The sequence below is a fragment of the Populus nigra genome, chromosome 17 (assembly GCF_951802175.1).
Source record: "Populus nigra chromosome 17, ddPopNigr1.1, whole genome shotgun sequence".
Classification (NCBI taxonomy): domain Eukaryota; kingdom Viridiplantae; phylum Streptophyta; class Magnoliopsida; order Malpighiales; family Salicaceae; genus Populus; species Populus nigra.
Genome location: NC_084868.1, coordinates 8,499,738 through 8,633,625, shown reverse-complemented (window position 1 = coordinate 8,633,625; position 133,888 = coordinate 8,499,738). Strand labels below are relative to the sequence as shown.

The 133,888-nt window shown below is 33.0% G+C and overlaps 13 protein-coding genes and 1 long non-coding RNA gene across 43 annotated transcripts; 5 read left to right on the top strand and 9 right to left on the bottom strand.

The window, feature by feature from the left end:
* The first annotated feature begins 34,440 nt into the window (after positions 1-34,440).
* Positions 34,441-38,461, top strand: LOC133676734 (B3 domain-containing protein At2g36080-like). Its single transcript, XM_062098466.1, has 3 exons — positions 34,441-35,654; positions 36,324-36,523; positions 37,716-38,461. The coding sequence occupies exons 1-3, from the start codon at positions 34,802-34,804 to the stop codon at positions 37,764-37,766; spliced, it is 1,104 nt and encodes a 367-aa protein (XP_061954450.1). The 5' UTR covers positions 34,441-34,801; the 3' UTR covers positions 37,767-38,461.
* A 147-nt stretch (positions 38,462-38,608) lies between these two features.
* On the bottom strand, positions 38,609-39,652 carry LOC133676735 (uncharacterized). The gene is made up of 2 exons (XR_009835655.1): positions 39,326-39,652; positions 38,609-39,174 (listed from the first exon to the last, which is right to left on the bottom strand). It is a non-coding gene; the product is annotated as an uncharacterized LOC133676735 (long non-coding RNA).
* Positions 39,653-41,596: 1,944 nt separating this feature from the next.
* On the bottom strand, positions 41,597-43,330 carry LOC133676933 (uncharacterized). Its single transcript, XM_062098745.1, has 3 exons — positions 43,084-43,330; positions 42,845-43,004; positions 41,597-42,027 (listed from the first exon to the last, which is right to left on the bottom strand). Exons 1-3 carry the CDS (start codon positions 43,219-43,221, stop codon positions 41,834-41,836), a joined length of 492 nt encoding a protein of 163 aa, XP_061954729.1. The 5' UTR covers positions 43,222-43,330; the 3' UTR covers positions 41,597-41,833.
* An 844-nt stretch (positions 43,331-44,174) lies between these two features.
* LOC133676464 (protein trichome birefringence-like 8) lies at positions 44,175-46,666 on the top strand. Its single transcript, XM_062098125.1, has 4 exons — positions 44,175-45,031; positions 45,569-45,958; positions 46,038-46,193; positions 46,288-46,666. The coding sequence occupies exons 1-4, from the start codon at positions 44,658-44,660 to the stop codon at positions 46,613-46,615; spliced, it is 1,248 nt and encodes a 415-aa protein (XP_061954109.1). The 5' UTR covers positions 44,175-44,657; the 3' UTR covers positions 46,616-46,666.
* On the bottom strand, positions 46,239-57,776 carry LOC133676460 (uncharacterized). 6 transcript variants are annotated; one of them, XM_062098104.1, is made up of 19 exons: positions 57,475-57,772; positions 56,470-56,962; positions 55,018-55,109; positions 54,284-54,448; positions 53,791-54,184; positions 52,863-52,981; positions 52,693-52,765; positions 52,392-52,612; positions 52,264-52,308; positions 51,761-51,854; positions 51,158-51,349; positions 50,801-50,904; positions 50,597-50,678; positions 49,134-49,283; positions 48,546-48,671; positions 47,834-48,004; positions 46,913-46,972; positions 46,636-46,814; positions 46,239-46,544 (listed from the first exon to the last, which is right to left on the bottom strand). In XM_062098104.1, exons 1-18 carry the CDS (start codon positions 57,513-57,515, stop codon positions 46,701-46,703), a joined length of 2,736 nt encoding a protein of 911 aa, XP_061954088.1. In that variant the 5' UTR covers positions 57,516-57,772; the 3' UTR covers positions 46,239-46,544; positions 46,636-46,700. The 6 variants fall into 6 exon arrangements, with proteins under 6 accessions (XP_061954088.1, XP_061954087.1, XP_061954089.1 ...); XM_062098103.1 differs by having other exon boundaries at positions 46,643-46,814; positions 57,475-57,771; XM_062098105.1 differs by lacking the exon at positions 52,264-52,308 and having other exon boundaries at positions 46,643-46,814.
* A 619-nt stretch (positions 57,777-58,395) lies between these two features.
* LOC133676462 (pentatricopeptide repeat-containing protein At2g41080) lies at positions 58,396-63,484 on the top strand. Of its 15 annotated transcripts, none has more exons than XM_062098123.1 (5): positions 58,396-60,671; positions 60,841-60,947; positions 61,040-61,090; positions 61,214-62,053; positions 62,848-63,484. In XM_062098123.1, exon 1 carries the CDS (start codon positions 58,615-58,617, stop codon positions 60,625-60,627), a length of 2,013 nt encoding a protein of 670 aa, XP_061954107.1. In that variant the 5' UTR covers positions 58,396-58,614; the 3' UTR covers positions 60,628-60,671; positions 60,841-60,947; positions 61,040-61,090; positions 61,214-62,053; positions 62,848-63,484. The 15 variants fall into 15 exon arrangements, with proteins under 15 accessions (XP_061954107.1, XP_061954106.1, XP_061954101.1 ...); XM_062098122.1 differs by having other exon boundaries at positions 58,396-61,090; positions 61,214-61,275; positions 61,601-61,659; positions 61,912-62,053; XM_062098117.1 differs by having other exon boundaries at positions 58,396-61,090; positions 61,214-61,364; positions 61,601-61,659; positions 61,912-62,053.
* A 605-nt stretch (positions 63,485-64,089) lies between these two features.
* LOC133676567 (mRNA-decapping enzyme-like protein) lies at positions 64,090-67,960 on the bottom strand. Of its 2 annotated transcripts, XM_062098255.1 has the most exons (8): positions 67,612-67,959; positions 67,490-67,530; positions 67,357-67,406; positions 67,115-67,259; positions 66,872-66,928; positions 66,143-66,266; positions 64,722-65,198; positions 64,090-64,448 (listed from the first exon to the last, which is right to left on the bottom strand). In XM_062098255.1, exons 1-8 carry the CDS (start codon positions 67,768-67,770, stop codon positions 64,389-64,391), a joined length of 1,113 nt encoding a protein of 370 aa, XP_061954239.1. In that variant the 5' UTR covers positions 67,771-67,959; the 3' UTR covers positions 64,090-64,388. The 2 variants fall into 2 exon arrangements, with proteins under 2 accessions (XP_061954239.1, XP_061954238.1); XM_062098254.1 differs by lacking the exon at positions 64,090-64,448 and having other exon boundaries at positions 64,641-65,198; positions 67,612-67,960.
* Positions 67,961-69,060: 1,100 nt separating this feature from the next.
* LOC133677715 (casparian strip membrane protein 3) lies at positions 69,061-70,184 on the bottom strand. Its single transcript, XM_062099845.1, has 3 exons — positions 69,835-70,184; positions 69,555-69,678; positions 69,061-69,462 (listed from the first exon to the last, which is right to left on the bottom strand). The coding sequence occupies exons 1-3, from the start codon at positions 70,086-70,088 to the stop codon at positions 69,247-69,249; spliced, it is 594 nt and encodes a 197-aa protein (XP_061955829.1). The 5' UTR covers positions 70,089-70,184; the 3' UTR covers positions 69,061-69,246.
* A 2,585-nt stretch (positions 70,185-72,769) lies between these two features.
* On the bottom strand, positions 72,770-73,979 carry LOC133677713 (casparian strip membrane protein 2). The gene is made up of 3 exons (XM_062099843.1): positions 73,622-73,979; positions 73,301-73,424; positions 72,770-73,199 (listed from the first exon to the last, which is right to left on the bottom strand). Exons 1-3 carry the CDS (start codon positions 73,879-73,881, stop codon positions 72,984-72,986), a joined length of 600 nt encoding a protein of 199 aa, XP_061955827.1. The 5' UTR covers positions 73,882-73,979; the 3' UTR covers positions 72,770-72,983.
* An 894-nt stretch (positions 73,980-74,873) lies between these two features.
* On the bottom strand, positions 74,874-79,096 carry LOC133676862 (mitochondrial fission protein ELM1-like). Of its 2 annotated transcripts, XM_062098642.1 has the most exons (11): positions 78,868-79,095; positions 78,728-78,792; positions 78,412-78,644; positions 78,072-78,168; positions 77,701-77,850; positions 77,426-77,552; positions 76,211-76,323; positions 76,064-76,127; positions 75,869-75,962; positions 75,669-75,777; positions 74,874-75,358 (listed from the first exon to the last, which is right to left on the bottom strand). In XM_062098642.1, the coding sequence occupies exons 3-11, from the start codon at positions 78,636-78,638 to the stop codon at positions 75,257-75,259; spliced, it is 1,083 nt and encodes a 360-aa protein (XP_061954626.1). In that variant the 5' UTR covers positions 78,639-78,644; positions 78,728-78,792; positions 78,868-79,095; the 3' UTR covers positions 74,874-75,256. The 2 variants fall into 2 exon arrangements, with proteins under 2 accessions (XP_061954626.1, XP_061954625.1); XM_062098641.1 differs by having other exon boundaries at positions 78,728-79,096.
* A 1,222-nt stretch (positions 79,097-80,318) lies between these two features.
* On the top strand, positions 80,319-82,269 carry LOC133676814 (peptidyl-prolyl cis-trans isomerase CYP18-2). Its single transcript, XM_062098561.1, has 6 exons — positions 80,319-80,477; positions 80,560-80,655; positions 80,769-80,830; positions 80,951-81,084; positions 81,724-81,808; positions 81,892-82,269. The coding sequence occupies exons 1-6, from the start codon at positions 80,406-80,408 to the stop codon at positions 81,935-81,937; spliced, it is 495 nt and encodes a 164-aa protein (XP_061954545.1). The 5' UTR covers positions 80,319-80,405; the 3' UTR covers positions 81,938-82,269.
* A 629-nt stretch (positions 82,270-82,898) lies between these two features.
* LOC133677352 (probable UDP-N-acetylglucosamine--peptide N-acetylglucosaminyltransferase SPINDLY) lies at positions 82,899-93,302 on the bottom strand. 3 transcript variants are annotated; one of them, XM_062099336.1, is made up of 19 exons: positions 92,873-93,283; positions 92,614-92,691; positions 91,837-92,273; positions 90,900-91,061; positions 90,625-90,800; positions 90,436-90,511; positions 90,103-90,231; positions 89,733-89,852; positions 89,576-89,644; positions 89,406-89,487; positions 89,051-89,145; positions 88,360-88,424; positions 87,539-87,737; positions 86,603-86,797; positions 85,554-85,648; positions 85,315-85,450; positions 84,968-85,185; positions 84,606-84,733; positions 82,899-83,782 (listed from the first exon to the last, which is right to left on the bottom strand). In XM_062099336.1, exons 3-19 carry the CDS (start codon positions 92,245-92,247, stop codon positions 83,397-83,399), a joined length of 2,742 nt encoding a protein of 913 aa, XP_061955320.1. In that variant the 5' UTR covers positions 92,248-92,273; positions 92,614-92,691; positions 92,873-93,283; the 3' UTR covers positions 82,899-83,396. The 3 variants fall into 3 exon arrangements, with proteins under 3 accessions (XP_061955320.1, XP_061955321.1, XP_061955319.1); XM_062099337.1 differs by lacking the exon at positions 92,614-92,691 and having other exon boundaries at positions 93,161-93,302; XM_062099335.1 differs by lacking the exon at positions 92,614-92,691.
* A 10,898-nt stretch (positions 93,303-104,200) lies between these two features.
* Positions 104,201-111,100, top strand: LOC133676635 (WD repeat-containing protein LWD1-like). Of its 7 annotated transcripts, none has more exons than XM_062098346.1 (4): positions 104,226-104,338; positions 104,951-105,126; positions 107,670-107,756; positions 109,940-111,100. In XM_062098346.1, the coding sequence occupies exon 4, from the start codon at positions 109,998-110,000 to the stop codon at positions 111,012-111,014; it is 1,017 nt and encodes a 338-aa protein (XP_061954330.1). In that variant the 5' UTR covers positions 104,226-104,338; positions 104,951-105,126; positions 107,670-107,756; positions 109,940-109,997; the 3' UTR covers positions 111,015-111,100. The 7 variants fall into 7 exon arrangements, with proteins under 7 accessions (XP_061954329.1, XP_061954330.1, XP_061954331.1 ...); XM_062098349.1 differs by having other exon boundaries at positions 104,227-104,338; positions 105,052-105,126; XM_062098347.1 differs by lacking the exon at positions 107,670-107,756.
* Positions 111,101-127,480: 16,380 nt separating this feature from the next.
* Positions 127,481-129,387, bottom strand: LOC133676562 (NAC domain-containing protein 90-like). The gene is made up of 3 exons (XM_062098250.1): positions 129,182-129,387; positions 128,611-128,909; positions 127,481-128,070 (listed from the first exon to the last, which is right to left on the bottom strand). The coding sequence occupies exons 1-3, from the start codon at positions 129,339-129,341 to the stop codon at positions 127,753-127,755; spliced, it is 777 nt and encodes a 258-aa protein (XP_061954234.1). The 5' UTR covers positions 129,342-129,387; the 3' UTR covers positions 127,481-127,752.
* Positions 129,388-133,888: the final 4,501 nt, after the last annotated feature.

Genomic DNA, 133,888 nt, shown 5'->3' with positions numbered 1-133,888 from the left:
ATCACATCTCATCTTTTAACGAAACATGTCTTTTCTTTGTCCCTTTGTTGTTATGAAAGCATGAGATGTTTCTTTCAAAGGTTATTTTGACAAAATATTTTGATCAAGCTCCAAAATACGTTTAAGATTAGTCAATCTTGAAGATTAAAATTATTTTGCTTGAATGACTAGATGCTTGTTGAAATGACATGAGGTGACCAAGAAACTTTTGAGCTCACACATGAAATTGAACCACACACCATGTAGCTACGTTTTAGCAATATGTATAATGACACGTAGTGGATTCATTAGTTATGGACTCGTGAATTATGATTCTTACAAGTCTCAACCATTACATTGGATGGGGTCAAAATTTATCGGTTCTAACCGACCTTGCTTGAAATGAGAAAAGGCCATTTTTGTTTCATCCTTTCACAATTCTTGAAATATATATCCCTTGCAGTCCCATTTTGAGCTGATAGAATATTTCTTTCATAAAAAACCCTGACTAAGATCACACCCCAGACTGGGGGGCAATGAGAATCTTTTCCTAGAAAAAAAGAAGACAATGTTAGAGTCGATGGATAAAGGGAAGGCTTAGAACAAAAGTCCAATGATTGAGAAAGGGCTAGAAGAAGAAAGCCAAAGATTGATAAAGACACAACAAATGCCAAAAGTTAACATGAAAAATTGAGCGTTATGTCTTTTGGTATGTCTATGATAAAGCCTTTACAATCTTCAAAAGATTAGATTGGCTATTCATCAAAGAAAGTTGGATTTGCGTTATGACCTATGTTAAACAAATTTTGATTTTTGAGATTAACAAGGTTATATGTCACTGTCTCTACAAAGACAACGTGAGGAAAAGAGATTGATGAGTAATTGATGGTGATCCTAGGTTCTTGAAGCCATCAAACACCTTTTGAGCTTGTGAAATTCCTTTCTTTCATAGCCATGAACCATAGCCTACATTACGTGCTTTAGAAAGTCATTTTTAATCAAGTAAGCAATCTGAACCGATAAATGGCAATCTCAAAAATTAAAGAGTTGTTTCATACAGGTCGTGACTTCATGAATCAAGCTACTGATTATTATGCATGCTGATAAAATTGTTGCTAAGAAAAAGAAACAATCTTTCTTGATAAAGCCTCAAGTTTTGACTCGGGTACCTCATCACAGACAATCAAAAGATATACCCAAAATTAGAGTTTAAAATGGATATAAAGAACCATGGAAAAAGCCATTTTAATCTTACAACGAGTCAATTTTCTCTCTCTCAAAAGTACAAGACAATCAAAGGACTACATTGAATAGCGTGTGTTGGATCTTTGACCAATAAAGCTTGATTTCCAAAAATACTTTCAAAAATTGACATATCTCTGATTTCATTTCAACAATCAGACTTGAATAGCCATGACCTTTGAAATGTGAGATTTGATTCCAAAATAAGAAAGATTTTCAAACATGAAAAACATCGACCAAGTTTGCAAATTCCTGACAGAAATTCTCCTCGACACTCTTGGGAGCAATACAATGGAGCTCCGAGAAGGAAAACAAATAGTGTTTAAATCAGCTAGGGGGTAGAGATGATCAAATGATGAATCAATGAACTGAGGACAATATGGTTCAAAGAAAGATAATCAGTGAATGAGCACATTCAGATCAATTGAGGGCAATGATGTTCAACAACAATTTATGATCCAGTAAACCCCAACAACAATTGAGAGCAAAGATGTACCTGAAGGACATCTTCATATCTTCATCTTAGTTTATCGTCTCCAATATGGCTATGACTATTGAAAGATGTTATCACATGATTGCTTTTGAATGAATGTTGGAGGGATGCACCACACCTACCTAGACTGATCGTGGGACCATCTGATTTGAAGCTCAAATGCGCATTGCACCATATGAGTGTGGGTGATAAAAGCAACATCATTGATGAGGCCGAGACACTTCTTTTCACAATCTGGTTAGATCAGTTGAGAAAAACTTATTGAGAAAGAAACTGCGCATACAACGATGAGCTTTTTACTGCAAAGTATAAAATGCAGGTCTGAATGACATGACAATTCCATGAAAGTGGATGACCGCATATACTTGAAGGGTATGTTTCAACTGGAGGTCCATAACTGATTGACAATCTTGATGGGTGTTGGCACGATGCGCACAATCAATCAGAGAACAATTCTTGAAAGAATCCAGGAGATGAACGATTTGTTAAGCTTCTTCATGATAAATCAAGCAACACTACACTTGGGGGCATTGTCAAGCTTAATAAACAGCGAGAGTAGTAATCATCGCAGACAGCCCAAGATTAGCACTGCATTTACAACTGAGCGGATGGCTAGCACATGAATGAGCCAATGCGTCGAAAGAACAAAGAAGGCTTTGGAATGCAAACAAAGCCACCCTATGACGATGAAGCATCAAAGAGGGGGGACCTATGTTTCAAAAACAGGTAAGATGCATTGTATATCATCTAACTTCACGAGCATTGCATATTTGTTTTGCAGATATTTCACGAAACAAAATTCCCATTGGGATCCAACGAGATTCAGATGAAATGAAGATTCTTCTAAATCACATCAAACATGGCAATTCCACAAAAGCAAAATTCATAAATGAAGACAAGAAAGATGGATTTTTATTCATGGAAAAAGGGTTTACAAGTACAAATGTTAAACAGTGCGAGGAAGATTAGGGATATTGTCATCTTGATGATCAATCATGCCTCGAAATTCCTCAAATTGATTATGCATACGCTCCATCTCTTCCTCGAACTCGAGGTGTCGTGTGTTAACATAGTTCCTCCAAAAGTCAACACGTGTATTCAGCTCTTGGTTTCTCCTCTCCAAGTTGTTTCTGTGACATCTCTCATCACGGAGTCTATTCGTTAAATTCTCAATCTGATGATGGAGATCAAGAACCTGAGTATTCAACTCAAGTCTTCTGGCATGAAGACACTCTGCAACGTTCACCAAAGACGTAGTAGCTCTGATACTAAGAGCAAGTGACTGATTCACTGTTTCAATATCGGTCCTGACTGCCAGCATTATTTCATCACGAGGTAGGATCATGTCTCTAGCCATGGCTACAACAATATCTTCATTGTCCATTACAGTATCCTCTATTGTAACTGGATGACCATTCACTTTAAAGGTAGTACGCCAAACTGTAGGCTCTACTGCAGGAACAGGGTTTGGGTTAGCATTGGAAGAAGAGGAAGACATGGTTAAAGCTTCAAAAGTTAAGAACTTTGAGAGTATTGAAAATGCAAGAAGTTGATGATGTCTTTTGCCAAATACTGCGTGATTTATAAGGAATTTACTCCTACCATCGTTTTGAACGACAGCTCAAATCTCAACTGTACATACAGTACTTCCTTGGGAAGCTTTCCTTATTTTTGGGATCCACAAATCAAATCCCAACTGTACATACAGGACTTCCTTGAGAAGCTTTCATCATCTTTTGGGATCGATTTACAGAAGATCAGATCTCAACCATAGATATAAGACTTTCTTGAGAAGATGTCATCATCTCGGAGATCGATTTACAAATCAGATCTCAACCATACAGGTATGACTTCCTTTAGAAGTTTTTCATCAACCCTGAAGCTCATTGCTGAAATCACATTCATGTATTTCACAAAACTATATTGAAATCACTTTCAAGTATTTCACTATCGGGCAGGTCGCCTGGAACAATGAGACCACTTGCGAGTTTCCTCGCATTTCACTATTGGGTAGTCGCCTGGAACAATTAGACCACTTGCGAGTTTCTTCGCATTCTATCGGGCAGGTCGCCTGGAACAATTAGACCACTTCCGAGTTTCCTCGCAGTTTATCATCGGGCATGTCACCTAGAACAATTAGACCACTTGAAAAATTCTTTGTTTTCTTCTTCACTATCGGGCAGGTCGCCTGGAACAATTAGACCACTTGCGAGTTTCTTCACATTTTATCATTGGGCAGGTCGCCTGGAACAATTAGACCACTCACAAAATTCTTTGCTTTCCTTTTCACTATCGAGCAGGTCGCCTGGAACAATTAGACCACTTGCGAGTTTCCTCGCATTTTATCATCGGGGTGGTCACCTGGAAAATAGGACCAATTTTGAAATAATTTTCATTTATTTCACAAGACTAAGGTTGAAATCACTTTCATGTATTTCACAAAAAAATCAATTTTGAAATTACTTTCATGTATTTCACAACATTAATCTGAAATCACTTTCATGTATTTCACAAGATCAATATTGAAAACACTTTCATGTTTTTCACTTGGGCAGGTTGCCCATAAGAATTAGACCAACTGAAAAATCTGTGTATTTTTCAACACTTCCATCGTTTTTCTTTACAAAACTTACTATGCAAAGTCAAAAGAAAATGAATTTTCCAATGCCTTTGCACCGTAAGCATTGTAAAGAGGGGGCAACTGTTGTAACCCAATTTTGGATCCACCAAAATTTTCTCGAATGTTATTTTATTTCTATTATTATTTATAAAAATCCAAAAAAATTAAGAAAAAGGAAAATTCAAAAATATATTTTTCTCGAGTCAACCGCATCTTTCCATCAAAACCGAGTCCACCAGGTCAATACGGGTCAAACTATGTCGACCAGGGTAAAAAATGAGTTTCGGGTCAAAACCGTTATTTTTGGTCAAAACCGAGTTCACTAGGTCAATACGAGTCAAACCATGTCGACCAGGGTAAAAAAATGAGTTTCGGGCCGTTTCGAGTCAAAACCGTCATTTTTTACCAAAACCGAGTCCACCGGGTCAATACGGGTCAAACCATGTCAACCAGGATAAAAATGAGTTTCGGGCCATTTCGGGTCAAAACCGTCATTTTTGACCAAAACCGAGTTCACCGGGTCAATACGGGTCAAACTATGACGACCAGGATAAAAAATGAGTTTCATGCCGTTTTGGGTCAAAACTGTTATTTTTTTTGTCAAAACTCGGTCCACCGGTTTTATATCCATTGAAAGATTTTTTATGTTTCAACATAATTTTCGGTAATTAAAATTGATTTTTAGCGGTTGAGTTGGGCTTTTTCTAATACTGATTTGAGTTTTTAATTTTACCTATATAAATATATATTATTATACATAATAAAAAAATAAAATAAAATAAAAATTTTTGTCAAACAGGCAGTTGTGCCGAAAGCAAACAGTGATAAAAAAATAAGATTTATGGAAATTTGAGATTTGTATGTCCCCTGTCAGTGGCTATAAATAGCCAGTGACAGTACGCCAGAGAGGGAGATGGAAGAAAAAAAAACAATATTTCTTCACGAGAGTAGGATATTGATTTAAAAAAAAAAACAATATGGAAAATACCTAATATATCCTAACCGTTAGATCTAATAGTGTTTAGATCTAAACCATTGATTTAATAGGATACCATAGGGCTTACCACACTAGATTAAAACCCAAACACATCTCAGACCTTGAAATAATCTAAGCTTTGATCCCGTTGCGCCACGTCACCCGGTGTACCGAGATTTAGGTGCACCGCGTCACACCAGATCAAACCTATGTTCATCCGGACCGTCCGTTCAACCTGCAGATCAAGCCAATCACAGTCGCACGATATTTTCATCAGAGGTCCAACGGATCACAGGCTTCAGCTACACCGGTGTACCGTGCTAGCGTTCACACCGTAGCATAACCCAGAGCTTCTCTCTCCTCTCGCCGGCAACTCTCTCTCTCTCTCCCCCTATCTCCCATCTCCGGCCGTCTCAAGCCTCAAAACCACCACAGAAAGGTCGCCAACCTCCTAAAAAGCAAAACATCGGTCTTTTCCAGCGTTGTCGCCGCCCTATTTGGCCGGAAAAGGGCCGCGATTGTCGGCGGCCACCGAAGCTTCAAGTCGTCGATTCTCACTCATCAGCCATCAACGACCGTCAAGACCACCACCATCAGAATCCTCGACATCAGATCTACCAGGATCGACCATCGGTTGTCCAGAAATCTCACCGGAAAATGTCCCCGCCGCCAACAGTAGCTGCGCGTGTGCCACACGCGCCGCCAGTGGCATTTTCATAATTTTCGAAGAACTTCGAGGGTATTTCAGTATTTTACCTATACAGTGGCACTCAGGTAATTTTTTGGGTTTCTACTGGTATTTTTGATATTTTTTTATATATATAAATGCTTGTAAATTTTCTTGTATGTTGTAAAAAAATACAAAACCCAAAGTCAACACGTCTCTTTTTTTAAAAAAAGGACCGATGTCAAAAATATAAATATCAAATATGGATTATGTCCATTATTTCTTTTGGTAACCCAGACGTAACTCTCCTTTTTAGGGTTGAAACGTCATATTTTAGACAAGTCTCCTAATTTTTAGGGACTGATGTCATTTTTAACGCGTCTCCTATTTTTAGGGACCGACGTTAACCATTTAAAAAAAAATTACCAATAAACCCAAAATATAATGGATTATATCCATTATTTCTTTTGGTAACCTAGACGTAACTCTCCTTTTTAGGGATAAACGTTAATATTTTAGACGAGTCTCCTAATTTTCAGGGACTGATGTCATTTTTAACGTGTCTCCTATTTTTAGGGACCGACGTTAATCATAAAAAATTTACAAATAAGCCCAAAATATAATCGCATTTGAATCAAATAAAAAACACACAAGTAAGGGTAACCTTTCTTTTGAAAGGATGTTTTAAGGGTGATGTCTACCTTCCCGTAATCATAACTAACCCCGTATCCGAATCTCTGGGAGCAGTGTCTAATTTGAGATTTCTAGTTCCCTCAAATTACTAGATGGCGACTCCAATAAAATCTTTATTTCCCCAAATTGAGAAAAAACCCTTTTTGTTAAAATAAGCAAAAAAGTGGGAGCCGTCGCCCGACGTCGTGTATCAACATATACTATAGGTCTGTTGAAACTATCCATCGTTACTTTAGAATTGTTTTAAAAGCAGTTCTTAAGTTATAAAAACACCATATTAAAAATCCAGAAGATACAGTTCCAGTAGAGATAATGAATAATCGAAGATTCTATCCTTATTTTAAGGTATGAAAACAATACAAATATTTTTATACATTAATTAATTACATCTAGAAGAAAATGTTATAAATTATTTTTTCATATTTATATAGGATTGTGTGGGAGCAATTGATGGTACTCATGTTCCTGCAAATGTTCCTGTTGAGATTCAAGGAAAGTTTCGAGGTCGAAAAGAAGGAACAACACAAAATGTTTTAACAGCTATAACTTTTGATTTGAAGTTTATATATGTTTTAGCTGGCTGGGAAGGAAGTGCCCATGATTCAAGGGTTTTAGGTGATGCATTATCAAGACTTAATGATCTAAAAATTCCAGAAGGTATATAATAAAGTATGTATTATATGCAATAAACATATAAAATGTCTTATTACATAAAGATAGTAATAGGTTTTTAAAAAAAAATTGTAGGGAAATATTATCTCGGTGATGCTGGTTATGGTATTCGAAAAGAAATCATTTCTCCTTTTCGTGGAGTTCGATATCATTTGAATGAGTTTACAGAACATTCACCAGAAAATAAAAAGGAGCTATTTAATCTTCGACACTCTTCATTGAGAACCACTATTGAGCGAAGGTTTGGTATTTTGAAGAGTCCTTTTAGATCAATTGATGGAAAATCTTTTTAGTCTTATGAAACACAAGTAGATGTAGTGCTTGCATGTTGTATTATTCATAATCACATAATGGGAGTTGATCCTTATGACTTTCTTATGGAAGAAATATGTTCGGAAAGTGAACCAATTAGACGAACAATCAACTTAAATCAACGGGAGGAAAGGGAAGAGAATAGTGATTGGATAACAAAAAGAGAAATGATTGCATCAACCATGTGGAATGATTATAACACTCAAAGAAACTAGTAATTGAGTGTTAATTATGTATGTTTGTTTTTATTATGTCTTGCTGGAGTTTGTATTATCTTTGTTATGTATTTAGAGTAGATGTTGATTTTATTATAAGTTCTTATGTATTTAATGTATTCTCTTTTAAATATTAATTGTAGTTTTTATATGAAATTTATTAAATCTAAATATTATATGATTTTATTTTGTATAAATTTGTAATTCCTTTTTTGTAGAAATGAGTTCCACAGAGAATAAAAAATGCAAGGGCAAACACTTCACATGGTCTAAGTCTATGTCTCACATGTTACTTGAGATATTAGCTGAGGAAGCACTTAAAGGAAGCAAACCTTCTTCCACCTTTAAAGCAGAATCTTTTGTTAAGGTGGCTACAGAAATCAGTCAAAAGTTCAACATGCAATGCGAGCCTAAGCATGTGGACAATCATCTCAAGATTGTGAAAAAAGAATGGGGAATAATAACCAAACTTAAAAATAAAAGTGGATTTGGCTGGGATGATTGTCTGGAGATGATTACGGTTTCGAAAGATGTATATGATGAAGAAGTAAAGGTATGATAAATATTATACTCTTTGTAATTTTTATATTTACTTTTGTTTCTAAAATATTATACAATGAACTAAACAATTGCATATTCTAAACTTTATGAACAGACACATCCCAATCATGACAAGTTTCTCCACAAAAAACTTGATATGTACGAGGCAATGCTAATTGTTGTTGGAAAAGACATGGCAACCAGAAATTATGCCAAATCATATGCTGATGTCAACATGAAAGAGAACACTGAAGAGCAATCAATTTCAATTGAAAAATGAAGGGGAATATGAAGAAACTTCTAAGGGAAAAGAGACATCTTCCTCTAGTACACAAAAGAGGCAACATAGGAAGAGAAATCGCACGTATGAAGATGATGGTGTTGAAAAGTTGTCTAAACAGACTGGAGATGTAGCACTTGCAATTCAAAGCCTCAGTAAAAATCAACTTGATGTTAATGCGTTGTATGTGGAAGTGATGAAAATTGAAGGCTTTGATGAGATCACTCTTGGGGAGACATTTGATCATTTGGTCCAAAATAAAATGTTGACAAAAGCATTTATGGAAAAAAAATACTAATTTGAGGAAAATTTGGGTTCAAAATTTTATGAACCAACACTACTACAGGCCTGCTTGCTAAAATGGTTTGACTATATTTAAAATTTGGGTTCAGACTATGTTTGTTATTTGACAAATATGTTTACTTGTTTAATTCGGTATAGCATGTTTATGTTTGTAATTTGAACTAACATGTATGTATATGACATCGAAACTTAATATTTATGCATGACTTTGTTTGATGTTAGATATTTATATTTATTTCTTGATGCTTATTCGATATATATTAAAGGGATAATTGCCTTTACCCGTAAAAAAAAAAATTATCCAAAAAACCCATCAAAATATTTTTTGAATCTATTTATCTTTTTTAAAAAACTTCACACAAAAAAAAACCTAAATATATAACTCTTACCATAAACTAATTTGGCTTTCTTCATATGAAAAAAAAAACTTATTTTAAGCTTTTAAAATTGAAAAAAATATAGTAATAGGTTTTACTTAAAAAATATTTCAGAAGCTTATTTCTATATAATATGATATGACATATATAATTATATTTTATAAAATAAGCTATGTATGAATATATATTATATAAAAAAAAATTCATCATTATACTTTTTAGATTTCATTCTTTTATTGTAAGTGATTAAATATTTATATTAAATATTTTATATATATTAGATAAACTTAAAAAAAAATTAATTCATTAATAAATTATTTTCCAGTTCATTTTCCATAACATAACCAAATACTGAAAAGTGTTTTCCAGTTCATTTTTCATAACACTACCAAATATCAGAAAATACTTTCCTGAAATTCACTTTCTAGAAATTCACTTTCTCCGAAATTCAATTTCTAAAAAAAAACAACTTTCCTGCAAATAAACGGAGCATTAGTATTTTAGCCATTACAATAGTTATTTTTGTGTTATTCGTCCATGTTAATTACAGGGGTAGAACGATGCTTATGCAATTGTACTGTGAGTCCATGACAAAAAAGCGTTTTACCTTTGCAGATGTGTAAAGCGATTGATGATCCAAACTTGAGAGATTGAATAAATGTTGAAATTATATAGTGTAAAATTAATAGTCTATCCCTTCTCAAGTGCTACTGAATTATTGAAACTTGGAAGAGAGATAATTAAGACGATCACATGAACAACAATGGCATGGAAAGGGAAACTACATTCCGTGAACCATAAGGTGGTACGTAGCATCCGAGAAATGCATTTCCCCTCGCATGGTGAAGTTTGTTCTTACCAGGAATCATCACCATCATTATCCCTTTGTCTATAACGTAAAAACTGGATTTCATAAAGTTTTCGCTAATCATCTTTGCATGGCCCATCAACACAGAATGTAATTGATGCCCTTGATGAGGTCAACAATTCACCATTTTCGAGGGCGGAGATTTTTTGGGCAATAAAGGATAAGAACTCCCTCTCCATTTATCCAAGTTTTTATTTTTTAGGTTAAAAAGCAGAAGCAGAAATTTAGAGAAATGCCTTCCTTGTGTGTTGAAGAAATATGTTGTCTTGGAATTGATTTGCGGCATGTACAGAGATGATAATGCCAAGAGATGGTAATGCAATAAGGACAGCATATTTCCAGCTTCTGAGTGGAACTACAATGATACGGCTACTTTCTGCAAAGGGTTCTTTGGTGTTGAGCCGAGACCTAATTGGATTACTGCTGAGTCTGGTGGCCATGTGAGTGCATCATTTTCTATAGCATTGAGGGCAGGCATGCTATATTGGTGGTACTCGTAATAATATTGCATAGTAGACCAGCATAAATCCTAATAATAATAATAATAATAATAATAATCTTGATGTATATCAAAGCTTTAAACATTGATGACATACATGACTGCTTTGAACAGGATATTAAAAGGGTCTTGAGAAGATTTGGCAGCAATTTTATCTTCTTTAATGGCTTGAGAGACCCTTGGAGTGGTGGGGGGCATGATCTCTCTCATATTTTAATCTCTATCTTAAAAGGAACATGTGGTTATGCTGAAGAGATTATATATAATTTGCTTCTTGGTTATGACAGGGTGCTGGAGAATATATCCAAAAGCATATAGTTGCCATCATAGCAACAGGAGGCCAGTGGATCAGAGATCTTTGAAATGAAGAATTTAATATAAATTATTGAGATAACTAGTTCCTGGCGACAGCATATCCACATATTGAAATCTACAAGTAGCATGCCCCAAATGCTCTCCCCCTTCTCTTTGATGGCATTCATGCCCCCTAGGTTTTTTTTTTTTAATTTATCATTCTGCAAATCGCCAATGATTGGAATGCTTATAGACAAATTATATTTTCTTGCAGGGGCTCACCATGTGGACCTGAGATTTGCAACCAGTCAAGATCCAAAATGGCTTCAAGATGTGCGAAAAGGAGAGGTCAGCATCATTGCAGAATGGCTATGCCACTTGAATTAAAAAAAAAACACGTTGCCAGGTTCCTGAGAGCGGTTAAAATTAAATTTAGGACGTTCTTGCAACAAGGAACATTGAACCATATAGGCCCATTGGGTTGGTTAAGAGGAGTACTCTTGCAACTAGGAGCATGGAACCATACTTCGACGGTCTGGTCCAGTTGCCTATCATGTCTGATATTTGGGCATATGAACCAGGATGTTTTTTTTTCTATCCTGAAGATACTGAAAAACAAAAACTCCCTTTTTTTTAGCGATCAGGAGGCCGTTCTTTCATTGTTGGCATGAGAATAAATAACGTTTTCTGAATAAATATATGGTTGAATTCACCTGTCACCTTCATCTGGTAACGATTCATAGTTGCTTGCGAAGGAAAATATGCTCCCAGGTCTGACTTCGAATGCAAGGGCTAGCCCTCCTCTGCCAAACAGAAGGGGCCTCGCCGAGTTAAAGGACACTTTTGAAACAATGAGATGGTGGCATATGGTTGCTCCGGGAGGAGGAATGTCTGCTTGATAATGGATAACAAGGATAAAAGCCCAACTGTGACACGAATGTCCTTTTCAAATTGCTTTGAAAACTTTTTCAAAGTTAGGGCAAGAATAAGACAGGTCAGTCCACCATTCAGATTTTGGAAATGGAGGTTTGGTCACTCAAGTCACTTTGAAAGTGCAAGTCGCGGATAGTTGCAGTTGACTTGAGAAACATCAGGAATCTCAACCATTATTACAATTGCAACATATAGCAAGTGGGTGTTTGGTAATGTGACTGTAGATGAAATTCATTCATAATTATAATTATTAATGTTTAATAAGGTAAAAAAATCAATTTTTTTTTCATGAAACCCACTTATAACTGTGGTGTGCCACAGGTTTCCAAGAAACAGCTAGGAGCTGCTTCTTGTAAAGAATAAAATGTATGAACAGTAGAGCATGCTTTACTATTCGGTTGAACCGGTTCGATTCAAGCTATTGAACTGGGTCCGACCCAATAAATAAAAAAATATATTTTTAATTATGTTTTATTAAAAAAACTAATGTTAAACATTATTTAATGACACTATATAAATTAGACGAAGATCACTTGATGATATAACATTTGCAAAATTTGATCGCAATCCTAATTTTATTTCTGATTATATTTTACCTGATGTTTTTGCGCTCTTAAGAAATTTGTGAAAAATATAGTTCTTGTCGGATGTATTTTATACGTGATGAAATTGTAGATAGTTTAATGGAACAAAAAAATATTTTATATAAAGTATTATTTATTTCATGATATAATACTAATACTTAAATCTATAATATTTAAATTAAAAACTATCAATATTACTATATATTTTTTAAAATTATTTTATAACCTCAATTTCAAAAGCATTCTTAACCAAACATATTAAACTACTTTTTGGCCAACCTCAATTTTAACCACAGTTTTAACCAAACATATATTTTTCCAAACCAACTTCAGCTAAAAATACTTTTTATAAAATAACTTTTTTAAACCACAACCATAATAACAATCACAATATCAAACACACCCAAAACTTTTTAAACACTGTTGCAATTTATGGTATCCAAAGGTTTTTTTCTTTTTCAATCTGGATTTTTTTTTTCAACTGCAGTTTTTTATACACAAATTAATAGCCAAATTATTAAAATTTATTAAGGAATGAAAAAAAATCAATAATAAAAAACCGAAGCATAAAACAATAAGAAATTCCATGACTAATATTAAAGTCCTTTTAGATTTTGCAACTTTAATTTTGGTCTAAGAATCTGTTTCTTAACATTTCAGTCAATAAATTTAAGAAAGAAAAGAGAAAATCATCTTAAAATAACAAAAGAGAGAAGGTTGGTGAATTGCTACTTGTTCTTTTAATACCCCCCCCCCCCCGGCGCCCCGATAAACATACTTGACAACTAGATTATATTTTGTTTTGTTTTTTTATTTGGTTGATTTTTTATTTTTTTTTGTAATTTTGAGATGTTTAAGGATTTGATGGGTGATTTATAGAGGTTTTTAATGGTATTTTAAATAACAATTGAGTTAAAAATAACTTTTTTATAAAAACAAAACTACCTAATTTTCTAATCACCATATAGTCAATAAGTTGCGTTCCAACAAGCAACCTATTGCCCATTTAATTAAAAAAACAAATTAGAAATGTGTTTGAGGCAAACATTAAAAAACATCACGTAGTCTGTGCTTTTTATTAGAGCATCTGGGTCTAATCCATCAATACATGACCCTTTTTTCTTTTTTCTTTTTTCTTTTTTATTTCTTTTCATTAATTGTTTATTTTTAATTAGCTTTGTTTTTAAAATAATAATTGATATATATATTTAGTTGCATAATATTTCAAATAATTATTTTGATTTGTTCTATAAAAAAAATGAAAATAAAAAGGAAAATTGGTGTAAAATAATTGCATGTGCAAATATCTTTTATTTCTATTATAAAGATTAGCTTCTTACTTTAATATTTAATTAGTGTTAACAACTCATATATTTTTTTAATTTATTTTATAAAGCATAAATAGCATCGTTTTGTTTCTCAATAAAAAAATGTTAAGAATTGAATTTTCTAATTTATTTTTGTTTGCTTTTTATAAAGTTATTGCAATCTTAAATAAATATTTTGGTCTTGGTTTGGTGAGCATCAATTTTTTTTATCATGTAATAAAAAAAAAAGTTTAATGGAAAAAAAGTTATTAAACTCGGTAGGGTTTATGACCTGGTTTGTAAGTTTGACGTGTTAACCCGGATCGATCCAATGTATTGTATTTTCAATGTTTTTTTTAAAAAAATGTTTTTTTAATTTTTTTAAAAAGTTAAACTATATTTTTATTGGTTGTTTGGGTTTCTTTTGATGATCCAAGTTGATTAGGTCATGTTAGACAACTCCTAAAAGTTTTGATTTGAAGCTTGAGTTAGACAAAAAGTTAAATCAAAAGGTTTAAAAATTAATCAATTGAGTCGAATTTGATAACATTATCAAAAAAAATTCTAGTTGCCTAGACAATTTTTTTACATACAAAAAAAAAACTTTTGGTCTAATCCATATAATAACACCAACGAGGAGTAATTATCTAATAAATTATTATACCTCATGTCCTAATCCATTTTGTTTTTGCACCCCTCTTTATTTGTTAATTGGTTTTCATATATTAACTATTGCTGCTACTCTCTTAGTTTATACTAGTTCATTGGCATGTACTCCACCACAGTTAGATTAATTTTTTAAAAAAATTTAAAAAAACAAATGCTAAGAGTGTGAAGAATTTTTCGATAAAGTTATTAAAACTGGTCAAGCAGGTTAATTTTGTAACTTCTAAACTCAACTTTTTTTTCTAACTTGAATTTCAATTAAACCACATGAAAGCTAGTTTGATTTAAATCGATTGATTTCATGGGTCTAAATACAATCTTGATGACTAGTAAAAATATGACTTAACTTTTAAAAAAACTTTAAGGTGATAAATTTTATTTTTAAATATTGAAGTAATGATAGATTGGATTGATCATGGTCCCCAAGCTACGTAGGTCATGGATTATATTGAGTTTAATAATTTTTTTTATTTAATTATATGATAAAAATAGATACTCATAAAATTGAGTATCAACTTAAAAATAGATATTTATTTGAGACAGTGACAACCCTATAGAAAGCAAAAAATAAATAAATCATGCAGTCTATTTCTCAACCAACCCAATATTAAAAGATAAAATTAAAAAAATAAATAAATTAAAAATAATTAAAAGACCAAAAACAAAAATAAATATTTGATCATTGGGCCAACTTGTTAAACCTATGAACCAGGTAACCTAAACTAGCACATGAAACTTGTAAAGCGATTTATGAACTCTAGTGGAATTATACTTTTTTCTTAACTATTGTTTTTAATTATATAAGAATAAAAAAAGATGATCACAAAATCAAATACCAACCCAATAGTGAGATGTTTTTTTAGACTGCAATAACTTTATAGATATTGAAATGAAACCAATTATAAAACTGAATTTTCAATTAACTCAATATCTAAGGATGACATTGAAAAAAATAATTAAAAAAAAGTTGTAATCACCAGACCTACAAATTAGGTCAACCAGCCAAATATGTGAACATGTCCATGGATTTTATAAAAGTTAATAATATGATTTTTGTTTGAAACTAATTTTTTTTTAACTATATAAAAAAAAATAGATGATAAAAAAAAATTAAGTTCAATTAAAAAAACACCCAATCAAACCTGTAAATAAAGACAATCTAGGTTACCCTAACAAACCCACAAACTACACTAATATTGTAGAAAGTCAAAATAACAAAAAAAAAATACAAAGCCAAATACTTTACTCCAATATTAAAAGATAAAATTAATAAAAAAATTTAAAAAATCATAACAAAATTTCAATAGCAAAAGGAAAAAAAGAAGCAAAAACACCGTAGATTACCAAGGTCAATTAAAAAAAAAAACACCTCACCAAACTCTTAAACTGGAGCAATATGAGTTACCTTGATAAATTTACAAATCACACTAAACCTATAAAAAAAAATAAAAAAAAATTATGAAGTCAAATTCTCAACCACACTAATATTAAAAAATAAAATTAAAAAAAAAATCAATAACAAAAAATAAAAGTAAAACACTATAAATTATTATTATATTCCATAGTTCAATGATGTGGATGAAAAATAATCCACCTAACAATAGATGTGAGTAAACAATAATTCCAGATTGATTAAACTAAGATATTTAGGAGGTGCATTAGGCCAGCTATTGCTCAAAAATTAGCATACCGCGTACCCAAATGATCAGCTGTTGTTATCAGTTCCCGACAGTCTTGGTTTAGCGCTTGCAGCGCGCTAATGACACATAATTTAAGTGGCATTGTTTTATGTATATATATAATCATTTGAAAATTGAGAAATCAGAATCAAAATTCCAATCATTATTATTATTATTATTATTATTATTATTATTATTATTAAAAAACATATACAAATGCATCTCGCACGAAATCACAAGTTTGGACGGAAGGAAGTGTAAGTTTGCACTTGTTTTTGGTTCATTGGAATGTTTTAGATCACACAAGGAAAATAGTTTTTTTTTTAATATTAATGTGGGTGTTTGGGATAGCTTGTATATACCTCGACTAATTTTACAGGTTTTGAAGTTAACGACTATATAAATCTCTAATTATCTTGAGGTTTGTGCGACTTAAACTGGTAATTTTTAAATAATAAATTCAAAACCTGATCAGACCAATTAAGACCAATTACTATAAGGTTAAAAATATTTCTCCTTTTATAATTATAGCTTGTTGATAAATATGAGTGAAATCTTTTGTCAAAACATTTCCCATCACCCACCATATATTTGTAGCTTGTCATCTCCAAAAAGCAGTGGCGCGACCTGTCATTATCTAATTCCCAAACAAAGAAGAAAACGATACGCTCATTTAAAAACAATTAATTAAGTTAATAAACTAGCTAATACTTATAATATTCAAGGCGTTGCTATGTTCCTTTTAATTTTATTTTTTTCGGCATAAAATCAATCTGTTTTAAAAGGTAAAAACTCCTGAAACTGTTCATGAGAGCAGGGGCGTAGCGTTCAAGATCCAATGAATCTGCACAAAAGTTGCTGCAAACCGATCAGACCCACCAAAATCTTGTCTGAGATACCAGGTTGCCATGATTTTATGTGCGAACTGTATTTTAATGTATGGTCCATGGGTGTAATCCTCATATTATAAGGTCTAAGGTCCCCCACTTCAAAGATCTGCACAATTTTTTGAAATAAATTAAGCTTCAGCACCTAAAACACATTCTACTGAATAAAAAGGCAGGAGATAAACCTTTCAACCCTAGCTTTATATATCCATGATGTCTCTGTGATATTGGTTATTTCTGTCCTTGAGAGTTTAATTAAGAGATAACTACCCCTATTTTACTATTGTATTTCCTTTGAAAAACAATCTCCTCCATGTATATATTTTATTCGTGGTCAATCTCCTCTATTATTTTAAAAAAAAAAAAACATTTTGATAAATAACATGCCTTCTTCGCAGTTGGCTCCTCGGTTTGAAGGAGCTAGGTACCATTATTATGGGTAAATTAAACATTTTTAAATTAAAAAAATGATATTAATAAAAAATACAATAAGATTGTCACCCATAAGTCCCACCTGCCTTGGTTAAAACCCATGACAAACAAACCAATATTATCCTTTCTTTTAATCAGTATATTTGAATTTCATCGTTGTGTTGATTATCTTCTTCAAATTTTATTTTCTCAAAAGAAAGTTTTCATCACAATATCTCTTTTTCTTGTTAAATATTTCCTATAGTATTTGTTATTACTATTCACATATTAATAAAAAAAATCTACTTAAAAAATATAATAGAGTAATGAATTTTTTTAAAAAAAACACTCCATATATATATATATAAAATGTTTTTTAATTATTTATAATAACTCTTTTCTTACTAGAATCACTCATGAAAGTATAATATGGAATTTTAATTAATTCAAAATAAAATATAAGTATCATTTATTAACAAGAGCTAGCAATGTGGTCCCTTCAAAGATTCTTAAGAATCCTAAATTGTGAGAAAACAATTAGTTTGTAGCTGTCCATGTTTTATGATATTTTCTTGTTTCAATGTAAGGCTTAAAACTTCTGTTAAGGACCTAAGAACATGTGGAATTAAAAAAAAAAAATAACTAAGTTCCATCAATAAGATACTGTGGATCAGAACTTATTGTGTTGTTGATTGCTAGCTGCCACGTAATAATGTTTTTAATGCTTTTTTTTTTTTCTCTATAAAAAGAGTAAACTTGTTTCTTTATATTTTTGTACGTTGCACAATATGATCAATAATTTACCCTTAAAATAAAAAAAACATAACTAGGGGGCAAGGGACCTTTTTATTTTTCTGCATTATATAATTACTTAACTACCCTTAAAACTTTATTTTATTGAACTTGTGTTCAAGGGTCTTTTAGTCATTTTATTATGGCTTTTTTGTTTTTGTAATTATCAAATAGCCTCAAGGACAATTGGGTATTTTACCATGTACAAAATATATTTTAAAAGAAAAAAGTAATTGGCATCAAGAATGCACACGCAATGAGTAGAAGAAGCCTATGCCTTTCAAACACCATTTATAAGCTCCTTAGACGGTCAAACAACACCTTACATAGACACACTAGGAGGGACGCACCTAGATCTTACTAGCGACAAGGTGAGTATCGGTGATAGGCCGATAGTGTGGCTCTAGTGAATTTTTTTTTCTCATCCCCCTTTTCTTAATCTTCTCTTCAGTAAAATACAAAAGTTTCATTTCATTTGTTTTTTCATACAATTTGATCCTAATTTTTTTTATTGTTACTTATTTTGTTTTTTAATCTTTTATAGATTTTTTTTCTTCAATTTCATTCCTTATAACTTGATTTTATTTAATATTTAGATCAAATTTAATTTTCATTCTTTCAATCGCTATTTATTTCTTTTTTATTCTTTTTTTCTAATTGAGTTTTGTTTTTAATTCCGTCCCTTAACCATTTGATTTTGATTTTAATTTATTTTTATGTCAAATTTGACCCCCTTTGTTTTTATTACTATTTGTTTTGTTTTGTTTTTTTTTTGCTGCTTTTTTTTTCAATTTCATCCCTCATTTTTTTGCTATTGAGAATTCTATTTTGTTATTTTTTAGGGTTTGTCTTTTATAGAATTAATCTCGGACTCATGACCAAGATCATGTGTTTTGAATATTAACTTGGGTTGGTTGGCTACGACCTTTTTTTAGGTTCTTTATTAAATCTTAATTTTTTTCAATCTCATCCTTCAACTTTAATTTATTAGGAATTGATCTCTATATTTTTTTTCACTTTTTTTTTTCTATGAGGTTATCTCAATCTTATATCTATGATCGCGAGGTCAATGGGTTAACCTGAGTTGAGTCGAATTTATTTTTTATTTCTTTTAAAAAAAATAATTTTTTTTCAATTTTGCCCTTCAACTTTGGATTGTTTGGTAATTAAGTTTCATTATTTTATTCAATTTGCTTTCAATAGAGTTACCCAGATATCATGATCAGGTTGTAGAATTTTTTTACTTTTTTTCTTTGCTATTTTTTTCATTATATTTTTTATTCATGTTATTGAAACTATGTGAGCTTATTAAATATAGTCAAGTCAATAACCTGAGTCAAGTCAATTTATTTGTTTTTCTTCTTAAATATTATGTCGTCTCAACATTCTTTCTTTTTTGTGATGGAAGAAGATTATGTCAATCCACGATATAGCATGGACCAATATCTATTATATAAATTCTAAAAGAACACGGCATTTTTTATAATAATATTTTTTATTTTATTCATAAAACGAAATATAAAATGTATTCATGTTAATAAATCAATTAACAAAGCCTTCAAATAAAATTAATAAACGCAGGTGTAGATATATTCTCATAGAGACGATAATTTTGTTGTCAATAATTCATCATTCTCTTAATAATCCACTGAAATTTAACATGTAAAATTGGTTTCAGGGAAGATATATAGTTTATTAAAAGATCCACTAAAAAGATTGTCTGCAAACATGAGAGTTTCAAATGTGTTGAAATTTCAAGAAACTTACCCCTGTGATAGCTTAATCGATACATTCCAAGTTTCTCGATATTGGATAAATATGGACATCTCCTTTGATTAGGGTGTCTTGAATTACTGAAGAGAGACGAGAGATATATTCTGGGATGAGATTTTTTTTTATCAGAAATATTCCTTTCCAGTTCCAAGAAGAAACACAGAGCATCAAATCTTTCCAGCAACCGCAATACCTAGTAAATTCATCACTGAATTCAAATCCCGAAGTGGTCTCCCTTCCCCGTAGCATATCTACATGATTCTACTAAAAATGGTATCAACAATTAGTACTCTGTCATTAATTTCCTACAAGTCCTATACATCCGGCCAGAAATCTCAATTATAATTTCCAAATTACATACTATCTTCAGAGAAGTGTCAAGCATATGGGTGCAATCGTACATCCTAATTGTCCATGTAAATTATATGGATATGTGATTTGTGTGCGCCGTTAGGGTCAATAACAAAATTCCTATACCCAATTGCTTTATTTGAATGCGGAGAAGAATATGGTAGATGGTAAGAATCAGAATCTTAAACCATATTATATTACTTTATTTTTACACTACAGAAAATTGTAAAATAACAATGGAGTTATCGAAATAATATTTTTCATCAACGGTAATGTCTAATTATAATAATGACATAATATATATTTTTGTTAGCTATTTCTAATGAAATTACAGATGAAGAATATTTTGTCATTAATTAATGACGGAATTATTGACATAATAAAATAATTAAAAAAATAAAATAATATTATATTGATGGTTGGGCCTTTTGCCCTTCAGTGCTCTATTATCTATTAGATTTTTTTAAAAAGCAAAGGTTGCAAACATTATTGAAAATAGTGGTTGAGCCTTTCCTTCAAGTAATCAAGAACTCTAGCAGATATGGGACTATATTAGATTTCACATCTGGGTTAGCTGCCCGGATCACTATGTTTGGATAGGTCATTCTAAGCGGCGGTTCACTATTAATTCAGCTTGGGAGGCACTTCGAGATACTAGGCCCAAGAATACTATGCATCATCTTCTTTGATTTCCAGGACATGTCTCATGACACTTCTTCATAATATGACTTGCCTCTTTAGGATTGCATATTATGGACAGACTATACACTTTTCAGATCATCACCTTCACGGAATGTAACTTACGTGGTTCACATGTGGAGACCCATGATCATCTATTTTTTTAGTGCTCATTCACATCTTCAGTATAAAGAGAGATTTCAGACTAAACTTTATTATCATAGCCTTCCATGTCATGGCACCCCATTCTTCTTCTTCTTCTTATTTCTCTTGAACTGCAAATCTAAACAACAACTCCTCCCTTATTTTACCATAAGTCTAGGCCCCTATCATCACAAATTTGGCCACCCAACACTCTTTAGTGTCAGTATCATTGTCTTGGTACTATTGTTTCTAAATATTTCATATATGAAGTAAACCTATCCATTTATGTATTAAAATAATGTGTTAATTTGAGATGGAGTATTTGTAGTGTAGTTTGCTTGTATATTCAAGTGTTTCACAACTTTTCATATTGAATTAAAGTTTGATTTATATGTTGGGGTTTGTTTGTAATTGGAAAAATTTGAATTTGTTTGTTATTTGAAGAAATTTATTTTGAATTTGATTTCATAACTTAAGTGTGTGTTGTAATGACAGAAATGGTGGGTTATTTAATGGGTAACAATCACATTTTATCAATTTTATTGTTATGTTGTAAATTTTAGGGAAATTGATTTTTTTAATGGAATTGATACCAATTAAATGATATTAATTTAGATTGAGTATGTTTGAATTGAACAAATAATAGATAATTAGTTAGGTACCGATTAAGTATTGTTAATTGGATTTATTTAGTTATCATTTTAATGTAACTGTCATTGCATTTTTGTAAAAAAAAAAAATTGATTATTAGATTGTGAATTCATTTTTAATTAAAATTTTGAATTTTGAATTAATTGTTACATTATTAAGAAATGTTATCATCATTATTCTTTATAGATTTCCTAAGTAATGAATGATCGTTCTTGGAAGTATCGATATTCATCCCAAGGGTTGTATAAAAAGGGTTATTGTAAAGAGGTTGAGGGTTTTATTAATTTTATATTTTCAAATCTAAAAAATATTAGTGGAGATTCACCCCATATATGAAGTGTAAGAAGCAAAAAAGTTCCATCAATCATATGTTGTGATGATGCATCTCTATAATAAGATTGTTGGCTCTGCATACTTGTGTTGGTTTGCACATAAAGAACCCTATATTCCTTATAAGACCATGTAAGAAAATATTGTTGGCTCAGCATCTAGTTATAGATAATAATAGTAATCGTTATAAGAGTATGGTGATGGATGCAATGAGATTGAATCATGGTTATTCAAGTGAAGGTTTATGTGTAGATGAAGAACCAAATGTAAAGATTTGTTGAATTTCTAAAAGATGTTTATAAACCATTATGGGATGGGTGCACAGATGACAATAAATTATTGGCTATTATACTAGTGTTTACCATCAAGTCTAATTATGATATGAGTGAGGCTGGTTATGATAGCATAATCAAAAGGGAAAAAGCATTTTACTTGAAAGAAATAGGCTGAAAGAGAACTTTTATGATACAAAATCCATAATGAAACCCCCTAGCTTAGGATATCAAAAAATTGATATATGTCTAACTTTTTGCATGTATACTACGATGAAGATGTAAATTTAACCAAGTGAAAACTTGTGGGCATGCTTGGAACTCAATACGGGTAGAGGAAGAACACTTGTCGCATAAGAAAAACTAAGATATTTCCCAATCACTCCCAGATTGCAAAGGTTATATATATCTGAAAATATTTAAGCACATGACATTACATTATTCACATGATGCAGAGGATGGACTTATGGTGCACCTTTTTAATGGTAAAGCTTGGAAACACTTTAATAGGATGCATTCTTAGTTTTCAATGGAATCACAGAACGTGCATCTTGGTTTACGTACAAATGGGTTCAATCTAATTGGATCATTTGTTACATCGTATTTTTGTTGGTTGGTCATACTAACAGTTTACAACTTGCTCTTGAGGATATGTACGAGGCTAAAATTCATGTTCTTATCTACTTTCATACTTGGTCCTTATAGTCCAAGTAGGAATATAGATATTTGTTTTCAACTGTTGATTGATGAGTTGAAATAGTTATGGTCATTCATGGCTTTGATATATGATGTTGTAAGGAAACAAATTTTTCAAATGAAGACAACTTTGATATGGGCTATAAATTGTTTTTCTGCATGTAGGATGGTCTTAGGATAGAGTACACATGGAAAATTATCTTGTCCTTATTGTATGGAAAACAATAAGGCCTTTACCTTAACGAATGATGGTAAAACTTCTTTATTTGATTGTCATCAAAGGTTCTTAAAAAGTAGTCATCGATACAAAAAAAAAAAAACTTCTTAAAAGGTAAATTTGAAAGGAATATTGCATCTTTGGTACTTTAGGGTGAAGAATGATATGATGCAGTATCACAGTATGAGGATATTGTATTCATTTTTCAATCCGGTAAGCAGAAATTTCCTAGTTTTGGTGTGATCCATAATTGGATAAAACAGAGTATTTTTTGGGAGCTTTCTTATTAGAAAACTAATGTCTTCTGCCATAATTTGGATATCATGCATATTAAGAAGAATGTGTTTGGAAAATATTTTAACACGATAATGAATGTTAAAAGGAAAACAAAAGACAACATAAAAGCTAAAATAAATATAATTTTGTTTTATGATCATTAAATTATATAATTACTTAATGATAGGGTACATGTGGCAAAGCCCAAAACTACATTTACCTTAGACAAAAAAGCATAATATCATGTATATGAATCACTTAAGAGTTGGTGATCTCCTGATGGATATGTTTTGAACATAGCTAGATTTGTGCTTGGAGGAATGCAAATTATATGGATTGAAAAACCATGATTATCATGTGTTTATGCAAATATTAATTCCAATTTCATATAAAAATTTATTGACAAAAAAGATATGAAATACGCTTACAGAGATTTGACATTTTTTTAGAGATGTTTGCTCGAACAAGTTGCGTTCATAACACATGAAGCAGCTTGAAAGAACATTATTGAGATAATATGTAAACTAATAGGAAATTTGTTCTTTGAACAAATATAGAAAATAAAAAAAGGTTGGCACATCGCATTGTTTGAGCGCGTGCGGCGCTTCCTAGTAATCAAAATCCCTTTTTCATCATGTCACTGGAAGTGTCATTATGTCTTCTTTCTTTGGAGGCGCTGCATGTCTGTGGTGGTTGAGTGGTTTGTCACCGGTAGGGCTTTTTGTTTTTCTTCTTTTCTATCTCCTCCCTTGAAAATGCTAGTTTGAATCTTTTTTATTATTAGTATTTCAACTTCAGTTCTTATTCTTTTGATTTCTAATTTTTGTTCTTGGCCTTTTTATAAAAGTTTTATTCATTTTCAATTTCATCATTCAATCCAAATTTATGGTATATTATTTTTACCAATTTAGTCCTCATTCTTTTGAATTTTTTTCCTTTAGTTAAAGTTATTTTTCTTTTCAATTTCACCCTCCATCAAAATTTTATTTATTTTAATTTTTCTATCAATTTTGATCTTCTTTTGTTTGATCTTTTTTGTGTTCTTTTGCTAAATTAATTTTTCTTTTCAATTTCACCCTTTAATCAACTATAGAATTTATTTTGTATTTTAATTTTGATCTTCATTTTTTTAGTTGTTATTTTTTTAATTCTTCTCTATAATTGAAAATTCTTTTTTCAATCTTATCCTTCAGTATTTGATTGATTGGGAATTAAGTTTCATGGTTTTTTCTACATAAGAGTGCTTTGGATTTAATGATCCAAGTCATGAGTTTGACAGTTATTGTTGTTGACATTTTTTAAAAAAAAGGGCTTTGTGATTTTTTTTTTCTATCGAGTTATTTCAATCTCATAATCTAGCTCGCGGGTTTGGTGGGATATCCTGGTTGGCTTGGCCCTGATTATCAGGTTACAAGTTTGTCATGCTAACTTGAGATGACCAAGGCTGATTGTTTTATGTCTTTTTTCACCTTTTCTCTTTCTTCTGTATTTAATGAGCTGAGAATGGAGCTACATCATTTGTCCCCTTTTAAAAATATATTTTTCCAGGTTATTGTGATACCTTAAAAAAATACAATTAGTCCATATGATGTCGTTGCTTATTTTTGTTATCAACTAATTAAATAAAATCAACTTATTTAATCTAGTCGGGTTTATGATTTAAGTCGTAAATTTTTCTTCCTTTCTTAAAACGTGTTTGCAGCTCCTCAACATTATTTTTTACACAAAGTGTGAGTCCATACCATTATTGAAATTTTAAAAGTAATTAATTTTTTTTTTAAATCTTTTTATATTAATAAAATGAATAAAAAAGAGAGAGTAGATTATCTATAAATTAAAACATTATTTTTTAAAAGTATAAGGTTTTAAATTATTTTTTTCTTACACACTTGATAGCAAATTGGTAGATATGTTAAATTTTATGGATAAGTTATTCAACAAATCACGACCATACATTTTTCAAGTACCAAATATTATATATTATATATTATAAATAATTACTAATATTTTAGTATTATATATTTAGATTTGTGGCCTACGTAAGGCCATGATCAGACCAAAAATTTTCTAACTTAAAAAAATGATGCTAAGTGATGGTAGAGATTTTAAAAAATTAAGAGAAATTTGAGAGTTAAGTCATTGACTTGACTGGATCTAATAAACTCATTTAATTTAATAATATAATAAAAATAGGTAATAATAGTAGATAAATAAAAAAAATTGATTTGAGTTAATTTGGATTAACTCGCCAAACCCATGACTCGGTACATGAGATTGAAATAACCTCATAGAAAAGAAAAAGAAAAGATAATGAAGCCTAATCTCATAGAAACTTAATATTAAGGATGAAATTGTAAAAACAACTAATTGTATAAAAGGACCTAAAAAACCTAAATCAACCCAGACTAACTTTTCAAACCCGTGAATTGGATCCTAAGATCGGAATTACTCCATAGAAAGCAAACAAAAAAAAACTCATAAAGCTAAATTTTCACACAACAAAATATTGAGGGATGAAATTAAAATGAAAGTTTCAATAAAAAAGTATTTTAAAAAAATATCAAACTAAAAAATAAAGATTAAATTTAACATAAAACTTAAATGAGATTAAATATTGAGGTATGAAATTAAAAAAAAAAAGTGTTTGCATGCAATAGTGATTTAATCACTTTACTAGTGTTTTTTTAAAAAAACAAAAGTCAAAAGAGCCTCAAGATTTTAGTTTGATGTTTTTTGCTTTAAAATATAAATTAGTCATTTTACTGTGTAAATAATGTTAATTCACAGGCCAAGGGAAAAATTATCATTTTATTGTTCTGATACACAATGTAAATAAGTCTAGAACTACAATATTTGTTGCTACAATAATTCCTCTACTAATTTTAGTTTCTTCTAATAATATATATATATATATATATATATATATATATATATATATATATATATATAAGATTAAGAAGTAATTAAGAAACATATTCATTAAAATTATTGAAGTGGAAATAACTAACAAAAATTGTGGAGTGAGAATAACACCATCCTAAGATTAAAAAAAAAAAAGGATGCTATTTTTATTGTCTAAAAATTAATTTTAGTATATAAGTCATTATCCTTCTGTGTGTTAACTCATAAACTTTCAACAGACCCATCATCGATCATCTTTGATGATCTAAGAAAAGAATGTTTGCAGATATGCATATTGAGTGCAAAAAGAGATTCATGGACTCTAGTGAAGAAAGGTCTCGGTCCCAGATATAGAAATTTTTAATTTTGTTTTCTTTATCGCAATCAGTGACAACTTTCCTTAAATATCCCAAAAAAAATAAAATAAAATTATGAAGCTTTCATAATGCAACAAAAACCCTTCACGGATTGCATGGCAGATTCATCCATGAAACCTACACTTTCTTCAGGGTCAAGCATTCCTCCACCATGAAAGCCTGAACAACATCTTTGAGAGAGGTGTGGCAAATTTCTGTTTAGGGCAATCCAATAACATTCTCTGTATCATGAAAGTTTAATAGGATGAATTTAGTTTTTTTTTTAAAAAAAAAAATAATAATCAATCAATCAATAATAAACCAAAGAAATCTTGATTATATATGACACATAGATTAACTATGTGTTTATATATTTAAATACTAATCAATAAAATTATGTATTATTTAAATTTTTATTATTTTTCAAGGAAGTCCTTTCATAATAAAATTATAAAATCAAGTGATACAATATTATTTCTTTAAATAATTTAGAGTAATTAAGAATTTAAATATGATATATAGATTAAGAAAACACTATATATATTATAGATTTTTTAAAAATTTTATTACCTTTTTATTTTAGTTTCAAGAAGAAAAAAAATATAAATTCAATTCCAATCAATAAAGAAATTAAAATTAATAACATGTTGTGCAAAAACAAAATGTTATAAGAAATTATACAAAATTTCAGTTAAACATTTTCCATGAGAATGAGATTTATTACTATTCATGTCTAAATACAATAGAAAAAATACAAACAAATATAAATATGATAACTATAACCACACAAATGAAATTGAAATAATATAGTAAAATTACTAAATAATTGATTATATTGGAGATTTCAAAGACGAGTTAGCAAAAAATTACAGGTTTATATACTCATACGAAATAGCGGTCAAAGTTATATACTGACTGAATGCTAGAGAGAAACAACTAGACGGAGGTGAGAGCAAACGTAAATGTTTTTTTAGAATAAAATTTAATTTTTTTTTGTTTTATTAGCTCATATTAAAAAAATGTGTAGTCAATCACTAACCAAAAACATATATAGTTTTTTTATAGATTAAATTTTTTAGATGAATGTATGTTATTCCCAAAAACTATATTAACACTCAACATAGTCAGCTTATGTAGCATTTCTATATAAAATCCTACATATTGCTTTCCATAACTAAAAAAAACTTACTATTAAAGATGGAATATAATAATAATTTTATTGACAATTATACTAATCTTATAATTTTGAATTAATTTTAAAAATGCTTGACTTACTAAAATGCAAATCTAATTATTTATCTGAAAAAGCAATGTCTAAATTTATACCAATACTTGTTTAAATTCTTATAAATAATAGTCTTAGTGTTTTAGGCTCCACGTATTATTTGTAGCCCATAACCCATATGCTTACTGTCACACCTCGATGAACGTCGCGGCGGGAACTAAGAATATATCGTGGATAATTAAGAGTCGTCACCTAGTAATTAGAGAGAATTAGGGATTCTAAAATATATACTGGTTTTAGAAATTCAGGTAAGGGGTTAGTTATGTTCAAGGAAAGAACATGTCATCTTTACAACAACTTTTATTATGAGTTTTCACCTAAATTTATCTTTTTCATTGCTCTTAATTATTCTCATTGTTTTTAGTTTATTTTCAATTTATTTCTAAAAAATTTGATTTCATTCTTTACACATGTCAAAAAATATCATTAATCTCTAAAAATAGAAGACTCGTCAAAGATGTTGATGTTAAGTCCTAAAATGAAAATTTCATTGAAATTGCTAAAAGTGAGCGTAACTCATGTTTGATTTTAAAATCTGGACATCGATCCTTTTAAAAGGAGACATGTCAAAAGAATTGATGTTTATCCCTAAATATAGAGATTTCATCAAGGTTGTTAAAAAAATGGGTATTGGACCCATACAGATGATAAGAATTGGGTTTTGGACCCTAAGAGTGGAAAAAAAAGGCTTTGCCCCCATTTTTATTTATTATATTTTTATGAGAAATGTATTGCTAAAACAATTTATAACTTATACAAAACATAAATCAAGTGTACAAATACATGGAATTAAATATATAAATCACATGAATATTTATTTGAGGTTTGAAATTGACTTTCAAGGTGAAAAAACACTAGAAATCACTAGAAAACACCACTAGGACATGTGATGCGTTTACGACTCACATGCTGGTTAGTTGATCATTTAGAAGGAGTGTGTACGATTCACTCGCCACTTATAACCTACATAATAAAGTGATTTGGCAGAAGACATAATTCATCCTCTTTTTTTTTTCTTTTCTTTTTTACTTTTTAGAGAAAAAGCTTGATTATTAATCCAATAAATGCAAATTGAAAAGAGAAAACCCAAATTAATAATTTCCCTTCTACTTCTTGGTTGTCACTTTGAGTATGAGAGGAGAACCAGAGGTGGCTCTTATGGTGGTTAAGGGAAAATGTATTGGGTCAATCAAGGGCTTGCTTTAGTGAGAATATGTTTATTAGCTTTTTTTTTTATGGTGTGTCTTTACGGGAGTCACTACTACCATGGGTTGTTGGTGTGACTATTATGGTGAGGAAGTGAAAAAGCTAAAAAAATTAGTGGTAACTGTTGAGTTGTGATTTTGATAGGTGGTAGCTGTGGTTATATGGAAAAGAGGGGTTAATGGTGATGATGAGAAGGGCTGACCAATGATGGTTGTTGAGGAGTATTTGGTCATAGGTGTTGTTAAAATATAACTTGTACGTTAGGTTGTTAAAGAGAATGTTATCCCACATTAGAAAGGTAAGAGGATTTGTTGTACTTTATAATACGATGGATACAAAATCAATAAATTTGGATGTTGGAGGGAAGATTTGGAGGGAAAGCTAAAATTGAGATATATATGATGGCATTTACATATGAGCATTTTTATTTTTATTTTTAGAATTAATTAATTTAAGTTAATTAATTAAAATTTTGAAATTAATTAATCTAATAATTATGCATGACACCTCCTACCAAATTGTTTAAATAATTTGAATGAAGAGTTGCATTTTGAACTCTACACACGTATTGGTATGAAAATTTATGTCTCTAAATTTTACAGGCACATTGATCTAAAAGGGTGTTATTTTATTTATAAATACTAGTTTTATATTGATAGAAATTAATTAGAAACAATCTTATTCTCTTCCTAATTTTTCTCTACAAACTCTCTATTTACATTTATCAGAAACAAAATAGAACTTCTTAATAAATTTATAAAAGTTGTTGTCTATAAGTTTAAGGCTTTGTTGTATCATGAAGGTATATTACTTTAACCCTACAGCAAATATAGTGAGGGCAATTAATATCTTAAAGATGGTGATCTTCACGCTTAAAAGCCTATTTGCTATACCCACTGACATTACAATAGGCTGCCACTTTTGGTGATGTGGAAGAGGTGGTGTTGCTGTTCGCTAAGAGGAAGAAGAGGTTGTGTTGATTTAACCTTCATTGGTGGATGGTGCAGGGTTGTCGCGGGTGGAATCTGAGATAATGGCTTTTGGATCAGATCATGAGGAGATTAAAGAGGTGAGATTGGAGTTTTCTTAGTGAAAGAGATGTTTGGGATTTTTATGGGAAATCATGAATTGAGATGGAAAAGGCTAGGTTATGGTTTTAATTCACGTTTCACTGTTCACATGCAGCGTGAAAGCAGGAGAGGGGAAGAAGAAGAAGAAGAATAGAGGGGGAGGCTACCGTGTGTGGAAGGAGTGGCCGGTTGGTTTAGCTGTCGATTGGTGGTGGAGACGATAGTGAGAAGTGTTGGCTGTTAGAGGGAGAAGAAGGAGAAACAACTAATGTGGTTGGAGTAGCTGCTGCCAGTGTTAGAGAAGGAAGAAACTGAAATGATGGCAATTATCAGTCTACTGGAGTTACTGCCACTGTTGCTAGTGATTGGAGGTCGAAGATGCAAGGGTTGTTGCTGATCTGAGAGAAAGACGAAGAAGCTTGCAAAGGTTATTGTGTATGAGAGAATGGAGGAGCTCATAGTGGCAACTCCAATTACAAGCGAGGAAATGGAGTTGCAATGGTGCTGGGCCACGATGGTCACGTTGTTGGTGAGGTGGTGGTTGGCTGAAAAAGCCGAAGTCATAGCGGCGGAGAAGGAAAAAAATGATAATGGCAGATAAAATAATAAGGGAAGACTGGTTTTTTGGTCAACTTTAGACCCAATTTTTTCCTCCCTTAAGCCATGGAATCCACCCCTATTTATAGAGGGTGTAAGATGGATATTTTATCTTTAATGGTGTCAAATCTTGGCCCTTGATTCGACCTGAAAGGATCTCAATCGTTGGCTCAAAGTTATCATCATGACTTGGAAGAGTTATTGCAGAAAGGGCTGGTCGGGTTGGCCATTTTATGGCAGTGTCACAGCCATTGTGGCGTCAATTGGTCAGAAATGACCATACTAGGGTGTAGTCAGATGTCAGGCTATCGTTTGCGTGCAAGTTTTTGTCAAAGAGATGAGGTATTAAATGTCTTGAGAAAAAGGCCACCCGAGCAGCTTTCGGGTAGAGTAATGATGAAGAAGATGAACAGTCGCGTCATCTAGTCTGTCCCTTTTTTCTTTGATTCTGTTCCGTTATAATGGTGTCGTTTTGGTTAAAACGTGTCATTTCATTTAAATGAATCAACATCATTTTGGCTCTTAAGGTTTTAATTTAAGGATTTGGCCAAAGTTTAATTTGGTCCTCCAACTTTCCATTTCTTTCAATTACACTCCTAATTGACCCTAAACTTTCAAATCTATGCAATTTTACCCCTACTAAACTTCAATGTCAGTCCTGAATTTTAGCGCCCTTTTTACATTAGTCCTTGGTCTTGGATTTATGCAATTTAACCCTCAATTGTCCATTAAACTTTCATTTTTCTTCAATTTTCACCCTTCATTTCAATCAATAGAGTCCCCATAGTTCGATGTCTTTTGCAAAATCGTTATTAACTGCGAATTTCTTTAATTTTCTTGCAATTTTACCTTTGATTTGAACTAATTGACTTGGTAAAAGTTAAATTTAATCTTCTAAAATTCTAATCTTTTTAATTAAGTTCAAATTGGACTTCTAAACTTAATTTTCACCAATTAATCCCCTAATAAAATTAATTTGACCTATTTAAAGTATAATCAAGTCTTTGTATCTAATTAAATCCTTTAATTGAACTGAAATTAATTCTTAAACATAATTAAATTCTCAATTTGGTCCATGATTAAATCAAATTGACCTATTAAAAATCTTATTATGTCACCGAGTTTAATTTTTATGCAGATTCATCCAATAATGATCAAATTGAATCTTGAATCTGCATTGTCTCTTTACTTTTAGGTAAAATTGGATATAATTAGGCTTCTGATTTCATTCAAAATTGCAGCTTGATTTTTTTTTTTCAAAATATCAGTCTTCTTGTTATTATTATTTTATTTTGAAAAGAAAAAAAGATGAATTTGGGGAATGATCCAAAAATGAATTATGAAAAAAATGATGAAAATAATGAAATGACTAAAATTGCTGAAAAGATATATTTTTAGATTTTCTAATTATACAAAAAATGAGGGGTCAAATTGGGTTATGAATTATTTTAGAAAATGGTCGCAAATATATATATATATATATATATATATATATATATATATATATATATATATATATATATATATATATATAATGCCCAATGGCTTTATTCTAACATTCAAAATTTATAGCAAAATCTTAAAGTGTTTTCTTGTTGTGGATTCCATTTAATTAGAAGTTATTTAGCTAGTAAAAACAGAGATAAACATGTATTACTGGGTCTCATTAAAAAAAAAAGGCAAGATGTTTTCATGTGAACATATAATATGATAGGAATTAATATATTTACTAAGAAAAATAATTCCTTACCTCGATTTTTCATTAAAAAAATCCTTAGCATATAACTCAAAGTAAATTAAATGCTAATTTCAAGACAAAAAACGGTTATTCTAAGTGGTGTATTTGATTTGCTACATCGATTATTCTTTCTTGTTGTAAATTCTCCCTCCTATATATATATCTTATCTCTTCATCTATTCCATAAAAAATTATCTATAAAATAATCACATTCAAGGTTAAAATCACCAATACTTTAGAAATTGAAAACAAAAGGTTGAAGATGCATTTCATTATCATTACACTTGCCTAGGTAATAATCAATCAATACTGTTTTCCAATGATTTGGACCGTTCAATCAAGGGCCGTGACTGTCCAATAATATATATATATTTATGAATAAAATTAATAATATATCAGCTACTTGGTAGATGGTAGACAAGCAGTAAGAAGGCACAAGCATCTTGCTGGTATTAGATAATGTATAGCACACAACACGACAACCTTCATTGCATGTCCCCAATAATTACTTAAGTAATTAATAACAACTAGTCTACCCTTTTGTAGGGAAGCAAAGGGTGTGTGAATCTACCTGGAAATTGAGGTGGGTTTTGTCTGAAACTCATAGAAAAGACACATCTAGCTCACGATAAATAAAATACTAGGAAATAAATACGAGTAAGAGGCACCCAGAGCAAGAGACGACCCTAAGGGAGCCATTGTCTGGGTGATAAATGCGACAGAGAGAGAGAGAGAGAGAGAGAGAGAGAGAGAGAGAGAGAGAGAGAGATGTGTGTGTGTGTGAGGAGAGGATTCGAACACGACTGACAGAAAAGGTCTCCAGATGGGCAAATCTTATCTCATCCCTCTGCTCATTGGAAAGGGAGGAGAGAGGATCTCTGGATTTCTTACCGCACTCTCTCCCAAACTAGGAATGCACGTGACTAAAACACTATTCTCTTCTCTTACACATTTCACATTTGAGACCCAACAAGAGAATTCACCTTGTAAATATTTAGGACCACACCCCACTTGCTCTCCCTCCATGAAAGTTACCAAACCCTCCATCTGTGACATATTGTACTTTTTATCTCATGCCATGCATTCACCATTGGAGAGGAATGGTTATAGTTGTAGCCTTCCCGCCCGCCCACCTACGTAGTCACGTAACAAGCTCTACGTACAGGATCCAAGGATTGAGACTAGTAGATACCAGAACCATGGCTAGATGTTCTTGTTCTTGAAGTTACTGGAAGGGTAACTATCCCGTGTGCCCACTCAATGAAGATTTGCAGAGGCAAAGGTGCTAAACAGGCCGTTGGATGAGAGTACACAGACTATATATACGCACACGTCAAGATTGGCCCCACCTTGATTTGTTTTGCCAATATAGTAACGTGGGTTGTTTCTAATGACACAGAAATTATTCACCATGTAGCCAGCCAGAGTCTCTGTGTTTTGTTTCTCTTCACAATACTTCTTTTATATATGTCCATCAAGATCATGTATACATCTTCTTCTGCCTAATTTTGTAATTCTTTAATTGATTGATTATATTATTTACCATACAAGAAACAAGACCCTCGATTCGAAGACATATAAAAAAAAATCCAACAAAAGCAATAAAAAGAAAGAGAAGTCAAGAGTTGTAAGCCAAGAGACATGTCTAGCTAGCTAGAGCAGTAGTGTATCAAATTACACTGAAAATAATGATTGATTTTTTTTTCCTCATCACGCAAAACCTTAAAGTAGTAGTACTATCGTACTTATATGAGTGCCTATTCCCCTCTCCCTCTCCCTCTGCCTCTGCCTCTGCCTCTCCCTCTCCCACCTCTCTTTCTTTCTCCCTCATTGTCATATCTCTGCTAGCTACATCAAATAGTTCCTACATCAATCCCATAATCATCACGCCTCACCTTTCCTCAGTACAGTTCTCTCTCTCTCTCTCTCTCTACATACCAAAGCACTAAAATCCTCCCTCTCAATTCTCGAATGTCTATAAACCATTTCTCCACAGACCTTCAGCGAACACTCAGCTGGTGGGCACAGCAACGAGAATCCATCATGGAACCAAACCCAAACACTTCTTCTTCTAGACCAAACAAACCCCCGAATTCTTCTTGGCCTCCCCATCTCCACCATCACGATCACCATCACTCCTGGCTTAACCATTTCAGTCCTCAAGAACCCTCCTCCATGTTCCCTCCTCAAAACCCAAATCTCAGTTTCAATCTCAACGAAGAAGATGATGAAGAAGAAGACCATGAGCAACAACAAGAAGAAGCACAACGGGAACACGAACAAGAAGGGCTAGTACTAGATAAAGAGCCCATGTTTGAGAAACCCTTAACACCAAGTGATGTAGGAAAGCTAAACCGTCTAGTAATACCAAAACAACATGCGGAGAAGTACTTTCCACTTAGTGGTGACTCAGTGGATAAAGGGTTGTTACTGAGTTTCGAAGACGAGTCAGGCAAATATTGGAGGTTTAGGTACTCATATTGGAACAGTAGTCAAAGCTATGTATTGACTAAAGGGTGGAGTAGGTATGTGAAAGAAAAACAACTCGATGCAGGTGATGCCGTTTTGTTTGAACGGCACCGAACGGATGGTGACAGATTGTTCATAGGGTGGAGGAGGAGAGGTGATATGAGTAGCAGTAGTAGTGCTAATAATAGTGGGGTGATGGTGCAGGGTAGTGGCGGTGGGGCGTGGAGAAGAGGATTATATTCTTCTCCATCATCTTCTGGGCCTTATCATCTTTCTGGTAGTAATATGCAACATGGCCATGGGGCTAATGTGAGTGCTACAACTGTGCCATTCCAATCTGACTGTCTTCATGCAGGTATATTTTATCTATATGCTTCGCATTTTAACTTTGTTTCTTCCTTTATCATTCTATGAAGACAAGCATGATACTGAAATGGGTGATTTTCTAGGAAGTTCTCATCTTGCAATTCATTTACATATTTTCTATTATTACACCAAGTAATGGCATTAAAGTGTGTGACAAACACCTTCCAATCAGCTTGGAGAAATGTGGATGGATTCGGGGGTCATTTTAAGAGCTTGTCTTCTGTATTTTAGTGCTGATTTAATATTTGTTAGTACTGAGAGAGAAACAAGAGGAAAGGGTTATCCTGTTTTTGCCAGACAAGAAAGGAAGTAAATTTATTCTACCCTCCTGCAACCCACTCTTGATATTTGCGTGTCACTGTCTTCTCTTAACTTAGCTACGTACGTACGCAAGAGGTATGTATTTTACTCCTAATGGCATTGCTTCTGGGAAACAAGCATTTCAATAAAAGCAGCCAAAAACGAAAGGATCGATGAGGATAATTTGTCCACGTAGTCAATGGTACCAAGAAATAATCACCCAATCTTTGTCTTTTGTTCTTCTTTTTCCTGTGTGTGTGAAAAAGGAATGTTACTGTTTCTTGCTGAACCAGAGACTGGTGGCAGTAGTGGAGGGCTGTTGTCATACATTTATGGTTTTGTATCATTATTGCTGCAGTGTCTGCTGCACAGAACCAAACAGCACAGCCAGGTAACTCGAGGAGACTGAGGCTATTTGGGGTGAACTTGGAGTGCCAGCTCGACGAGGCCGAGCCATCAACACCTGACGGTTCATCTCTGTCGAGCCTACAGGGTCCTGTTCACCAGCAATTCTACTCCCAACCTGCTTATTCTTCAAACACTACTCATAGTCAAATGGTAAGCCCACATGACCTTATAATTTAGTTAAAATAAAAGTTTAAGATGTGACCGAACTTATTTTCCTACTAGTTAATTTTGGATTCTTGACATGAGACAGATTATTTATATAATAATAATAATAAAAAAAAGGGATGCGTGATAAGTGATGCCAAGCAGGTCGACCCTGGCTTATGTCCAAATGGCATTATTAGTCTATTTCTATATCATGAGAATTTGTTTACGTGTGAACATTAGAACCACAACATAACATTGAAAACTAAGTAAACTCTTTTTTTTTTTTTTAGAATCTTCTAAAATTATGTTTATTAATGCAGTTTAATTTATTTTTTAAAGTATTTATTTTTTAAAAAATATTTAATTGATATTTTTTAAGTGTTTTTTCATGATTTTAATGAACTGATGTACGAAAAATATTTTGATATATTTTTATTTTAAAAACACTATACAAACACATAAAATAAGAGATGATGTTTGTGTTTGGTACTTTGGAGGTGTTGTGGTTTTTTTTTCTAAAAATACAGCTCTTTTAAAATATAAATCACACCTTCAAAAGTTACATGCTTTTTGTATGAGCCCCACTAAGAAAACAAAGCCATCTCCAAACCAAATATCCTCGAATATTGTGTTTAAAAGTAGAGCTGCTTTTATTTTTACATATTTTTTAATAAAATATCAAATTAATTTTTTTAGATATTAATTAATTTATTTTAAAAAGATCCCTACACTACTAGCCAAACACAAGTAAAGTCGTGATTGTTATGTTAAGTTTAATCACTCAAATACCATTTATTTTAGACATTAATTCAGCTAAGAATTCACGAGCGGCGATTGCCCACAACATTTTTCAAATTGAATCCGTAAATGTCACGGATGGGGCCCTGAACATACAAGAAGTAAATTATGTTTGTGCCTTTTCTAGCTTAGAGTTGAATCATTGCACGAAAACCATGCCGACCAAGACGAGCAACTAATTAAATCAAACAGAGAATGATAATGTACACTGTAGGGCGTCTCAATTATGATCCGAGCAAGGCTCAAATAATTGAATGTCAACGAGGGGGGAGAGGGGGGGGGGGTGTTCCAAAAGATAAGAGAAAGCACTTTATTTTTGCATTATTATTAGTATATAAATTGTAATCAATAATTGATTTTACAATTTTGCAAGAAAATAAGTGTGTGACTGTAACAGGGCAGCACTTTCTCCCGAGATGTCAAGCAGATGAGAAATCGCCGAGGATAAGATCTGTGGATGTGACATCCCTGGATTTAACTTAATTCATAAACCCCACCCCCACTTGGAGGTCGGACATGGGAGGTCAAAAAATATATGTATGTAGTGTTATTTTGTTTTTATTTATTAAGAAGAAAATATCCCTCAATATCAGGTGCAGATTTGTTAGCTAGGTAGTGGGGGGAGAGCGAAGGAAGCAGATCGGAGGATAATAGACTTTCTGGTGGGGTGGGAAAGAAATACTCCTACCACCATAGAAGGGGGAGGGATGGGAGGTAGGGCCCTAAAGGGAAGGAAGGGGCCAATGCTAACATCAGAAATGCAAAATGGGAGAAAACATTATGTGGGGGGTGGTTTTCAAATTAAGAAATCAGGGGAATGAATGAATCTATTTGGACACTGTTGAGATTCTGCCTGAAGATTTTTCAAAGCTGCTCATAATCATAATAATGGTGGTGGGTGGATTTTGAATAGATGGGTGACAGCCCAGTAGTCCTAGCCCACTCTTTGCTTTTCTTTTTTCTCATCTTCACATCAGTCTATCTCTAAGCTGTTTTGATGCTCTACTGTGGCTTAGATAATGAGATGCTAAGAGAGAGAGAGAGAGAGCATGTTCCCTCTTCCGTCTCCTTTTCTTTTAAAATTAACATCTGAAAATTGTAATTCATTGCAAGTCAGGGGAAATGCTAGTAAAGTTCTCCGGCCGTCACTGTGTAGCCAACATTTGAACAAACTACGAGCAACAAATCCTCAAATGCATGTCTGTCAAGGTATCATTCTTGAAGGTAGCAAGCAAGAATATGCTCAATTGCAGAATAAATAATAGTAGTAGAAGAGGACGAGGTTGAAAAAGTAGTCAAACCCACAGTTTATAAGCACATGAAAGAGAGACTTGCTTCAATGATGAAGCTTTTATAAGAATCCTCTGTCCAACAATTTGATGATACAAACACAGGCAACTATCCCTCTCTTGATCTCCCACTTCAACAGTGCCTTTGAGACACTTTCGATTCAAATCTCAGAATCAACTTGCATGGCGAAGCAATCAAATCTCTATATATCTTGTTTTAGATAGGGTTTGGATTGCAAATGAGAGAATTCTATTTTCTTGTGACAGTTCACAAGAAGGAAGGGCAATGCCCTTGGCCTTGTTAGCTGATCATAAGCTCTACACTTTCCAAGAGTTCCTACAACACTTGACGTCCTTTTGTATCTACTGTCAATGCTCTATGTAAAATTTAACCTCCAACTTCACAAGGACTATTCAATTACTCAACACTGCAATCCTCGTCTCAATTGATTAAGAGAGTGATTACTTTTAAGATGTTTTTATCACCACCGAAACAACCACCAAGGGAAACGAAGATTTGCCAATGCAGTTGCACACAGGTACCAGAAAACCTCAGCCACAAGAAAGCTGCTGGGGAAAATGAAGATCTTGATTTCTATCAGGATTGTGGTGATATTATCCAAGCAAAGATAAGGCAAGTGATTGGCTTCACGTAACCAAATCATGCAATTAAGTTAACAGAAGATCATGCGTTATGGTGGTTGACTTTTTATCTCACCTTCGAACTTTCTCATTTTGCCAACCGCATCCATTCTCCACAACTTAAATGCGACCTTTTTTCCCCCGTGGAAAAGACACCTCGTGCGAGGACAACCTGATGGCAAATGATTCAAGGTTTATTTCCTAGGTCAATTCAAATATCCTGATGAATAACTAAACCAGTTACAACGTAGTAAAATTCAGGACATGAACAGTAGTAAGACTCAAACATGTATTATATTACTGTCTGCGGCTAATCTAAGAAGATGTGACCGAAGATTTTTATCAATTCAGGTAACAAAACAAAGTTAGACTCATAGACAATGATCTCTCTGTACGTGCAGAGGATGACCACATGCTTATGTGATGGGATGCTCAACACAACACAACTTGTAAGTGAACAACGAAAGGCCCATATAATTGGCCAGTAAATTGAGCAAGAAAAGATATGCAGAGATATGCGCGTTACCTGAGTGATTGAACAATAACGGTGTAATGTGATTATCATGGCCCATTAAGATTCAAACAAGAGAGATACCATTGACCTCCTCTAGCTATGGTGTCCAGTGTTTAGTGCTCTGGGAGTGCGATGGCCCCCGAATTAGTGTTGTTATCATTGGTATCCAGGCAGTGGCCTATCAAGGGAATGAAGGGACTGGTCCTCTATGATGGATTTGTCATGTATATGAAAAATTTAATCATGCGTGACTCGGTACAGTTCAAATGTAGAAACACACGTGAGTATTTCTTCGTTCCACTTAGCTTTTTCCTTATCAAGCTTTTGCTTTCAGAGTTCTTGGATCAACCTCAAGTTCACCTCCCTCGACATTTGCCAAAGAGAACAGAACACCTTAAGCAACTGCAATAACCTGACGGTGTCATTGATTTAGTATTGACACCATCAAGGTCATCCTGAAAAGCACAGAATGCAGAGAGAATCTTAAATTTGGTAAGAGCTATATATTTTAACACAATAACTCTAAAAGGTTGGCAAACCAATCTTATCAGCTTATCACCAGTAGAACACTCAGACAATAGATATCTTGCTGCAAGACAAGAAATACATCAATTTATTTTAGCCATGGATCCATGAAAGATATGCAGAAAGATGCCAGTTACTGGTGATGGACTAATTATCATCTCGAGAAGACTTAAAGCAGAGGCCATGTGCGTGAAAAGACTTCAAAGAAAAACCCAAATCAGGCTTACTCCTCCCTCTCATTTTCTCCCTATCTATTGCACCTAATGCATTAACACTTGTGCCATTTGAGCCAAATATTCAGCCATCATCTGATTGTCCAAAAGCTAAAAATGATACCGTGCCATATCTGGCCCAGTCTGATACGATTTGACTTGAAAGTCCACCAAAAGCGACAAAAATCACTATCGTATGACGAGGAATGATCCTAACTACACCAGATAATTAAAAGCATATTGACAAGAGGCACCACAAAAGTTTAATCATTCTATGGTGGTGCTTACCAATCAAATGCATGTTCTCAAATAATAACCCACATAAGACAACCAAGTGTGTTTTCTTTTGCATTCAAGATACAAAACTAGCTTCTTGATTGCTTCTGCACTCCTAAGATCTTCAGTCTGTTAGGAGAGAAAGCAGCAGAAAGAAGGGCAAAAAAAGAGCATTGAAAAGTGAGGAAAAACAAAAGGGCAGACGTACAAGTGTATTATTAATGTCATTCCCTTTTAATAGAGCTGAGAGAAGATCCATGCTCAGTTTACATTAAGTTTCCAGAATCTTGTTTCTTGAATCCCCTTTATAGAGAAATTACACTTTTAGGTCAAAATGTGGAGAGTTAAACTTCAAAAGAGCAAGCTTTGAATAAACTTAAATTGTCAGCTGACCCAACATCCACTCTCCGATAAATTTCTTGCAACACATGTCCTCGATTCCATTTCAAATGAGTAGAACTGAAAAAACCAGTCCAGGTCGGTTGCTGAACCATACCACGTAGAGCCGGCAACAACAGAAGCTATTTATGACAGCAGCAATAACAATAGAAAGTCTGTTAGAAAAGAAAAACTGCTTCCCCATATATTATCCCTTGTATAGAAGTGCAGACACCAGGATGGAATATGCCTGTTGTTCCAGTACAGAGAAAATAAAAGATAAGAATCACGACCTTCCACACCACATGCCACATGTATTTACAAACTTGTCTTTCTGGTTATCCATAAAATTAATCAGATGCTCGAAATGATTCAAAAAGTTAAATGGGTTAATCATCAACAAAGATAAAACCATTCAATTTGATAAGCCAAATCCAAAAGATAAAAAACTTCAGCAGTCAGCATTGTATATGGGATATCAGTCTTCATATGGTACAAGCACAAAAGATCCAGCATATTCATAGTTTTATTGTACAATAGATAGAACATGCTCGAAACATTTCTTACATTCTTTCACTAGGATGGTAACTTTTCAAAAGTGAAGTTGTAGCAAAGCTCTATGGGTTGTGTTCATGATTGATGTCCAGGGGAAAAACTTGTATCACACTAGAATACTGGCTCAAGTAGATTTCTTGGGAGCATTGCCCTCTGATTGAGTTTTAGATTCTTCTTTCTTCTCCATGACCTGCTGGACACCCTCCTGATACCCTTGTATAAAACTTTTAAGAGCATCTCTATAAGCAGAAGCTCTTGTCATGTACACACGTTGTAAAGCTGGCCTCAATGTCTCCATACCTCCCCTTGCAGCAACCGCTGTTAATTTCATTTGCATTAAAAAAAAAAAGATTATTAAACAATGTCAGGATTTAATGCAACAAATCAGAGAATAAGAAATAATTAAGAAGAAAAAAAAGAACGAAAACAGATAGAGCAATAAAAACAGATGGAGCGATAAAAGGGATTTCATGTCATGTAGTTCAAGAAAACAATCTACCTACAACGCAATGACTATAAGGAACAAAAATGTTAAGAACTCAACACTAAACAAGAAGGATTTGGTCTTTTAATCACTATCTTAAGGAAGGCCGAGTAGCTGTCACAACTGGTTTGGGCAATGCTAAAAACTCCAGAGATCAGCATCACAGAAAAAGCCCAAGTAAGATTTGTATGGAAGAGGATCCAAATAGCGAAGGTCCCAGACCAATAAACCACCAAACACCAAAGGAGCACAAGCACTATAGCTTCCTTCTATCTGAAAAGTGGCTTGTTTCATCCATATCTTAGAACCACCCCTACTTAACTACACAGCAAATCAACAATATCCCATCAGATTCGAGGAGTCCACAACTCACAAATTCAACTCCCCAAGAAGACACTCACATAATTCTAAAGACAGAAAGACATATTGGCAAGTAGACATTTCCCATAGAATATGAATGCCACTTTCCAAATCAACAAAAAAAAAAAAGACTCCTCAATTTCCCAAAACCAATACTTCGAACACAATATATGCATAAATCAGTAGTATACCATACAATGTGATTGCACCCAAACCCATTCCATTTGAATAACAAATTAAATACTAATCCATAAATTCCCCAATTTGAGAGAGATAGGGAGTAGAACTGACCAAGATCTTCAACAACAGAGGGCTCTTTCTCTTGAGTAGAAGAAGTGGTCTTAGCTTCACCATTGGCTTCACTATCTTTCGCATAATCATTAGGCCTAAGATCAGGACCAATATCTCTCACCCAGCTAGCACAATAAAGCCTTGTTGCCTTCTTCAATATCTATTATTATTTTTATATTTATTATATATTTATCCAAATAGAATAGAATTCAAGAAAATTAAAGGGAAAAAAAACTTACAAAAAGATTGTCGCGCCAAGTTAATTTGGGACGTTTTTGGATATGAGGAGGATCAGGTAGAGAAGAAGGGAAAGCTATTTCTCTTAAATCGTAGCGTATGTAATCGTACACTTTTCTACACACTACTCTCACCTTCATTTTTCCTCCTCTCCTCTCTCTAAACCCCACCTCCCTCTCACTTTCTCAAGGGCAGACTCCCTCCCTCTGCTCACTCCAGTACGATGTTGTTTCGGAGGAGGATGCCTGAGGTTTTAAAATTCGTTTTTTAAAATATTTTTTATTTGTAAATTTATTAAAATAATTATTTTTATTTTTTAAAATTTATTTTTAATATTAAAAATAATTTAAAAATAATTTTTTTTAACACCATGGAATCCAAACGTAATCTCATTATATATTTTGACCAATTCACTATTTATATTATAATTTTAAAACTTAATTAATTCAGAAATAAAACTGGATTAAATTTGAAAAAAAAATATAAAGAAAATTAAAAACTCAAGTGATCTAACAGGTTGATTTGGTAATCTAATTGACCCGGTAAGATCTGGTTAAAAATTCAATTATAACTTATTAATTATTTTTTTAACCAAAACAATATCATTTTTATTTATAAAATAAATTGAGATTGTACCGGGTAAGCTAATAATCAGGGCAAAATCCATGATCAAAATCTTAGATCGAATCGAGTAGCAAACTAGGTTTAAAAACTCTAACTTATATTGAATAGGGTCGGGTATCCGACCACTTAATGCTGATTTCTATTAATTTCCATAAACATGAGAAGAATTGGGCGAGTAATAACATAATATATTGTATTTTTTTTTTTATCAAAACAAAATATGTGTATGAGTTGAGTAGGACTGATTCTTTTTTTTTTAGTTTATGTTTTGGTATTACATTGCATTATGTTTTTTATTTAAAAATATTTTTTTATATTTTTTATAACAATACATTAAAATTATTAAAATAACTAAAAAAATATTAATTAAAATAAATAAAATTTTAAAATACTTTCAAACAAATAAAAACACAAAATATTAAATAGACACTCAGAGTCCACCAAGAAGATGCAATACCTACGTGTGTGTAAGGAAGCATGGAATTGAAGAAATATGATGATGGATAATCTCGCTCATCGTTGTATATTCCTAAACAAGAATAAAGATAGGCAAGCGCGATTGCCAAGAGCCTATCTACTCCTTCTAAACAATCCCTCCCTACAAGCCGCCAAAACCACATACTAGCCTCTGAATATAGCATAAAGCCAAAAGAAAATGGGTGGTTCCAGAACTGATCAAACAAAATAGAGGATGCTTCTTCTTTCCCTATGGCTATTCATATTGAAGGGAAAGCTTCTGTGCTCTCCCAATACCAATCTTGTGGTACGAAGAACACCTACAACTGCTATGCCTGCAATGAACCCTAATTCTCCTACTTGTATTGCCATCTATTCAACAACACCGCGCGCGCAGCCACATACATCCCTTCTTTCTCTTCCAAGACACCTTCAAAGTTAGTAACAACAAGAATTTATAAATAAAAAGACTTGTTGTTCCTTCTCTCTTCTCTGTATGGATCATCATCACCAGCCCACAAACCAAAAACACCACCTTCTTTATTTTCCCCTCGTAATCAAGAGAGAACTTGTCTATGCAATCTCTTTTGTCATTGTCGTGGCGTCTTCATTCTTCGTCTTTAATCTTCTTGGCTCTTTCGATCCGCGATCTGTCTTTCGCTTTGGTTTCATAAAGAACGATAAAGACTCATCACAGTCGGCCTGTGATTATTCTCGTGGAAGATGGGTTTGGGATGAAAGTTACAAGAATCTATCCTACACTGAGAACTGCCCCTTTCTTGATCCAGGCTTTCGGTGCGTTCAAAACGGAAGAAAGGACGTAGACTATCTGAATTGGCGATGGCAGCCAGAAGGGTGTGATTTGCCAAGGTATGGAAGCTTATATCATGAAAGCTTAACAAGCCTTGTCATGCATGCATGGATGCTTCTTTCAATATTGGATTTTCTTTATTAAGTTTATTGGGAACCTTAATTAATACAAGTGAAGTAACTTTTGAGTTTGGCATCCAAATTTCATGAGTTTTGATGAACTTTATCGTTAGACCAGTACTTTAGACGGGTTCCCGTTATGGGAAAAGCAGGAGCTTTATAGCCTTGCCTTTAATTTCATTACAGGGTGAAGGGCATGAGATCGATAAACTCTCTAACCGCCATTACAGTTGTACCTAAAACTGTCAATTAGGATCATTTTCCACATATTTCAACCCCATCGATTGCACGGCACGTAAGAGTTATTGAGAGCCACTGTAGGCATAACACAGGGAATGGTGAATATTGGCCATCATTTTCCCACTTGATGCGCGACGGCACTCACCAGCTATTTGGTTCAATAAGCTCATGCATGCAGACAATTTGTAGCCTCTGTATTGAGATTTTCCTCAACTTACTCCTCCTGTTTCTACTCAGATTTAATGCAAGTGAAATCCTAAACAGAGGCAGAAATGGAAGGGTTGTATTTGCTGGGGACTCTGTTGGCAGAAACCAGTGGGAGTCTTTCCTGTGCATGCTTGCTCAAGGGGTTTCCAACAAGTCTTCAGTATATGAAGAGAACGGGAACCCAATAACAAAACACAAAGGATTTCTCTCCATGCGCTTCAGCGAATACAATCTCACCGTTGAATACTATAGGGCACCTTTTCTGGTATTCATCGGCCGCCCACCGCGGAATTCACCAGCTGGCATCAAAATGACAATTAAGGTCGACCACCTGCACTGGTTTTCCAGGAACTGGGAAGGGGCTGACGTTCTGATGTTCAACACAGGGCATTGGTGGAATGAAGATAAAACCGTCAAGATGTATGAGATTTTATCCCTTATTTTGCAGTTCCTATTTATTGCTGACCACAAAGTCACGCTGACAATGTGGTATGTGCAGGGGTCACTACTTCGAGGACGGAGGTAAGGTTAACATGTCGTTGAATGTGATGGAAGCATTTCAAAAATCTCTCCAGACATGGAAGTCATGGGGTGAAAATTTAAGCCCTGAAGGGACACGTGTTTTCTTTCGTGGCTACTCCCCAGTACATTACAGGTAAATATTCGTGCGGACGTGGATTATCTCAATCCAGATTATGCATTGGGGTAATATGTCAGTATATACTTTTTTTTAATATGAAAAATTGCAGGAATGGTACGTGGGCTGAGGGGGGCCGATGTGATGTTGATATACAACCAGAGGCGAACTACATGATGCTGGAACCTGAGCCAGCGTATAACCAAATAATTTCTACTGTAATCAAAGAGATGGATTATGGAGACAGGAAGGTTCGGTTCTTAAACATCACGCATCTGTCACAGTTCAGGTACGACGGTCACCCATCTCGTCATCGAGAGCCCGGCACTCCGGTTGATGCTCCACAGGACTGCAGTCATTGGTGCCTACCTGGAATACCAGATACATGGAATGAAATCCTATATGCTAATTTATTGTCAATGGGATTCAGAAACAGGTGATATTATATAGTGTAATTTACCAGTTACCTAATCTTGAAGGGTTTTTGGTCACTGTCGGACTGTACATAATCTGGGCTGCTTCTGATCAGGATAGTACCTCTCCATTTTCTTTGGCATCCAGTTCACTCGTTCCCATTTCCTTCACTTTCTCAAGTTGCCTCAAGAGATCCAACCTTTCTGGTCCATATGTGGATGGTATCTGCCAAAGAACATATTATAAAAGCACCTGGTATTTGGAGATTTGACATCTAAATAAGAATATAAAAAAAGGAATTTATTGGCTCAGAAACAACGCACCAAAGCTGGCACATATCTCTGGATAGCAGCCAGCATTGCTGCATGCCCCACAGCAGTAACCTAAGATGCACAAATTATCCTTTCTACATCAGGTCACGGTGGAAAAAGCAGTGCCAATAGATGTAAAATGGGCAATCACAGATTTGGATTGAGATTTTTGTGGAAATGCAGTTCAGTTTTCCTTGTGTTACAAGAAACCCAATTCTGAGGACCATATATAATTAACACGCAAAATTCTGCACTCAAAAAAATTCAAAGTATCTTTTATATGGTGGAGGTGCAGCTTCAATCAGTTGCGATAAAATAAGTGCAGACTCAACCCAGATCCGAAAGACAAATCAGATTATGAACTTGAAACGAACCTGGCCAATTTGTAGTTAGTTTAATAGTGCACTTGAAGCTAACCAAGCTCTTTATGCTTGGAACGTTTTAGGCATCCATCCCCCCTTTTTTTGAACTTGCACAAGAACTAACAATTTTTGACACAGTACTATGCCTAAACATACCAGATAGAAGCTTGGTCAGGGTCTAGACTTTCTGAATATATTAAGGTTGACAACTGGATTTCTTAGACAGTATGACAATGAACAGGGTGATCCGCAAGCTGTGCCACAGAAATAACGCAGCTGCAATGAAGGATAATTACAAGTTCTATATATCTGGATACAAACCTCCCACATAGCAACATGGATGAGTATTTCTAAATGACTGGATTGTTCTAAGGCACCATTTACTCATTTAGTTTACCAGAAACAATTTCACCACAAATAGAAGGAGAAGTGACAAACCAAGCTTGCCAGATGAATCAATGAGAAGTCATGATACTTAAGAGTTGTGTGATTTGAGGATTAATGAAAGGATGAAAATGAAACAACTAAAATGATACACTGTTTATGAGGGTAATTTTATGATGGCACTTACAGGAAGAAGCATAAGAACACCAATAGGTATCACTGATGCCAAGTCCATCATAGTTCTCCGGAGAGTTTTTCTTTCTTTCTCTGTTAACTCATCTCCAATCAAGAGCCTTTTAAGCAACCCCATTGAAGCAGCAACATCAATAGCTAGAAGCTGAGTTCCTTGCAACACATCCTGCACATATTTAACTATATATATTATCAATGAGGTGCAAACAGTCCAGGAACTGAGTTCTAAAATTGAAAACCTAAATGCGATACATCATGTAGTAATCACAGAATAGAGAGATTTAAATGGGAGTGAGTTTCAAATCCTAATGATCTTTTTTTCTTCTAAACAATTCAAAGAAATGAACATTATTTTGCATTTGTTTCAGCATGCCTAGCATTCCTGCACAAACACCTATACAGGTACAAGAAGATGTTCAGTGTTCCAGCAGAAACAATGTGTTCATTTTAGTTAATATATTTGGCCTACGAATGACTTTACTCGTCTAGCTTTCAATGAACCAATTAAATGTCCACTGTCATCAACCCAACCAAATCATTTTGATCACGAAACACAAAGGTGCAAGAAAAGAAAAATTCAATTAATACCAACATAGCGCAGCACATTAGGAAATCGTGTCCACTCATTGATGTGATGGCACATGCTTGAGCTTGAAAGATATACAATACTATACCAATTACGAAAGAATGGAAAGTGCTAGTCGTACCGTGCTTGTTTTCTTTAGCTTAACAATTGATTTTTCGATGATATTTTCATTCCTTGGAACCTGGATTAATTGAGAGCTTGCAGCCTCATCATGGTAATTAGCACCATAATCTGTAACCTTAATATCCTAAAAATAAAACAAAGTTTAAGCAGTTACATAGAATCTCATAAGAATAATGTCAAGAATACATAGTTGGCAGTAGTCATTATAAATAAACCTTGTTGATATTATATAAAATAACAAAAAGCAATCATTTCCAAGTAATCCTAGAATGTAAGTTACATTCTATTTTAAGAAAAAAAGGTCTCAAGGAGTCGTTGCTTGGAGCAATAATAATAATTATGGACTTGCAACCATAGAGGTACAAATTAAGCCAAGCAAGCAGCTACTTCAAAAAAGTCCTTACCCACTTCACTAGGACCATAACCAGTTTACAATGTTACAAAATTTGTTTCCCACATTCCATATCAGGTATATTCATGTTTTTAGAACTGTACAAGCATGGGCATTGAATTTATTACATGGAGGAAAAAAACCATTGTAACATTCAAATGTTACAATGGAGATGTTAAAAAGCATGAGACACACCTCTTCATTTTCATATTGATCAGTACTTTTTTGAACCCGTTTTTCAAGTTCCATCAGTTCATTCCTTAGAAGCTCAAAGCGACGAATTTCATTTGACTCCAACTCTCCAATACCCATACTTGTAGTAGTTTGCCCAATATCTGCATCTCCCTGCATTTACCAAACCAACTTTACATAACTTCCATTTTAATAAAAATTAATCAACTCCTGAAGGAAAACAATGTACTTCAGAGCACAACATTAGCATGAGAATAGGTGAGAACCAAAAGCCACAGCTGATAAAATTCACTTAAATAGGTAAGAAATGTTATTAATAATCTTAATTTAGAAAGTATTGACAGTCATTGCTATTCAAGAATGTTAAACATTAAGGAGTCCTAATAACTGGGTTTGGCACTGTTAGTCCTCTCTCCTTTAGTATACTTCCACTCAACAACATCAAGATCGAGAATTCCAGCATGTACAATGTGGAATACCGAACTATACTATATGATGTTCTCATGAAAGAGTTGCAATTGAAGTTTTGCAAGTTGTATAAATTCATAATTTCTTTCTTTCTGGCAAGAGGTAGATATGAAGAAGTGCATCAAAATTTATCCACAAAAGGAAACAAATAAAGTTAGGTCTACAAAAAGTTTCCCATATTTATTGGTCTGCTTTTAGTAGCTACTTCATTGCTAATAGGGAGCTCCTAGTAGAAGGGATATACTCTTGAACCACCTCCATTTAACTAGTAAAAAGATGGCCTTTAACTATAGGCACTACAAGCAACAAGTGGTTCAAAAAACAGGATAATTAACCATCTACTTCTAACCAATAGACAATGTTGCCATTCAATTCCACAGATCATTCATCATGTACGATTAATTGTTTGCTAATAATCAAAACAGTCTAAATGTAAGAATTAGTCAAGTCAGTTTATTTAATATCCAAGAGAAATTCCAACTATTATTGTTAGCATGAACCAGACTTTCTACCTTTAAGTTGGCATTTCAAAATGGGAAATATAATGCTTCCAGAACCAAACTGTGGCACTAAATTCAATAGGACAGCACAGTAACATACCTAACAAATAACATCCTATAGGACAAAAATATCTGCCAGTGCCTTAATTTTTCTCTCTGAATGCAGCACCTCAACAAGAATAACTCAAGGTCAAAGGACATCATAGAAATAAGAAGAAAAAAACAGCTCAAGGTCATCTGCTTATCAAATGGCTAATGAGGAGTGCTTTTATTTTTACTTTCCGAAAATAAAGCTATGTAATTCATTTTAGTTTTTCTTCTAAGGATCTAGTTTTAAGCTAGTTGCAATCAAGAAGCTTTCATTAAGAAAAAAATCTTCAACTTGCTTAATACATTTGAGAGTGGAACTTCCAAAGTACTCACAAACATATACAATTAAAAAAAGACGCCATCCACAAACAGTTACTATTGTAGACATATCGTGAAGGGAGGGCATACAGATGCATCAACAACTGCCACATCAGGGCCAGGCTTCTTGGTTGGAGAGTACACAAGGAAGTTCCACAGTCCTTGAAATTTACTGATAACTCAAAAAGAAAAGAAAGGAATCACTATTGAGCAGGAAATAAATCAGACAATAGCATGAAACAAGAAACTCAAACATGTTGGGAAGAGCTTAAACCTACAGAAAAAGTTTAATACCTTTTACTTCTATCTAGCCTTACATCAGCATTCTTCCTCCCGTTCCCTTTCAAGTATTGTTGCTGCTCACTAATACAAGATTGTAGACTACTTTCATCTTCTCCCTGATGATCCAATCAGCAATTAAGTATTAGTAAGATATACAAATTTTAATAAAGATGAGAACTATCTGTTAAACACGGAGGTATAAAGCTGCCTTTTAAGAGAACACATGATGAAGAAATTGTGGTGCACCTTTTTGGAATAAAGAATGCAGCATAATCATTTGCAAGTACAGGCCAGCAGTGAATCAAATGGAATGCAGTCAGTGGTCATTAATAAGCTGTAGGGTGTATTACAATGAAACTAATAGCATACCTGCTGAAGCGAAGCTGCTTTTGTTCTGAAAGATGCCTCCAGAAATTCAGCCTCTTTCTTCAGTTTCCTTATTTTCTCAAGATCAGAACACGCAGCCTTTATATGCTCTTTCCCAGAATTAGAGCTTGATGCAGGCAGCTCCTGATGTAGTTTTTCAAGTCTCACAAGAGCTCCTTCAACACTCTCCAATGCCTGACACCAAATGAAAAGCACAATCATTCTATTGGCATATAGGATGGAACAACAACATGGACAACTGGTCTAAATGGAAGCTCGTGTGTAGAGGTTAAATATCAATTACAGGAGCAAGCTGCAACCCAACAAGAAAACAAAGAAACCAAGTACTTCTTTCACTTTAAGCATTATGCCATGAATGAGGCTGTTTTCACATCCTCATAAATGTTTTGTCATTGATTAGACCAAATTACCCTTGTCAAATTTATCCTCCTTTCAGCCACAGCCTCCCTATCTTCTCAGACCCACGCCACAGGAAAACAGATCCTTGTGACATATATGTTCACATGGAAAGTTGAGTCTTCCAAGTTCCAAAATGAACTGTGAAGAATAGGCCACAAAGAAATGAACTAAAGGAAGGAGAAAAACCTTGTTGAATGAATCTGTCTCTTTATAAGTCATCAAATTAATTTCAGGTCTTGTTATCTCAACAGAATAATTGATATTGCTTTCTGTCATTTTCCTGCATCACAATTTTTAAGTGTAAATTGTAATCCACAACTATGAATCATTTCAAAAAACATTTCAAGCGAACATAACTGACAATGGTAGAAATCATCTCCTTACAAACAAAATGAATTGAAATGAAACAAGTCTTTGACAGAACATACAGCTCAAGTCAAAATCTCAATAAAAGCTTGGATATTGACTTAAATGCCAGATAATTCCAATGGCGGATCAGTTTTGGTTTCTATAGATTTCTATCCATTCCTAGCACTTTTAAAGGTTTTTAATCATGTTGAAGCCCATTTCATTTTTTTATCACAGAATACACATCTCATTCATAACTTTAGGACTAGTTTTCTGTCTTTATGAGCATGTTTCATGTGCACATCAGAGAAAAACTCCAAGTTTTGCTTCCATTAGCTTACCAAGACATTCCTAGTTCTTCCCTGCACTCCATTAATTTGGCGTGCCTAAACAATGAAAGTGGAAGATGTTGTTAAATCAAAGAATTACTCTTTGTTTTGTAATAACTAGGGCAGATAAGTTCAATTACCCCCTGGAAAGAAACCTTGCTGCCTTCACATTGGATGGATTCTGTAGCCATTTACTGTATTTAATAAAGCTCTGCATCCAGTGAGAGCAGACATCTAATACTTGAGGGATAGCTTCAGCATTTGGAGGACCCTTTTGTTTATTTTTGTGTCCAAGAGACAGTTTTGTGGTGCCAACGTTGCCTGGATAAAAAGGAAGCCAATCCAGCTCCTCACAAACTACCTATGGAGTTGAAAATCATGTTATTGACTATGAGACAGAATGTTTAATAATAATGTTAGTAAACATGCACGCTGACTCACCTCTACATACAACTGATAGGAGCTTATTGATGAAAGCTGAGGATAGTACAAAACACTACCCCCAATAAGGTACCTGCAAGAAAATTCATAAAATGATAGACATCCAAGCAAAAGAAATCTAAATCAAATTTTATTAATTATTGTTAAAGAAAAGAAAAGAGAAGAGCTACCCTATGAAGCCTTCAATAGGATCATCTAGAACATCAAATCCATGGTCTGATAAAAAGGATCGTGTACTTCTTCCTAAGGCAATAAAGAATCCAAATATAGCCAAATCCTTCTCCAAAACCTGCGTTCAACAACAGCTCTACATGATTAAAGGAATATCTATTCATTTATTGTTAATTTAATAGATAAATGTACATCTATAGACCGTTCATATGCAAGCATGCCTAAGTGCTGTAGCCAATGCCTGTTTAGACTAGCAAACTGCCTCTTTTGAGTGGAAGGGGAAATCACAAATATGTTCAAGGCCAAGCAACAAAAGTGGAATTGATGGGGTTTCTATGAGGAGACAAAACCATTAGTGTAGCCCAATAATCATCATAAAAAAAGGGTTAACATTCGATATTCAGACCTCAACAATTCATAAACCAGGTTTATTTTTTATGCTATAATTGTTTTTCTATAAACTTTTGCAAGTGAAAGCACGTCTTCACAAAATTGGAGCATTTTCTTTTCATCAGTAAATTGCTTCTAGGTACCCTTGTTTCTTGGAAAAGTAGCAAAATTATGCAATTTACAGAATTAAACCCACAGTGAAAGAAGGTTGATTGCAGTGTACTGTATCTGTTACATACTATGCATTTATCTTCAGTACTGTGACAGACCCCCTTATTTCACTGTTATCCTCCTTCCCCCTTTGCTTCCATATTCCTAAACCAAAACAACACCACATGCCAATAACTATTTTGGTTATCCATCCAATCCTTCTCCCAGAATACAGTATATGTTCAGAATGGGGAGCATGAGACTGATGATTGGCACTTTAGCATGAGACTGATGATTGGCACTTTAAACTTTAGCATGGTCTAAATTAACAGGTAATGAAAAGCCTCAACTATACTCTAAACTTGCACATAAGCCATTGGCACTAACCTCAATACTTTCAGAAGTAGTTAGTCTTGACCATATTTTCTCCCTATCTATGGCTTGTTGGAGCTGTTTCTGTACAAGATTAACCCAGAAAATCACCTCTTCTGATCCACGATCATTTTTTACTCGGCATGCCGCAAATCGAGGCCCAAAATGGAAAAGAAATTCTCTGCGTAGACCAATATGCTTTATAGAATGATAAGCTTGGCGTACAGGAATAAAATCAACCAGCATGTCCATCAATCTACCAATTATATCTGAGATCATGGAGAAGAATTGTGGGCAAGAAACTTTTGTGGTGCCAAGTTTTGTGATTGCAGCATTACATGTCAGTGCCAGTAAAAGAAGTGAAATATCACTTCCATTGCCTGAAATCGAGGACAAGCCTTTGCCAAACCTGAAAGTAAATCAAAATAACCTTATTCTCACAAGGATATCAAAACTGCAATAATTACTGGAAACCTCAAAAAGCAGTAAGAGAGAGACGATGACATACACAGCAGTGGCAGAAGTAAAGCATGGGTCCTCTTCAAGATAATTAAGAAAAGATGCCACCACCATCGGAACTTGCTTAGACCAAAACCATTCATAAGCTTCAGGTTGTTTAGTAGATAGTTTATCCCTGATCAAGCTCTCTAGGGGAGCAGATTGCCGTAAAAAACTGCATCATAAAAAGTTAAAACAGATGTAAAAGCATAGGTATGTGGAAACCGATGCAGAAGGTCAGCACAGAAAATACACAATTAATGTTGGTTTCAAATAACACAGAAATGGCAATTGTGGAATCAAAGGTCTCCGATGCAATATGTAAAGGACAGAAGGAACTATAGCCTACTGGACAAACTTCGAAATCCAAAAGTTTGATTGGATGGTTAGCAATAGTATCTATCAGGAAACAATGGGCAAGCTTTCACCAATCTGTTTAATGTACAATCTTATCAAAGTATGTTGTAAAAGTCGGCCATATATGACCAAGTATTCTGCTCCAAGTAATTTTGAAAATTCAATAACAAAAATGATCATTGATTCAATTAGGAAAGAGGTCTTGGATCCTTATTTCATGAACAAAAGATGTGCAATGTGTTAGTTGCTGTATATATCTATCGCACATAGCAAACAATGGGAGTAAAATTTTAAATAAATAAGACCAAAATTAGGCAAGATTCTGGAAGCTTTAACAGGAGTCAGCCAAACAAGAAATGGTGATCTGAAATAGATATTATTTATCACCTCCTTTGAACAAAAATATTCACATCTCTGTCTTTACCATCACCTTGGGAAGAAATCTCATGTGCTGCTTGTAGCAAGGAATAAACAGAAGCCTGAGAAATACATGAAACATCAGAAATGCTAAATAATGTTCTAGACTAAAATAGCGAAGAGCTCAAAGGTCAAAAGATTGCTTGTAAGACTTCCAGCAGATATGTACACCGATACAAATGCCTAAATCTTCAGAACACCATTCAGAAAAACAATTCAATAAATGTGTCTGCTAAAAAGTATACTGAAGAAGAAAAAGGCAACAATAACTGCAAATAGGAAGCATTTTGAAAGAAATTATGAAAATTTAGAGAACTTGGAGCCAAAAGTTTCTATGAGGATGAAATAAGTATGATATTGTTTGTTGTAGAGAAACTAAATATACATGTTGAGAAAAGTGAATTTTAAAAATAACAAATTTGGATGTCTTAAAGGATGATAGTCTCACATCACTTATCAAGTATATGCAGAGAAGTTAGTGCAGATGTTTATTTGAGGAAATTACCAAGAACAGAAACATAGATGATATAAGAAAAGTTACAACAAAATGTTTGTGCAATCACAATGAACCCACACGAACACCACCCCAACCAACCGTGGACTATTAAATTATTTAGGAAATGCATCATCCCTGGGCCTCAAAACAGACTCCAAAGAACTTAACAAGAGCTCCGTTCACCAAAATGAATAATCTAATGAAGATCACATATCACTTACATTTAAATTATCTAATGTTGTCAAAATGACAATTGGCAAGGGCACTATAATAATTGCATTGATTTGTGTTAAAGCTGAACAGTGATGAGTACCTCAGCCTTCACATGAATTTTTTATTTGTTTGAATAGCCTTTACAAGAAGTTATAATAGAAATCGGATGGTGGTGGACGTAGTTGTAACAAAGGTTGTAGAGGTCAAGGCCTCAGCAGCAGCAATGAACTATAGATGTACTTATTGCAGTGCTGCCCCAGACAAAAAAAATTATAATTTTGATGATAGATGCAGAGGACTCTTGCAGCAGAACCGCAAGAGTGTCAATAAAAGAGAATGTCAGCATCAACATTAAGAGTTTGGGGAGGTGGCATGAAATCATGTTTGACGAACTAACAATGATCCAGTGAAAGTCGCAATAATACTGTCCTCAATGATAAAGTATCACAATTTTTCTTTTTGTTAAACTGATATAGCCAAAAACCAACAAAAGATTATGCAACCCAACTGGAATGCTCTCAAGAACAGAGCCTAGTAACATCATGGGATTAGCAGTAGTCAATGACCTAGTATATATGTTCAATAAGATTGATTGGCCAAGTCAATTTAATATAATAAAACCAGACATGCATATCTTACAGCAGAGAAGGAAAGTAAAAGGGTGTGTGGATGATGCATGTTATCCAATAACTTTCCTAGGGCTGAGAACAAACCTGATAGCACAGCGTTTTCAGCCATGCATTCCTATCTACACCAAGCCAGGCCATTGAAAGCCAGGAAAACTTCGGTAGCAAACCCTGTTCTTTAATTGCCACCTCAAAAACCCTTGCTGCATCATGTAAAGATTGAACAAGTTTATCACTTGAATCATCACCTTGTAGTGACTGATTGAGTTTAAGTCTCATTTCCTCCACGTCACTACTGGTACCAGCAGAAGGACTACCATTGACAGTTACACCATCATCAGCAGATGATAGGGGAAAAAGGTGGCCCATCCTTCTTGTCTTACGATATGCCAGATTAAATTTCTTATATCGAATCAATTGGTAATTAAGACTCTGGTTACCATTCCCTCGCAATGCAAGCTTCACAAGGCATCTTTTCCTTGAGTTACCCCAATTGATCAGTAGATAATCCAAATGAGCTACTCTTTTGCAGGAGATACTGGGAACAATAGAATTTTGTGAAAGCCATGGATTTGAAGAGCTGCAGTAGAAACCTCAACAGTTAGCTCTAACCACATTAATGTTGTAATGAAAGCACGCCAGACATTAATATTTCTAACATCATCATTTATTTCCTACAAGTTCCCCAATTCCTTGTTCTCCTTTTATAGATATAGCCGAAAACCATGATATCCAAGAATTTATCTTTTTTCATGAGCAAACCAATTTACACGCCCAACAGCAAACACAATAAAAAAATTCAACGCAAGACGAACCATTATAGCTGCACAAAACCTTAATCGAACCGGTCAAGCAGTATAACATTTACAGTCTTTCAAAAAGAAAAGAAAAGGAAAGTGAATTCACAACTGGAATTGAAAGTCTAGTTTTGGATATTGATTTTCTTTTATTTTCTCTCAGTTTCTCGGCATCCAAACAAGCAGAGATTCCAAAAACCCTAGCTACTCTACAATTACACGGTCAAAATTGATGATACAAAAAAAAGAAAACTTGCAATGAACCAGAAAAAATATAGAATTCAGAATTGAGCACCTTGAATATAAGAAGCTATGATGCTGCAATTTAACTTCCATGTAAGAGTAAAAGTGAGAAACTCAGCGGGAAAATTTGTGCGGTTGGCTCCCAGGAAAATTGAGTTGAAGTAGAGAGACGCTGAGGAGGAGAAAGAATGTTGAGCTATAGGGTGCATTGGAAAAGAAAAGAAGGTTTTGGTGACGTGGCAGTGAATTTTTTATCGGTGACGTGGAGAAACGTACGTTCACAGGAACGATGGCTCTGTCTTCCTGCAATCTAGAAGAATGTGGCCATCGTCGGTATGGTTAGGTGGTTATCAGTCGTGTCCAATTGATTGGATCGCTAGATTTTATATAATTAATCATTACGCAAGTCTTCACTGTAATTATCTCTCACACTTTAATATAGATAAATTATATAAAATTTTATGTTTTTTTAATTTAATTTTCAGATTTTGTTTTTGGCTATTTAATTTTAATTAAAGATAAATTAATTGTAATTTTTTATAAAAAAATTAATTTTTAAATATTATTAATTATTTTTTTTTATTTTTTTATTTTTTATCATTTATTTTTTATTTATATATTCACACATATATGATTATATATGTACAAATTATTTTAATATGTTGATTTTAAAATGAATTTTTAATAAATAAAAAAATATTACTTTAATATATTTATAAATAAAAAATATTTTAAAAAATAATTACAATTATAAACTCAAAAACTCCTCACCTAAATGAATAAAAAGAAAAATAATTTGATTATTTTAAGAGAAAATACTATAAAAAATAAAAAATGGGATTTACAATAGATGAATTTAGATTACTTTATGGGAACAAATTTGATTACTTTAGAAAATATTTATTAGAGAATTTGGTAATCTTTATATAAAGATTTAATATCTATAATTGAAAGAAAGTATATAAATATTTATTTTAATTTCACTCACCCTGTAGATCTAATAAAAGAAAAACTTTGCAAATTTGCGTAAACTTCACCATCAAATCAAACTCTAAACTTTTACAGAATGATTTAATCATTCTGTAACTCGGCTACTGCCACAACCACCACCATGCCTTCGAGTAAACTTCACCGTCAAACTTTTAACTTTTTCTCCTACAAAACCCTTGGTTTCCTATATTAGAGTCTGTCAATGGCTATAGCTGCTAGAAGAATTGGAGGAGAAAAAAGTTGGTTTTGTCACCTCCACCGTTTGTTCTCTACAAGCACAGAGAACGCTGCCTCATCTATTTATGATATTGAAGGAGAGTTCAAAAGCCTTTGCTCTGCAGGACGCATAAAAGAAGCCTTTAAGACATACAATGCAGAAATATGGACGGACCAGCATCTATTCTCTTATCTCATCCAATCTTTCATACCCAAAAAGTCCCTATTGATAGCAAAACAGCTCCATTCTTTAGCTATCACTTCTGGGTATTACTTCAAAGACAAGTTTGTGAGAAATCACCTACTGAACATGTACTTCAAAATGGGAGAAATACAAGAAGCTATAGCATTCTTTAATGCAATGCCAATGAGAAACGTTATGTCTCATAACATTTTGATAAACGGTCATGTGCAACATGGTGATTTGGACAGTGCGATTAAGGTGTTTGATGAAATGCCTGAAAGAAACGTTGCTACGTGGAATGCAATGGTTTCTGGGTTGATTCAGTTTGAATTTAACGAAAATGGGTTGTTTCTGTTTAGAGAAATGCATGAGTTGGGGTTTTTGCCTGACGAGTTCACTTTAGGTAGTGTACTTAGAGGTTGTGCAGGTTTGAGAGCTTCATATGCAGGAAAGCAGGTTCATGCTTGTGTGATGAAATATGGGTATGAATTCAATTTGGTTGTTGGGAGTTCTTTGGCTCATATGTATATGAAAAGCGGTAGCTTGGGAGAAGGAGAGAGAGTTATCAAAGCTATGCCGATACGCAATGTGGTTGCTTGGAATACACTTATAGCAGGTAATGCTCAAAATGGGCACTTTGAGGGAGTTTTGGATTTGTATAATATGATGAAAATGTCTGGCCTCAGGCCAGATAAGATTACGTTGGTGAGTGTAATTAGTTCTAGTGCTGAACTGGCAACTCTTTTTCAGGGTCAGCAGATTCATGCTGAAGCGATCAAAGCTGGAGCTAATTCTGCTGTTGCAGTGCTTAGTTCATTGATCAGTATGTATTCAAAGTGTGGGTGTTTGGAAGATTCAATGAAAGCTTTGTTGGACTGTGAACATCCGGATTCTGTTTTGTGGAGCTCGATGATTGCTGCTTATGGATTTCATGGGCGAGGAGAGGAAGCTGTTCATTTATTTGAGCAGATGGAGCAAGAGGGTGTGGGGGGAAATGATGTTACTTTCTTAAGCTTGCTTTATGCTTGTAGTCATAACGGATTGAAGGAAAAAGGGATGGGATTTTTCAAGTTGATGGTAGAGAAATATGGATTGAAGCCTAGACTGGAACATTACACTTGTGTGGTTGATCTACTTGGTAGGTCGGGATGTTTGGATGAAGCAGAGGCCATGATAAGATCAATGCCTCTTGAAGCAGATGCTGTGATTTGGAAAACTTTGTTATCTGCGTGTAGAATCCACAGAAATGCAGACATGGCAACAAGGACTGCTGAAGAAATTCTTAGGCTTAATCCTCAGGATTCAGCAACTTATGTCCTCCTGTCAAACATTCATGCTTCTGCTAAGAGGTGGAAGGATGTCTCCAAAGTAAGGACAACAATGAGAGATAGGAACGTTAAGAAGGAACCAGGAGTAAGCTGGTTGGAAGTAAAGAATCGGGTTTTCCAGTTCTCTATGGGTGACAAATCTCACCCTATGTCAGAGGAGATTGATTTATATTTGAAAGAACTAATGGAGGAGATGAGGTTGCGGGGTTATGTGCCAGATACTGCCACTGTTTTTCATGATACGGACAGTGAAGAGAAAGAAAATAGCTTGGTCAACCACAGTGAGAAATTGGCTATTGCTTTTGGTCTAATGAACATTCCACCTGGTTCGCCAATAAGAGTAATGAAGAACTTGCGTATCTGCAGTGACTGCCATGTTGCTATCAAGCTCATATCCGACATCAATAACAGAGAAATTATTGTTAGAGATACTAGCAGATTTCACCATTTCAAACATGGGAAATGTTCTTGTGGGGATTACTGGTAATAGACAGTGCTAATGCGGTGGTGACATCATCATTGCTTGAATCTGTGAGAACTAAAACTCAATATGCTTAAAGAAACATGTGTTCCATCATAGTGTTGCCCCTTTTGTTTCAAGGGTTGATGTTATTCAGAGTTATTCCAGTTCTCATATCACTAGATCCGCGGTTCTCATTTGTTTTACTGGGATGCCTCAAGTTTTTGAATGGACTTGCAGGTCAGGTAGCGATCTTGTTGCGTATGGCCTCATTCATTTCCGAATTTGTTGGATGATATCCTTTTTTACCAAACCTATTAGCTTCAGTTGAGGACCAACTTGTCCAGGTTTTTCTATGTTTCAGCACCATTCCTTTGGTTTCCATTTTGTGGATGACGACATACTTGTCAAGAAGTGAAGCAGCTTTCTTAACCTGCAGATATAAAGGAGCACTCGAGTTTTCTTTGAACTTTTTTGTTTCCTCATCTACGTAAGTATACATGGATGTAGTATTTATTTTGCATGCAGAAAACAGAAAAAAACTTGAAAAATGCTGGATAGATCATATTGTCTCTATAAGAATGTGGATGATGGATTATCTTCTGTACAATAGGTCCACATGGTGCCAAAAATGCTCTTGGAAAACGGTGTAAGAAGATGTTTAGTATGAACAATGTAAGCTTCTGTTCCTCTGAGTTGGTGTGGACACCTTGTACTTCTCCCTTCTTTCCCAGCAATTGATGTCAATGTGGCAAGCCATGCTGGTAATAACTTTTCATGCCTATAATACTTCAGGTCAAATTACATGTTGTGGTGAACGCATTGAGATTGATAGTGAAGACAGCAATAGCAAAGAACATTGTGCCCCCACGTTTAAAAGCAATATTAGAACAAATTCTTACAGAAGCAATAATTAGGTTATACAAGGATAGCTAACTGGATCTCAGTATATCATAGAATCTTGATTTGGCTGACTTCTTTATTTTATTGTATTTTCCAGGACGTGTATTACTGCTTCAGAAGTTAGGTTTACCACCTTGTTTCCCTGGGACAGAAATGGTAGACCATGTGTTACTTATGTAAATGGTTGAATAATTTTGCAGTGCTACTTTTTTTATATATAGAAAGATGTGATCGACTACATGTTGGTAATTGCGATGAGTTGAGAAAGCAAATTTTTTATGAAACTGGTTATCCACTTCTATTGCTTCTTTTTTTTTAATAAAAAAAAAAAGGAAGCAAAAGTGGAGATAAGGAAACAAAATTAAGGTTCATACTATTGTTCATGGCATTTCTCCTCTTGGTGCACAGATTCCTCAAAATAAGTCACCATCAAACTGTAAAACTTTCAATTTGATTGATGAAGAAGCCGAAGGCATGATGGACACAGCAGGATGCAGAGCGAGAAACCAAGGATACAGCGGTGTTGGTGCATAATTTGCATCGAAGAAAGGTAAAGGAGTTTATCGCATGTTATTATTTTGCCCCTCTTTCTTCAACCTAGGCTTTTCTTCTATCCCTTGTGTATTCTGTGTATCATCTTCATCAGTTTTTGTTCCCCACCGCTTCAGTTGCTATGAAAATGTATTAAAATTTAAATTTCGGTCTGAAAATCCCTAGATCCTTCTGTTTGAAGACTAGCTTTTTTGCCTCTGATATCAGGCCATAAAGTTCATGAAATATGGCTGCTGTCAAAAAAAAGATTATGTCACTGACTCTTTGGGAGGTGAGAATAGTGAGGGAACGAACAGGAAGGGAGAAAGTAGTGAGAGTATAAAAAGAGAACATAATTTTCCCCCCGTTATTTGGACTTTTGAAAATTAGAGGAAGGAGGAATTATTGAAAATTTTCTCCTGTCAGTATTGAAAACAAACCAAAACAATAAGAAAAATTGCAAATCCATTCAATGATGTGGCTGAATTTCCTTCCCCGTTCTCCCCTCTTCTGGAGATGGTTTTGCTGTTGGATGGACCAGGAAGGAAACATTTCTTCCGTTGTTGATTGTGCCTTCCATTTGCTTTTCTCCCAAGGAGAAAATCAGGTTCCATGCACGTTTTAGCCCCGTCTCAATTTCTCCCCTCCCAAACACTGTGAGCATGCGACGGCCTGCACTGAATTTTTCTGATGTCAAATTGTGTAGTGGATTCCATAACAGTAATGATGTTTCTCTTATTCTTTTTTCGAATGTCATTCAGGAGTGCTTTCTGATGTTTTTCAAACAACATTCTAATAAAACTTGCTTTGCAGGGGAGAGGTACGGGCAGCCAGCCAGGAGAGTTGCAGGGTGAAGAGCCCTACGCGTGTAATTAACTATTTAGCTATACCTGACAGTCACGATGATAAATGGGGATTTTCTCAAGTTACTGTTCCCCATTCCTCATTTCCTGATAACCAAAGGCAGATGGGCATAAAGCGGCTTCGATATAATCTTGGTATTCTGCGTGACTGCAGATGACATGATGAAGTAGCAGATTAGTTCTTCATGATACACGAGGGAGGGATCTTTATCCAGTAAAATGTTGCTGTCTAATCCTAAAAGCATATGATCATGTCTGTGTGTTGACTGGATGGATTTGGAATCGAGCTGCACCCCACTATCCACTACAAGTGGAAACTGATAAAAGCGTTACGTCTGAAACAAGTGTTGCACGATTCGCGATCAATGCATTTTCATGGCTGCAAATTAGTGGATTTGTATGGCTGCCTGGAAGCGTTTGTAAGTGGTCTGAACTGATGAGTGGTCGCCGCTTTCAGTTGCCAGTAGAATCCTAAAGCAATCATCAACCAATGTTATACGCTTCTCTTTGGTTCCAAGAGCTGGATAGATCAAAACCTTTTGTCACTCAATTATTATCAAATGATATTTGTCAATTATTATCTGATATGTGTCACTCGTGATACCCCCTTCCTCGTCTCTTTATCAAATGAGGGACTGGAAAATCAACCTTCAAGGATTTTATTTATTTTTATTTTTTTAAGAAAATGGAGTTTCTTTTATACTATGTCACAAAAAAGTCTATACGACTTAAACCTACAGTTTCTTCGTTGTCACTGCCTTTACAGGCATCCATGGCGGTGAAAAAGATGCAAGCCTTAAATAGTGATTTTGCCAATGAAAAACAATAAAAAAACAAACCACTGGAAGTGATTTTTCATACACGTGAATTATAAACAAAAAAAGTACGCATCCTAAGAGAGTTCATGATTGTTCTTGCTTCTGCTTTTTGAAAAAAAAAATAAACAATCCTGGACTGATAGTTTAAAGATCTTGCAAAAACATGTTATCCCTTGATTCAAAGCATTATATTATCAAATCAATAATAGTTAATTCAAGTAGTTATAAAAAAAAATAATAAATAAAAACCTTGCAACATTTTCTAACCAGCTCTCCCCTAAAACAAGCGTCGTCATATTTTTCCTTTGCAATTAATTATTTTTCCTGCTAAAAAACAGAGTTTTTTTTTAGCTTAAAAAAATATAATCAAGAAATTTTAATCAAACCTGACTAGTGTGGAAGTCAGAAACTTAATTTCTCAAATATAGTCCTTGGGTTATTAATAAACAATAATACATAACCAGCAGTGTCCTAAATCACATGCTCAACCTCTGAGGCTGAATTTCTCTCTATCCCTACTGTTACAGCACTACATTGAACCAACCAATAGTGACATCCATCTGACCAAGAGCTATACCCCACATTATTTCAGCTGTACAGAGAACTCATGCTACAACCATTCTGTATCTGCGACATGTGTCAAAAGGGAAAGTCTACATGTCCCTTCAACACCTCATGGATGGTGGTGCACCTTCAGCAGTGCTTGATGGAACATGTCGATGAATTGATCATCCTGGCATCAGAACAAATCAGCAAATCAGTAATCTTGTTGCAGATGCTCTCCTCTATTTTCTTTTCTTTTTTCTCAAAAGGAGAGTCAATGATTTCAAAATCGCTGAGCATACAAGCAAAGTAGCACCTTTTTTTTATCTTATCTTATCTTATTTATTTATTTACACAAGGCTGTAGTTCTGCCCTGTACAGATATTAAAAATACAATCTAGCATTGAATAAGCAAGCAAATGACATGAAGGGAGATGCAAGGATAAGAACAAAAATCAAGTACCTGAGCAAGCATTAGAAGTGCATCACGGACTTCGTCTCTGCTAATAAGAGGTGGAGCAGCAGTAGAGCTAGGAGTAAGAGATGGTGGTGGTGCAGGAGGTGGGAAGGGTTGAAGCATTGGGGTGCCATATGGTCGTTGCAGATTTAGGGGAGGTTGAAGAAGTGAAGGAGGAGCACTAGACAGTGGCGAGGAGAGATGGGGTGCCATCAATGCAGATGAGGAAGAAGGGGGCGTGAAGAATGATGAGGGCTTCACAAGATTAGTGACATGACTGCCACTGCTGATTGGATCGGGAGTGCCATGGACGCTTTTTGAGGTGGTTACAGATGAAAGAGGAAGAGATGGTATTTGTGGAACTGGTGCAGAAGGCATAACCACATTAGGTGTATGGGAGGATAACAGAATGGTGGGAGAAGGCTGATATTGCTGCCTTGAATTTGTTACAGTAGAAGCAGTACTTCCAATATTCATGGCAGTCTGGAAGAATAATGTTCAAAAACTTCTTAGGCATGTAAAAAATAAAGGGTAGGGTAGAGAAAATTTTACAAAATCAGAAAATAAAAGCATAAAAGCAAGCAAGTGGGTTTGTTGGCTTAATTACATAAGACTGGAAGCTTCCAAAATATATTTGTTCCATAAATATCATTTCGGCAAAAATCATAAACTTCCGGTTTTTCATGGCTTAGTCAGCTATCTCAATTTTTTGCCCTAGTCTGAGTTAAGGTGACCAAAATTCTTATAACTCCTACATAATTATCTTTCTTTTTCTAGACGAGGCTGTACCCAAAGATCAATATTTATTAAGCAACAGCATCACTTCTGCAAGAGGTTGCTGCAGTGCCTAGTATCATTACTTTGCACCATATCCAATCCCTGAGTCCATGGAACCAATGATGGGACATTGGGACGCAACAATTAACATGCTTCCTATTTTCTGAGAAAACCAAAACAAGCCCTTAAAATTACATCTAGAAGCATCAGATGCAGCATTCATTCCTGAGTAGGGGACATGTTTTGAGGAAAACAGATAAAGAGATGTATGTTTATATCAAGAAACATGAACATTGGTTCTAAATTAGTGCTAAATAATACTACTAATAATAATAATAACAACAACAACAACAATAATACTATGATTCTGACAGCAGCAGAAACTCCATCAACAAAATGGGATCACAAATTAGGCAATAGACAATAATGCAAGTGTATTTTCAGGCATTGGATTGATAGTTTTCAGTAGGAAAACATACAATTTTGAAATAAGCCAACCATGTACAGTATCTAGCTTATAAATGTCCTAAATGACACAAATGGCAGAATTTTCAAATATATAATTGGAGAACAAGTATAAAATCTGAATAGCAGCTTTCTTGTACATGAAAATTGACTCTTAAGTATAAGCAATGGAATAAGGCACTTACACTAAAAAAGTTCTCAAATGAAGAATCTTCAGCACTATCATTGGCAGCAGAGGCAGTTGATGAAGGTTCCAAGGGAACTTCAAACACTGACATATTTGGGACTGCTTCAAGATCCTCAAATTCACTAAGTAATACACAGTATGTGCAAGCAGTAAGTTAGGTGAAGTACTAAAAAACTCGATTTTATCAATCAACGAAAGTAAACATCAAATTGATGATGCAACATCTGCAATTACACAAATGTAGTTATATTGAGATTTTTAAATTCCAGAGGAAAAATATGCAAATGTACCCATGACAAACTGAGAAGATATCAGGTAAGTGATCAAGGAGATACACTGCTGTTTATGTTCATAGAAGAAAATTTTCTATACACAAGCTTGAGGTGTAAAGTTAAAGTAAATGAAAATATCATTTCCTTATTTTACCAACACACAATATTTCTTCATTATTAAAAAAAAATGAAAAGATATCAAGGAAGTGATCATGTCTTCTTTTTTTTTTCTTTTTTCTTTTTTGTTCATAATCAACTATCTTAAGATTGCAATTGCCAATTCCAATCAATTCAGGGTTGATTCTTAGTTGAGCTGAATTAAAGGCATAATTATTCCCATAGAAATGAACGTTCTAACAGCAGTCAGCAGGTCATGCATGTAATTCAAATGAATCAATCATACAAGATATCCAATGACTAATTCTAGATAACTCAATTATAAGAGAACAAAATACCTTTTGCCTGAAGCTGCTTTTGGCATTGCAGGAACCTTAGAGTAAGCATTAAGTATCCTGTAAAAAATAATCAAACTCTAATTATTAGATCCAACAAGCTACTAATAATGCAAACACCCAATCATGCACTCACAACCCAAGCTCTAAAGCTTGTCAAGGAATTCATAATATTTAAATCTTAAGTAAAACATAAAACAAAATCTACCTAAATAGTTTTTTCAAGTAAAATTAAATATTATCTACCTAGTAAAGAGGTTGGCAACATCCTCACATTCTCGAGGATTGTAAAACCAAATACCATTAACTTCTTGAGATGCATTCCGATACAACAAATAAGGTGCTTGAACTTCATACTCGAAATCCCCTAACAAATTCTCCACCAAGTTTTCTGTTCACAAAAATGAAAACCAAAAAGATTCAAAAAACCCACTCCACTAACTCATCAACAACAGCCAAAATGCTCATCAAAATAAACAAACTGAAACCTGTGTTTCGCCGGTTCATTACAATAAACTGAAACCGCGGTTGAGTATTCCTAAATAATAATAATAAAAAGAATTAATATAGTAATCACAAAACTTGTAACAAAAAGGAATTATTAAAAAAAGAATACCGTACCTCTTGACTACAAAGAGAGATCCTTCAACATCCTTGCGGCTCTGAAATCAGAAATAATTAAATGAAAAGAGAAAACAAAAAATCAAGCATTTGAAACTAGTAAGAAGTAAGCAAGTACATACCCACTGATTGGTTTCGATATTGAAAGCGTAGAAAGTGACATGCGCTGCTGTGATTAGAATCTCTTCGATGAAAGTATCCATTCGCTGGAGCACAGTGAGATTGAGCACCTTGGTGCTCTGCTGATCCAGATGTGGCATCAATTTCCCTGTCTGTGACATTTCCTTCAAAACCCTAATTGAAACGATCAGATTTTCCTTTCGATTTTCCCGGGAAAAGTTGCTCTAGTTTTCTAACAGTGAGAGAGAGGAGGAGATGCGTGTGTAGCCGGGCTGTGACTTTTGACAGTGAAGAAAAGGGAGAGGAAGATACACTCTACTGTCTAGTTTGTTTTTGCTGCTAATCTCTTGTCTTGAGTGACGCTGTTATATATTTTTTGCAGGGTTGAATTACAAAACTAGCCTTAAGGGATTGGGCTGTTTGCTTCATCCCTGGCTGGGTTGCTAGGAAATATGTGGGGTAGTAGGGTGAGTTACATAAAAGACGCTATGTGTAACTATCTGTAATCGTAAAGATTTTAATAAAATCTAATGTTTTTAATCCTTTTCAATGTGAAAATTTTAATTTTAAATAAAATTTAATTTTTAAAAATACTATAAATTCTCAAAATACTTATATTATATTTAAAAATATATATTTTTAAAGAAATAAAATTAAAATAACAAAGGTAATACTGTAAATAAAATAAAATAAATTTTATTTCTTCTAAATATATATCTTTAATTTATTTATTAATTGAATTCAAATTAAACCTGCAGTCAAGAATTGATTCCAAGCACTTTAATCAAAAAAAAAAACCCTACTTATAAGTTAAGGCATAATGAAAGGAGGTTTCTATTGTAATTTTGAATCCAGGTAAAAAGGTTGTACATAAACATTTTATGGTTTATGAAGGGTATTTGGTGTGTCTTTCAGGAAATTTACAGGAATTTAATTGATATTATTTGAAAATATAATAGTAATTATTTTTTAAAATATTTTTTATTTAAAAATATATTAAAATAATATTTTTTTTAGTTTTAAAAAATTTATTTTTAATATTAATATATTAAAACAATTTAAAAATATTGAAAAATAATTTAAAGTTAAAAAATAAAAAAAATTTAAAAAAATATTTTTAAAACACAAAAATAAATGAGTTATTAATATCCCAAAAACATGCACCATGCTTGTGTGATTTGCAGCAAATCATGGCTCGAAGATCTTGATTGGGATTTCTACCGGTGGTGGTGAAATCCTTCAATGAGTGAGTATGGAGTTAGCTTAATGAATATGCTAGTTCAATAAAACTCTAGTAGTTGGATATTGCTTGGGAAACAAGATGACATGCTTCCTTAATTCGTAATTGAGTCTGATCTCCATTGAAATCTTGTGTTTTTGTTCCATGTTTTTCGGTGCTTTTGACATTACGTAACATTTTAATGAAATTGTCAAATGATGATGTTGTCTCCTGACACAGAACAGAATGATCTTTTTCATTTCAGATTGTCCCAATACAATAAAAAGTTCATACAATTTCATCAAATATCCAGAAAATAAAAATATAGAGAGAAGAAAGGTTCATCAGTCAATCATCATCGTGATCATAACAGGCCAGAAGCAAAGTCAAGAAAACGGGATCAGTAGCTCTTGATCTGTCAACGCTTTCGGAGAGCTAAAGCAGAAATCACAATTAAAAACAAGAGCACACCAGCTGCAATGAAGGAGGCCACCACAGCCCCGCTGGCTTTCTGGCAAAAATCATCAAATTGTTGGCAGATACCAAGCCAATTTGCACTTGAGTTGCCATTTTGAGCTAAGTTGACTATGGCGACAGCAGCCGCTGCGGCAGCCGTGTTTAGAGTTAGGGCGACCTGTAAGCACAGAGAAATATAGTTTTTCATGTCAACATCTGAAAGGAAAACAAAAAACGATAATATTTTATTTAACAGGTGTAAGAAATTACAGTGTCCAAAATAATGAGGAGGAGCCTTGGTCCAGAGGCGTGTGGACGAACAATGGCGACAATGGAGAACGGAAGGGAAAGGACTAGATAGCCAGAAACTATTGCCATTGCAATCACAAAGAACCTGCAGTAATTAACAGTTGGTTTCAATGATTTGAGCTCAATGCTTCCATACAGCGTAACAATAAATTCACGGCAAAAAACCGTGATGTGGTATCTAACAACGGTAAGCAGATGTTAATCTTGGCACGAGTTAAGGATAAACAAAAGATTGACGTACTGAAAGGTGGGAAGATCATCATAGCTTGCTTGGAATTGGAAGAACTGAGTGAAGAAGGGAAGGGTCTGGTCAGTAGTTCCCATGGTGGCAGCGGCAGCTAGAGCAGTCACCACAGCACCTAACCTCAGAACGAAGTCGAAGATAGCAAGCCCCTTCTTGTATCCTCCCTTTACATGGGTGGAAGCTGCTATTAGAGGTGCTGTTCCTTTAGCAGCAGCGCTTGTATCAGCAGGAATATCAACTCTAGCTGACATTTTAGCTTGAAGGACAGAGAGAGGAGAGATTTCAAGCCTGTGATGAGAATGGCTAAACTGGATACAGACTCAAAAGCTTGTGATGGAATAGGCCGTGTAGTGCAGGGCCTTATATATGGAGAACTAGAGGAGTTGGTTTGTACCATGGGAAATTATCTTAAACAGTAATTTATTTGCAGGAATAAGGAGTTGTTGCTAACCATTTCCATTTTATTTAAAGCTTGCTTTTTTATCACTTTTGATTTAAAATCAACAGGAAGCAGAGGAACGTAAATTGGTTGGTCTCCAGCTCAAGGCAGCAAGTTGACCAAATAATTTCAACTGCTCAATTAGTACCTAGTGAAGACTTTCCCCATATAATTTTCTTATTAAACACCTTCTGTACCTTTTGACCACCTTAAGTATTACGTATCTTATATTAAGTTAAGTATATGTTAAATATTAAGTATTAAGTATAAAGTATAAAGCTAAAAAGTGTGGTGGAAAACATTGATTCCCACCTTTTTAGTAATACAATTTTTATTTTTATTTTTGCATTTTAACTTCTTTTTTTTTGTTATTGAGTTTTTTTTTTAATTTAGTTGGTGTGTTTATGGGGATTTAAAGTTGATAATTTATTTTAATTTTTCTTTTATATGGTAATCGCAGTATCAAAAAATTATCTCAGCATTAAATTGGTATTAGAAAAATATATCAGCATCACGATATGATTTGTTTTTAAAAAAATTAAAATTAAATAAAAAAAATTTAAAAAAACTAAATTATTAAATTTTATGGAGTCAATAACCCATTTTATGAGTATGATGAGGTAATTATGGTTGTCGCAATTCCTAGGTTAAGAGGAATTTTTTTTTCTAATAATTATTATTATTAACAGAAAATTTAAAAGATGCGAGGGAAATTATTGTTCACTCATATTTATTATATAGTGTGAGGGAAATTATTGTTCACTCATATTTATTATATTATGAATTATAATAGTAATTTATAGTTTATGGATTTGATAGAGTGTCTTTTTTATTAAACTTGACTTTATTATATATATATATATATATATATATATTTATATATATATATATATATACTGTTTCAAAAAAAAATTATATTATTAAATTTTATAAAATTCATAAATCTATTCACATTCACATGACTGCTCTAGTTCTTTATAAAAAAAACTTGTGCTCGCTTGCGTAAAATTTATTTATTTTTTTTTACAAATCATTCGCTAAAGGTTTTTAAATAGTGTAGATGAAGCATAATCCATTGAAACAATTCTGTTCAACACTAGTGACTAGAAATAAGATTCAGGTTAAACTTTTAAAATTTATTTATATATATATATTCATCTAAATATATCAAGGAAAAAAACATTATAGGAATTTTAATAACTCTATTTTCAATCCTAAAATACTTTTTAGTTAGTTTAAAAATTTAAAATCAACCTGAATAAAAAAAATATTTTGAAATCTAATCTATTTTTTTCTTAAAAGATTAATACCCCTATTTTCAATTCTAAAAACTTTGTAGTATGTGAAAACCTAAAATTAAACACAATAAAAAAAATATTTTGAATTTTGATTTATTTTTTTCTTGCATGTTTAAAGGTTAATAACCCTATTTCTAATTTTAAAGTACCTTCTCGTCAATTTAAAAACTCAAAATTAAAATGAAAAAAAAATATTTTGAATTCTGATCTTTCTTTTTTCTTGCATGTTTGAAGGTCAATACCACCTGCATCAAACTTTCATTTCAAAGACAGCCCTATTTATATTAAAATTGGTTTTTTTCTGGCTGGAAAGGGATCCAAGCAAGACTTTCTCTCTCTCTTTTTTTTCTTGTAAATTTATTACTTCTTTCTCAATTCACATGGATTGAATCATCAGAAAATTAAAATTTAAACCCAAACCACAAATACGTAAAGCTATAGGGATCAATTATAAACATTTTTTAAAAAAATTAGAGAATAAATTAGAGAATAAAATGTAATTATCAGCATAAAAAAACATTATTCCTTAGACAGTACGCTGAGAGAAATACTACAGTATGGAATTGAGAAACGCGATGTTGTCATAATTTATTAGTGTAATCCTCACCTAATTAATTTTTTATATATAAAAGATTCATAAATTTATCTAAAAAGGCCATTTTAATCTTTCATGATACTCGAGACAAACATTATTTTGGTGGTTTAAGATTATAATTATGAGGGTATTCAGTGAACTTGCAGTATGTTCAATGAATTCAAGTATTAGTTATGATGCGTGAATTATTAAAAAAAAAAAAAAGAAGAAGAAGATTATAATTATAAGAGTGAAATGTTACTTTGATTATGATTTTCTCACCTCTGTCACGTCACAGATGTTCAATATCTCACTAAGTTGTTTTAATAAGACAATTATATAGTTTAATAACTAAATTAAAAGAATCATATTTAAGATATGTTAAGGAATTGGAGGTGAGCTCAGAGCTGGACAGGAGTTACTCATCTAGCTATGCTGAGCATGGTTATATATTTAGCATTTCTGTTTATGCAGATGGACAGGTCGACGATGATCCAAGTTCTTGGTTAGATATTGAAGTCATTTTATTTATTTGCTTTCTTTGATCTTGTGCCTTCAAGTGTTCTGTAATTTGTATAATTTTTATAATAAGCAATGATGTTTGAGGTGTTGAGCAGAAAGTATCCATTGAAAAACAATATATTGATCAAACCATGCTGCAGCCATGGAGATAACACCAATCTGGTAGAGGTAGGATCCGTACAGTCTGATTTAAGCCAAGATTCAACCAAGTGACACTACCCAAATGATTAATCTCATGATTACACAATAACAACGTTGACAATGATAATAAATTAACAACATGAACACCAAACAAGCTCTGCTCTTTCTTCTCTTAATGCCTTCGCAGAGCGAAAGCTGACAGCACAAGCAAAAACACGAAGAAGACAACGGTGATGAACGATGCCACCACAGCTCCACTATTTTTCTGGCAGAAATCACCAAATTGTTGGCAGATAGCAAGCCAATTTGTGCTCGAGTTGCCATTGTGGGCCAAGTAGACTATGGCAGCGGCTGCAGCACCAGCAGCAGTGTTTAGAGTCAGTGCCACCTGCGAGAAATTAAAGGGTAGAGATTTATTTTTGTTAAAATGAGTTGAGGATTTGAGAGTTCACTGTGAGATGTTGATTTCACAGCATTAAGAGAGCTTACAGTGTCCAAAATAATCAGCAGGAGCCTTGGTCCAGCAGCGTGCGGGCGGACAATAGCTACAATGGAGAATGGAAGTGAAAGGACAAGGTAGCCAGCAACTATTGCCATTGCAATGACGAAAAACCTGCAACCATAGATGCCTTAGAATTCCTTTAGAGATCTCCATACCTTCTAATGTGTTACCATGTTGATTCATGCTATGTTTTGTAACTAGTATTATGCCAAAAGGAGACGGTGTTATGTGTAAGAATTCTAAGCAAATTACACTAAAATTATACTATCCCCTAGCTACTATTTAAAGTAAGAGGTGAAAGCACATACTGAAAAGTGGGAAGATCATCATAGCTAGCTTGGAACTGGAAGAATTGAGTGAAGAATGGAAGAGTTTCATCACTAGTCCCCATGGAAGCGGCAGCTGCTAGAGCAGTCGCTATAGCAGCCAGCCTTAGAATGAAGTCGAATATGGCGATTCCCTTCTTGTACCCTCCCTTTTCCTTCATAGGAGCAGCTATGAGAGGTGCTTTTCCTTTAGAAACAGAGCTTGACTCTGGCATATCAATTTCTGTTGACCCCCTCATCATTTTTTTCTTAATCTCTTTAGAGAGTGGAGGACTGGTCAAGGTTGTGATATGAGAAATTAGTGGGTGAGAGACTCGAAGCTGTTGTGATGGAAATGGCTGGATGAAAGAACCTTATATAGAGAACTACACAAGAAAAAGTTTATACCTAAAACTAAGAGGAGTTGTTGCTAACTATATTCCACTTGATCAGGCTCCATAACAAAGCAAGTAGGAAGGTGATGCATGAGCATGGACATCAAGATTAGGTAGTTCTTCTTCGAAAAATGAAAGTCAACCGAACAAATAACACTGACAGCTGATCAATTAACACTTCTTGATTAAAAATGATGGGATCTCCAAGTCATTTGTGTTTGTCAAAGATCTTGATAATCAGCGGTAGCCATAGTGATACTAGAGTCTTTTTTAATTTGACACTTGTTGTGATATCCTGAGCTATGCCCTGGTTTATTTACATTGAAAAGATGAGAAGAAGTGGGGATCTATAAAATACCATAGCATAAATTTTAATTAAATACTTAATCTGCCATGACTAATATGTAATTTCTTTAAATCACCCAACCAAACCACACATGCAGCAACCTTTTCATTTGAAGGTACAGATCTTTGCCACCCGCTTCAGATCATTATTCTTTTTGCTATAGCAGGTTTTGCAAAAGGAAGGGTAAGATTAACGTTGTGGTGGTAGGTCAAATTATGAGCCATTTTTGCTGTAAATTAGGTCATCGTTTTGCCAATAATGCCGTGAGCCATGCAGGCCAATACCCGTGCATGGTTTGGTGACGTGAATCTGAAACTCTGCATATACAGAATAATGAAAAATTGTCTAATTGCTAGAGTTTTCCCCTCTCCTTGTTAAACTGACATAATAAAATCTCTGTTGTGCTCCATAATTTCACTGCATAAACGCGATACTAAATTCACCTTCTGCTATATTAAGTGATAGATATTGTTTGAAGTTTAGCAATGAACTATAATGGGATAGTAAAATCAGGTTCGCTATCAACCATCCAGAGTGGTACGATTGATTTTATAGCAGGGAAAAACTTCATACTCTTCTGTCTTCTTCTTTAATTACAATGTGGTACAATTCATTTGTCACTGTTTTTGTATTCCATGCAGCACTTCTGTACTGCGATCACATAGCCACTTGTATGGCTCTTCTGAAAACTAAAACCTATCAGACAAAGAAGGTAGAGTAAAATCAACCGAAAGAATTAGTTTTACTTTTACAATGAGTGCAATTTGGCAATTCTCTGTGAATGCAGCCTGTTGTATCTAAACAAGCAGTTCAAACATTGAGCAAGTGTGGACTATGCAGGCAATTTTATGCACTGTGTGAACTTCATTATGCTCATGCCTGAGACTAGAAAACCCATCAAGCATGTGTGATCCATCCACGCTTGGAAACTGCCTCAATCACCCGACTTGCAGCCTCTGCAGAGTCATTTAGTGGAGGGTAGCTCCAGGTCTCGGATATCTGTAAAACGATAAATCAGTAAAATTAACGTCAACCTTGTTCAACACTGATGTGGTGTGATTTACAATTGTTTGTGCAGCAGCCCTGATGGCTCACTCCACTAACAAAAATGATACATGATTTTGCATTCATTACTAATGGTGTGTATATGCAATTTAGTTTTGTGAACAGAAAATGTAAGGAAGCATGGATAACCAGTTAGCAAAATTCAAAGACAAAATACAGTTTTCTTTAAGTGATATGTTTACTTTTTTCACCAAGTAAAACAGCAGCAGAGAACATGGTCATTATGAGACAGCTGGCTACATACATCTTCTTTGCCAGTGAATGGTCTAACCACTCCCCTTTCATGTAAACTCTTCTGGAATTCAGCAAACTTCCATGTACACCGTTCAGCTCCTACAACATAGACGGGTTTCCTGCAGCACAAACCAAATTTATACGAGCACATGAACTTCATTATAAAACAGCACTATAAGCAATGCCTAGAGATTCATCCACATGCATTACCCAGTGCTGCAAGCCTCGCTCAACATGCTTACTGAATCAGCCGTGATAACAAAAGCATCGGCCCAAGCTAGATGGCCCATATGTGGATTTGGACCTAAGCAGTTATCATTGGATGAGTAATTCTTGCCTACTATAAAAACTGCACCAAGTGGGAGAAGACTGAAGATATCCTCTCAGGTTACAGCCACGTCTTACCTCTACCATCCCAAATGTAAACCTTAGGGTTTGCACTAAATTCTTTCAATAGAATCTTGGACACCTGCCAATACATGCCAAGACATAGCAACTTAGTTAGCACTAATGAAAAGAATCAGCACAAGAAATTGCTTAAAGAATATAAACCTTCTCAGGGGTTCTTCTAGAAAAAGATATTCTAAGGCTCCCACAACTCCAAAGAACATTTCGCAGCATTTCTGTCAATTGCTTTGCAAGATCTTCACCATACTGACAGTTTCCTGTTAGTAAAACAAGAAACTGAGATAAAGAACTTTTATATAATCAGGTAAAAACTTGAATCAACCAATACATGGTGAAGAAAATATAGTTCACTCAAACAAATAAGTGACTCTTTCAGGTGTTATTAATCAGCAGATGAAATTCTAGATATCAAAGTTGCCATGATATCAAAAATTTAGTTTTAAGTGCCACATGATGTCACAGTAATTTAGTGGCAACAGAATAGACATTCCTAACAAATTCCATGACTTACTGTATGAGAAAAAAATTGAGCAACAATGCACAAACACAAAATTCTGCAGCAGACTAGCATTCCCAAACAAATATTCATGTGCTCGCAAGACTCTCTTTCTACACAACCAAACCCCCCTTTCTATGCAGTATATCACCCATCTATCCAAACAAGCTCCACTCAAATTCTAACTACTGTGAGTTGCATCAGATGTAATGATATGAATTGGGTTGCTCACACCCAGGTTTGCATGTGTAAATAGTTAACCAGAGTAGAGCTGGACAAAGAATCATCATCCCTAGCTCCACTTATTCCAATTATTTCAATGTTCTTGATATACTGAAGAAACACCTAAATTAGTTGTTTACAGCGAGTAGTAAAACACCAGGATTTGCATAGAAAGTGGAAAAAAGAAACAATCTCATAGCGGAAATCGTTCTTCTATCATGTACAAAAGGACGTTTTGGGTCAGAACAGCAACAAGAAAACTGCAGTTTTGACCACAACGTCATTTTTCTGATAACTGTTGCAGTTGAATGGTATCTTCCTCCCTTTTTATGTCTTTATTGGTTCCACAAGAACAACAACATCATCTAACAAGAGGTGGTCAGGAATGCCAAATCAAGAATATTCTCATAATAATGCACCTACAGATAACTTTTCTAAGGTGAAAATTAGTCTTCCACATATAAAGAAGTCAACCAATCTCTTGATCGATGTATCGATGTCATGTCATGTCATTCCTGGATATATTAACATACACTAAACAAAATTTCTCTGAAAAAATTGACAAAAAAAGAGGAATTCCAAAAGGAATGTTCCAAAAATGAGAGCATGCAAATAATAAACACATATGCACAGCATTTTACTAGTAGGCCCTCCAATGTTGACAACAAGCATGGGCTTCGGAAGCAGTGCCAATTCATCATGCCAGAGAGAAGCAGCAATCCTCAGTGCAGTTGAATCAGCCTGATGAAGAGCTCCAACAGTGAGAACCTGAGAGATCCAAAATTCCAAATCCATAAGTTTCGTATAGCATTTTAACAACTAACTACAAAAGTAACTTAACAGTCAAAAGCTATCCAATTTTATTTTCATTTGCTGAACCAATCTAAGCAAGCATTTCAGTAACCAGAACAAATACCACATTGCTGTCTGGTGGTTCACGTGGAGTTATCCAACTGCGAAGAAACCAGGGGATTTGCTCCTGAGCTTCAGGAGTCAACGGATAATAATCATGACAAGGGGTAATCACCAAATCGAACCTATTCAGATTCAACCTTGGATGTTGTATCTGTTGCATTTCAGTGAAAATTTAAATGAAACATCACAGCAAATAAATAGAAAAGAGAACCCTTTGTCTAATTTAACAAATAGAAGAAACAAAAGGAAAAGGGATCCATGAAATCAATTCCTCTAACACCAAACTGTATGACTCTATTTCAAGACAAATATCATCGCATGCAAAATATAATACAAATAATAAGACCCATGATGGATAAATTAAGCTACAACCTGAACCACAAAAACATTCTCTGGAGCTAACTGTCTTATAGAGCTTGCAACAGAAATGGTGTCCCTTCCAGACGCAACCACCAATAATGGACCATCCCTGAATTAAAAGAAAACAATAAGCAATCATTAAATGATGAACTACCATTTCTAGAACCTATAATCACTAAAAACACCAACATAGCTTACAATTTACTTACATAAATTCATATTATGAGCATACAAAATCCATTCCCTTCATGGGTTTCCTTAAAAAGATCAAATATACTGATTTCAAGTGCATTACTCTACTTAACAATCTAAAATAAATGAAGGATTCCAAGAAAATTATATACATACATACCTATCAAATGTATCACGAGCCATTTTGGCAATCTGATTTGCATCAGCTTCCAATACATCTAACAACCCTGCATTCTTCCCACCATTTTCAACCAAAACAGGCATCACCTTTTTCCCTAGAAAACACCTCGAATCATCATAGATTCTTCTTATAACATTGTCCACTTTCTTGTGCACAGAAACTGGCAGCCAATGCAACCACTCATTAACTGTCCCTCTTGGCCTCATAACTCGCTGCACAAATTATAGGTGTTAATTATTTACCATGAGGTGTCGTACGAGAAGGGATCAAAGGAGTGAGGGGATTGGAGTTTTACGTATAGAGAATAGCGAGAGGAAAGGCCAAGAGCGCGAAGAAGGCCGATGCATTGGTTCTCGGCGCCTGCGAATCCATTTCCAATTACAACTGCGCGTTTTATGACGCCGTGGAACCCAGTTTCAAACATTGCAGGCTTACCTGAATAAACCACTTAAGCTTTGCGGGTTTTATGGTAGCCTGACTATTCCTCTCCTCATCGACAAATGACACCACCACCTTCGAGCTTCTTCCGCTGCCCATATCGAAAACGGCACAATCACAATTTGTTGGAAATTTTAGTTTAGTCCCCCAAGGTCAGAGAAACGTTGATATAGATCCTTTGTTATTTTGTTTCCATTTGTAATTTTTAGAAGTGGGAGTGTTTTAAAACCGGGAATATGTTTTTGGAGCAGGATTGACAATTTCATCCGAGTCCCAATATATAAAGACTTGGACCAACTCAAATATATATATATATATATATATATATATATATATATATATATATATATTAAGTTAAATAATAAATTATACTTTAATAATAAATATTCAGATATTAAAATAAAATATAATTATTTAATTTATTTACTTGTTAGATAATGAATATTATATAAATTTAAAGAAATATAATATGTAAATGCCCATTATTATTATTAGGAGATTTAGCTTTGTTGTTGTGTCTGAAGGGCTTATATTTTCTATATTATTGTCTAAAATTTATATTCTATGTTAAATAAATATTTTTTTTTTAAAGAATGTCTCATTTTTATATAGATGTTTTCTTATATTAGAAAATCATTTTAACTCAATAGTTTAAGCTGTTAGGTGAGGTCTCAATATATGATTTATATTATTATCTAATACACCCCCTCAAGTGAAAGCTCTTTCAGCTTAAAACCTGCATAGTTTCACATTACCTTGTGCTTAATTTTTATCAAATAAATGAGGATGGTGAGATTCAAACTCATAATCGCTTGGTCATCAAGACTCTGATATCACGTCAAATAACCATCTTAACCCAATAGCTTAAGTTGTTAGGTGAAGCTCCAAGATATGATTTATATTATTCTTTAACATCTTAAAATTAATTTTTAGTTTTAAATTATTGGCAAAAAAATAATTTTTATTTTCAAATTACAAATCAAAATGTATATTTGATGAATAATTTACAATAAAAATAAGTTAAATTAAGATTATGTTGATAAAGAATGCCTCAAATCACTTCTTTTCAATAAAAATATAATATAATATAATTTTCTTAAATCATAATGATAATAAAGTTAAAAGATGTTAACGTTTGCAAAAAAAAAATGAATATTTTTTATAATAATTTTTTATTAAAATTATTATTTTTTTTTTGATTGATTGATAAATCAAATTATTTTTTATAGGGAATAATTTTTTAAGAAACCATTTAAATAAATCTATAATAAATATACCAGGCAAATCTTAGTAAAGCTATAGAAAACAATTATCCTCGTGAAAAAAGAAAAAAGAAATGGTGAGACCAGCCTTTCTTGGGCCGAAAATTCATGCTTTCTCTTAACAAATCTGAGAGCTGGTTCCCTTATGGCTTAGCCCATTAATTAATTTATAGCCCGAATCCGAACAATGATGCCCAGTTTAAAAGCTGGATAACCGAGTGAGAACTGAAAAACTCCATTTTCTCCGTCTCTCTGAGAATTTTGTGCGGAAAGATGACGGCGGATGCAGAAGGTGGAGCTCCAGAGGTTACTCTGGAGACATCAATGGGTCCTTTCACTGTTGAGGTGCTTCGCTCTCTCTCTACCCTTTTTATTTTCTTATTATTTCGTACCACTTTTTAATTTTATTATTTTTGGTGATGGACAGTTATACTACAAGCACGCACCAAGAACTTGCAGGAACTTTCTTGAATTATCTCGTCGAGGTTATTATGACAACGTTAAATTTCACCGCATTATTAAGGTACTATAAATATAAAAACTGACTCATGTTTTGTTTTATTGGAATTAAGAGGCCTTAGTGTCTTTTTTGTGTTTTTTTTTTTTTTGATAATTCTTGGTGGGTTTTTGGAGTAGGATTTTATAGTGCAAGGTGGGGATCCAACAGGAACTGGAAGAGGTGGAAAATCCATTTATGGGTTAGTTTGATTGTCTAGGGCTTTGTGTGGTTCTAATGTGCTTGCTTGCTTCTTCTTCTTCTTTTCTTTTTCTTTTTACAATTGCTTAAAAAGAATGGATTATGATGTTGTGAATTATAGTGATAAGTTTGAGGATGAGATAAACCCCGAGTTAAAGCATACTGGAGCTGGGATCTTATCTATGGCAAATGCTGGTCCAAATACTAATGGAAGCCAATTTTTCATCACTTTGTCGCCGACTCCATCTCTAGATGGTAATTTTATTCCTCCGTTTGTTCGAATGGTTTATATATTGTCTTTTTTTAGAAAATTGTTGACACATGTGGACTTTGTTAGATTGGCTTGTCACCTCCACAATAATATGATAAATGAATAGTTTTGAGAATAGTGAAACTTGGATCCCAGATCCAGCAGTTATGGACTTTGGATTGTAGTTAATTAACACCCGTCACCCCTTTCATGTCATGGTCAAATTTCAAGGAAGCTAATCAGAGAATGCTAATCTTATTTGGAATTCCAAACATGGTCTTATACCAATTTTGGATCACTTTTATATCCTTCATTGATTTTAATCTTGTCACCGCATCTACGATCCAGTAGAGTTTCTAAGCTTGTGTAGGAAAGCAAAGATCCCAGAAACTAAACAATGGTATCATTCTTGTTTTGAAAGTGTTTTGAAGCTCCAATTATTGTCACCAAGAAGCCTGACTGATCCAAAGTTCAAGTTAGCAACAATGAGTCCTGTGGTTTGGCTGAAATCAGATTTCAATTGAAGTATTTTGGACATTAAAGTTATCGAATTGTTTACTTTTCCATTGTTTATTTCCTATCTGTCTGTGCTCATATATCCTACTGTTGTTATAATGCTTCGTCTGCTTTATATCATTATCCAGGAAAACACACCATTTTTGGAAGAGTATGCAGGGGAATGGAAATAATCAAGAGACTCGGTAGTGTCCAAACTGACAATAATGATAGGTAAAAACTTTCTTTGTTGTTATTATTTTTTAATATTTTCCTGGTAATTCCATTTTCATGTATGACACTCTTTCCTAACACAGGCCTATCCATGATGTGAAGATATTGCGGGCATCTGTCAAAGATTAGTACTGCATGGCAATTATCAAGGCAGATGATCTGTTTCCAGTATCAGAAGCCTGCAGCAACTGGTTCTTTTCAGTACTTTTTGTATCGATAAAAAATATGATGAAACGTAGCGATTGGATTGCTTACATTAGCAGAAGTAAAACAATGATGGAAGAAAGCTGGCAATCAGAATGTGATGAAATGTAGGTCCTGGAGTACCTTTTATTTTCCTTCTGTTTACTCGCCCCTTCTAACACTATCTGCTGCCATGTTTCTGCAAAACTAAGGATGTTAAGCTTACAACGATGTACCATTTTATAAGCTTTAGCAAAGTCTGTTATTTTTTAAAGTAATCATTAAGTATGTTTTTTCAGGCACCATAGTATTGACCGAAATCTAGGCTATTACTCAACTAATGATGCCTCGTCTATATATATATATATGAAGGGCGATCCACCCCCCTAAAACAAGAAGAAAAAAAGGCTTACCCGCATGCGGGCTTGTCTTGGGTCCATGTCCATTAATTTTTTTTTAAAAAAAAACCTTTTTATTTATTTTTTAATTTCGCTATTCAATAATAATTTTTTTTCATCTGGATTGAATATCAAGATTAACTTGAGTGTTTTTTTTGTTTTTTTTCTGAATTTTTTTTAAATTAACTTTCAATGTAATTTAATTTAAAACTCAAGAATTTCAAATCTTAACCTCGGGTTTAATACCAAAATGTTTCTTGCAGCCTAGATGGTTTTTTAGGAGCAGGAAATAGCCCAGACAAAAAAATTATCTAGTGGTAACCGAACAAATTGTTTCTTGGCAAATAATTTCGATCCAAGGCATCCATAATAATAGATAAGCAATGGAACAGCAAATGATGCAAAAGATTCAATTGAAACAAAAATAAGAAAACTAACAAATTCTCAGACAACTAGCTGTCAAGAACTATCCACTCTTGACAACTATCTGGCTGTAATAGGCAGCAACATTTGGATCAGTAAATCACAGTATTAATATTTTGCTGTATTTCACCATGTTCACAGTTAAGAGATCACAGACTGACATCCATACACAGCAGCTGGAACGAGACCACAACTCCCTGTATGGTGATCTGCCCAGCCCAAGGGTTAGAGCTTTGGGAGTGCTTTCAAGTCTAAAGGTTAAAGAGCCAAGCCACCACTAATTTCTATGATTCAAGCTTTAAAAAAATGTGATACAGATACCTACAAATCATCTCTTCCCAATTGACTATATTTCTTTCTGGTCCAAAGAAATGTAAAACTGCCAAACAATTGCCACTTCTTTACCAAAAAAAATTGACCCTCTGCAAAGTAACGGGGGATTGCCAACTCAGTCAATACCAGCTTCAAATCCCAGCAGATACAGTTACAGATACTATACATGCTGACGTTTTTATCCATCACGCAGCACTGCACTCCAGGCAGTCTCGACACCTGTTTCACTAGATAATTTATTTTCAGCTCAGCTAGCCTAAGTTTATAGTATGATCGACCTTGGGCAGTGAGACTGCACTAAATCCATTAGCTTTGACGGATTCTGGAGGGCCATCTCTTGAGGATGTAATCCTTGTTGAATCAGTGTTCTTGATAGGTACCTCCTTGGGAACCTCCTGCTGTTGTAGCAATTCTATCCGCCTTAAAGATGGCACATCACCCTTACAGTATCTGTGCCACATGTTCCGGTATGTTGTCTCTAAACCAAGAGTAAAATTTGGTCCATCACAAACAGGAGATTTAGACATAAGGTCCCGGAGACTCATCCTCAAGTTCGAGAGAGCCGCAATGTCTGAAGCCAGCTGCAGTGCCGATTGAACATATTCCTCTTCATTTTTTGCAACCAGATGTCCTAACCCTGCATTACAATCAGTCACAACATCCACAGTAATTAAAAACAAGCTGAACACCCTCAATCAAAGCTAAAAAAAGGCTAAAAGAAAATTTTCATAAGCATGCATAAAAACGTTTCAGTTCATTTCAAATAAATTATGCTTCAGATTTTAGAAGCTAATAACATTTCCAACCCGGTGGCTTCAATCTTAATCATGACAATTTCAATATCAGAAAACAGCATAGATGAAATTTGTTGGTGAACAGTGAAAACTTAAAAAACAACACAGATGCGGTGGGAAATGCATACTGTGACACCATTAGAATCACCACAGTGCAAAGTGACATTGGATTCTCATTCCAACAGAGTTTATCCCATAAGATTCCATATAAATCCAAAAGTTATGTTTCATTCTCGATTTAACAGGCACACATGAATCCAAAAGTTATGTTTCATTTTCGATTTAACAGGCACACATGAATCCAAAAGTTATGTTTCATTTTCGATTTAACAGGCACACATGTTGATGACCTCCTTTTTTCCCCTTTAGATATTGGCTCTGTTAATGGATTTGAGTTTTCATAACCATGGTTTTGAAAAAGCATCAAATCATAGCTCTTTCAAAACCATGGTTTCAAGTGTATTGAGTTTACAAAATCATGGTTTTAAAAATGTTATCCACTGTCACAAAGCAGAGTTTTTACTCAAAACCTACTTTCGTACTTTCGATCACAAGACAAGCAATTTGTAAACAGAAAAATCAAGGGCATCAAATGCAATGAGGCATACAAACCCATAGTAATTTAAGATAGGCTTGAAATAAAAAGTTGAAATGAAAGGTCCTCACCGACATTGCTGAGAAGACTCGCGCCAACATTGTGAGCATGTACAGCACCAGCCATGGTAACACATGGAACTCCCATGTACAAAGATTCACATGTTGTTGTTGTTCCAGCATATGGAAAAGTATCCAAGCTACATCATATAAAAAAAATAAGACAGAACCCTAAAGAAGATTCACATGCCAAACCAGAAGTGTACTAGAAAAGTACGTATATCTAAATAATGCAAATAAATCCCAGAAGACAGGTGATAGAAGTAGAGGTATCAACCTAACATATAAAGAGCAAAAAACGCATTTTGCTTCTCTGAACATCTTCAAGATCAAACAAAAGGTGGTTGCAAGTATATTAAAACCGACAATCATACCTAATGTCCATTAGAGAATAAGCTTGCATGTGATCATGGTTAAGAAGAATTAGAGGCAGAAGATCAACATGCAGTGGTTCCAACCCCAGCTGCTCCAACATTGTAAGGAATCTTTGTCGAACACTATCGCAGCAAAATGGCTTGCATTTCACCACAAGGCGGGAGTTTGGAACTGCACAGAGTATCCTAGCCCAAACTTGCAATACCTTAGGTGTTATCTGTGGGGGGGGGGGGAATGTGAAGAAACAACAAAAAGGGCAAAAAAGGACACAAAATATAGAAGCAATCAGATAATTTTTCCAGTATTGATAGTGGTTTACTTGTCTAATCACAGAAGTAACCAATACCTTTGCCAAATTATTAAAGCTACCAAATGTGATGAAGCCATTCGAAAGAGCAGGAGTTGGAGCAACAGGCCCAGCCTCTGGTGAAGGTATATAACAAAGGAAGCATTCTGGTAGTCGAATCAACTCCTCAACATGCCTGTCATTGAACAAGCATACCATGCACAGATAACATAAAATAAATCATTCTACTGGGCTATATTTTAGAAAAATAACTTTAAGAAAGTAATAAGAGGGCCTACTTTTGTTTAGTATCAGGAGGGTCAGCGAATGAATCAGTAATTCTGTAATCAATGGTAGGCAAGCCAGTTGTATTTGGGTAGCCAATCCAAGTCACCTAAAATAAAGACAAACCGAATCTGAGTTGGGCAAAAAGACAAAGTCCCACAGTGAGCTGTTTTTACTAGTACAATTCAAATGGAAAAAAAATCTAACTTGGGCAAAAAGGAACAGAATCTGAGACATTCACAGCACAGGCGGTTTTTTTATTTTTGGCATGTGCTAGTATTGTCTACATTTAAGCATATTTTTAAATGCTTCTTGAGTTTTTGTCCTTCTCTTTTGGGACTTGTATAACAGTTTTGTGCTTTTAACATCCGTTTATAATTATAATTTTCTAGCTAATTATTCATGGTTTCTATAATCATCCAACCCTCAATCAGATCCCAATGACATGCTAACGATGAACCAATCAAAAAGTATCTTAGACTTTAACAAATTTGTATGACCAGGATTACTCCAATATTTCTCTTCAAGAAACTGTGCACATGCTACCTACAAGCGCAAATCTAACAAGTTCCTCATACTCACATCATCGACCATCAGACCACTGGAAAAAGAATATTCCCATTATTGGAGGTTCAGGAAAATGAGTTACATATGTATGTATTTTTACAATTTTAAACAAAATAGAAGTATATTTGCAGCAGGGAGGTATGAAGTGTACAGAAGGCTGGCCTTTTCAAGCTATATCAAGTGCTAATACAAGTAGAGCCATTATGGACTCCACAATTCAATGTGCTATCCATAGAAGTGGCTGTATATATAAGCAAAAATACAATCAATAGACCAACTGGCTTTCGAATGCAAAATGATTGCTGAAATCAATAAATCCAAAACCTATACAGAAAATATATACCACTCATTATTTACATAAAAGTTTGAGCATATACAACTTCTTAAACACAGATATACTATGAATGGATTATTAGAAACATAGCATTAAGAAATGAACTCCTACACGAAAATAAATAAACTCTTTCCCAAAAAAAAAAAGCAATCTGAGGCATACCTGAACAGGAGCTGGCCGGCATGCCATCATTCCCAACTTATTGTTAGCTGTATGTCCAGTGAGTTCTACCAATATGTCAACTTTATCTTCTCTGACCATGATTGCAACCTTCTTCTCATCAATCCCGTATATATCCCTCCACATCCCACCCCTTTTTAAGACTTTCTCCTTAAACCTATTCGTTTTTGCATCAGGCTGAAATTACAAGAAAAAGAAAATCCAGATTATCAACAAAGTAGCTCGTGAATGTCTTGGCGGTATTTGTAAGCATGCTACAGAATGCTCCAATTGAGTGATATAGACTACGTGGAATCATGGTGATGATTAGCATCCAGTGCACAGAGTTGTTGTGTGGATGTTACAGATTGTGGACTTGACCATCAGAGTGGAAAATAATTGCAAATGAAGATAGTACCTAATGGTTGGCAATAATGCTGAGCAATAGTGGTATAAAGGAAGTGCATAAAATGGCAGCAATAACAGCAACATAAGTGACAAGTGATAACCAAGAAACTGAAAGCCCTAGAATCAAAGTTAAAACCAGAAGTAGCACTGCACCATGTACAGCATAAGCATGTTCCTAAATGTGCCATCCAAAATAACCCCCCAAAAATTGCACATTTCATTCCTGAGCGACAAAGCAAAGAACCAATGAAGAAATAATGGCAGAAGGGGTAGAGAGTTTGACACACTTTCTGGACGTCTCAAATAATCTACCATTGGAAACTCAGGTGATCCATTTCCTTTTAGCCTTTCAAATAAGATTCCTGTCTACAGATTAGCTATCTCTCACCATCAGTTATGTTTAAAACCAGATTCTTTTTATAAAAAAAATAAATCACGAGCTTTAATTGAGGCAAACAGCATCCAAGTTACACAACTGTGTAGACTAACAAATCAATAAACAAGTAACAGAAACAAACCATGTATGCATACCTTCACAACTGCTGAATAGACAACCACCTTGTAATTTGCATAGTCATGATAGACAAGAGGGGCCTCAATAAAATAAGATACAGAATGAGTAAAATAATCCGGAGACACATATCCAATCACAAGAGGTCTATCTGGAACTTTTGGGTTGTCCCATGAAGTGTACTGTGGATACAATCTCATAAAGCGCCTACCCCAGTCCCTGCATGTAGGCAATTGACTTCAGATAAGGCTCACCAAACTCAATTTAAAGATTTTTAAGTGCTAAAAGGTAAAAATAAAAATTGGCAGTATTATGAAATGTCAAGAACTTACAACATAACATGAGATTATAGCATTTAATTTATATATAAGCAACAAGAAGCAAAATATAATACCACGAGCCATGTAATTTGATGAAAATGCCAAAAGAAAAATCATTTCTAAAGCCCAAAAAGAATAAAGTGCATTCTTGTAATGTAAAAGTAGATGGAAATACAATTGTAGTAGCTTACAGATGAGGATATATCATCCAATGCCAAAATCTACAATGAACAGAAGGTATAAAACTGACGTAACAAAGAACATTCTCAATTGAATGCTGATAAAGCTCTTCCTCAAATGTTTCAACACATGTAATTCTTTATTCGAAAAAAAAATTATTTTAGATCATGATGGTGTTTTGCTTGTAGTCTTCCAAACCTCATATCAGGATTCAGAATATTTTCCAAAAGAACATACAACATTAAATGGCTTCATTAGGAGTTTAATGCAGTGAGCTCGTCATAAGATTCAAAAAGGATTGGAATGAAAAAAACTTCCCAGTCTATAGGAGCTAAACCTACCTATGAGCCTCAAAAAGCTTATCATCATGTCCCTCATTTATGTAGTTCATTGCAAGCAACCGATTCTGCCATTGAAAGTTTATAAATACAGTTAAGAGACAGCAATGACACATAAAGAGGATCTGACACCCATCGTACAGAAAATGTGTATGAATACATGAGCTATTTGATGATTGGGTATCAACTCTGACTGTGTCTAAGACATTCAAACAGTACAAAATTTCATTGATGAGTGAACATGTGGAGAAAAACCATATCATTAATTTCATATCTTTTTTTTTTTAACCAAGGAGAAACACCATTCCATTAACTAAGCCAATTAACATTTCACATCTTTCCTGCTGTTAGGCATAATTCCACACAACCAATGTAAAGCATGTGCACGTAAAAATAAAACCAAGTGAACACCACATGAAGCGTGTTTTCATCTTTGACAACAATCATAACTCAACACATAAACCCATTCATCTCTCAGAAAGAATGTTCAATTCCTTCTCCATTTAATGTTATAGTTAAAGCCTTCCACATCTAAACTAGATTGTCTATTCATGTCATTGGGCCAGTTTAAAAAAAGGGAGGGTGGGGGGGTTTGTTGTCAAACATATGGAGTGACATTGTTGACATTTATGACATCTGACGGCACTCACAAGCATTTAGCATTAACTTGAGGTAACCAAAAGAATGAAAGCACCTGGCCTGCATTGCGAGAATCAGGATCTATCTCCAGGCATTGCTCATAAGCACTAATGGCCATAGATATATTGCCAGCATCTCTATAAAGAACTCCTACACAGAGGATAACAAAATGATATTTAAAAGAAAAAAAACAGTATTAAGTCCTTTTTTTTTTTGGGGGGGGGGGGGTTCTGTTTCCATATATTACTGGAATCAAATTTAAAATAGGCAAACCGTCAACTTGCATCAGAAGTTGACAAATATCCCAGAAACAAACTCATCAGATTTACAATGTAACCCTTTTTTTTTCTCACAAGGGGGCATGTGGACAAAGATGTGTGTTAGAGAGAGAGAGAGAGAGAGAGAGAGACCTAAGTTATTATATGCTTCAGCATATGTGGGATTTGCCATGATAGCTTTCTCAATCATGCTTGCAGCAGCATCCATTTTACCCTACAGAACAGAAAGGATCTGGTCAGCAACCATGACAGACATATGATCACATAAAAAAATGTGCATCAAGCATGACTCCATCTCAGACCTGGACTGTGTAGACAACACCAAGGTTGTTCAATGACTGTGAGAAGTTTGGTTTGATTGATAAAGCTAACTGCAAAATAAAAACAATGGCAAATATGGTTTCAGCCACAGACACACAGGAGTGAGAACTTAGAATCTGCACAAGTATCAGAATTTGCCTGATAACACTCCACGGCTTTATCAAGGTTGTCTCGGTCTTTGTATATTACACCTAAGTTGTTGCATGCCTCAGCACAATGAGGATTGAAGTTGAAAGCAAGTTCATAGAACACAATTGCCTGCTCAAATAGAATAGATTTACTGAATCACTGAATGATAAAACTACTGTAATGAAAAAATAAATAAAAATAGCTTAAAAATTGTGCGTGCATAATTATACATATAACCTAGCATCAATGAAAAATAAATTCCAAACTCAACTTTGTTTACAAGCTGCAGTAAATTTGCTGAATCTCATTGCGGGAGAGGAACAGACATACAAATGCATGCATAGACAAGAACATGATAAAATTCCCAAAGATCACTCACCATCTCAAACTTCAGCATTTCGCCATAAGCAACACCGAGATTATACATAGCATCAGCATAGTGCCAGTTATAATACAAAGCCTTTTTGTAATATGCCACACCTTGGCTGATATCTCCCTCCAGTTTAACCTGAATACACAAATGACTAAATCCAAAATCAAACACGCATAAGAAAAAGGACATTCTACTGTAAATTTTCATGAAAAGACAGGCTACTTGAGCTTCTCATTGACACAACTGACGGTAAATAAAACAAACTGAATCTAAAGAAAGACTTTGCAAATGGGAGTTCACAGTTATCAAAAGACTAAACATGAAGGATGAAAAACCCACTTTTGTTCCGAAATCTGTCAATGCTATTGCCATATTATTCTTTGCAATCTCAAAGTTTGGTGACACGGCTAGACACCTGTAACAACAATGTAATTAAGCAACAAACATCAGCAGAGGCAGAGCAAACCGAAGGCATATACACCTTACATGTAGGACCCAATAGCATGGTTTGATAAGCAGTAGAGATACCTCTCATAACAGGCAATGGCTGATTCTAAGTCACCTCTGTTTTTATAGATGACACCCATGTTGCAATATGCTTCAGCATACATGGGCCTCTCCATTGCAGCCTTCTCATAGCAACTAAGGGCAGTGTCATATTGCATCATTTCAGAGTATACAACACCAAGGTTATAATATGCAGGCTGCACATAAGAAGTCTCACTGTTTATACATGAAGAGTGGAAAACAAACATTGAAGCAAAAAAATTTGGGAGTGGGAATGACTAAGGACATTAAGTTACCGCATAGTGTGGATCTACTTTAAGAGCTTCATAATACTTTTGAATTCCCTCTTGTGTATTACCAGAGAGCTTTAAGCTGGTTCCAAGATCTGTTAAAACAATGGCTAGGCACTCTGAAGCTGGCTTGTATGAAAGATCAGCTTTCAGAGCCTTGTGGTACGACTACAAAAAAAATCAATAAACTCTTCCAAGTCAACTTTTAACATAAATAGTTGCAAAGCCAAACAAACCCGAGTGTGATCAACTCATATATAAACACACATGATTTGCAAAGACATAGTTTCAATACTTGTAGAATGGTATTCACAACAATATTATGGTAAAACATGGTCAAAACATCCTTATGCATTGCAGCTCTCAGGCTGGCTTTGATAGACCATAATTTCATAGCTACCCAGAACATTTTGTAACAAGAAAATACAGAAGATCAAAAGGAGAACTAAAAGTTAGTGTCGCACAACAGAATAGAAAAAAAACAATAAATTATCTATTTTCTTCCATTGAACAGTATTTACTTGTAGCTTTACATTCAACACAAGCAGGATGAGGCATCCGTCTGAGTCCATAAACATGCATGGACAGCTGGGCTATGAGCACAGACTATAAACTCTCCCAGTTCCAATTTATCATGCAAAGAATGTAGAAACTAGTGATTAGTATCAGCTATCACCAATCCACATTTTCATTGCATCTAATATGCAGATGGTGATGAGTTACAAAATAATTCAAGAGTAAAACACCTAAACAAAGGAGAAATAGTAACTTGTAAACTGCAATTCGAATACTTTACAATTTGCATAGTACAGAGTCATATCCAACCTGTAAAAAAAATTTTAGTACAAGCTTACTGGGTGTACTAACTTCTGATTACCATGGACATCTTATTTACTGATATTTTTTTCTCATGAAGAAGATGAATTAATTGGCATGAGCATACCTCAGCAGCCTCTAACAGACGACCCTCATCTTTGTACAATATACCGCAATGTGTCAGGGCACATGCATTCTGTGGGTCCAGCTTGATAGCTTCAGCAAAACTATCAAAAGCAAGCCTTCCCATGTTCTGCATCTGCAAGCATATTCCTTTTCCAATATAAGCCTCAACAATTCCACTATCTTTCTCCAGGACACTCTCGTAAAGAGCAAGAGCATCTGCAAATTTATTTCTGGACCGAAGAATATTGGCATAAGAGAGTGCATCCTTCCCTTCAAACCCCTTCTGCACTGGAGATGAAACAACAGGAGAGCCACTAGTGCCAGTTGAAGGCTGTGATCCTTTCAAGAAACCATTATCTTCAATCAGTTCCTTCTCTCTCACACTACCAGCATCATTCTCTGTCCACGCCATCCAGATATATCGAGAATCTATCTTTCCTATAACAGTATCAACAAATGCAAATCAACTTTTCATTCACAACTACCGCGCAATCAAATACTACAAATGCAAGGCTTAATTAATGCTCGACATAAAATTTTGAACTTTACAAGAAATATAACAGGAACGTAACAATAACACTAATATTGATAAAATGCATAAAGTTTCAAGCTTTTTCAGATTGAACTGAACAGCTCTCTACTTCACATCACTGAAACAACCACTTCACCTTGCCTAAGACTAACAAGTATAACAAAACCCAATTTTTCAATTTTAAAGAGAGAGAGTTGTTCTTCCATCAATATAATTGCATTGAAACACACAATTGGAAACCCTAACTATGTCAAAACTGATTCAAGAAATAACTTCATTAAGCAAAGCTACAATCTTGAACCCCAGCTGATCATCAATAAAACCCTAATAAACCACAAAAAAAGGAACATCAGAAATGAATAATTAAGTCCCAGTAAAACCCAGATAGAAGTTATAAAAAAAAAACATTAACTGGGGATCTTTACCCAACTTGATACACAGAAAGAAACAAGAAAGTCGTGAAGACAGGTTAAAAAGAGTAAAAATAAGGTATTTTGATACTCACATTCAAGAAAAAAAGAACCCACTACAGCAGAGTCATGCAAGAGACTTTTATTAGGAGTGGCTTATGATAAGCAGAGAGCGGGGTGCAGGTTAAGGCTGGTCTCTAAGTACGAGTCCAAAGACAGAATTTTTAGAGAGCTTTAGTTTTAGTTTATTTTTTAGTGGGTTATTATTAAAAGCTGGGGAAAAAAAAAAAAGGAAACAGAAACACGGCACCCTCTCTTAATTCTGGTCTCCGACAAAGAGAGTTCGATGTGTCCCAAAACCAGAGAGAAAGAGGAGGAGCCACCTGCTTGGTGTCGTGTGTCCGTTAGTTAATTTCAAACAGTACTTCTTGCTGCTGCTGTTGCTGTTGTGTTGCATTATGTTTTAGGGCTTTTCTTTTCTATGCCCTCTTTTTCCTTCAATAATTGCATTTTGTATCATCACTGTTGCAGACTGCAGCCCCAGTGCCCACGGGCCACGGCTCACACTTGTTTTTTGACGGGGCAGCTAAATGGGTGGGTTTTTGGGGCGATTGTCGGTATGGATTAGCTTTTTTTTTTTCCTTGAAAAATTATGATAAATATTCTATGATTGTACTTTTACTTTTATATTTAAAAAAATTACATTTTAAATACTACTATTAACTGATAGCATAAAAAACACATAATTCATTCAACAAAAAAGTTATAAAATATTTTTGTGATTATAATTGATTTAATATCTAAAATATCATAATAAAAAAAAAACATTAGAGTCACAATTATCTTTTTCTCCCACCACCTCAACTAACCCCTTCTTCTAAACCATCAATATTAAGAAAATTCTTAGCAAATTAATAAAAAATCATACCTTTTATCAACATTATTAAAAGTTAAAAGGTCATGCTAAAAGAGTGAGGGACAAAAATATATAGATTTTTAGTTAAGAAATAAATTAAGCTTTTTATTGAAAATGGATATCCTTTGAAAGTTAAGTTGATACACATTTTATTTTCTATCATTATTATTGTTTTTTTTATACAAGTTACATTAACTGAGAATCTTTTCTTATCACAACTCACAAGATAAATAATGTAGAACAATTTAAAGGGAAAGAAGTTTAAATAAACTATTGCATATGAAGATCTTTATTGGTATCAACCCTTCTTCTACATTAAATGTTAGCACAACCAATAAATTTTATGTCCTCAACCCCGTTTGTTTTGTCTAAACATTCTCATGTTTGTTCACCATTAAAAAAATATGTCAATGAAAAATAATTTTTAGTTAAAGAAAAAATTAAATTGGTTTCTAAGAAAATATTTTTCTTTTATTTTTGGAGAAATATATTTTATAGAGTTGCAAAAAAACTAAAAAATATCATGTTATTTGTAAATTATATCAAATTTGGTTATCAATTTTTTAATTGCTATATATTTTATTTTAAATTATTTTTTTATTTTATTCTTTAAAATTTAATTTAATTTAATTTTTATATTAACTTCGATCCCAATTATTTTGACTATTATTTATTTTTATCTTATTATCTTCTATAATTTCATATAAATTATTAATTTTCTATGATTTTTTTATTTGTTGATGGGTTTTGATTTCAAAACTAAGCCAAATCCAACTTGTGTTGGCATGTGGAAGATGTTGTATCTTGATTAATTTGGCATGGGGTTTGTCTTTGTATTTTGAATATGAATTTTGGTTGAAAAAGAGAAGAGAATTAAGGATTTTGGTTGAAAAGAGAGAAGGCAAATTTTAGCTATCAATATATATAAATTTCTCCATCTTTTAATCAAAATTTAAAATAGGCTTTGACTTTGTTTATAAATTGTAAGTTTTCAAATATTAAAGGGAAAATGTCATTACGAATAAAACAAACTTTACAATGTTTATCATAATTCTCTCTTTTTTTTATTTGTGCTTAACATTCAAATATTTTCTATCAACTTTTATATATATGGATATTGAATTTCATTAAACTTAGATCTTATGTAAATAACCTATATCCACCTCTAAACTAAGTGCATGTACTAAGAAATTTGTTTACACAGAATGTCACTTTGCATTGCCTTTTGTGTTTGGTGTTATGGTGTTACTCTTCCAAATAAATTGTAAAAAGTTGTAAACAAAAAAGAGATTTAGGACAGCCAAATCAGTAGGTTCATATTTATATAATTATTATATTTTACAAAAAGGGAGGAAAAAAGGAAAATGAAACAAATTCTCCTTTTTAATTTAGGCTTGTCTGATATTGATATGTTATGTTGTGTTTTAATTATTGTGTTTATACTATTAAAGAAATATTAGTAAAAACATTCCTCGATAAATAGTTGTATCTCTCTCTCTCTCTCTCTCTCTCTCTCTCTCTCTCTCTCTCACACACACACACACACACACACACATACACACACACATATATATAGAACCATGTACCGTTGTAAATCCTCAGCCTAAAATTTTAAATTGGTGATAAATAGAGTAATCCTCAACTGAAAAATAATAAAATTAAAAGAAGATTTTTGTGATTAGTTGGGAAAGTTCTTAGTAAATAGGTATAAAACCCTAAATGAATTGAAGTATAAATTTACGTGTGAAATTATAAATGATCAAAGTAAACTCGTGCTTAATAGCATAATAAATAATATAATAATAATAAAATTTAGAGAAACTTCACTATGACCAATGGTGAAAAATTTGGGGCAGGCAAGTTAGTTTGAAACTTGGATAAAAAAAAAAATTACACACGAAAAATACCGATAAACGGGGATTTAATAAAAAAATGCCTATAAGATATCAGTGAGTGGCATTGTCATAATTATAGAGGGAAAAAATCATCTTTCTTCCTTTAAATAACAGCCAGCCATGAAAAGGAAGAAAACTTAAAAATTCCTCTATCTTTTCTTAATTTTATGCTTGTTTCTCTAAAAAAATATGGAATGGAGGAGTGAATGTAAGTGATTCCAACTAAAGAAAAGAACCAAATTATAAAAGATTATAAAAAGAGAGGTTAGGAGCTTGTGATTTTAAAGAGAGAGAGCTTAAAATTGAGAACATAAAGAGGAGATTCTTGGGGACTTTTGTCAAGAACTCATTAAGTTGAGTAAAACTAGCAAAGGTTAGGAACTCACCTTTAATTTATTTCACTTTTTTTTATTGTTTTTAGGGGAAGAGAAGAAAATCCCCAAATTCTAAATTCTAAGGTTTTTGTAAATTGGTAGAAAAATGAAAAATTATCGATTCTTTGATTTTTTTAGTATGGGAAATGTTGTATTAAAAAGTAAATGGAACAAAATGAAATTAATTTTGAGAAATTAGTTTATATGCGTGGCTGGCTATATGGGTGTTTTTTGGGTTATTGAGAAATTGATAAAATTGTATGATAATTGATATTTGAATGATGCTAGGATTGTTTGAGTTTGATTTTAGATGCTTTAATGTGATTCATTAAAAATGTACTCAGGGTAACTAAGAATAATTGAATGATGGAAAGTTAGGAAGTTGATTTAAACATGTTGTTTTGTATTAATTGAGTTGATTATATTGTTATTGGGTTATGATCATGCATAATAATGGTTTGAATTAAATCAATTATATAAAAAAATTGAAAATTCCCCAATTGTGAATTCTAGGGTTTATAAGTGTTTGTTTTTAGAAATGTCAAATTGTTTGATTTTTGTCTTAGTTGTGGTTGGGATGACATGATTAGAGATTAATTAAGAAAAAATTAAAAAAAAAATTAGGAATCTAGACAATTAGTGGCCGGCCAAGGATTGGGATTTGGAGTTTTGAAAATTTGACTAAATTGCGTTGCTTGTAACGTTCTAATGATGCTTCAGAATGCTTAGGATTTGTGTTGAATATTCTAATGAGGATTGTTAAGAGTTTAATTATCTTTGTTATATAATGGAATGTTGGAATTATGGAATTTGGTTAAATTAGGTGGAATTATGTAAGTTTTGATGTTTTAAAGATGTTAAGGATGCTTAAATTTAATCATCCTAATTGTAAATTTATTTTTGACATGTGAACCATGTTTGTGTATGTTTTGGGAAAATTTGAGTTTTTATGGCTGACTGTGAATTGAAGATTTAGGAAAGATGGAAATATGAATAAATTGTGTTGTTTTGGAACTTTAATGATGCTAAAAATATTTAGGATTTTTTGTGAATGATTATAAGGTAGATTAATACAAGTTTAACTAATGTGGTTATATGTGTGGAATGAGGAAAATATAAAAATTGGATAAATTGTATTGAATTTATGTTCCAACAATATTATAAAAGTTAAGTGTTGATAAAATGATGGAAATGTAGAAGATTTTATAAATTGTATGGAAGTTATGTGATTTGGTATAAAGATAATAAGGTGGAAGATTTGACAAATTATATTGAATTTGATATTCTAATAGATGTTTGTGTTTGGAATGATGATGGAAATGTATTTGAGCTCAATTATGATTCATGTAAAATAAATCGTTTAGGTATTGGGTTATGTGGCTAAACAAGTTAGAGGAGAACTATGGAAACTTGATGAACATGTGTGAAATTGGTGTTTTAAACAATGTTAAAAAATATTTGTCTTAAATCTTGCTAAAAATGCCTAAAATTTTATAATTGTAAAAATGGAGGGAAAGTTGGAAACTTATTTTTGATTAGTTATGTTTAAAATTTTAAATATACGAGGGTATGTTGTCATGGCCAAAAGCATGTGAGTGTGTGTGTTTTGTTTATTAAGCTAAATAATGTGTATATGTATTAATGTTACTGGAAGTTTTAGGTAAATGATTGGTCAAATATGGTTATGTCATTGTTGAAAAATAGATTAAGTTGTGTATGTTAAAATGTCAAAATAGGCTAAGCCTTGTGCAATTGTTTATGGTAATGTCTGTATTTATGTGTCCGACTAAATTTGTTGTTAAATGTATGAATATATGTATGTTTTGCCAAATGAGATATTAATTTGTTACCATTAAGAATTTTAGGAGAGGTATTCGAAGCAGAACTAATCTTTTCATGAGCACTTCTAGCAAAAGTTTTAGGTAAAGGTCATCTCCTTGCCTCATTAATTAATTAATTGCTCTTGTAATGTTAAAATGAAAAAAAAATCAATATGTATTGCGTAAAACTATTCATCATAAGAAATTATGTTTTCAAGGTAGAAAAGTAATATTACATGAATCTTATGGAGCAGAAAAGTAATACTATGTGAATTATGCCTACGAGGCAAGAAAATAATATTATGTAAATTATGCCTACAGAGCAAAAAAAAATTATATGAATTATGACTACAGGACATGAAAGTACTGTTATGTGAATTATAACTATGGAGCGGGAAAATAATATGATGTAAATTACTTATACAAGCAGGAAAGTGATATCATATAAAATATGTCTTTAGAGTAGGGTAAAGACATTAAGTGAAAATACTCTTATGAGGTGGGAAAAATGATATGAAAAGAAATATATTTTCATTGTAGGAACTTATAAGTGAAATTTGAATTAACTGCAATGGCGAGATTAATATATGAAATTTAAATTGACCATGATGATGTAATTCATATGTGAAATTTAAAACGGCTACAACAATGAATTTATTATGCAAAATTTTAAGCCAACTACAATGACAAAAGTTATTATATTGAAGTTCAAGTTACGAGTATTTTAAAATAATTGGTGAATATGGATGATGTAAAATATGAACTATAAATTATTGAAACTGTAAACCCCTAAAAAAAACTCATAAAATTAATGAAGAGAATATTATACTCAATGATACAATATTGAATTATCCTACTTATGATAATAAGCTTTACATTTTGGTGAGGGTATTGGAGACTTGACAACATTATTCATAGCCTAAGGAATTCATGATCTATTAAATCATAAATCATTGAAACATACTAAATGGGTTGAGCTCATATAAATGTTTCTATATATGATAAAATACAAGCAGTGTAAGGAAAATATAATGGTTGATGCACAATCATGAAAGTATGTACTTCTTTTAACTTTAAGTGCTAAATTATTAGAACTTATGAAGTGAATTGCTTGTAATAAATATGTACTTATTTTAACTTTAAGTGCTAAATTATTATATAAATCTTACACAAGTATGTGAAAGATTTATATAATAATGATGATGATTTTAGCCAGGTTTATAAAGCAAGTGAGAATCTAGCATTTGAAAGTTTTTATAAGTTTGATGGTTATTTGCTTAAATAAAAAATATTATGTGTGTCTAATTGTTTTATGAGTGAATTGCTTGTTCATAAAGCTTATGAAGTTAATTTAATGAAACATTTTGGGGTTGTTAAAACTTTAAATGTTTTGCATGAGCACTTTAATTTGACATTTAATAATTTTTATAAGATTGAAGGTTATTTGTTTAAAGAAAAAATATCTTGTGTACCTAATTGTTCTATGTGTGAATTGCTTGTTTGTAAAGCTCATAGGACAATTTAATGGGATATTTTGAGGTTACTAAGACTTTAAATGTTTTACATGATCACTTTTATTGGCCTAAGATGAAGAGGTGTTTGCAATGAATTTATAAGAGGTGCATAACATGTAAATAAGCTATGTTTGAAGTTCTATCTCATGGTTTGTATGTTCTTTTAATAGCACCTAAGGAACCTTGGGTTTATATATTTATGGATTGTATTTTAGGTTTGCTTAGGTCAAAAAGTGATAGGGATTATATTATTGTAGTTGTAGATAGGTTTTTTAATATGGTATATTTTATATCTTGTCATAAAACTGATGATGCAACTATAACAAACTTATTCTTTAGGGAAATAGTCTGGCTTCATGTCGTTCCTAGAAGCATTGTTTCTAATATTAATGTTAAATTTCTTAGCTATTTTTAGAAGGTTTTACAGGGTAAGTTAGTAATAATTTTTTATTTATTTTTTACTACCTGTTATCCACAAACATATGGTCAAACTAAAGTAGTTAATATGACTTTAACTATATTTTTAAGAACTATCATTCAAAAGAATCCGAAGACTTGGAAGATTGTCTGTTATTTGTTGAATTTGCATATAGTAGGAGTGATCTGCGTTCTACCACTAATTATTCTCCTTTTGTAATTTCTTATAGCTTTAATCCTTTAAATCCTTTGAATTTAATTTCATTACCTATTGATGAAAGAATTAGTCTTAATGGCAATAGAAAAACATAAATAGTGAAGGCTATTCATGAAAGTATATGACGAGAAGTATATATATAAAAACACAATATGTATTCAAAGCAATATCTTTGAACTAGGTGATTAAGTTTGAGTATATATGCACAAAAAGAGATTTTCTGAACGTAGGAGATCTAAGTTTATGCTAAAAGGAGATGATCCGTTTCAAATTTTTGAAAGAATTAATGACAATGCCTATAATGTGAATATACTAGGTGAATATCGTGCTAATGCTACTTTTAATATTCTTTTACCTCTCTTTATTTGATGTAGGTAATGATTCGAGGCAAAATCTTTTTGAGAGGAAAGGGGATGATGTAATCCATTAGAAGTTCTAGTTGGGTCAATTATAAGATCAAGGGAAAAAAGCTAAAAAATACGTTCAACAGGCTTATTCAGAGTGTTTTGGCCAATGTTAATTTTAAGAAGATTACATATTTAACAAGTAATGATCAGACATTAGTCAATTTAATTAATGTATATAAGGGGTTTGATCCATCTGCTTTAGAGACTTTATTTTTAATAATGCATAGTTTTACAATAACAAGTATAGTTTTTTATTTGACCGTTAGATAAAGCTGAAATTTTTCTACAAAATTTAAAAGGCCTTTTTTTATATGGTTGAAATTTGATAGAGATCGGACATCAAAAAGCCTTTCGAAAAGTTACAAAAGCTACTGTGAGGGGATCATATTAGTTTCCTAGTTGATTTAAGATTTTTTTTTCTATTTTATTTAGAACTCTTTTAGTATTTTATGAAGCTTGTTTAGGATTTTTTTTATCTATTATAAATAGGGTTATTTAGCTTATATTTAGGTTTTTTGGATACAAACTTTGATTTCAGAATAATTTATTGTGTTTATGAGAGGAAATTCTCTTAAATAAATTCTTCATTGACTACTATAACTTATCAAAGAATTAACAAAGTTTCGCGGTATTTTTCATACTACTCGTTCGCGTCTCTTTATGGGCATCAAGTGAGGGTTTGATTTTTATAGTTTTGATGTCTCAGTATATTTTATCGTTGTGTCAAACTCAATCACAAACCTGAATCTAGCTTTTTTAGAAAGGGTCGATTTGACTGTAGGTTTATAGATTTTTATATCTACAGGTTTCACATTAATAAGCTACCAATACAATATTATATAGTTTAAGATAGATTTAAGTCTCTTAATTTATATGTGATTCAAAATAAATAAGAAAATAAAAAAAGATTAACCTTTGTCTTAGAATTCATTATAAATAATAGTCTATTTTTAGAAATTAATTATTTTTTAATTTATTCATATTTATCTTCTTTTTTTTATTTAAAGTGGGGGTTGAATTTACTTTTTACTATTGGTACTATATTATAATGTTATTTTTAAGGATATTTTTATAACTTAATTTTGACAAACCATATTTTAAATTATTTCTAAAAAAATTTAAAAATCATAACAAAAGTGCATATCTCTTGAAAATTCTTCAATTTTGAAAAGATTTTCCATTTTATATATTTTTAAAGAATTTTAGTTTTTTCGCATATCTATAAAAACAAAACTGAAAAGATTAAGCGAGAGTTAAAGGATAAAATAGAAAATGATGGTGAGCAAGAAACAAAAGAAAAATGAGCAAGAGAAAAATGTTAGAAAAAAAAATCTAGGAAAAAAGTGAAAAGAGTGGGAAAAATAAATAAGGAGAGAGGAAGGGGGATCATAGATTGAATGAAGAAACAAAATAAGTGATGAAGAATGAGAAAAACAGGGAAAAAAATGAAGAAAAACAAGGTAAAAAAGGGACTAAATTTAGAAGGACATCAAGAGAAAGGATCAAGAACACAAAAAAAAAAAAACTGAAAAAAGAAAAATAAAAACATAAATTAGAGACTAAATCAAATCGAAAAAATTAAGATGATAAATAAAATAGAAGGTTAGGGGGAAGATATGACATTGGAATGTAAAGGAGCGGCTTAACAAAAAAATAATGACTAGTGAAAGTCGCGTTATTGATGAAGCGAGCTCATTTAGTTATTGCTAGATATGTTATTATGTTGTGTTTTTTTTTTATATGGTTATGAGGTTTTTTTTTTGTAATATTGTTTTGGTTAATTATCATGTTGATTTTAATATTATCTTACATATTATGAATTTTTATACTTATTTTGGATAAAAAAATTTAAAATCGTTAATTTACAAGTAAACATGTAAACATTAAAAGCAAATTATTTATAATTTCAAATAAAATATTTACATATTAAAAAAAGCACATTGTTTAGTCAACATCAATTATCTTTATAATTAACAGATAAAAACAACTTTTAAAAATTATACATGTTATTGTTATACAACAACAATGTTAAAATATCATACTAATTACCGATAGGGATTATCGGTTAGAGATTTTGAATTTTAAAATTTTATATTTAAAGTTAAGGTTAGTTTGGTTAGAGATTAGGGGTTTAGATTTAAGGGATTGAAGATTGGGATTAGGAGTTTGGTTCGAGGTTAATTTAAGATCAAAGTAGTTTAAAGTTTGGTTAAGGATAAATTTAGGGTTAGGAAAAGGGCTCTGGTTAATAATAAAACCGTTAATATTCCCTTCATCGTGCATGGTCTGAGAGTTCAAGTTCTAAGAAAAGAACAAAAGAGGGAATTCGGTGAGGGAAGGGTTTGAAGGAGTGGAAGCCAAGTTCTCGGATGGTTGCCGAATTAGCATGAGAGCTCGGCGTCAGCTGGGGCTTTCTCCAGCACCCGGAGGAGTTTGGCCTGTGCTTGCTCTGCTAGTTTTCTCAGCTCTGACATGGTCATCCCAACTGTACTAGGTAAGGCCATATAACTATGAATAGAAGAAGGATGAAGTAATGATTATCAAAGAAGAAAGGGTGGATGGCGGCGAGTTGGGGTTTCGAAAGTTCTAGTGTCCAATACCCTTGCTGCTGCAATTTTCTCGTAGTTCTCGTATATGTCCATTAGTAGCCTTCGGGATCTTTTTTTTTTTTTTTTTCTAAGGATAATGAGTAGCTAAGGTGCAATTTTGACGGGGTCAAATGTGTTTTTGAGCTCATCAAGAACGGCCTGCATGTGCTTTGACATTTCAACAGATCTTGGCTTCTCGTACCTTTTATTTATTTATTTATTTATTTTTTGTTTGCTGCTGAGTTAAAGAAAGTCACTTGAAGCTATGGTTTTCTTTATCAAATCCATCTTCACCCTCCTACGCGTCTACAGAGTCTTCATTTACTTTAGACAGGCACATTCCGTGAGCTGTCGAGCTCTTGAATTTGTATTTTTTAAAAAATTTTAATTATATCTTTCCATATAAAATTTATTAAAAATTAAATTTCTTAATTTTTTTTTCAATTTATCTTAATTTTATGGATTAAACCCAGAGTTTGAGTGATTAATTCGAGTTTTTTTTTTCAAATTTATTATTTAACATTGAGTCCATTAAAAATTAAGTTTGATAATTTGTTTTGGTTTGTTTTCTCTAGGTTATTTATATTTCACAACTCCAGTTATGATTTTGTCTTATTAATCTAAGTCGATTCGAGTTATTTTTATATTTTTTTTATTTTATCTTTGAAGACTGTATTGATTATGAATGAAAAATAAGTTATTTTGCATGTAAAATAAATAAAAAATAGATTTTTATAAATAAAAAATAAATTATTTTAGTTTTTATGAAATTAAAATTTAAAATGTAATTATGGGGGTAGAATAAAAGAAATGAAAAGAAAGTAGATAGTCGAAACGTGCCGCCTGACTCCGAAGTAAAGTGACCATCCCATATCTGCTTTTCCCTCGCGAGTACTTGACCGATAGCTTCACCTTACCTTCCCATCTAAAATTCTAAATTGGAATCATATTTGAGTAAATAATAATTTAGTCCCTCTATTCTTAGACATATAATTACTCAGTCCCTCTATTCTTGACCGCTTATAATTACTAGTTCCTTATACCTTCGTTAGTTTTTAGAAAATGGCCAAACTATCCCTAGTTTCTTTCCATTAACATATAGTCAGAAGAGTATTTTGAGAAAAAATAAAAATAAATCGGTGACAAATAAAGAACTTATTAACGGACATTTAACGGAAGGACTAAGTTATAAATGGATTAGGCTTTTTAAATTAAAAGGACCAACTAGTTTTTTTTGCCAAAAACACAGGTACGGAATAATACATTGCATTTTATGCTATTTATTGTCTCAACAGCTGCCCATTTCCTAGCATCTGTCCAAAAAACACAAACCTCCTCACTCCTCCCTTTGCAGGGGCCAGTCGGCGGTGGTCCTGGGTCTCTTTGGCCAGCTCTTGGGTCTCTTTGGTTACTGTAAGTTTCTCTCTATCTCTTGCTACCAGCTGGGAGTCCTGTGATATCGCGACGCATGTATGTTTATATTTGAAAATTGTTTTGAGCTCTATTTAATAAATAAAAGGGAGATAATAGCAAACAAGTTCTCTATTTATATTATTTTTCATTTTAGTGTTTATGGGAGTTGAACACATAATGTAGTTGCCTTTACTAGCTTCTTTAACGTGTTATTTGATTTCGTCCAGAAGAGCTTTGCAAGGTTACGAGTTATGCATATGTTATTTCAGAAATGAAATCTTTATTGAGAAACACCCTCTGTTTCGTGTTGATTCACTTTGTTATAATTTGTTTTCTTTTTTTAAAAAAACAAAACTTCACTTTGCATCTTAAAATTAAAACTGGTGTTTCCTTTAAAAGATTTTAAAGGAAGTTTGTGGTTTCTTTTGCTATATAAGAGTTCTGATCAATTCCTATAATTTAAGAATATGGCTCCCGGATTGGATAATCAGCTAAACAAATGGTCCTACCAATCCCATCTATTCTTCGTAGCTAAGATGATTGATAACTTGGTAGATCAAAATGGTTGATAGCTTATACTTGATTGCAAAATGTCTCATTTGATGGATGTAGGCTTGCACTTGATACTTGGTAAATTAAGGTAGTTGATAGCTTGTACTTGATTGCAAAAGATCTCATTTGATGGATGTGGGCTTGTACTCGGTGCTTGATAGATCAAGGTGGTTGATAGCTTGTACTTGATTGCAAAAAGTCTCATTTGATGGATGTGGGGACTCTCAGATGCTTACGTAAGTATCTTTTTATAGAGAAAGTACAATAGTATTCCAAAGATAGATGCTCTTAAATATGTATGCAATAGAAAATAAAGATTATGAATTTTTATTTAAAGGATTCATGGTGTATTTATAGCCCATAAATCTTGTTATTTTATGGAGAGAAAGGGTTGTAGTGTAATTCCACCTTTATAATATTTTAAGTTGTATCGTGAGCCATATTAGTAAGCCATGAGAGACTTTAATATATTTAATGGTATAGGTGGAGTATAGACTTGTTTAATTAAGCATATTTGTAGAGAAATAATTCCTCTAAGATTTTATGTAAAAATCTATAAAATTAATAGTATTAGATTTAAGTATTATATTTGAATCCATCGGTGTAGCAAATCTAGCAATACACGGGGTGTGATAACAAAAACCCTAGGGCTCGACACCCTCGAATAACACGCAAAAGACCCACTGTGTTGGCTTGGCAGTGCGCCAGACCAAGCTAGTGGGCTTGGCAGCACCTGCTAGACCCAAGAGCTAGGTCTGAAAAACGCTACAATTAGATAGTGCTTAAGTCTGGCATGTGCTAGACCCAGGTGGTATGTGAGTATGGTAGGTGCCAGACTCAGTGACATTTAGGTTTGGCCAGCTTCAGACCCGATAATTTTTGGGTCTGCCCAGTACCAAACCCAACACGCCTTCCATGGGAGCATGTTTGGTGATGGCGTAAGTCAGCCCAACGCGCTTGAGAATGCAGGAAAATTATACTCATATGTTTTTCTTGATCCAATATTTTTTAAAAAAAGATATATGAAAACATACTGATAAAATCTTGATTTATCAATATCCCCCCAGTGTTCATTATAATACACGAAGACTTTAATTAATTTCTCGGTTTAGGTAAACTAGTGAGTTTTGCTCATATAAAAAATGGGGTATTAGTCGGAAAAAATATAGAAAAATGTCTGTATAGACTGAAAGAAATTCTTTCAAATAAAAAATATCAAAAATCTATACTAAATGTATTTTAAGAGATTAAGGGTATTATGCCCATAATTTATAAAAATCTTGGTTCATCAAGCATTTATGAAAATATATTAAAAAAATATATGTTCAAAATGAAGCTCTTAGATAAATTGGGATAATGATTTTTTTTCTTTTATTTTTATCAGAGAAACCTACTTTTTCTTGTTTTAAGTGTCCTATATTAAGAGGTTGTCATGGGGAGAAAATTAAACTTTGCTATGTATCGAAATAGATGAATGAATTACTGCATTTTTTTTCTCTTTGTTTCATTCATGTGAAAGTATATTAAAAAGGTATGATTTTACATATTCATATAAAAAAGGTATGGTTTTACATAAAAAAATATTATTTAAAAATATATATTTCAAATCCCATTGATAATTTGAAAATAAATTACACATGTATACATACATACACTTATACAAATATATGTGTATTATAATTAATTAAATTATACTATATGCATTTGAAAAGATGTAAAAATAAAATAAAAAATCAATTACACAAATTCATCTTATTAATACAAATCCAAAATATTAAATAAAATCATAAAATTAAAAAAAATCATAAACCTACTATATCTTTTATCATCATCATATATACCCACTCTTACAAACTATATAAAAATTAATAATAACATCAACAAAATAATCAACCACAATATCTACACAAAATAATGATAAGAATATTATAATGAGATAAATAAAAAATAGAAAAGCACTACTTTTTTAATAAGAGAATGTTATTGATGTTGGAGGATGGAGGTTTTGATTGTGAGATATGAAGAGTAAAAAGCAAGAGGAGAAATAGAATAGGAAGAAAATAATGGGATGAATTAGAGAATAATAGGAAAAATATTTTTAGTAATGAAAGAGAAATATTTGAGGAAACTTTAAGTTTTGGGAAAAAATCTGAATTACTATTCCATAAAATCCTTACTTTCAAAAGAATTTTCTTTTTAGTTTAATCAAATCTTGGTAAAAAATTTGAATAATCACTAGAATATTCTTTTGATAATTATTTTTCATAAGGAAACAAATGCTAGGGAAATATTTGGAGGAACTTTTAATTTTGGATTAAAAGGCATGCTTGCTGTTCATTTTAAGCATTTCTATTGGGTTTTAACTTTTACACTTCTCTTCATTTTTTTAATTTGAACTAATGAAGTCTTGAAAAACTTAACATAAAAATTGGATTTTTGTTGAATCGATGATCTCTTCTCGTTAGGAGATGGAAAAGAGATCAGTCATGCTTTTTTTAGATGGAATGATAACACTGAAATAAAAGATAAACTTAATACAGAAATCATAAAAGGTTTGGGAGGAAACAAGGTTTAAGGCTGTGATACAACACCCTAATAGATCCACAAAAGGTTATAGAAAGAATTTTTTTCATAGCATCACTCTTTTGTAAGGAATGAAAAGGAATAAACTAGATTTTGTTTAGTTTTTTCTATAGACAAAGTCATTGATGAAGTTTTGAAAGAGTTTCACAAAGAAATCAGATTTCCTACAAAACAAGTCTATTATTGGTGTGACTAGGCTTGACCACGTCTACGAGCTTTCCTACAAAACAAGTCTCTTGTTGGAACATGGAGCCCTTTGATGCTTAAGTCACAAAGAAATCAGGTTTTTTCTCTTTTTTTTATTAAGTTGATTTTTTTTTCAATTTCATCCTTTAATATTTGATTGATTTGGAATTAGGCTTCATATTTTTTTTTTCTATGAGATTATCACAGTCTCATTTAAGTCACAGGTTTGGTCGGTTAACCCAGGTTGACTTGGGTCCTTTTTTAATATTTTTTAATTGATTATTTTTTCAATTTCATCTTTTAACATTAGATTGATTGAGAATTGAGCTTCATAATTTATTTTGATTTCTTTCTATGGAGTTATCCTAGTCACATGATCCAGGTTACAACTTTGACAGATTAACTCGAGTTGTTTGTTTTTTGGTCTTTTTTTAATTGATTTTCCTTTTCAGTTCCATCCTTTAATATTGGTTTAATTGGGGATTGAGTTTTCACATTTGCTGTTGATTAGTTTTCTTTGAGTTTATCCCGATCTCATGATCTGGGTTACGGATTTGGCAGGTTAACCCGGATCGATCCAATATATTTTCATCTCAATACTTATTTTTAAAAGATGTTGTCTTGAATTGTTTTAGTGGAACTATGTTTTTAACGGTTGTTAGGGTTGTCTTTCAACCCGTTAAGTTGATCGGGTCAACCTCCATACGGTTTAAATTTTTTTATACTAGAAAACACATTAGTAACACCTAGACATTTTTTTATGCTAAAAAAAATCTATTTGACCCACAACATAATATCTTGCTTAATTTTTTCAATTTCATCTTTCAATTCATTTTTCTTGTTTAATTTTTTCCAACTTCATCTTTTAATATTTTGAGGATTATTAATTGAGCAACGTAATTTGTTTAGGCTTGATATTTTTATTATGTTGCCTCGGTATTTGTTTGGTTCTTAATTTTATAGGTATTTATTTGATATAAAAAAATTATTGAAATTTTTTTGTTTAACCCAATTAAATCAATGACCCGAGTCACATGTGTGATTAGTTAATTTTGATTGGTTAAAAATTAGATTTTATAATTTTTTTGGTTACATGAATAGTTCTTAGTTTATTTAATTAAACACATACATGAACTTTTTGATTTTGATTGAGATTTTTATGTTAAAAAACACATAGAAAATATTGTCTTGTTGAAAAAAAAAAAATCTAACCTGTGACAATAAGTGAAATAACTAGTTAACTATATACTACCATAGCTAGGCTTTTAATTGTGCATCCCCTATTCACCATCTTGTATTTTCCTATTCACTTCGTTGTTCACAATCACTTGTTTTTTAATATATGTCCCTCAAAATTCTTTTGTTGTCTATTTCATCCACTTTTTTTTTTAATTCAGTCTTTTTAAGTCCTATTTGTTTTCATTGTGTCATGTATTAAAATATTTTTCAATTTGTTTTTATCTTACTTGCCTTCCATATCATTAAATATTTTAGCATTAAATTGATACCTAATTTTACGAGATCGAGTTTTAATATATTTTAAATAAACAAGTAAAAAGAGGATAAAAGGATTAAAATTGATATTAAAAAAGAAATAGGGCCTTTTGTCAAAAAAGATATGAAAAATTGTAATTTAGCCATCATGTTTAATTATTTTTTTATGATTCATCTCTTATTTTAGTTTTTTTTAGAATCTAAACTTTATTTATTTTACATTTTAGTTTATAAATCTTGATAAATAATAAAGAAAGTTGTTAAAAGTTTTGAGGAGAGAGGAAACTCCTCGGTGGTTAGATTTCAAACACCAATAGCTTTAATTTTAATATCTATAGATTCATCTTTAAGATATGAACTCAACAGAGGTTGTTTATATCTTTAATAACACTGAAAAAAATAGATTGAGAGATCCTTAAACTAATTTTAAATTCATTTAATTTTTATTTTCTAGAGAGATTATATACTTTTATAAATGAGTTTGTTAAAATTTTTAAAGGCTATTTGAGAGTGTTTTTTAAAAATGCTTTCGAAAAAATTTGAATTTTTTTTTTGAAGTAATATGTTTTTGATGTATTTAAATTATTTTGATGTACTGATCTCAAAAATAATTTTTAAAAATAAAAAAAATTATTGACATACTTTTCTGAATAAAATACACTTTAAAAAATAAACATTCGCATACTTCATAGAGTGATTTCGAGTGAAACAAGTTGCAAAATAGATTTAGAAGATTTCAAAATTCAGATTCTGATTTTCCGATTTATTTATTCTAATATCATGCAGAGACATAGGACCGGAGGGCATTCTTATGTGCACCTGTCAATAATCGATCAGAGCAACCATGGAAAGCTTTTCACAGAAAGGACCAGTCATCTGCACTTACGTAGCTCAATGGCCTATATATTCACTAGCCTGGTCTGCCCGACGTGACAAAAAATCACGTCTTGCCATAGGAAGTTTCCTTGAAGACTATAGCAACAAGGTGGAAATTGTTCAATTCAACAGCGACACTTCTGATTTCACCACCGATAGCCGCCTAATATTCGATCACCCTTATTCACCCACAAACCTGATGTTCTTCCCCTCCGAGGATGTTGCAAATCCTGATATCATCATCACCTCCGGGGACTACATGCGCATATGGCAAATTCACGATGACCGAATTGAGTTGAAGTCTCTCCTAAATGGCAATAAGTGTAGTGAATTCAACTCTGCCATAACATCTTTTGATTGGGCTGATTTTGATGTTCATCGTGTGGTCAGTTCGAGTGTTGACTCCACCATTGTTGTTTGGGATATAGAGAAGGAAACTGTATATGCTCAATTAGTTGCACATGATAAAGAAGTGAATGATATTTCATGGGGTTGGTTCAATATTTTCGCATCGGTATCAGGTGATGGTTCAGTTAGGGTTTGCGATTTAAGGAAAAAAGAGAGATCAACAATAATTTATGAAAATCCAATGCAGGATTGTTCTTTGTTAAGGCTAGAGTGGAACAAAAGTGACCCGAGATTTATAGCCACAGTCGGCATGAACAGTAACAAGGTTGTAATTTTGGACATTCGCTTTCCTTCAACTCCTTTAATGGAGCTTAGCAAGCATAGGGCCAGTGTGAATTCTATATCCTGGGCTCCATGTACAGGACGAAAGATATGCTCGGTAGGTGATGATTCAAGGGCTTTGATATGGGATGTGGCCAGTAAGGCTGGAAGCGGACCAGAAAACATTACAGGCCAGGCGGAACCTGAAATGTGGTATGGATCAGTGGGTGGGATCAATAATGTGCGTTGGTCTCCTGTGGAGATGGATTGGATTGCTATTGCTTTTCTGACCAAGTTACAACTCTTGAAGGTTTAGAGTTTAAACTTCCTTTGGCTTTGTAGCTTAATATGGAATCGATGGAATGTTATTCATTTCAAGAAATAAACAACTTGAAAGAATAACCAACGAGTGCGAGTGCCTTGCTGCTGCTGCTGCTGTTGTTATATATATATATATATATATATATATATATATATATATATATATATGTTATCAAAAGTGTTTGATATTTTCTTATTTCTCATTGCTTAACGAATGCTCAATGACAATTTATATAGCTTCATATCCTTGCATAACTAGAATTCTAATAAAAAATATAATTTATAAAAATAACCAGAATTTAAAAATGATAGTATAAGATAGTTTAAAAATTATGAATATAGCCACATGTGCAGGTAAGGATGACCATGAGTATTTACATATTGCATTTCTTGATATCCATACTATATTCATTATCCACACATCAGATGTATTGATATTCATATTTTTCTCATTACTTATTTGAAAAAAAATTTAAATATTTATAAACTATCCAGCAAGATTCGACTATCCATATGAGTATCTATTATCTGATTATTATTATTCTTCAATAAAAATAAAAAATTTAATATATACATAAAACACACACACATACACATGTATGTATGTATGTATATATATGTGTGTGTGTGTGTTTTATGTCAATATTAAGATATGTATATATTATATTGTATTAAAAAATATAAATGTTCTATAAATACATTTATATAATATAAATATATATTTTGTGTTAGTTTCGGGTCGAGTTTAACAATATTCATAGCTTACTCTTATCCATCATGTAATATAACTATATATAAAAAACTCGCCTATTTGGGTTGGGCCGATATCCATAAAGTTCAAATTAAATTGACATCCCTATGATGAGATTTACCAGGGGGTCATAGTCTGATATTGATTGCTCAATATAGCGGTAGGTGAAAAAGAAAACACATGATTAGAGATGACAATTTCATCTAAACTTGATAGATACATGTCCAAACTGATTCAAATATATTTTATATTTTATGAATATCTATTTTTTAAGTTAGTTTCGAGTAAAACTTGAAAGGAAAAAGTTGGGTTTTGGACGGGTAATGGATATTGCTTTACCTGACCTTAAACCTGACTTATACCTAACTCAAAATTTATTTGTATACTATATATATATTAATGGAAATTATATCCATACCATTAACTATACCAAAAACTATATTTAACTCTAATTGATTAAAGTCTTCTTAATAGAGACATACACTTGGAACCCATAACATATTTAGACGACCATGATAAGAGAGAGAATTAGAATTTAACAAAATGATATCAAGAAGATTAGCAAAACCTTAATTAATATGGGATGATGAGGAAAAGGTGAACCTTTCAATCAAAGAAAAAAAAGCCTCATAAGAGGAGGAAGTTACTGAAACATGTGCCTTATTTATAGTAAAAAAAAGATAGGCTCATTTTGAGACTAGGTTCAAAGAAGCTCGTACTTTAATTGAGGTAAAGTTTTAGGTCATAACTAAATAGATAAAAAGTAATACAAAATGAACATGAAACTTATTAAAAATCATTATTGAGACTTAATGTTGGCCAATAGTCAAACCACTTATATAATATTAGAGCTTAAAATTAAAGAGTGATAGAATATAGTAAAAGAGATTAAGCATGAACTAGCTATGTTGTAAGCTTTTGATAAGGAAATAAACATGGGGTTGAAAAGAACCTCGATGGACATGCAATTCTTATTTAAAAGCTATAATTAAAAAAAGAGGTTGATTTAGTTATAACAGAATTTAGACATATAATGGGAAAGACAGTGTACAAAATCCCAAAATAAGTGGTTGTGAAAGTAGGAAACCGAATTGGATAATAAGCTATGAAGGGTGATAGGGCAACCCAATAAAGAAAAACCACCTAAAAAGTTATACATTGATACTTACTGAGACGTTGAAAGGTATAATACAATGCCTCTAATGTAGGAATCCTCTATATGATCCAAATCCTGCACTGAACAGATCCCTGTTATAGGAAACCAATGAAATCACAAAGTGGTTAGGCAAGCTCTAGTTATAAGAGTGAAAAGATAAAATGGATAAATTAGGTGGAAAATGAAAATGGACATCGGTAGAGTTGGGAGGAAACCAAATCACTTCATCATTAGATTCAAAATATATTTTGGGTATAATGGAGAAAGTCTATGGTTTTAGGGTACAACAAGTACATGGACCAACTTACAATAGACCATATTTAGAATACATAGATATGAGTTTCCATATCATGCATTTTTTAAATTCCCATACTTTACTTTGTTTAATGGACAAGGGCATTTCACTACCATTGACCATATTGTAAGGTTCATTTCCTAGACTAAATAGGTTGCAGACTGTGATTATTTAAAACTTAAGTTGTTCTTTAATTCTTTGACTAAGGGCATTTTTTTTGGTATATTAACTTGTCACCCAATTCAATACATACTTGGAAAGAAATGCAAGTAATTTTCCAAGCTCACTTTTCAAAAATTAAACTCTAGTTTAAGCTAATAGATTTAATGAAATTTAAATAATATTTTAGGGAGTTTATTAAAGAATATTTAAACAGGTTCATATAAGCTAGATCTAAATATAAAGAAAAGATTCCAAAGACTGATGTTGTATCTAATGCCCAACAGAGTTGGAAATTAGGCTTAGAAATAATTTTAAAGATATAGAATTTAAGAAAGTGTGTGAGTTAAGGTTTGATACAAAACTAGTTAAGGGAGGAAATAAAAATAAGCTTATATTATTGGCACTTATTATCAGGAGCCAATGCCTTTAGAGGTAGACATTGTCATAACTTAATTTTGGATTCCTCCAAAATTATCCTTTTCTTTTAAATAAAAATAAGAAAAATAAAAAGATTGAAAAATAAAAAGATGCAAGAAGAAAAACGATTTCGTTGGTAAGAACAGGTTGGAGAATGATCTACATGCACAAATGAGAGATGGAGGGACTAAATTGGATCTTTGACCTTTTCTAGAAACTCGATTGCACCATTGAAGGACCTAAATGTGAGAACCAGTAAAAATTCAAGTTTAACTTGAAAATCTGGATGACTTTACATAAAACTTAAGTTTAAGGACTTAACTATATTTTTAAGAGGCTGATTTGATTGAATTATATTTCTAACTAAAGGTTTAATCAAGTTTATAAATTAATTTAGGACAAATTAAAAGAATTAATTAAGTGCAAGGACTTAATTAGACTTTAAATTGGTCAAATTAATTTTATTAAGGACTTAATTAGTAAAAAATTAAGTTTGGAAGCTTAATTAATAAGATTGAAATTTTGAAAGATGAAATTTAATTTTTACAAGCTTAATTGGATGAAATCAAGGTGAAATTTCAAGAAAATAAAAGTTCAAGGGTCAATTAAGGGCCAAATTGAAGAATCTCAAAACTAAGAATCAAAGTGCAAAAGGCATGTAAGCTCGGGAACCAAAATCAATCAAATCAGAGGTCAATTTGAAAGAAATTAAAAGTTTGATAGTTGATAAGGATCAAATTGAACAAATTAAAAACCAAGAACTAATTTAAAAAAGAAGCTCAAATCAAAGGAATCAAATCAAAGTTTCCAAGGATGTGATTGCAAAAATTAAAAAGTTTTAGAATCAATTGAGGGTGCATATGATAGAATTGAAATAATAGGGACCCAATTAAAGTTTGTAAAATCTCAATTAGAAAACCCTAATTCCTTTGGTTTAATCTAAATGACATGATACATCGTTTAGTCCTTGTTTGTCTTCTTTTTCAGCCGAAAAGAATGATTGGGTTGCCACCTTCAAATGAATAAACATGATTTTTTTTACCATCTTAGAGGCTCAAACCACCACTAATGGGCTGGGAAACACATCTTTTATAAGGATGACCTATCCTCCTCATATGTTTATACTGGCTTTGGCTCAATGAACTCAATAACATCTTATCCCTAATCAACTTCCTTTGTATTTTATAGTTTTAAGCTGATCAAGGGCTCACTTTTTAATAAATGAATATGGAATTTCGAACCTTCAAATCAGATGATATTTGATCCCCATGGTATAGATACACTCTACGAAAATTAGCTACTCATATCCCATTCTTACATATATTTTATCACGATTATCTCTCCAAAGTAACTCACTTAGTCAGCCATGATTGAAGAAGAAAACTGCCATGATTGTTTAAACTTCATGGTTATCTTCTCTTGACAAGTTTGAGCTCACAAAAAAAGATAAAAAGAACCAGAATGCACCTTTTTAGGGAGGTTAGGGGAGAGAATGAGCAAGAATCTTCTTTAACAAACTATTGGCAAAACCACCATGGTTTTGCCATTTATGGTTTTAGTTTATTATAAAAGGTTGTTCTTAAGCACACTAATAGGGGATCTGAAAAAATTACAGAAAAAATCATTAAGAGAAAAAAAGAAGAAGGAAAATACAAAAAAAAATAAAATCAATATAATACTTAGAATAGAAAAGAAAGAAAGATAACAAATATTGTGCTTTAAAATGAAAGGAGAGGAATCTAAATCAATCTGAGATAGAAAGGAAACTAAAAATCAAGAGGAAAAAAGTAAAGAATCCAGAGAATGAATCAACTTTCTCATTGCTAGGTAAACCTTCAAACTTTGATGAGGAGATGAAGCTCAATGAGCACACCCCTTTTTTTTTGTCTTTTTAAATTATTGGTTACAAAGTTTGTTGTGCATCATCTGAAGTCATTTATTACTTTGATGGCCATGATTATTGTTTTAAAATGCTTTGAATATAACTTTGTATATGCTCAAGTTTTGTTTATTGCCTTGTTTGATGTGTTAGAATATGATTATGGAATGACAAATGTTAGTATAGAATGTTATTTTTGCATGCTTTGATGTTAGGTTATTCTTGTTTGAAGTTATGACAATATGTTTTAGGTTTTGATATTGTTGTGGTTTAGTTTGTTTTACGTTAGTCTGCTGGGTTTGTTGAAGTTATAGACATGTTGTTTAAGCTTTAAAATAATATTTATGATCTATACATAGGGAGAATCTTTTTTTTGCCTGTTGTCATTATGGTTCTTGCTTGCTGTTTTTGCCTTTAATCTTCTATTTCTTATTGTTTTGATGATTCCATCAATTCGTGGTAAGCATGCTTAAGTTTAGGTAGCTAAGTTTTGGTTGCTTTTCTGAGTTTTATTGTATTTTTCTGGGTTTAGACTTTTTGTTGGGTTTCTAGGTTTTTGACTTTGTTAGGTTGACATTCATCCATTTTACTTTGCCTTATGTCAATGTTTTCTATTTCATTTCAATCGATTGATGGTTTTTATATGTGCATGCATGTGTGTTGATATTTACTCTAAGTTTTTTTATGGCTTAAAAACACCGATTTAATGGTTTTTTTAATCTTTTTTATTTTATTTTATTTTATTTTTTCATAAAATCAAATAATTGTTACATTTGCTTGATTATCGTGATGATTCGACCTCATATTCCTTTTTAAATTGTGGGTTTACATGACTATGTGCCTTTATTTCAATCTGATCTATGGATTTCTTCGCATGTTTTTGGTGTTCTTGAGCAAATTCAAACACCCCCACCCTTTGATCTTTGTTTTCTTATATATATATATATATATTGTTTCAAGTCGTGTTTATGGGTTTCAGTTTTTGGGTTAGGAAGTCCAGCTTATGTGGCTGGCCTAAACCCTTTTTTTTTCTTCAATAAGACAATGTTTGACATGATCGATTTTTACCAAAGAAAATAAGTAATATTTTGTTCTAAAAGCATGTTTGCCAAACTCGGCATTAAGGCATTTTCTACGCTTCTGACTTTTAGTCAAGAACATGTTTGATAAACATGCCCTATTGGTTTTTCAATAGTGTTTATATTCTTATCTTTTATGCTTTTTGCCAAAACAACCCTTAAATAATTTTTAAAAATTTTGAAAACATTCAGGGACCATTTTAAAATTATTTATAGACGCCTCGTATATTTTTCCATCCATTTTACTTAATACCATAGTTGTAGACTTATACTATATGACATTGATTCAATATTAAAAATACTCGCTTTTTTCTCTGAAATTTTAAAAAATTCCAAAAATTCTAAAAACCTTTTTTCATTTAAAAAATAAAAAGATATGTTTTATTTTTGTGTGCAAACAACCAAATTCTAAACAATTTCATGCATATTTTACAAAAAACACAAATTGCATTTTTATCATGTTTTAAAAATACAAAATTGATATCATGACCAGTTTATGATTATCCATTAAGATTTGGAACAAATTTCAAAAATAGCAAAAAAAATTAATTTGTTTAATTAATATTCGAGGTATGAATTTTACAACGTAATGCATACTCCCAGTATTAAATTAAATGAATTAATAGCAATAAATGTTAGGAATTAGTTATAGACTTTATTATTTGAGGGTATAAAATTATATTATAAAGTATATACTCAAGTATTAAAGATACAAAGTATGAAATAAATACAATGCTAAAACTTAAGTCCTGGAACGGTTAGGATCTAACCCGATTAGGTAGAGATTTCCTTACGAAAGAAGATCTACATGGAACCTTGTACAAGACCAACAAATAGAAACACAACTTAGAATAACAATCAATCAACAATGCAACTTACCATAGGTAAGGTGCACTAGAGGTGATGTGTTTTTTCTTTGCACAACTAGTCCCCTTACCCATATCTCTCAGACCATTAGGTTTTTTAGTAATTATAATACTAGGTGACGACTCCTGAACTCCTTTATATAATAATTTAATGATTAAATCCAAAACACCCTTCAATTATAGAAGGCATACCTGTCGTTTGACGTTGTGCACGCCGCGACATATATGGTTGAGTTTATCCCTAGATAACCCTTAATGTGTAATACCATATGTTGTTACTCATTTTTGAACCCCACGTGATGGAGACGTTGTATACCTCTTTGGAACTGAGTGAAGGAGTTTAACTCATGTTTGCTAGAAGATCGACAAAAGCAGAAAAAGAAATATTTTTTCAAAACCTTATTTGAGTTGTTTTCTGCTCTCTTTATCCTTCCCCTTTGCTGCCAAAATCATCACGTTTCTTAGATTAACTAGGGGTCTTCATAATGCTAAATTCGTTCCTTCGTTATCTTGTTTTTAATGTTGGATAAATCCCTCAGAATTTGCGCTAAAAAAATGGTTCTGCTATTGTCGTAATTTTTTGTTCTAATTTAGGCTCTGATTCTGACTTGGTTTCGTACGATATTTGACCATCTTATCTATATTCTGTCACTCATGACATGTTAAAAAATTGACCTACACCTTTTTTGGGTCCTAGGGATCACTGATCATAGGGCAGACTCTTAGTCAGATTTGGATGCTCGACATTGTCAAATCAAGAACCTTTTTGACCAACGAGATTACTGCTAGATTCTATTCTTTAAAATGATTTTATCTCAATTCAACTCCCTTATCAAAGTTGTAGTCCTAGACGCGTAGATAATTTGGGTTTTTGAATCGCTTGATTTCGATATCAGAAGCTCAAGATATTCCCGTTTGAATATCTAGTGTGAAAGCAGGAATTCCTGTCGCGAGAAGGATCTCGACCCGATTTTTGCACTAAAAACTCTATTTCCGTCACAAATTGTGATGATTTATTCTAATGTCATACTCTCAGTCATATTGGGATTCTCGGTATTGTCAGTTTCTAAATCAGATCAGGAGATCCTTTTTGATCAACCAGATTACTGCTAGATTCTGTTCTTTAAAACGATTTTATCTCAATTTAACTCCTTTATAAAAATTGTAGTCTTAGATGCGTAGATAATTTAGGCTTTTGAATCGCTTGATTTCGATATCAGAAGCTCAAGATATTCCCGTTTGAATATCTAGTGTGAAAACAGGGATTCCTGCCGCAAGAAGAATTTTTTGCCCAAGTTCGCGGGACTGATTCGAAGGATTTTTTTTGGACCAAGGACTGAATCGAAAAGTGCTAAAATGAGGGATTGAATTGAAGAAGGATATTGAAAGCTGGAGAGGCGGTTGGATCATCATAAATGACAGGATTTTTACCACATCAAATAAGGAAAATAAGGCTTTGCCGCTGTACCCTCCATCTCATTTCTTTTTTTTTTCTCTGCAAATTCCTGTTGTTTTCCCTTTATCATCACGCCTGATTTTTGGAGCTGCAACCATGTTTTTATTGCCTCATTTTAAAGGGAGCAGCTGTCTTTATGGAAGGAAAGAAAAGAGCCGCACCATCCTCTAACTAGGAAAGAAATATTCTGGTTTCCTATTTCTGCTCACCTGATATTACACCCTAGAGTTAATGTAATATTTGTTTCCTAAACAAAGCCATGTATAGGCTATATAGAAGCCTCGATTGCTGACCTAGAAGGGGGAAGAAAAAACAGAAAAAGAAAGGAGAGAACAGAGAAAAAGGAGAAAAGAAAGACAAGAAGAAACAAGAGAGAGGCAAGACAGAGAAAGCCATAAGAAGGACACTGTCGAAAGCAAGGAAAAACACAGAGGCAAGGGCGAGAACTCCACCAGCACAACACGCGTTCATCGCCATCATCTTCGTCATCTTGCGAGAAAGCATCAGCAAAAGGAGAGAAAATGAACAGAGACCAAAACCGGCTTGGCCTATCTGTTTCGCTGTCCCAGAAGCAGCAACCATTGGCTGAGCGCAGAAGCTTCAGCACCTGTCATTTTGGTCCGTCTCAGCGCCAGCTTTCAAGAAAAGAAAAGCAGAAAGAAAGAGCATAAAAAGAAGAGAAAAACGAAGAGAAAAGAGCAGAAAAAAAAGCCAAAGACGTGCAGATAAAACGCAGAGAACAGGAGTTTCTGTTCGCGACTGTAAAAAGAGAAAAAAGGAAAAAGAAAGTAAAACAGAGAAGAAGGGAAAGAGAAGAGAAGAAAGCAGGAAGAAGCAAGGAAAAGAGGCCAAAACCAGCGTGGCCATTGTTTTTTTTTTTTGCCAGAACCAGTAGCCAGCGACTGGATGCAGCAACTCCAGTGCCATCTCCTTCGCCTGTTTCAGCGCCAGGTAAGTCCATGCATTCTCTTTGACTTGCATTTTAATTATAAATGTTACTGTGCAATCTTTTGTGGTTACTGTTTAAGTGAATTATAATTCATTTGAATAGTTGTTTTAATTTTGTATCCTGCCGGGTCCCCTGCTGAGGCAAGTGACCTGGCCAAACCTAATTCTTTTTTTTTTGAAAAAATAAAACAAAGAGAAAGAGATTTATTTTCTGGAATATTTTTTTTAAAGTCTGAATTTTTTATGTTGTAAAAAAATATATACCAATCTCGTATTTAGAATACCCAGTTTTCGACGCAACTGCGGCAAATATACATATATATCAAAATTTGTTTTCTTGTGTGTTGCATACAGCCAATATCCTAACATGTTTTGAATGCCTTTTTTATATACAAAAAATATTGGAATTTTTGAAAATGTGTTTTCGCATGGATTTCTTAAACACAAAAAATTTGTTTTCTTGCATTTCTGGATTTTACAACATGTTTGTAAAACTTCAAAGGGTATTGGCCAATATTCTAAAAAAATACAAAAATCTTATTTTGGAGGAATTCATCTATTATTCACCGCTAATGTTTGGATAAAGAAATCCTTAAGGGATGAATTTCCAAAATATTATTGGGAATAATTTGTTATTATTCATTATTAATATTGGGATAAAGAAACCCTAAGTGGTAAATATCCAAAATAATTTTCTAGGAATAATAAGTCATCACACATCCTTGAAATAAGCCTCAATTATAATTGATGACATTTCAAATTTTGACTCCACGGTTTACGAGCCGTGAAAGTATGAAACACTAAGGCGAAAAGAGGCTTTTTAAAGCGCTCTAAATTTCCTTAGATTTCTAAATCTTTATCCTTCCTACTTGCGATTTACGAGTCGTAAACTCTTGAAATACTGAGGGAAAAATGAGTTTTTAAAGCACATGGAATCTCCTTAGATTTCTACCTTAATAAATTTAATTTGAATCAAACACATATTTCAAGACATCTGCATTGGTTCTCCTTGGTATTTTGTAGACATATTTAAAGGTATGATCAATATTGGCCAAAGATTCTTACTTTTAGACTTGTGAACCCAAATCCATTCATTATAGCAAACTTATCCAAACACCAACACCATAACAATTATAAAGCAAACTAACATCAAGCAGCTTACCTTGGGTAGAGCGTACTAGGGGTGCTAATACCTTCCATTTACGCAACCAGTCCCTTGCCTTAGAATCTTTGAAAGACTAGTCAAGGTTTCTAGTGACCATAATTCTAGGTGGCGACTCCCTTATTCACAATAAAACAAAGACCCCGAAACCAATCGAGGATCGCCGCTCCGCCGTGAGGTTGCGACACCTTAGTAGAGAAAAATGTTAAAAATGTCAAGTGATGCAAACCCTAGTGACATTTTTAATTAAATCCGTGAACATAATCTACCTAATTCAGGCTTGAGATTGATAATTGAGTTTGACACAATGGACGACCTACCTTAAGGTATCAAGACTATAACAACCACCCCCACACAACGTCCTCACATGGAGAGATGCAAATGAAGTATAAAATCACAACAAAGATTGATTAATTTTTTGAAGAGTGTAGTTTAATAAAAAACCAAACAATAAAAATCCATATTCTCTATGCTTTAATATACGGCAATTAATGTGCATTTCAATATGAAAATTAAGTTTTACAAAAGAGTATTTTTACTCTTGGAAATAAACCCCAAAGATAATATAATGGGCTTAATTGATCCAATTTAAAACTAAGCTCAAAATAACCCAAAAACTAACCAAATAACTTGAAAATAATAAAATAAATATTATGAATCTTTTATCTTATGGTGTCAAAACTAATAACTAAAAATAATACAAAAGAAATAATTGTTTAGATGTAAAATCCTTACATGCCGCCACTTCTCTTTGAGAAATAAACTAGGAATTTTTTGTTGCTCTAATACTCCTAGTTTGTTGCCCCTTTAGTATCCATGGTAAAGTAGAATTCTCCTTCCAATTAAGTTTCCTTGATATATTAGACTCTTTTTTACCAAATATTTCATGATTTTCTTGTTGGATTAGGAAAAACAAAATACTTGACAAAACAAGCTCAATGATATTGAAATTGCCCTCTAGGTCGTGGCCTATGGTCCTCAAGTTCATCTTGAATATGAATCAAATTTATTAAGGCTTGTTCTTTTAAAGTTGTTGCTTTTTTTAGTCCACTCTGACCCATGTGTCTTACAAAAATTCATTAAAGGCTTCCTTGAACTTTTTTATCTAGCCCTTGTGATTAGGCATACTAGAACTACTAATAGATCTTTTGGTGTGAGCTGGATTGCATAATTAAGTCATTAAAATATAACAAAAAAGGTACTAGCCTTTTAATTTAAACAAGATTGACCAAATCTTTGATTTTCTACCTATAAATAAGAGGGTTAGGTTTAATACGAAGCATAAATCCCTTATTAAAAAAGAATAAAAAGGAAAAACTTGCAATAAGTGGCATGGCATAATAGGATATTCAATCAGGAATTGTATTATATTTAGAAATGTAATTCAAGATCTGATAGAGACCAAAAACCTTAAGTTTTTAGAGAATAAATATACTACAAGGATAAATAAATATTCTTTTCTAAATATCAATATAATAAATATACATTCAATAATAATATGATAACGAAATTTGTTTCCATAAAAAATTTAAAATTGAACATATATTGATATCTACACCAAAAAGAAAGACTTCATGAAGCAATTCTTGTAGCTTTATATAGATAAAAAAAAGGGCATGACACATATGAGATAGATGGAGTACCTAGGCAATATTGTAATATGATTACCCTGTTACCTAAGAAGCTAGTTATAAAAGAAGGCTATCTAAACATGTGATGTCATAAATGACTCATTCTTAATGCCTACGTTAGTTCAAGTGTTTAAATCTAATAGTGGTAATTTTTGTATTAAAGTTGGAGAATAAATAGGATGAAAGAACTAAACACGGTGTAGTTTTACCTCTCAAGAATCCAACACCAAAGATTATGATGGTGGTGTTTGAAAAATTCCAATAAAAGAGAGGCAAAACATTTGAAAACCTTATATATAAAGGTAAGCATGAATAGGGTTGCATTTAATAGGGTATTGTTAGAGAATGACGCATCAATGGTAAAATACTCATCGTGCATAAAATAAAGCCTTGATATCCACCATGCGAATTAATACAGCCTTCCAAAACTCAAGATATTCACCCTCTAATGCACTCCTAAAAGTGCAAACCTTGTACCAATTAGGACCATATTTCCTCTCGGAAAAAGGGATCCAAGCCGAAGTTGAAAAGTGATCAAAACAAATCCCACTATTATAGTTTTCAAACCTGCTTTTATGAAAAGAAGAATAACAACTATAATAATGCTCTCCGTCCATTTTTAAAGGTCTTGGTCTCATCAAAACTAGGATTTTTTGTCACAAAATTCGGGAAGTTGTAGCCCACAAGGTTACTAGCTAGAGAGGGCTTTAGGTATTGTGGCGCAGGTCTTAAAAAATGGCCTAGCACATCGTCCATGGCTAGGCCTCTAGACCCCTTGGAGACTTGAGTGCAATAGAGGGAGATAATATCAAAGTGATCAGCAGTGGTGCAATACAAGGTATGAACTTCAGGTTGGTGAGCAGGCTAGGCACGAGATGGATGCTCTGAATAACTAGCAAAGAACATCTTGGCTCGAGGATCGAAGACCAATTGGTCAAGTGTATTGTGAGCGTCTCCTGCTCACTCCTTTTGCTTAGGAACACAAACATGTAGGGGCCTGTTATTGTAAGCACACATGCTGTGCTTACTTTTCAACAGGTCAGGCGCGTGAGCCTGGCTTTGTAGGCCCACACATATGGTTTGTTTTTTTAATGGGTCAGTGATGCTGGCCTACCCAAGTCAAGTAGCATGTTTTTTTTAGGAGTTAGTCTTTTCTTTTCTTTGATTTTAATTATAATTCATTAAATTTTTATTTCGGATGTTATTTTTTAAATACTATTCACTTTTAATTTGTTTTCAAAAAACATTGTAGCATTTGTTTTATAACATTAAGAAGTTTCTTTTTTTAATATTTATTTGATGAATTTCTTACATATATCTATTTTTATTATCATATAATTAAATAAAAAATAAATTTTAAAGAAAAAAAAGTTATATCTGTCGTAATAAATATTATCTCAGTTTTATAACCGTGAGCAAGCTCAATTCCATACCTATTACTATTACTGGGTAATGGAGCTTGTATATTCTTAGGTGCTTTGATACAATTTAATTACAAGTGCAACAAAGTGGAGCTTGGTCTCTTATTTGTCTTGGCTGGCTCACATTTTCTTTGGTGATGTTTGGATTTGAGACATAAAATAAATTGTCAGATATCATTGTATTCTATAATAATCCTAATTAGTGAGGTTTTGTTGTTCTTGAAGCAAGGGGAAGGTGGAGATGAATAAACTATCTTGATCTTGCAGCAATTGGGTTGGAATATATCCTAGAATATCTAAAGAATAGTGTGATCCGCACTGTGTGATTCCCATCAAATTGAACCCTCCAAACTGACCTATGAAACCCTAGTTGATTTGCTGACAGAATAAAGGCTGTATTTTTTGAAAATTCTTACCTTAACTCTAGGGCTGTGGAGGGAGCGCTGTCACTATCCTATGTTGGATTAGATCGATGGATTACAAGTTAGAACTCCATGCTTATGGCATAGGGAATCATATTTTGAAGATATTCTTTCAATTAGAGGTTTTGAAGAATCACTTTTTAGAACATGAGGTTCATGTTTTTGTATATGGGTTTCATCCTCTTAATCAGGAGGAATCTCTGATTAATGAGTAAATGTCATGCATGAAAATATTCATTGCATGTGGTTGGGGAATTTGCAATGAAGGAAGAAACAGAGGAGAGAAAAGGGGATGGAGAAGTGACATTTTCAAAATTCTTGCTTGACCTACCAAATAAAATGAACTCTTATCTTTGATGGATCGAAAACCTTCCTGATTTCCTGGCACTTCTATCATGCGCACCTAGCTTTGCATACAATGGAGGGCCGCTCCGTTAAATGTCTTAATTAGCTAGTCATTCCTTGCTCTTGTTATGGCTTCTCCTCTCACAGCATTTTGTTCATTTCAAGATCTTGTATTGCAGCTGGATAGATGCTGCTAAATTCCTGACAGGGGCTAGGGGCTGAAGCCATTCCTATTATCCTCAGGCATGCACGTATGATTGAAACAGCAGTTATGTGTGGATTGAGTTCGTATCATTTGTTAATTTTGTCTGCACAGTCATGTGTTTTCACCGTGAAAGCCTAGAAGATGAGTGGTGATTGAAGCCTGATTTGTTAATGTTCTTTATATTCGAACAAGCACAATTCTTTATTTTTTCTTTTTTATCTCATGTAAATGGAAACATATATATGGAGGTGGAAGAAATGGTCTCTATGTAATTGATCCCAAAATCAAGGTTATTTATTTGTCAAATGAACGTACGCATAAACTGGCTATATAATAATAATAATAATAATAATAATAATAATTTCATCCTGACATATATTTAAAAAAGACGCCCCCATATTTATACCACGTATCATGTCGAGAGTTTACCGTGTTCGGTCACTTCAGCTCCATCATCAGCTGTTTCATGAGAATTCTAAAAAACATTATGCTTAAATCATACAAAAACTTTCTGATGAAGCTCGTCGATTATGGGGGGCCCATGTAGGAGACAGTTCTTATCAAGAGTTCATAGCGATGAAATTAGCACCTGTTTGCAATGAAATACTTTTCGAGTACCTTGGTTTTTAATATAGTTTTGAAACCTGATTTGATTGGCGGGTTGATTAGGAATTCAGCCAAGTCGAGTTTGAAACCAGTCTTGATCTGAGTAAAAATCCGCTGAAAAATTAAGCCGATAAAACCCGATCAACCTGGTAAATTAACTTGAAACCCGGTCGACCTGGACAAAGCCGGCTGAGACCCGGCTACATTTTTTTTTTCTCTTTACAGATTTTGTAGAATTCAAGCGGCTGTGTTGTTCGTTGCTGTTCTTCATTTACCTTATAACTCAGCTACAATTCTCTCAACTCTTTATAAGCTGCCATGAATTTCAGAGGTGCAAGTAAGGCCCGTCTCCGTCTCTGTTTATTTCTATCTAGTACAATGATAAGCTCCAATTTAAACATGGTATTTTGATGTCTATTGTATTCCCGTAAGGCTGTGCCCACATCTAAGCAAATCTTTCTTTTTCTAGTTATGAACTAGTGGCCATGCAGTGTTTGGATGGCAAGAAAGTGAAGGAAAAAGTGATTTGTTTTCGATCTTTTTTGCATGGGAAATGAAGTGAAGAATTGAGTTTTCAAGTGTCGGTGGGGAAGGGAGTAGATGAGGATCAAAATAAGAGCGGTTTCCGTGAGATGAGAAACGTCAAGATATTTCGAGAACTTCGGGATGCACGTGGAGTGTTTTCATTTGACACGTTGATTATCCAATAGCGTCTAGAGATCTCGGTTATTTTTTCTTCCTTTTTTTCTTGTTTGGCAATTCGACTGTATTTTTTTTTAAATTAATTATTTTTAGTTTTAAATGAATGATTTATATATTTTTAGATTATCTTGATTTTAATATTAAAAATAAATTTTTAAAAATAAAAAATATATTATTTTAATATATTTTTAAATAAAAATCATTTTTAAAAATAAATTTACCATACTTTCAAAATAAACTTTTATGCTGTTTTTATATCTTCAAAATATCTTGAAATTTCTTATTTTTTGTTATGGAAAAATTTATGCATAAATTTCCACCTTTTGTTATGAAAAAAAATAAAAAACTAAAAACATAAATCAGCTTTTCCCATTATTGAAAATAAGAGAACTCTTGTCACTCTGCACTGGTGGGAGAGCTTCAGATATTTTAGTCAAGACACCAGGAGTAAGGAGTGAGGAGTTCTATACACTACCTTGGAACCTTAACAGGTTTTTCCCTTCATTCTAATTTTGGAGCTCTTCCTTGCCATGATGCCATCAACGAAAAGCTGAAAAGAAGTGGCCCTTGGAGATATCCTCTTCTGCCAAGTTAAGGGTTGATCCAGGTTAATTAATTTTTTTGGGTTGATCCAGATTGATCCGGATCAATCTATATAACCCGTAACCTGATTATTAGACCAAGTCGACCATCAAATCGGATTTCAACACTATAGTTTTTAATGATTTCTCGGAGCATTAAGCATGTTGATGTGCTTCGTTAACAATATGTCTCATATAGTGAAATAGCTAAATCCTCGTAGCACATGGCAAACAAGGCTACAGCATTTACCGAAGTCCCAATTCACTAGTACTGGTAAATTTCTACGCATTCAGGAGAATTCATCTACATGACCTTCTTCCTTTATGTTACCCTTTCGTTAACACTGATCGATAGGTTAAATGTTCAGAAAATGCACAAGCATATAATCTTCCCTTTTCTCATATATATTCACTAGGTATTTGGCATGGTATGCGTAGCCAAAAAGGCTACATTTGAGTCATTGCAAATACCTTGATATTGAACAAACAAAAAAAAAGAACCACCACAACAAGAAGAAATTCTGCCCTAGCTCCAAAGTTTGTTCCATATGAAGTTGAAACCCTGGAGTGTTATTGGTTTTCCATAAATATATATATATATAATACACGAGCACTTCCTTTTCTTCAGCTACCCAGATATGATGTTTTTTCATTGTTGATCTGAATGTCCCTGCTTACTCCAGTACTGATCTAATTGCTCCCACTCCCAGATAGGTTCATTAACAATAGCCATGTCGCTGATTTCTCCAGTTTGGAAGGGCTGGCCGTGGTGTCCTGAGGTTGAACTATCGTGTGAGCATGTTATCCCCCCCGCTGAAGGGCTTTGATGAAATGCTGTGGCCCCATCATCCGGGGCTGCCTGAGCTCTCATCTGAACCATATTCTCCACTCCTAATGGCCGTCTATCAAATGCTCGCACGAAGTTGGACTTCTTATACACACGACACAAACTGAATTCTTCCCTTAGCTGCAAAATATAACCAGGAGATTGCGTGAAGTAGGTAGAGTTTTGCATAGTCAAAACATTATGACCTTGAATCCATAAAAAAGAGTAGAAGAAGCATTATGACCATAATATATGCAGTATCCTACCTGTTAAGAAAGAAATGGGTCTTAAATTTATGGCAGAACATGGCACATAACATTATATGCTAACTTTTCCCCCTCATAAGATCTTTTACTTTTCCGTGCTAATAGAAAATTGGGAATTTTAGAATCAAAGAAATATTCTCATTTTGATTTAAGATCAGGTACATTAACATCATATTCTGTTTGAAAACCACTCAATAGGGTTAGATTAAATTTCAAGAATGGTTTTATATTATACTTCATCAATTGGACTGAGACTATATAACTACTAAAATCAGAAGCTAAATTATTAGGTGAAATCTTCATAATGATTTACTATAACATTGACCGATAACATACTAAAATTAAGATTAATTAGTCATAAAAAGACGCAAAGCCATCGTAATATGTATACAGTATAGTGGCATATAGTTTGCACCTTTGGATATGCACCACTTGAAGAGGATGCTTCTTCTTCTTTTATAGCTTTATATTCATTCATTTTCCAGTCAGTTTTTTGTCCATTTGGAGCCCTTCCATTGTAGAACACCATGGTTCTTTTCTCGCCAATACAACGATTACTTTTGGAAGAGTATACAAAACCTGGAGAGCCAGTAGCTTTCCAATACCCAGTAGCCGTGAGTCGCTTTGGTCTCCCTCCATGGGCTTTGCTTTCTTGCCTTGGAATGAAGAAAAAACATTCTTCAGGGTCTCCATGGCACAAATCACCTGAAAATTCTGAATAATCAAAGTATTTGGATGAGAAAGAGAGCTTGATATGCTTTCAGATTTCTTTTTATGAAATTAATTCCATGCTTAATTATATGCAGGAGCTTACGATGGTAATTTTTTACTTTCTTTTATACTAAGCTAAGTACAATATATATTCTCTTCATCTTCAATATACTTCATTATTTACAATAACTAAACACAGAGAGAGGTGGAAATGGATTAGGAACAATGAAAATTACTAATAAGGTGAGAAATTAAGAACATTAAAAGATCTTTACGTGGAAGCTCCCATGGATTGAACCCATATATATCAAGGACCGGTATAAGACGGTCCATTACCCGTAGCAGGTCCTCTCTCCTTGCTTCAAGCTTGTTACGCAGATAAAATGAGACCAGTTCTTCTTCTGTTGGGTAAAAACGAAACCCTGGCATATCCATCAGACAACTAACAATAACTTTCTTCCTTTGTTTTTTATGAAATAAAAGTTAGGTAGGGGCCGGAATCACTTCTAACGTTCATAACACTAAATATAGAGAGAGAGAGGAGCGAAATGCACCCATGGCTGCTTGGAATCTTCCATGCAATTGTTCCAAGGAAAACTTTCTTTGTTGCCCCGCACGAAGGAGCGACCCGGACCCATAATTTTTTCAAGAGATTCTTTGGAAATTCTTAGACTTTCAACTATAATATGTTTAAGAAATTATTTAGTCGTGCTAATGATATTTCTAAATACAAATAAAAAAATAAGACATGTGATAAATTCAAATTTAGCAGGGTTAAAAACCCTTGAATATATGAAAGTCTTTAGGTGTATAAAAACTTTCTAAAGACTTATACTATATTTTCATTAACATTAATATTGTGTAAAAGATAATGTATAAAAGTTTTCTAAAAATCTATCTTATTTTCATCACATAAATATATATGTTTGTGATATTTTTCTTCAATATTAATGTTATCAAAATAAAATATTATAGCTCCACCTAAAAAACAAAACAATACTAGTTTTCTAAGTATTGGCTCACCCTTCTTGAGTTCCCCTATGTTCCTTGAGAATTTTCTAAGTATGGGCGTCGATAGAAATTCGATCCCCTTATCCTATTAGAATATTTTCTAAGTATAGACTCACTCTTTTTGGGTTCCCCTTCATCCCTTAGAAAACTTTCTAAGTATGGACATCGACATGGATTCGTCCCTTCCGCCTCTTGAAAATTTTTGAAGTAATAGCATCAATAGAGATTCATCAACCCCATCCTCTTAGAATATTTTCTAAGTATAGGTTTACCCTCTTTGGGTTCCCCTCCGCTCCTTTAGAAAATTTTCTATGTATGGGCATCGATAGGGATTCAATCCCCTCAGCCTCTTAAAGATATTTCTAAGTATAAGCTCACTTTCTTTGGGTTCCTCTCAACCTTTTAGAAATTATTCTAAGTATAGGCTCACCCTTCTTGAATTCCCTTAGCCACTTATAAATTTTTCTAAGTATGAAATCCTTCATAGGTTTCCCCTAGCCTAATAGAAAAAGTTTTTCATTATGGATTCCTTCATGATTCCTCTCTACATCCTTAAAAATTCTTCTTCAACCATGGTGTATACCCTTTCACATGAGCTATCTAGTATATTACTCAGGGTTTCCACCCCTCTTCTTATACAATTTGTTAGTAGAGTCTTTAAAATAGTCACCTAGAGACTGTGGTGTTCAAATTACTTAACGATCTAAAAGAATAAATTAAGAGTGTTAAAATATTAACAAACTTCAACATATGACAAAGGAACAAATTTGAAATTGAATAAATAAACTCAAATGAATTTTTATAGATTTAAAATTTATTTTGGGTCTATCACTATATTATATGAGTTTTGTTAACACATGATAACTTGGTCAACAAGATTTTTGTTCCATATTAAAAAGAAATAAAAATAATTCTATCTAAAATATTAAACTAGTTTTCATACCAATAAATGAAACGCTTGCATAAATAAAAAGATGAGGTCTTAGGTTCATATTTATCAGTTTATTGTAAAAATAATTAATATTCTAAATGTAAATATTGCAGAAATACATACCTTTTATCCTAATTAATTAAGTGTTTAGATGATTATCAAAGTAAGAATTTGGACAATAAAAAAAGTCTTCTAATCTATAATAATATTTTAGATCTTCTATGTGGATGGATTATCACATAATACTTTATATAATATTTTTATGGTTAGATTTGTTAAAAATATTGTTTCAAATCATGGTTAATGGACACACTTTGATGTAAAATTAAAAGTGGGTTTTACTCACCTTTATGGTTAAAAGTTTGTTGGAAATAATTCTCCAACAAAAAGTTCTTTAACACATAATATTATCATGATTAAAAATATTATAAATGATTAAAAAATTAATCTCAAAGAACTCATGATTTATTTGTTTTTGTGAGACCCAAAACCCTATATCCCAAATAGAAAAATATATGAGATTGTCTTGTTGTATATATTGTAAGAAGTTGAAGAGTCATAAATAAGTTTAAGCAAAATAGTTTATGTCTAACTCATAGGCGTGTGCTTGACTTGGCCCGGGCTTAGGCACAAGCATGAGCTCCATACCTTAGGCTCTGGGTCCTAAAACTGAAGTCTAGAGGACTCAGTTTGGGTTTTTTTTCCAATCAATTTTTAACTTGGATTTGAATTTATTATAAATTAATTCTTTAGCCTATAAATATTTTTTTTTCAACCAATTTTTATATATCCATCCTATGAATGAAAATAGTTTGAATGATCTTCTTCCTCTTCTTATTTAACCTAAACAATTTTTTATACATAAAACATCAGAGTTTAAAGCTAAAATTTTATTAGGTTAATTTTTGTTTTATATAGGGTAATTCAAGAAAAATGACAGGAATTAAATATGGTAAATACCATTATTAATTTTGGACCAGTTTTGGTTTCAAAATCCACTTAAAAAAAAGATGAAGAAAGAGTGATTTACACATATTTTTATATTCTTTTTTCACTTCAATTTTCATATTATCTTCCTCTATTTTGATCTCTACTATTTTGTTTAGGTTTTCTCCCACTTTAGAGCTTAATTTCTATTACTCTAGAGAGATATTGAGATACATTTTCTTTTGTTTATGAACCTTGTTTGGAAGTGCATTAAAATAAAAAGAAATTGTTTGAATCTTGTGGGGTTAATTACATACATCTTGTTTGCATCAATTGAGAAGCAATAAAACCTTAAGGACAAAAGACTGATCATTGATAATGACAAATTGTTGTCTAATTCAGCTATAGGATCTTCAACAAGTAAGTATCTTATACTAGTTTTACTTTAATTGTAATATTGGCTTTGTTTATGATAATATACATGCAAGGATCCTTTATGTTTAAAATGTAGTTATACATATTCAATTGTTTGCTCAATATGCATACTAGGTTTTGTTTTAATTTCTTTTACTAGATTAAATTGATTACATAAAATTACATGCTTATCTAAACTAAATTATAGACCAAGAAATGTTAGTTATTTGTTTAGTTTATTGAACTTTGCAAACTAGTAATAATTTTTTTTAATTTAGTTTAATATGTTCATGCAATCTTTTTAAATAAGTTTATATGCATGTTGATTTGATACCATATTGAATTAAATCTATTAAAACATGATGAGTATAAATTTGCATAGTTACAAAACTTGTATTTTTTTAATTGTTTAGTTTAATTTTATGGTTAATTTGTATTTTATTTATTTATTGTCATACTTGTATTCAACAAGCCAAAATCTTTATTTATATATTTTTTATTGTTTAAATAAATATTATCAAATGTTTTATTCAAACATTTGTTACTTCAACAAGCACTACTTCAATATAGAGGATTCCACCATCTTCTATAGAGCATGGTGAGAAATCTAAAAAGTTTAAAGTTTTGAACTTCAATACATAGTAGCCAAAGATGTTATTCTATTTTATCACCTTAACTTGGCAAAGTTCTTGACTAAAAAAAAATAATCAAAGTTGTTAGATAGTGATTTAGATCCCATCACTGTGGCATTATGGGAATTATAATGATTTTGTGTGCAATAATTGGACAACAAGCTCTATGATACGTATAGTATAATCAAGAGTGGAAACCTATAATGAAAAGTTTTGGATAAAAAGTATAAGGCTGAAAATATTGTTATTAAAAAGTTCAAAGTCTAAAAATCTATAGATTTCAAGATTATCGATTTAATGATCACTATAAGCCAAGTTTAAAAGTTTCATATCATCTTATTGAAACCTTTTAAGTAGCTAAAATTATTGAAAAATTACAATTATCTTTGAAATACTTCAAGAACTACTTTAATTATAAGCACAATGAAATGAGAGTTGAAGACCTCATTTTAAAATTAAGGATGGAACATGATAGTAAGTTGTTTGAAAACAGAGTTAACTTTTCCAGTATGAACCCCAAAACAAATATTATTGAACAAGTAGTGAAGTCTCATAATAAAAATTAAAAGAAAAGCTTTCGGTAAAGGGGAAATGAATTGCTAAGAAGTTCAATAGTAAATGCTTTATTTATAACAAGACTAAACATCTGACTAAGGATTTAGAAATAGGGCTCAATAAGGGAACCCTAAAAAAGAAAGAACACTCAAGTCAATATCATTGAAGTTGATCACCTCACCAATAAAATTTTGATAATGAATTTATTTGTTATTGTTTTTTTAAATGAAACTAATCAACAATCATGAGCAGTGATGGATTGATATTAGTGTAACAAGACACGTATGCATTAAGAAAATAAATTTTCTATTTTAAAAAAATAGATGGTAAACACCTGTACATGAAAAACTCATTAACTTTCAAGGTAATAGACGTTAAGAAAGTCATACAAAAAATGACTTTCAAAAATCTTGTCACCCTTAACAATATCAATATACTTCATGTTGTTGACATGAGAAAAAACTTAGTGTTTGATGCATTATTGAGCAAAAATGGTTTTAAAATGGTATTTG

What these genes read in the sequence shown, in the direction of transcription:
- LOC133676734 (XM_062098466.1), top strand. Translation starts at nt 34,802, where the DNA reads ATGTCTATAAACCATTTCTCCACAGACCTTCAGCGAACACTCAGCTGG. An exon ending in ATCTGACTGTCTTCATGCAG is followed by an intron (nt 35,655 to 36,323) that starts GTATATTTTATC and finishes TTATTGCTGCAG; the next exon opens with TGTCTGCTGCACAGAACCAA. An exon ending in ACACTACTCATAGTCAAATG is followed by an intron (nt 36,524 to 37,715) that starts GTAAGCCCACAT and finishes TGACTGTAACAG; the next exon opens with GGCAGCACTTTCTCCCGAGA.
- LOC133676933 (XM_062098745.1), bottom strand. Translation starts at nt 43,221, where the DNA reads ATGAAGGTGAGAGTAGTGTGTAGAAAAGTGTACGATTACATACGCTAC. An exon ending in CTTGGCGCGACAATCTTTTT is followed by an intron (nt 43,005 to 43,083) that starts GTAAGTTTTTTT and finishes AAATAATAATAG; the next exon opens with ATATTGAAGAAGGCAACAAG. An exon ending in CTCTGTTGTTGAAGATCTTG is followed by an intron (nt 42,028 to 42,844) that starts GTCAGTTCTACT and finishes TGAAATTAACAG; the next exon opens with CGGTTGCTGCAAGGGGAGGT.
- LOC133676464 (XM_062098125.1), top strand. Translation starts at nt 44,658, where the DNA reads ATGGATCATCATCACCAGCCCACAAACCAAAAACACCACCTTCTTTAT. An exon ending in GAAGGGTGTGATTTGCCAAG is followed by an intron (nt 45,032 to 45,568) that starts GTATGGAAGCTT and finishes GTTTCTACTCAG; the next exon opens with ATTTAATGCAAGTGAAATCC. An exon ending in GAAGATAAAACCGTCAAGAT is followed by an intron (nt 45,959 to 46,037) that starts GTATGAGATTTT and finishes TGGTATGTGCAG; the next exon opens with GGGTCACTACTTCGAGGACG.
- LOC133676460 (XM_062098104.1), bottom strand. Translation starts at nt 57,515, where the DNA reads ATGGAAGTTAAATTGCAGCATCATAGCTTCTTATATTCAAG. An exon ending in GCAAGGTTTCTTTCCAGGGG is followed by an intron (nt 52,309 to 52,391) that starts GTAATTGAACTT and finishes TTCATTGTTTAG; the next exon opens with GCACGCCAAATTAATGGAGT. An exon ending in AGCTAAAGAAAACAAGCACG is followed by an intron (nt 48,005 to 48,545) that starts GTACGACTAGCA and finishes AAATATGTGCAG; the next exon opens with GATGTGTTGCAAGGAACTCA.
- LOC133676462 (XM_062098123.1), top strand. Translation starts at nt 58,615, where the DNA reads ATGGCTATAGCTGCTAGAAGAATTGGAGGAGAAAAAAGTTGGTTTTGT.
- LOC133676567 (XM_062098254.1), bottom strand. Translation starts at nt 67,770, where the DNA reads ATGTCACAGACAGGGAAATTGATGCCACATCTGGATCAGCAGAGCACC. An exon ending in GTTGCCAACCTCTTTACTAG is followed by an intron (nt 66,929 to 67,114) that starts GTAGATAATATT and finishes TATTTTTTACAG; the next exon opens with GATACTTAATGCTTACTCTA. An exon ending in AAAGCAGCTTCAGGCAAAAG is followed by an intron (nt 66,267 to 66,871) that starts GTATTTTGTTCT and finishes TGTATTACTTAG; the next exon opens with TGAATTTGAGGATCTTGAAG.
- LOC133677715 (XM_062099845.1), bottom strand. Translation starts at nt 70,088, where the DNA reads ATGTCAGCTAGAGTTGATATTCCTGCTGATACAAGCGCTGCTGCTAAA. An exon ending in GATGATCTTCCCACCTTTCA is followed by an intron (nt 69,679 to 69,834) that starts GTACGTCAATCT and finishes TAATTACTGCAG; the next exon opens with GTTCTTTGTGATTGCAATGG. An exon ending in TCCTCATTATTTTGGACACT is followed by an intron (nt 69,463 to 69,554) that starts GTAATTTCTTAC and finishes CTGTGCTTACAG; the next exon opens with GTCGCCCTAACTCTAAACAC.
- LOC133677713 (XM_062099843.1), bottom strand. Translation starts at nt 73,881, where the DNA reads ATGATGAGGGGGTCAACAGAAATTGATATGCCAGAGTCAAGCTCTGTT. An exon ending in GATGATCTTCCCACTTTTCA is followed by an intron (nt 73,425 to 73,621) that starts GTATGTGCTTTC and finishes CTATGGTTGCAG; the next exon opens with GTTTTTCGTCATTGCAATGG. An exon ending in TGCTGATTATTTTGGACACT is followed by an intron (nt 73,200 to 73,300) that starts GTAAGCTCTCTT and finishes AATTTCTCGCAG; the next exon opens with GTGGCACTGACTCTAAACAC.
- LOC133676862 (XM_062098641.1), bottom strand. Translation starts at nt 78,856, where the DNA reads ATGTTTGAAACTGGGTTCCACGGCGTCATAAAACGCGCAGTTGTAATT. An exon ending in GCTCGTGATACATTTGATAG is followed by an intron (nt 78,169 to 78,411) that starts GTATGTATGTAT and finishes CTTTTAATTCAG; the next exon opens with GGATGGTCCATTATTGGTGG. An exon ending in TTACATTTGGGATGGTAGAG is followed by an intron (nt 75,963 to 76,063) that starts GTAAGACGTGGC and finishes ATAACTGCTTAG; the next exon opens with GTCCAAATCCACATATGGGC.
- LOC133676814 (XM_062098561.1), top strand. Translation starts at nt 80,406, where the DNA reads ATGACGGCGGATGCAGAAGGTGGAGCTCCAGAGGTTACTCTGGAGACA. An exon ending in AATTTCACCGCATTATTAAG is followed by an intron (nt 80,656 to 80,768) that starts GTACTATAAATA and finishes TTTTTGGAGTAG; the next exon opens with GATTTTATAGTGCAAGGTGG. An exon ending in GGTGGAAAATCCATTTATGG is followed by an intron (nt 80,831 to 80,950) that starts GTTAGTTTGATT and finishes TGTGAATTATAG; the next exon opens with TGATAAGTTTGAGGATGAGA.
- LOC133677352 (XM_062099337.1), bottom strand. Translation starts at nt 92,247, where the DNA reads ATGGCGTGGACAGAGAATGATGCTGGTAGTGTGAGAGAGAAGGAACTG. An exon ending in AAGTAGATCCACACTATGCG is followed by an intron (nt 90,801 to 90,899) that starts GTAACTTAATGT and finishes TCTTATGTGCAG; the next exon opens with CCTGCATATTATAACCTTGG. An exon ending in ATTCTCGCAATGCAGGCCAG is followed by an intron (nt 88,425 to 89,050) that starts GTGCTTTCATTC and finishes TTTCAATGGCAG; the next exon opens with AATCGGTTGCTTGCAATGAA.
- LOC133676635 (XM_062098345.1), top strand. Translation starts at nt 109,998, where the DNA reads ATGGAAAGCTTTTCACAGAAAGGACCAGTCATCTGCACTTACGTAGCT.
- LOC133676562 (XM_062098250.1), bottom strand. Translation starts at nt 129,341, where the DNA reads ATGGATATGCCAGGGTTTCGTTTTTACCCAACAGAAGAAGAACTGGTC. An exon ending in CAATCCATGGGAGCTTCCAC is followed by an intron (nt 128,910 to 129,181) that starts GTAAAGATCTTT and finishes TTGATTATTCAG; the next exon opens with AATTTTCAGGTGATTTGTGC. An exon ending in CAAGTGGTGCATATCCAAAG is followed by an intron (nt 128,071 to 128,610) that starts GTGCAAACTATA and finishes TATATTTTGCAG; the next exon opens with CTAAGGGAAGAATTCAGTTT.